Genomic DNA, 118,341 nt, shown 5'->3' with positions numbered 1-118,341 from the left:
CGATAAATTTGAGAGAAAATATATTTTTGTAGCTTTATTTTTGTTCTTTCATAATTATACCCTACACCACTATTTTGTCAGGGTATTATAGCTTTGTGCAGCCCCTGTTTTTGGTAAAGATCGGTTAATATTAAGGGGATGAAATGGGCCAACTACTTAATTTTTGTCGCTCCAGAGACTGCAATTATGGTCCGAACATTGAAATTTTACATGGAGAAGGGGATCGGGCCAAAAAATAAGCATACCTGTTTTGGTAAAGATCGGTCAATATTTAGCGGGTCAAATGGACCCTGAGTTTTGTGTGAAAAAAATGTGTATTCTAAAGCGTATATATTTACCACTGAAGGACATATACCCGAGAAGTTGATAGTACATCCAAGAGGAGTGGTTGGCATTTAAATTGATACCAATTATATTGTCGTATGTACTCGGATGTGGGAGTTACACTTAAATATATACAGGTGCTTGCGTATACATATAATATTAAGTAACGCATTAACATTAGAGGGCGGAAATACAGCGCTGAGAGCTTTGAAATTTTCCATGAGAATCCAGGAATGGTCAAGGATAACGCCTATAATTATCGTTGATGATCGCCCATGTGCTGCATTTCGAGTTTGCTCGAATGTGAAACATTTTCCCAAATTTGGTGTGCTCCATTCCGAATTCCCAAAAAATATTAGGAATATAATTCGAGCACATATAGTCTTGTGGATTGAAAACGAAATGAGATCGTACGTGTTTTTCTGAGCACATACAAGTTAAAATATATGTTTTTACAATATTTATTTAAAAAATAAAGTATTTACATTAGTTTTTATAATAAAATTATAGAAAATAAAAAAGGGCTCAATTTATCAAAAACAGCGCGTAACATTTTTGAGATAAATCTGGAAACTCAACCACCATATGATCAAAATAAAAATAGAATCTATAAAAAATCTACTTTTAAGATTTTCAATAATACTTTTAGTAAAGTTTCTTGCAGATGTGTGCCCTTTATTATATCGATGTTGACAAGATCCATGCTCCACTTGTTTATAGGGCGTCATCAAAAATGTTTCTAAAGCGTAACCACTGTCGCCTAGAAGCCAACTATTTTGCATACCATTACCTCTTTGTTAATGCTGCCTAGCAGCACTCATATGTCAAATAAAAGCATCATGGGTGGATCCTGGTCTGCAGCTGTCCACAACTTGCACACACTTTGTCTTCCAGGACTTTCATTACTCTCCACAATATTTTACACATTGTTGTGCGATCAACACTTATATCTTAATCATTTGCCACTACCCTCTGAAATCCAGAAATATTTGCTGCTAACTGCAGACATATTTTTTCTTTGTTGTTAAACAAATTGCAAATTCCAATGAAACAAATGTTTTTTATTGAAGACATTTCGTAACATATTGAACACAGCTATGCTTTCGAGCCGCACTTTCGCTCGAAATTGAGCACACCATTTTGCACAACATGGGAATTTAAAAAAGTATGGGAATTCAAAAACTCTCGGAACATGTCACATGGGCGAATAATTTTTGGATGAATTGAGCCGAACACTTATTTTTTGTGTTTTTCGAGTTCCGTGGTAGTTGTTAGCTGCAAATTCTGGTCCAGAATAACATTAAAGGGAAGAGCGAACAAATACACGGTGAATTGATGTCCCGAACAATGCTATTTTCTAATTTCAATGCCATTTTCTAACTTCAACAGGTTCTATAAGTTTTGCCATGGCATAATTACAGAAAGTAGTCTCATTTAAGAATTTTGTGATGGCAACCCTTTTTAATTTGGAACTCGTCTATCAATTTTAATTAAGATAAAAAAGTAAATTCCATAAAATTTTATGTATACCGATTAGCATATTTTCAAAAAATTAAACAAAATATATTTTTTAAAGCTGAACATTGCTCTCAAGATTTTACCATGGTAGTTACATCTTATATTTATACGTTTTAGAGGCAGGGAACTTCAAAATATTTATAAATAAAAATGATTTAGCAATTTTTGCCATTTTGAAAGCTGAATATTTTCAAAGGCAAATTTATGAAAAAATTGAAAACATGAGACTACCTTGTATAATTATGCCATGAAGTTTTGCTAACATCATGAAATTACATTTGAAATAATGTTTAAATTCCACACAGAAATAGTAAATCTAAACACTTAACATTCACCCCTTCATATCTATCAAATTGAAAAATATTACAACTAAATATCAAAGCTATTAATTCCATTATCAAAATATTGTAAAAAAAAAATATAGCACGAAAATCTGTTTCCAAATATTGCTTTGACAACAAACACAGAGACAAATATACAAACGAACGAACAAATAAAAAAATATGAAGATACCAAATGGTGAAATCAATCATTGTCAGATTTTATAAATCACGGTCAACAAAAAAAAACGCAAAAAAAACAGTCAACTCCCTTCCCTCCCTCGCTAGCCCACCCACAACCAATGCAGGTTGCTACTTTACATTTTTGTTTTACGTGCTGAAAATCCTCAGCAAAGCCATTGTTGCTTTTGTTGTTGTTATTAGCTTCCGGCAAACAAACCAGCAAAAAATATATCGGGGCCAATTTTTTGTTCGCGTTGTTGGCCGTTGTGCCATGAGTGAAATGTCGATTTTTCATTCGTCATTTATTGTTTCGTTGGCGTTTACATATTTAAATAGAAGATAATAGAAGATGGACGCCTTTCGACGGACGGACGGATAGACGCGTTACGTGCCAAGCGGGCGGCCAAGCAGGATGTGCCATGTACAGAAGTCGCTGTCCATTTATTTGCTTTTGTTCACTGAATAAAAAATGATGCTGTATTTTAAAATTCCGAATATATTCTATTCCAATGCTTTTTTGATGCATGCATGTGGCAGTGTGTGTGTGTTTATGATTATGAAAAACCGTCCATCCGCTGGTAGGGGATTTAAATCCTTTTTTTCCTAGTGATTAGAGTCACTCAATTAAATATGAATTAGAAAAAACGGGAGGAAAGGGAGTTAGATATTTGAATTTTAAGTTGAAGTTTTTTATGGGAAAATAGTTTTGCTTAATATTGGGTATTACGAAAACAGGGACATGTTTATACAAGATAATTTTTTTTAAATTTATGTTTTAATAACATTGTTTGAATGAATACCTTGGGTCGTTCTCCAGATTAGAATAGTGGTGATTTTTGTTAGGTTTAGAATTATTTTAAATAAAAAACAAACACATTTAAAGGAAAATAGTTTATTCAAATATTTATTGTAGGATTACTTTTAATAACAATTAGTATTGTATATACGAGTATATTTATTTATAGTATTATATTTTAAACAGCATATTTAAATAAATATTTCTCAGATAAATAAAATGAACGACAGGCCTAAAGAATATAATTTAAACCAAAAAGGAATATATATTTACAAATAATAGTTATGTATTAGGTTGGGGAAAAAAATCGTCGAAAATGTCGATAAAATCGGAGATTTGATCGAAGTTGACTGGCATGTTAGCAGTCGTAAATTCGCCCAGGAGCTAAAAATCGACCATAAAACTATTTTAAACCATTTACATAATGCTGGATTCAAAAAGAAGATCGATGTTTGGGTGCCACACCAATTAACAGAACAAGTAGGATGGATTGAATTTCCATCTGTGAAGCCTTGGCCAAACCGAATGAGATGGACCCTCAAACGGTGGCCAAAGCAGGACTAACGTTCAGGAAGGTTCTGCTATGCATTTGGTGGGACTGGAAGGGGATTATTTATTATGGGTTGCTTCCATATGGTCAAACTAAATTCTGATCTCTACTGTCAATAACTGGACCAGAATTGACGAACAGGAGAGGTGTCGTGTCCCACCAGGATAACGCTAGGCCACACACATTTACAGTGACTCGTCAGAAACTTCGGGAGCGATATATATATATGGCAAAGTTTGTTTAATGATAAAAAATGGTATCTAGGGAGGATTGTGAAAATCGACTACTAGAGATTTTTTTGCAAATAGGGAGCAAATAGGGAGACTTCTATGAGAGAGTCAAAACGGTGCAACGGACAAATCGGACATTTCGAAGCATGTTAAATAAAGTCCTATAGTTCATATAAATATAATAGATTTCTTTTTATATATTTCACTCAAAATATTGTAAACAACAAAGTGGTTAATTTCTGGATTGGGTATATATGTATGTAAATAAAAATAAATAGAATTAAAAAAATAACGTTTATATAAATAAAATTGGCCATGTAGTGACCCATATAAATTACAATTTTAGCCTTAAGTTAAAATAGAGTTTCTTTCATTTTTGTCGTCGTAGTCGTCATTCAAAGACTTTACAAATCTACTCACACATGCACCACGCATACTTTCAAATGTTCTTTCTTTATAAAGAATGACAAAATTGAAGAAAACGAAGAAGACGAAATAGCTGTGGAAAAAGAACAAGAACATGTTCATTCAGTCTACTCATTCATTTGCATAATATTCGCAAGCGCTGCTTTACACCCCCTTTTAAACTTGGAAAATGCTTTGCTGCACATTATGATGATTTCTCATCATATTCATCATTCTGGATCCGTGTTAGTTTTGTAAGGCTTTGATATTTTTTTTCAAAAATTGCAAGTGTGCGTGAGGGGAAGCCAGGATGCGTCCTTTCTATTGTATGCTTGTTTTTGTGTGAGTCAGTGTGTGTGTGTTTGGTTGTTCATAGACTTTGTAACATCTTGTTGTAGACTTTAATATGATGAAATTCCTTGAAGGCATCGCGAAAACGTAATTTTTGTTCAGTGCCCAATTTCGCATAGAAATCCTGGGCAGATGTCACGAACAATGCAATTTCGTGATGACCCAATTTCGTTGAACTCATTCGTTTTGTTGGTGTTGTCGGTGTCAGCGGTGTTGTTTGTGTTGTTGTTGTTGTCGCCGTGGCTGCCTTTACGCCATTCAACAGCAATGGAAACAGTTTCATTAAATGGAGATTTATGGAGGCCGAAAGGAACACCACGCTAAGACTCCAGACAGCTTTCTGCTCGGGCAACGATAAGAACGTGGGTAATGAACAGGTAAGCCAATCCTGTAATTGTTGCAAAAATGAAGAATCAATGGCCGAACGGAAAACCTGTTGAAAAACGAGAAAGAGAGAACAACAACATCAAAAACATGAGTAACAACAAAAACAACGACATCGCCAATCAGAGCAGATGTCATTAACGCCGTATGGTGGCGCTGGTAGCGTTCACGTAAAAGATTAAATTTGCTGATAAATTAATGCACACACTCAGACACACATACTACACACATTCATATAAACATGAAATGAAATTAAAACTGAAAAATACAAAGAAGAGAAATGTTTCTATACAGGACTCAAGGAAGAAGAGGACGTCGATGACGAGGTTAATGGGTTTTAATTTAATAGAACCGCCGCCTGTGTTCGTTCACTCGCCGATACATAGTACAAGGAATTAATTTAATTTGAGATTTTATTTCAAATGATACATTAAGAGATTTAATTCCATGCATCATCCGCCTCGTCTTAGGTCATTAGCGGTAACGACTAATTATTATTTTATGGCATGTTAAATATCAGCAAATGGAATCAAATTATCCATAGATAAATGTAAATAGAGTTTCGAATTAAAATCGAATAAAGTTATGGTATGGGATATTTTAATCGAATTATAGTGGTGAGTGATTTCGTTGAATTTTAGAGCATTCGAAAATATTGGAAATGGCACATTGTTAATGTATGGGAAAGGAATAATAAATTCACTAAGATATAATTCTCATTTTGCTCCTGGCAATAAAATTCAATAGTACATTATATGCCCACCTCGTGGTGGAGGATAAAAAAGTTATTCGGTAAGCCTTCGCCGAATTCTATGGACAATACAAATTCAAATGCGATGTCAAATTTACCATGGATCAACCTTTATTATCAAGCACTGCACAATATGTTTAGGGAGTTTCGCACGATGATGATTTCATACAAGAATTTAGTCATCTTTGACATTCTGGGCTCGAGTGAAGACTGACGCTAAGTAATGCAACCGAACTGCTCTCAAACAGCATAACTTAATTTATCGTTCATTAGATAGAATATCTCGACTAGTGCAAGTGGAAAACCCAATCCTTGCTAATCATTGCCCTCTATTTGCCAAGGTACGACTTATCGTGATTCTACTGTCGAAAGCTATTTCCACAATCACTTGTAATTTCGCTACAATAATACAATAAAATGTTCTACAATATACCACACAATTTCATAAAAACAATAACAATTTCGATTAGCCGAATAGACTCATCCTAAAGGCTGTAATTTATATCTCAACATTGAAATTTAATGATTCAAATGGCAAATAACGTCAATTTGCTTGAACTCAATAATTCTATTGGGCAAAAGTACATGACATCGGTCTATATTTATATGTATGCATCTCAGTGTGTGTGAGTGCTCGCCACTTATATATAAAGCAAACTTGGCCAACATATTGGCTAGTAAAAATAAAACACACACATTCACATGCACACGCAGAGAGATCAATGGTACATAATACCATTTATTTGGGGTGGCAAGTGTGGAGTTCAAGTACTTACCTGGAATACAATCATTGCAATAACATCGCTATGTGGTTGATTTATGGCCAAGAACTCCTTTATGACCTTCGTCAATATTTCTTTGGGCGGCACTAAATCACGTATCATTTGGCACAACACCTGGCCATAAATCCAAGCCGCTTCTTCGTTTGCGGTTTTAATGCATTGCAGCAAAATATCGACCTTATCCGTTTGCTGGGCGATTATCTCGGGGTCGTCTTGTACAATGCCATTGCTTAATTCGGTATTCTCCAATTGTTTTGAAGAGCCTATTAGAGTAGAGAATGAATAAAATTTGAAAAACGAAAAGAACCAGAGAACACGTTATTAGATATCATAAAGCAAATGAGTGAACTGAAATTAAATGATTGCATTTAAAGGGATTGCAATAATTAAACAAATTATTTGTGTTTGAAATCGAGATTGATGTGTGGTAATTAGAAAAATATTTTCAATTCGTGAAGGCTGTTGCTTTTTCTAAAATTGAACAAATCGTTAAATCTTTACAACATACTTTTCGTACCAATTTAATTATGGGTCTATATTTTATACATGTATATCAAAAAGCATTGTGCTTTGCCAACAATATTTTTTTTTCTTTTTAATCATTTTTGCGGCAACGTGATGACATAAAAACCATCTTCATAAATTTAACTCAATTTCACTTCTGCCAGACACAACCTTTTTTCACACCCACACACATAAAAAGAAAAACCTCACCATTCAAATCATCCAACCCAATTTTCAATTTAATGTAAACCTTTAAAAATTGCATTAGCCTGGTGACCTTGATGTGTAAATGGGTCTTCTGTCATTGTTTTATGACCTTCCCCTTTCGCTCTTTCTCTCCCACCCGCAGCCACTCGTTTGACATTCAAAACGAAAAATTGAATTGAAAAAAAATGTAACACAACCCATCACAATATAAAGGGAATAATAGCAGGGTCGGAAGCAATTTCATGAATAAACTGCGAAAGTGAAATAACATCACTTCCATGTAATGAAAATATTGTTGTGCCAACAACAAACAACAACAATGCTGGTGATGATGATGAAAATGAAATTAGAAAAAAGAACTGAAAAAATCACATAACCATCAACACCAGCATAGCCCTTTGCAGACGACAATTCCCACGAAATCAATATCAGAGATTGTTAATATAAAAAATAACAACAACAACGACGACGACGATGGCTAACATCACAAAAATTTGTATAAAATGGAGCCAATACAATTTTAACTAAAATACACAATCAAACACACACATACACACTCAAAATTGCCTGGGTGGGTATATATGTATATGGTTGTATGTATGCACACACATACATAAATGCAAATAAACTGTTAGCTGACTATGTTACATCCATTTACAAGTCCACTCAATTTGTCCTTCTTCTTTTCCATCACAGTTAGTTGTCAATTCATTGTTGAAATCAGTTGGAAATATTTTTGTAACACTTACCCACATAAATGCAGGACAAAAGTAATTTCAGTGCGGGAATTGAAAATTTCTCGTTTTCCAATTTGGCCAGTTCAAGAGCAAGTTTTTCAATTGCGGGCCTCAACATTTGGTTTTGGTTGTCTACACCACTGCTGCTGTTGCTGCTGTTGCTGCTGCCGCTGGTGACGTTGCTAACTTTATTGTCCTGGACAATCATACGCTCCAAACCCTATAAATGAACAATTCGACAAAAAAAGGAGAGAGAGAGGGAGAAAAAAACGTGAAAATAGAACAATACATGTAAAATCAAAAATTCACATTTGTAGTTATTTTATAAATGCAATAGAAAATTTAAATGGTTGGTATAATAATTGTGGTAAATAATATATGTAAAAAATATTTTTTTCTTAAAAATAGTGGTAAAATTCTGCCAGGCCGATCTTTTTTATACCTCCTTCACAATGAGGTGAGCAATCAAAATACCTAAAATCACCGGGAACTTTATATGGCAGCTACATCTTGGCAAATTGCTGCCAAGAAGATTTTCATCCTTTGAGAAAGCGAAATATCAAATTACAGATTCAGGCTTGGACCTTCATCATACAGAAACTAAGTTATACCTTTATATTGAGTTTTCACTCAAATGACAACCAAAAACTTCGGTTGAAAAATGCGCTTTGGACCATAATAAGTCTTACAAAGTAAACGGAAATGTATATAGGCGCTATGCCTACATAGAATATTTTGTTCAGATATATTTTTCACACATTCAAGAACCTGGAATGCCAAATTACGGCTAAATCGTTTGGAAAAATAAATACCGAAAATGGAGCGAAACCTTAATGTGGAGACTAGACCAAATTGTGGACAAATATTTCCCAAACATCCTAGGAGTAGTAGACAGTTATTGCTAAATCGACATAGAATTCTATTTATTATAATTGCATTCTTTTAGGAGCTACATATAAATAAATAGAATAGTGAAAAACGACTTCCAGGATTTTAGAAATTTAATTATTAGGGTAGTACCATGACAATATATTCTTATTAATTAACAGACTGTTCTCTACATAGTATCTACACATACATATATTAACATATTCCTATAACTATCGAAATTGGTTACAACGAAATATAACACAAAACGAACACACACACACATACAAATACATATGAGAATTTCCTATGTAAACGATTTTTGGCTGGCTGTTGTTTTCCATTACGATTTGTGTTGCTTATTTTGGCATTGTTGTAGTTGCTGACATTGTTGTGGTCCACAGCGTTGTTGCTGCTGTTGTTTTTGTTGTTTTGTCATTGAAAATTGGGAATGGATGGATTTTAGATGTTTTGAGGTTCCGTTTTTTGTTTCTGTTTTTCTATTTTCTGTGTAGAAGTTTTTTTTCTATTTGTCCTCACTTGGGCTTTTTAGAAAAGCCACATGTAAACAGCAGTTCTCTACAACTGCAACAACCACAACAATAAGAAACAGCCGAAACCATTGGCAAATGTTGGTAGAAGAACCAACCAAGCGAATGAAATAAAACTAAAACAAATTAAGATAATAACAATAAAAATAACAATTGCAATTGAATACCAGCGGAATAGTATCAGCGAACCACAAAACACATATGAAGTCAAAAACTGGGGTTCGAATTTTGGTATATTTCGACCAAAATATAAACAATCGAGTTACTTCTAGCAACATCGAAAGTTACGTTATCTCAAATAAACGTCGTACTCATATACACATACACTTGACACCCTTAAAAGAGAGACTAAAGGTAATAGTAAAAAATTCTAATCGGTATCGGTTCCGTATTTATTGTACAATCCAATATTAGAATAAATTTTATTATCAGTTCATCGACCATTACTTCGGGCAAATGTCTAATCTTGTGATGTTCCGACAAATGTCTAATTTTGTGATGTCCATCAATACGAATGCTACAATATATACTTCTGGTCCAATTCCACTCTTCTGAGTGGCATTGGATGACAAGTCCAGGTTGCACGGCGATAAACCCATCAATTTTACCATCCGGCCGATCAAAATGGCGCTGTTTTGAGCCGATGTCACATTGTTATGATGCAGAATGATTAATTTGTTTCGAATTTCTCCGAAGACTTCATTTAAATGAAACTTCAACTACGGGTTAGGTTATCACATTTAATTGATGCCGAATTTGCTGCACATCTGACAATTTTTAAAAATAAGAATAATAGGGTTAAAATATATTCATTTGCATCATCCATATTATATCCTTATACATATATCAAAGCCTTGCAAAAATTTATTTAAAAAAGCTCACGCCTATATCAAAGCCTTCAAAAAATATCCTTAAAAAAAACTCACATCTATATCAAAGTCTTCAAAAAAATTCGTTAAAATATCAAAGCCTTCAAAAATATTTTATTTAAAATTCAAAGCTTTTAAAAAATCCACGCTTATATCAAAGCTTTTAAAAAATCCACGCTTATATCAAAGCTTTTAAAAAATCCACGCTTATATCAAAGCTTTTAAAAAATCCACGCTTATATCAAAGCCTTTAAAAAATCCACGCTTATATCAAAACTTTTAAAAAATCCACGCTTATATCAAAGCCTTTAAAAAATCCACGCTTATATCAAAGCTTTTAAAAAATCCACGCTTATATCAAAGCTTTTAAAAAATCCACGCTTATATCAAAGCTTTTAAAAAATCCACGCTTATATCAAAGCTTTTAAAAAATCCACGCTTATATCAAAGCTTTTAAAAAATCCACGCTTATATCAAAGCTTTTAAAAAATCCACGCTTATATCAAAGGCTTCGAAAAAGCTTTTAAAAAATCCACACTCATATCAAAGCTTTTAAAAAATCCACGCTTATATCAAAGCTTTTAAAAAATCCACCCTTATATCAAAGCTTTTAAAAAATCCACGCTTATATCAAAGCTTTTAAAAAATCCACGCTTATATCAAAGCTTTTAAAAAATCCACGCTTATTTAAAATAAGGTTTATTTAAACATTGCCTTTTTGGTCTAACTTTAAAGAAAAAAATTAGTTTGAACGACAACACTGTTAACAGCTCCAGGAGCAACACCACCATCACCACGCGCATAGTAGTAATACAAAGCCACTCTGTCACTTGGAGAGTGGCTGCAGTTTTGCTTTTCACTGGGGTTTATTTTGTTCTCCATGTTGTAATAGCAGCTCATTGAAATTGTGTATCACAAAACGAAATCAATGTTGGATAATAAAAAACACACAGATTCAAATTCGTTTTTTTTTTTTTGTCTTCTTCTGCTCTTTTGTTGTCTGACTGCAACAATGGTGGTTTGTTATGTCGCTGATTTAAAAATAATTGAATGTGACGAAATGGATGGAGGTAGGGTGGATGTAGATCATTGAATACAATTCATAATGAAATTAATATAAAAGATAATTGACTGAAAATCCAATCATATTTGAATAATATTTGCAAAGAAACTAAAAACTTCGAAATATCTCTGAAAATTACAAATGAATATTTAATTTACCAATATGTGTTTACGTTGAAATATACATCCTCCAGATTAATAATAATTCATAATAGCATTCGTAATTTAAAAGAGCTTATTATTATGTACTTACATGCAAAACACACAAATAAATCTGTTCATTGCTTGTCTTTTTCAATAATTTGCCAACAGTTATTTTCGTATGATAGGCCACATTACAGTGTGGATCCAACTTTGAGGTCCATTCCATTAAACAGAAATTTAATGTCCAAATTAATTTCGTATGCAAGTCACTGCATTGCAAAGGACTGAAAAGCCACAAAATAAAAATGAAAAATATAAAAAATGAATGTTTGAAAAAAGAATTCTGATACACCACCACTTACCTCTCCTCAATTAGACCATGCTTATCGATATACGATAAAATAATATCCTTTAGACGCACCAATTCATCACTCAACCTGCCAATGGTCGTATTCGTTTTGCTATAACTCTCCAATAGGCTTAGCAGACCATTCAGTGCCGCACAGCGTACAAACAAATGTGATGACTTTAAGTAGTTCTTGATTAGACTTTCCAGACTTAACATTTCCAGATGTGAGGGTATCAGCATGCCCTTGGTCTTGCATAGCAAATAAATCAAATACTGATGTGAAATGGTATCGTCCATGGGTATGTGTGACTTTAGATAGCCTGCCTTTTCCCAAATTTGTTTGATTTGTTCACGATTTTCACAGATTTCGGTGAATTTAACTAAATTTGGCAGAATTAAAATGTGGTTTTGCTGGAATTCAGAAAAGAAAACAAAGAGAACAGAGAATAAGTAAAGAAAATACTGTAATAAAAATGTGATATATTGGCAAAGGTGAAACGTGTAGCACTTTACAATGGAGGGCAATCGAAAAACGTTAAAAGCTACTCTTAAAAAATAGCATATAAGTAGAAAGAAATATACATATAAAGATAACGCAACTGTCCTCATTTTTTTTTTTTTTTTTTTTTTTTGAAGTAGACTATTTTAATATTGGAGGACAGAACCAATGAGGCGGACAATTTCTAAAGTTCTACATTTTGTTTGTAATGCCTAAAAGTATGCCACGGGGGTTTAAGAATAAAAACCATTAATTAGGTCGAAAGAAATTTCAATATTATTATGAAATGAAATTCTTATTTTCCAGTATTCTTCTAGTTACAGATGATTCTTCCGGATATTCGTTTTAAAACTCATTATTCCAACCAGAAGATTGTAGGGGATATGTAAACGTCTTTTCTCCCTATTGAGAATTCTTACAAAGGACAACAAACACACAAATATAATGGTGTAGGTGAGTGTGTACGTTTAAATTTGTTTACAACTGAGTGAGTTTCACATTCATGTGCGAAATGTGCATCCGTTCAAAGGAATTTATCCGTTATATGGTGTATTCCACCACCATCACATATACCGTCTATTCCATATGTTTTGATATTTGTGTATTTTTTTTTCCTTCTTTCCAATGTTTATGGAAGTCGTCCCACATCCTTGCATTTAAGTATTTATACAACCATTATTTTAAGTTTGAAGTTATGAAACCTGCACATATATATTTTTGTAGTCAAACGATTTAAATCATTTTGTAAAAGTATAAGAACTTAACATCATCAGGTTACGATTCTGTAGCGGATTTCAAGAAGTGATTTTCATAGCATTATTTGAGATGAAAATCTAAATGATTTAAATATACGAATTTCCAAACTCTCTCAAAGGACCAAAGGGAATGTGCAGGTCGTTTGTAATAAAATTCTGACAATACCAAAATCTTTGCATTCGATTGCATATGTAACGTTTTCCACAGCTATGTGCGATTAAAATGGACAAACGAATCAAGCCGCCAATCGATTATACAATAAACCATTATTTAACTTTTGTTAGTATCCTCCTTACACATATTTTATCAATTAATCGCAAAAAGCACCGAACCATTTAGTAAGCTCATACCCTCGACTGCTTTATTACTATGCTGTTAATACCATTATACTAACACCGAATATTAATTACACTATCTGTAGCTCGAATTTGTATTTATTCTCTATGGGGCTGGTACAAAAAGGTTGGTCAATTGACTAGCTATCAATAGCCAATCAATTGCTCGGAAAAGAGCGATATATGAGATCAATTTCAAATGTTGATTGCAATCGCTCATATTTTGGTATATCTTAGCCTGTCGCAAATAGTTTATTAAAAAATATATAGCATCTGGTCCAAGATAACATTTCACACCTAAGTATTTAAATATTAAGTACAAAATTAAATCCAAATTTACTTACCTCAATCATTTGCATTAGAACATCGAAAATCAATTGAGAACTACTCTTGTAATCCACTCCCGATTGTCGGGTAAAATATTGATAATTGCGATATGCAGTGTTGGCAGCAACACCACTCAAATGTTTCGATACAACATCGGGTGATGGGGTCGTTGATGTTTTTGAGCCAATAACTTCTTCCGTCATACCGCTATCACTATCATCAAACGATGATTGACGCGATGTGGAAACCATTTCCATTTGTTGCCATATGAAATTCAAATCAAATTGATTTGCTCCAAAATAATGCGTACCAATTACCGTATCCGTCTTCAAGTTACGTTCCAAATTGCCATGATAGAAAACATTCAGCGGAGATATGATCAACTGAATTTCATGCAATTTCTTGAGGCTGAAAGGAAGAAGAAGAATAGAACAATTCAAAAAAATGATTTAATTAATTTTTTCCTGGGAAAATAAATTGTTTGTTTTAATATTAATTTCGACATGTTGCTGTTTTTGTTGTTATTACTGATGAATACATTAAAGTGTAATTAAAAAGCTTTTCATAAAATTATATCTCGACAAAAAAAAAAAATTTTAATGGGTAAAAAGTTTTTCACTTTTTTCAGCAGTTTTTTCGTCGGTTTATTGTTTTATTTCGAGGAAATGTAATAAAACTGTTTTGCAGCACAAACGTTAGAATGTTAAACCAGTGAGATATGGCGGGGGATGTTAAACAAAATTGTCCATTTTGTAATTTTAAAACAAAGGTTGGGCAAAAAATTCATATTTGTGGCGTTGATGACGAAATGTAACTATTTTTGGGTAAGTTGTTTGTAAAATGAATATAATATATTGTTTTATATAGGAATTAGAAATGTAGGAATTAGAACTTTATATAAAATAACCTAGTCTTTTATTTTCGCTACTCATTGTTAGGCACTGCTTCTTATCATAACATGTTTAAAAATTCATTTTGTTGTACAGCTTTATATTTCTTAACGCGAAACGCGTCGCATAATGGTGGGTACGTAGGTTCTTCTCCTGACTTTCCTTTTCATTGCAAAACTTAGATCATCAAGCTCGACTCGAAAGAGTATAAATAATCACTTAAAATTACTTTCAAATGATCACTGCCCTTACAAGGCAAAATTCAAATAACAAAAATTAATTTTGATTATCGATATCCCCATTATCTAATCCTATAACATATTTTTAATTCTTAATTTTAGTCATCATTCACTCATCAAAACCTTATATAGTAATTAATTTGTATACATTCCATATATAAACATACCAATTTGTTGCAAATACTCTGTGCAAACTAAAGGACGTAACTAACCTTAGATGATGTTAGCAACAAAATTTGATCAACAAAAAGTGTTAAAGCATCTGTTGTTTGTTTACGATCATATCCTTTTTTACATGTTGTTTTTTTACTTTTATTATTATTTTTAAACATATTTGTGTGTGTTTGAAAGAAGTACTGTTGGTATGTAATTTTTGATGTTTTCATCTACAGAATCAACAAAAATAAGCAACAACAACATTTCAACGTTGTGTGAACTTTGTTGGTAAAGTCAAAATAAAAACAAATATTTTTATATAACCACATACATATATGGGCAATATTGCCAATTTTTTAACATAGCTGAAGCGGAGGTTCACTCCTTTATAACTGGGGAACTGCTTAAGTATATGAAATAAAGTGAATAGTTTTGGGTTAATTGATCTGTCGTTGCAAACTGTTCATGATATTGGCCTCCAAACTTTATTTTGGTGGAAGCTGTGTCTACTTTAATGTAAAAAAATGTGTAAAAACAGGTTGAGGCGAACCAGTTTTTTATGTTCTCTATCGATTTGTGACTAAGCCACTCATTGCACGGTCTTCGTGTCAAAATAAAACTAGAAGCCAACAAAATGGGGACTACGTCCCTTATGTATCATTTTTCAAAATTTTAACTGCATCTACCTTTAAATGATGCTGACATATTGAAGCTCGATTTTGAGTGTTTTTTTAATTTTACTTCTAGCTTTAAAATCTTCTTCGTGAAAATCCATCTACTACAACGGCGGGAACTGGCCTTCCAAAAACACGAAATTTGGCAAAAAATGTTTTTGAAAATATCGCGGATTTATTTGCGTTTTCTGTGTATCATTTCCGCTTCAATAAATGACCTCATACGGATTTTGATATTTTTCGAAAAGAGAACTTTAAAAACTTCAGCCGAAAGAGAGATGTACGCATTTTATCTCAAAAATAGATTGTGCTGGTACATCCATGGTTCTTAATGGACCACATTGAAATGGTATAGATCGATGTATTTTTTTTAAGGTGCACACCGAAATCGGATGCGCGTTAATGGCATATGGAGATTTTGGAAATTATTCGCGTTTTACAATTTTTAGGGTACTTCAATGCAACGTGTGGCACATCTTAGCCGTCAAATGAAATTTCGCAAAATATATATGGATTGGAAGATAAACATCAACGTACTTGTGTGATTTTGATATCATTTGATTCACCATCGTGTTTAGATTATGTAGATATGTTTAAATTAATTGTTAGGTGTGTGTATGTCATTAATATAATGAAAATATTGAGGTAATCTCCTATATTTTTATTATTTTTCTCATATTTCGCGAGGATGTGCAACTTTTTCGCGATGATTATAATATATGCATATTCTTATTTTACGGATGAAGATATATATCAACTTTTTTGGTCAATATAATAAACGGCGTAATTTTAAGATTTTTTTCTTATGTCCAAAATTAAAACCTCGATAACTTTTGCGCGCATCAACCAAAAATTTGATCGCGAACGGTTTCGGAGTCAGAACATTTTTCTCTATATGTGTACCAAAAATCATTGATGTGCCACAAAAACAAAAAAGCTGATTTTTTGAAAATGGAATGTTAAAAAATTGGCAATATTGCCCATATACATATACTATGAATATGTTTCGTGTAATAGATGTTTGGTGTAATTCCTGTTACTGTTGTTTTTTTCCATAACATCATTTACGAGATTAACATCAACAACATCAACTTGATACCGATCAATCCGATTGACCACTTAAAAACAAAGTTTGTTAAAAGTATATTTCTCAATAAATGAATTGAAGTGGATTTTGAAAATGATAAGGACTTAGAATTATAACACATACAAATGTATATCAAAAGGATTATTTGAATTCGCAGTAAATGAATTTTGTTTGCTTTGTGATTAATTTTTTGAGTGGTGAATTTTTTTATTATTGTTATATAAAATATATTGTTAATATAGAATTATAAATAGATCGGATTTATTTTGAAAATGTGATTTGTATTTTGGGAAATCGAAATGACAAAATGAAAGTAACTTAGTTTAAAGAAAATGCGTCCCTCAAAATATTAAATTATAAAATTATTGGTAATGCTATATATTGGCCTTGAAGGCTTTTGTATTATTGATTTGAAGGAACAAATAAATAATGATATTTTAGAAAAAAGGAAAATATTGAACATTTTGTGTCAAAATTAAAGAACGCCTAGTTCATTAACCCTTTGTGGCCCAATGTTGCCCACAGGCAACAAAATGTTTTAGATCTTATATTTAAAATGCTGCTAGTAGATATATACTCTTTGGATTTCATATGTCAAGTCCTGATTATGGACCAAACATATCACAAGAAAAATCTAAAAAAATTCAATTTTTTCGTAAAGTTATTAGTATTTTAATATAGAGAAGAGGGCAAAAATGTGAACAGTACTAATTTGTGTATACAGTCCAAATTATTTAAATCGCTTCGTATTCGAAATGTACAAATTCTGCCATCATAATTATTATTAATTCTTGTAAAACAGAATATATGGTTTTCTTGATATTGGGCTTTTGTTCTATGATTACGGAAAAAAATTCGGGGCTCAAAGGGTTAAAAAAATTGAAAATTTGCTGGTTGGAAATGCGACGTAGCCCTACAAAATATTGAATAAGCCAGATCCGTTTAATGGAGGCAATTCCAAGAATTAAACCGTTATAAGCCGCTTCCATTACAAAACATCATCAATGCTATATCGTGATTTCAGCAGACATGGTTAAATCGCTATGGAATTATACTCTAGTCAAAAATAATACAAGTTCGCCGACAAACATTTCGACGTACTTTTATATTCTCCGACTCCTTCTATGTTGAAGGGAAACAGCTTGACATTGGCATTCTGAAAATGTCATCAATTTGTACACAATACGAATTAAAACGACTGCATCATCCCGAAATCAATGTCTAGCATAATTTGCATTGTTTTTCCATCATATATTATTTTCCCCTTCAGAAACATTTTAAAATAAAAATTTAATTTCCCTAAAATACTTTTGATCTCAATAAAGGAAGTGTCATAAATTAACCAAAGTTATAATGAACAAAAATTCACTCATTAGACACTGATCACAAAATAAAGTAAAGAAATGCAGCCACGAGGGAAAGGTGTGCACTTGAAAGCAGCAGCAACACACAAACCCTCAACCTTACTAAGGCACAGCAATGCAATTGTAAACGACCCTGAAACAATTTCGTAGCAAATATCTACCTAAAGCCCCTGCGAACCCACCCACGTTATAGGTTACACACGTTGTCGGTGGTTTGCCGCGGTGTTAGCGGTGGCATTGCCACGCAAAATACAAATAGTTTCATAAGTAAAACGTTTTGTATTCCATTTCCGTAAAAACGACACCTGTTTAAAAACGCAAAAAGGATTGCCGCTTCACTGTTCGCACACACACAGTGAAGAACAATGCCAATGGCGGCAACAATAACATAAGCGACAGCAACAACAAATAGCAGTTCAGAAGGATGTTCACTTCGTTTGCAGTTTTGTGAAAAGCCCTTAAGTGCCATAATGTTATCTAAATTGTACTCGTAACATTTAAGAGAGCATGAACAGACATTCTTTTGAAAACACACACACACACACACATACAAACTCAGCCATTCAACATCATAGATTTGGCAAGTGTGCAAATGTCTTTTAATTTCTTTTCTTGTGCACCAAAAAACAAAAAAAACTAATAGTTTTTCATTACAATTCGATGTTACTTTTAAACTAACAGACTAAAAAAATTTAACGGAGGGTGATGTGACAAATTTTTGTTAAAGATAGACTTTATCTACAGTAAATATTCTACAAAAATTATCAGTAGATGCTCATAATACGCGAACCCAAATACATATATAATTCAGAACACAGAATATATGGTAGACTATGTTTGCTAGGAAAGGGGTCTTTAGACGAACTATATATATATATATATATTTTAATTGAACAAGAATACGTTTAGTCAGTATATAGTCGAACGGACGAACGATCAGGTGATAGATTGCATAACTAAACTTGAAACTGTCGTGCAAATTCTAATTTTGTATGGTCAACATAAACTAGTAAAAACGTCGTTAAGTTCGACCGTTATTTGGAGGCTATACAAATGCACGACAATTTTAGCGAAAAAGAAACCAGAGTAAAATTACAGTGTCATTTGTCAGGAAGGCTAAAGGTATTTTGTCGGCAAAAATCTGTTGGGACCCTTATAGGCTATGCCAAAAAATTGTCCTACGTTATAAATGTTCTGTAAAGATTTAACTTTTTGTTGCTTTTTCCACTTTTCTGAAAATGTTCATACCACCTACTACATAATATCCTACCACATCCTCGAATCAAGGTCATTTATATAATTACTATACACACGTACATACACGGACGAACATTGTGTGTCCAATCTACTTCACTTTGGAAATGTTTTATGAATGCAGCAGCACTACTTCATTCGCACTTACCTTATGCTATCACAATTAATACGATTCCATCGTGTCGTGTGATGATAGAGTGAAAGTTTATTTCCCACAATTGGAAAACTTTTGTAGGTAATTAAAAGTTCCATAATGGCTTCCAAGCAAATACTGCGAATTTGAAATTGTTCTTGCTGGTCCACCATATTCTCGTCGTAAACTTTATTGATCAGCAGCAGGAATGTCATAAAATATTCTTCAAATTGTTGACGTGTTGTAAAACCAAAAATCGACAATCTATAAAAACAAGCAGAAGAAATAGAAAAGAATTTTGAGACAAAGGGAATATTAAAAAAAGAGGAAATATACATTTCAAGAAGTCAAAAATTGCAATGAGATGAGACCAGCAAAAAAATGCAGTTCAAAAGTATTTGCAAATTTAATAGCTAATATAAAAAATAGGAAAAAGAGAGGAAAGAAAATATAGAAATGAATCAGAGAAAAATATATCAATGTCAAAAGGATACGCGCTACACTAGTCTGGGTATATATTAGAATTAATTCAATACTGCAATTATAAACAAGCAATTATAAAATGCATATTGTATTCTGAATCCACCAATTCTTTTTTAATCTGAATCCATTAATATTTTTAAAACATTTTCAGGACGTAATTGCCAGATTTTTCTTTGGTATAGCTTTAATCGGATATAGAAAATATGTTGCCTTTCCCAATGAATGTATAACTGTATGAAAATTAAATTGTCGACCTGGACCGATTTTAAAACAAATAGACAAATCCTGCCTTACAAAGAGCCATAATTTACATTCTTTTAATTGAAAACTATTATGGTCAAAATGTCATAATTCGTATGTGCCCTGATTATGACATGTACTTATGGAGTAGTGCTATTTAGATACGAAAGAGTGCACAGTCCCAGTATATTTAATTTCTCAATATAACTCTGTGTAGTGTAATGTAACAGTCCTATAATAATGACACAAGTATGCACGCCTTATTATAGGTCACTAAAAGCGAATTCTTCTTCAATTTTTCACAGATACATTTTTTCAAAATTTTCTTTCATCTCTTTATCTCCATTAATGCGTAACACTTTAAACTTGTTCGTGGTCTCACCATTGCTTCACTCACTGACTTACTCACATTCACAGTGACCAGAGTTAACGTTCTTACCTTCGGACAAAGCTCTTCAAAATATCGACATCACTTAGACTTTCAATTGGAATAATTGGCAACATTGAATTGCTGGTTACCATAGCTGTGCCACCGGTGACCGATTGATTTCTATGATGGGATGGTGATGTTGATGGCGATGCTGCAGCACTTGGTGGACAGGATAGTAAGCGTTGTTGTTGTTGCATGATTTCCAAGGGTGTTACGGCTGTTGCATAAAACAGATTCATTCGCAATGTTGAAATACCAATCGATAGCAAAACATCCTGCAAAAAAAAGAGAAAAAACGAGGACGGTAAACAAAAACACATACACACAAGTAAGTGTGAGTAAGTATAAAAAACACATGTCAGAAAAGGTAATGACGATAGTGTAAGTGTTGTTGTAGGTGTAGTGTTAAATTAACATCAATATTTCATGAAAATACTTTAGTATTCTTTTGGGAATAGTTTGGGTTTTTTTTTCTTTCACATATTCATTTTAACAAATATTTGTGAATCACACTGAAATATGTAGTGATTTAATATTGCTGAATTTGTATTTATAAAATTAAAACTATATCATTTCCAAAATATTCTTAAAAACATAAAACAGGGGACTAAAATTAGTCCATAAAAATCCATGAATACTGCAATGAAGTACGCTTGATGAAATCGAAATTTATAAAACGAATATTTTTTAATCCACAATATCGCAATTATAGACATCAAAAAACGTACTTTATAAAATAGAAGATTTTTTTTTAATTCTATATATCCTGATTTTGGTTTGTCTTCGAGATATGCGGTACACTACAAGAACAAATATATTTTATGACAGGAGTTAATATAATATCGATTGTATACTGGTGGAAGAAATGCACAAGGAAGACCCGATCTCATGGCATGCCTCATTTATACATTTAGTCCAAGTCAACAAATTTTTGAAATATAAATATCAAATATTCTTGTTCTTATTTTTTTAAATCAACTATACACGAAGAATATTGTTTCTCTTTTATTTTTTTAACTTGAATTAAAATCCACAATTCTTGAAATATACTTTTTTTACTCTATGACCTTTAAATATTTGTTTTACACGATTCTTGATAAATATTTTTAATGAACGATTCTTGTAAAACCACCATTCTTTAATTTTAAATTACACTTATTTAATCCACATGTGATTTAAGATAATACTAATAAAATGATTATGAATTAAATCTATATATATAAAAGAGCTTAGTGTTAAGTGAGTGAGTGAATGACTGACAGATCATCGCCCATACGAAACGGCTAAAGCTAGAAGCTTGAAATTTTGGGTGTTGGTTGGTGTTGGTGTGTAGGCGTGAGATAAGGCTGGGTTTTTGGAAATTCGAACTAGAAGGGTACGAAAAGTACTAAAATGTACCAAATATGGTACCCTTTGTATTAGGCGAACGGGAAGAGCTAGAATTCTGAAATTTGGAATGTGGGTCACTGATGTAAAGTTAGGAAGATTACAAAAGCGTTTTTGAAATTCGTACTAGAACGGTACGAAAAGTACTAAAAAGTACTAAATGTGATACCATTTGTATTTGACGAACCGGTAGAGCTAGACCTCTGAAATTTGGATTGCTGGTCGCTGAGTGTAGGATATATGTATCAACGGGTTTTTGGAAATTCGAACTATAAATATCCGAAAAGTACTAAAATGTACTTAATTTTGTACAATTTCGTACCATGTGAATTGATAGAGCTAAAAACTTGGAATGCGAATTAGGGATGAGATGTAGAGTCCATTTAAGGAGATGGTTTTGGAAGCGTGTACTCATGTGTACGAAAAGTACTATATGATACTATATTTGGTACAAATTTAATTTGGAGATAAAAATCGAGCTGGAATCCTGAAATTTGAAATTAACATTACCGTCGGAGTGTAGGATTGGGAATGTACGTAGTTTTGGATTTTTTACCCAGTTTCAGTAATTTTTATTCATGGGTACTAAATGGTACTAAATTTGGTACAATTTGAATTTTATGCAAACCAATAGAGCTAGAATCATGAAATTTGTAGTCAGGATCACTGTTGGGGTGTAAGATCGAGATATGTAGGATGTTTTAACAATTTTTACTAATATGTACTAAATTTGGTATAATTTGAATTGTGGGTGAACCGATAGAGTTGAAATCCTAAATCTTGGATTTAGGATCACTCTGGGGGTGAAAGTTTGGGTTCAGTGGGACGTTTTGGAAATTCGTACTACTGTGTACTAAATTTGGTACAATTTGAATTGTGAGTGAACAGAAAGAGTTGTAATCCTGAAACTTGGATTTAGCATCTATGTTTGGGGTAAGTAAGAAGTTTTCGAAATTCGTACTACTGTGTACTTAATATCGTACAATTTGAACTGTAGGTGAACCGATAGAGTTGAAATCCTGAAACTTGGATTTAGGATCACTGTGGGGGTGTAGGATTGAGATATTTAGGAAGTTTTGGAAATTGGTACAACTATGTACTAAATTTGGTACAATTTGAATTGAGGGTGAATTGAGTTGGAATCCTGAAACTTGGATTTAGGATCACTGTGAGGGTGTAGGATTTGGGAAGTTTTGGACAATTTGACAATTTGAATTGTGAGTGAACCGATAGAGTTGTAATACTGAAACTTGGATTTAGGGTCACTGTGTGGTTGTAGGGTTAGGGTAAGTTGGAGGTTTTGGAAATTCATACTACTGTGTACTAAATTTGGTACAATATGGATTGTGAGTGAACCGATAGCGTTGGAATTCTGAAACATGGAATTAGGATCAATGTGGAGTGTAGGTTTGGGTTAAGTAGGAAGTTTTGGAAATTCGTACTACAGTGTACTAAATTTGGTACAAATTGAATTGTGGATGAACCGATAGAGTTGGAATTCTGAAACTTGGATTTAGGATAACTGTGGGGGTGTGGGTTTAGTAAGAAGTATTGGAAATTCGTACTACTGTGTACTAAATTTAGTACATTTACATTTGAATTTGGAATCATTATGGGGGTGTAGGATCGGGGTATGCAGGAAGTTTTATTGGAAGTAGAAGGGTACGAAAAGTACTAAAATGTACCAAATATGGTACCCTTTTTATTAGCGAACGGGAAGAGCTAGAATTCTGAAATTTGGAATGTTGGTCACTGATGGAAAGTTAGAAAGATGTGCAAAAGGGTTTTTGGAAATTCGACCTATAAGTGTACTAAAGGTACTAAACTTTACTGAATTTATTTCCTATTGTATATATATTGAACATATATAGCTGGAATCTTGACATTTTAAATAGAAAACATGTTGGGAAGTGGTGTTGATGTACGGAAATGGTTTAAGACATTCGTACTTATATGTATAAAAAGTTCAAAATGGTACTAAATTTCGTACTATTTGCATTCAGTTGAGTGTGTAGTAATGGAATCCTGATGATCGGAATTAGCTTTAAAAAATCGTAATTATTTGTATGAAAAGTACTTAATTGGTACTAAATTTGGTGGAAGTTGGATTTAGGTGAACAGATAGAGCTGAAGTCTTCAAATTGGGAATTAAAATAACTGTTGGAGTGTACGACTGAGGTAGATTATGAAATTCGTACTTTTTGGTACGAAAGGTATATATGGTACTAAATTTAGTACAATTTGGATGTTGCTTGAAAGGATAGAACTGAAACCCTGAAATTTGGAATTAAGATTTCTGTTGAAGATTGAGCTATAGAGACATCTTTGGAAACTCGTATTTATGTGTACGAAAAGTACTAAACGGCACTAGATGGATTTGGTTGAACGGAGAGAGCTGGAAACCAATAATTTGGACTAATGGTTGATGTTTGAATATAGAATTGAGATATGGATATGGTATGGATACTAAATAGTACTATATTTGGTACAACTTGATTACATGTGAACGGATAGAGCTGGACTCCCGAATTACTGTTGGAGTGTAGGATTGACATAGTTTAGGAAATGTTTAATTATAGAAACAAAAAGTACTAAACGGTACCGAAAACTTAGAAATGTGTGAACGAATAGGGCTGTATTCTGAAATTTTGAATTAATATTACAGTTTGAGTGCAGAATTGAGATATGTCGATAATTTTTTAAAATTCGTCATTATGGTAAATGGTAAAAAAATTTGGTACAATTTTGATTCGAGTTAACGGATAGAGATAGTAAACGTAAATTTGGAATTAAAATTACAAGATTAAGGAAGTATTGGAATTTCGTACTTATGGATACGAGAAGACCTAATTGGTACTAAATATGGTACAATTCGTTTTGTGCGAGCGGGAATCCTAATATTTGGACTTAAAAATAAGGTTGGAGTGTAGGATGAGGTAGTTTTAAAAATACGTAAATATCTGTACTAAATGGTGCTAAGTTAATACAATTTAGATTGGAGTGAAAGGATAGAGATGGATGGATTTGAAAATAAAATTACTCTTATAGCAAAGGATTGAGACAGTGTTGGAAATTCGAACTCATGAGTACGAAAAGTACTAAATATGGTACAATTTGGATCTATGTGAAAAGATATTGCTGTTATCCTGAAATTAATGAATAAAATTACTGTTTCAGTGGGAAATTGAGACAGTTTTAGAAACTCATACTTACGTCTACGAAAAGTAATAAATGATACAATTTGGATGTTGGTGAACGAATAGAGCTGGAATCTTTAAATGTAGACCTAAGGTTGTTATTGAAGTGCATGACTGAGGTATTTTTGGAAATTTGTACTTTAGGTACGACAACCAAAAAAATTGGTACAATTTGGACTTCGGTGAACGGGTAGAACTCGAATCCTGAATGTTGCAACTTAGGTTACTCTGGGAGTGTATGAAAAGTACAGAATGGTACCAAATATGGTACAGTTTAGTGAGCAGACAGAGCTGAAATTCTTAAATTTGGACTTACGATTGAAAGCAGGTTTGGAATATTGAGATTGGTTTGGTATATGGGTACGAAAAGTGCGGAATGGTTTCACACAGAGGTGAAATTCTTAAATTTGGACTATTTGAAAGAAGGATTGAGGTACATTTGGAAATTTGTACTTATGAGTACGAAAATCACTAAATTTGGAACAATTTGGACTATGGTGGAAGAAAATTCACTAAATTTGGAATATTTTGAATTTGGGTAACGGAGAGAGCTGGAAAACTAAAATTTAGAATGTTGGTCATTGACAGAGAGTTAGAAAGAAGGACCAAAGGGTTTTTGGTACTAAATTTAGTGGAGGTGACGGTATAGAGGTAGTCTTGAAAATGTATAATTATGTGTTCGAAAAGTTCTAAATGAAATTACATGTGGAACCTGTACGTTTTTGCTAAAGTGTGGATTTCGGAAAATAGTGCTTATGTGTATGAAGAGTACTTAATGGTAATAAACTTGATATTAAATGTACGAATAGAGGTGGAATTCAGAACTATAGTACAACGATTTCCATATGAAATATTTTATTATTCCTGTTCCGCATACGAAGTAGCGGGTACTTTGCTAGTTATATATATGTTAATATACGACAGAGATATGCCCTTTTACCTATACTTATTAATCGAATCAAATTTTCTATGATTTAATCTAAACAACATTGATGAACTATTTACCGTTCAAAGAAGAATTTTCAACATTTAATTAAAGGTACAAATATTAAAACAATATAATATTCCAGAGTACTTAAATTAAAAGCTTCAGAACAATTGAGACCAATTGATTATTAACCCTTAAAAAGCTAAACTTTACTAGATGTAGTGGTCATTACTAACTGATCCCGTGTTTCTGTACTTTTAATGAATATATAACGAATAATGTCAAGCAAACTTCTTTTCGTTTAAAAAATATAAACGAATATTTTTTTTTAATTCTAAGGGTTAATAAATTAGTAAGTGTAATAGTATTAGTTGTATCCTATAAAAAGAAATTGTAAAATTTTGCAAAACTTACCAATGAAATGAAATCAAACTGGTTATTTATGCCTTTGAGGTCTTGTGCCTCAGCATCACCAGTTCGGTTACTCGAAGTCGGACAAAATGTAGACGAATAGTTGTAGTTGTATTCACCAAAACTAATGCCTTTATCGTAGTTGCCAATTTTCGTTTCAATTAATTTTCCCAGAAAAATAGCTTTGGAATTGTATTTTGCTGTTAGCCAGGCAATATTTTCAAAGTTTTCTTCTCCTTCCTCAGTTGTCGCCATCGTTGCTTTGGTCTCCCTCTGCGGTTGATGTGGTGGCGTTGTCTGTACATTGTAATATTGTTGTTGATGTTTTTGTGGTTCACTTGCCAAGGAATGGGTCGTAGTGGTTGCTGTCGAAGACCTCAAAACATTTTTATATTTCTTGTAGAATGGTGTATTCTCCAATAGTAGAACGCCTGCCGAACTAACAACATCGAGCAGTGAGCAAATAATTGTATTTAGTTCACACTTTGTCAGTGGTGTCGAGGCTACTTCATCAGTATCCATTGCACTTCCTGAACCACCAACAACACCAGCACCACCACCAGCAGCTACACTGGAGGGTGCCTTTGCTAATGTCGTTGCCGCCTGCTGGTTCAGAGCACTCCAGATGAATTTTTGATGCAACAGTGTATCGATGCAGCGTAACCCTATGGTTAGGGAGTTCCTTTGTTCCTGATTGTTTAGCAGCAGAGGCCTATTGTTGCACAAGGCCACAACACGTTGACAACAGTAACCGATAAAGCGCACCAGGACGTTTACATGTTCCGGTCGCAACAAGTGTTCGCTTAAGAATTTATCAATGAATTTCGATTCGATGTAAATTAGGGCCGTCACCTCAATTTGTTTAATGTTTTCCATTAATGCGATTACAGCTTCACACAAATGTATGGGCAACGACAACGATAACGATGCCTTGCGACAATAACTACGACCATCAACATTGGTGGTGGAACCAGTGGCGGTGCTGGTGTTGGTAACTGTTGCTTTATTGTCAGTTCTGCCATTTTCTCCACCAATCGTTGCCTCAACGATACGTGTCATAAGCTGGGCGAGTGAAACTCGCGCTAATGGATTCGGTCGCATGTAGTGAATGTGCGGATTATATTGTATGCAATTATTGCGAAATGTTTGCAACATCGCCTGCAGTGCATGGGAAATTGTGTGCTTTAAAATACGCTCCGCATCAAAGTTGGCCGTGTTGAATATCTTTTGTAGCTTATTTTCCGATTGTATCTCCAAAAGGATTTTCACTATTTGCCCAGGATCATAGTTGTTTTGTGTCGAGAATTTAATTAACTGTAATGGTAGATAGAAGAACAAAACAAAAAACAGCAACAACAATATTATGAGAAATTGTATGTAAGCAAGCGTATCTGCAAATGACATTGCTAATGATAACAAGAACAACAATAACAATTCAAATAAATAGTAACACTAACAGAAAAAAACAAGTCGCATATAGCATCGAACTCCCATTTCCTTATATTCAGTGTCGTGCGACAAAGACCTTGGTACCATATATGGCCAACGAGTTTTTCTTTTGTTTATGGAAAATATCTCGAGGGGTATAGGACAATACACAGCGAGTGTCATGAAGAGAAGTGGATGGTGAAATTATATAAAGTTAGACTACGACGAATATTATATGCCCTGTCTTTCCTTTTCATTAAGCTCGACTCGAAAGAAAAAAACTGAGTTGAAATATTCTTTATTAGGAGTGTAGCTCTGACAATATTTGCAAAAATGTATAAAATATCGACTCGAAAGAAAAAAACTGAGTTGAAATATTCTTTATTAGGAGTGTAGCTCTGACAATCTTTGCAAAAATGTATAAAATATCCCCTATTTACGCTCTCTTAAACGATACTCTATAAAATCTGTCTTGGAAAAATATTGACATCAGAAAATCCCATATCCCGCCAGTAAAAATCGATAAATCCATTAATTTTGGCCAGTTACCTTATTATTTAAATATTCATAATTACTGTCCCATGAATTATTTAAAAATAAGTAAATTAAAATAATTGAATCGATTTTGAATTATAGACTTTCGTTGTAATACCTCTATACGTTTAAACTGTAGCGTAACCACTGTAAACCGATGGAAAGGCACAGACATTATACCATTGCCATGTGGGACACAGAAAATGCAATGGCAATGTGAAAAACATGTGCATGCATATCAAATGGATGATTATTCGATTGAGAACAAATTGCACATACTGAGGAGGAACGCCATTTCCTCCATTGTCTGCGAATGTTACGTATGAAGGATATTAATTCCAATATTAATTTCACAGCATGTATACGCACATGAGGTTGGTATATACATAGATATACTATGTAAGTATGTATATAAGATGATTCACATAATTTACAGTTCGGAACAAAAATTATGTGGAATATATAAATTTGAAAGTCCATTGTTAATTGGGCAAGGTCAAATCACATAATAATTAGTAATAATTTTCGCTTAGTCCTGATTGCTAAATTTAACACAATACCTCTTTTTCCCCATCCACTTCAAAGAGAGAGAGAGATAGGGAAAACAAGAATTATTGCCACAATGGGTATTACTATTTTACTCACCTGATTAAATATCCATTTCTCGTCAACAATATTGGAAGCACTTCCCAGCGGAGGAGTGCCATCATCATCGTTTAGCTCACAAGAATTTTCCAAATCATTTAAGCTGTAACACAAAAGAGAGACACGAACATTAAATGAAAAATCAAATAAATTGAACAAAAGAGAATAGGAAGAAAAGTAATCCCTCCACACCCCACAATACGTCTCATTCCGGCCATCATCATTTCAAGGAAATATACAATTCTAAAATTGAAATTATAATAAAAAAAAATGAGAGAAAGAAAGATTCACTTGAACAAACATAAAAAGGTTTCGAATCCATCCATCGAACTATCTATCGAACCTAACACAAAGTCAAATATAAGTATGCGTTCTTATAATAGCGCTCAATAAATAGTCGAATACAAACAGACACCGACAGACACACTGAGGCAGAAAAACGGACACTTAAATACAATATAAATATATGTAACTACAACTAAGTGCTAAGCTTTGAATACAGTGTGCAGCAGAGGTAAATGTATACGGTATTTTTATTCGACAATATTTGGATTGAGAGTTATGAATAGACAATTAAAATTGAAATTATAATAGATTCTATGCGGAGTCATAAAGGTATAATTAACCTATTTTCTTGAATAAGAGCATATGCATAAATACAAATATAAACATACATATTTAAATATCTGTATATATATTAAATATTAATAATAAAATATATACTCATATTAAATTTAAAAATGTAAAAATCATTATAAAAACACATTTTGTATTAAATAATAAATTACTTTACTCCACAATTGTTTCCCTGAATACTGTATTCACAAAAAAATATTTGTAGCTAACATAGAAATGGAATCAAAGTGTAATTGACTTACATCATAAATTGCAAATGTTCACTTGAGTTGAAGTGGTAGGATGACAACGATGCTGTTTCATCTACTGCCGCTCTTGTTGTTGCCCCTGATGATGATGCGGCAATTCCTTCCTTTGAGGTAGTCAACAATTGTTGCTGTTCTTCGTCTTCTTCGATTAAATGGACAAATGTATCGTAAATAGCATTTTTATCGTAAGTATCGGACGAATTAACGATCAAATGTCGAGCTAAACGCTCAATTTGCAATTGAAGTGGCCGTTTGTCAAACAAAGTTGAAGACGGCAACGTAGCAGACAAAGATGATGCGGACGATGATGATGATGTAGTTATTGTTGTAACAAAACTGTGTAGTTCATTCAAAATTTGCAAACATTTTGCAAAACGTAGTATGGAACATTCTTCAGGTTTCTTGCATAGATTTTCCACCACGCGCAGCAGAGAAATAATTGAATGCTAAGATGTGAAAAGAAAAAAAGTGAAAATAAATAAATAATTATTTTAAAATTATAAGTAAATTATGGGATAACACACAGGCTAATCGGACGGTATATGAAGTGATTTATATTTAATACTCTGTAAATTAGAGTAAATTCGTACGTAATTTAAGGTATATAAATTATAAAATTTTAATTGTTAAAATTATTTCACTATTAAATGTGTCCAAAAACACCACAATATATTCTATAATACGTCGTTAAGATCGTTCATTAGGAAATACTAATACCCACCAACATGAGGTGGTCACTTAAAATGTCTAAAATCGTTGGAGACCATTATATTGATACTATGTCAAAACATGGATCTATATTGTGAGGTGTTTTTTTATTCTTTGAGAAAACGAAATATCAAATTATATACACATAGGTTGGACAATTCAACTAGAACATTCCCAAAGTGAGTGAGACCATTATATAGGGGTAAATTACCTACATTACAATTTGTATACCAAGAATGTTTTTTACCCGAACTACTTAATTTGGAATACCATCGGCCGGAAATTACCTTAGGACTATTAAAGTGCGACAGTTTCCTTATCTAGAGGCAATATCAAAGCATTCACCTATATTTAAAACTGTAAAACTGTAGTATTCGGATATGGCCACGAAAATACTTTGAACAATACTGGACCTGTATATGGGGGATATGTTCAAAATATGAGTCTTTATTAAAAATAATCTGTAAAACGCTCGGTTATATCCGATTTTCAATATCAAGAATACTAGGAGCAATAGTAATATGTACGTCTACAATGTCAAAGTTCTACCTTAATTCTGCAAACTAATTACCCAATGTAATTTTTTCTTATAAATTGATATTTTATCACACAAAAATAAATCCACCCTTTTTTCAATTTAGCAATGACCAAATATCAATGTCAATAAAGAGAATAACATTATCATTACCATAGCATTACAGTAAGTAAAATACATAAATACAAATGCCATTGCAAATCAAAAACACAAACATGCACACACCTACAATTCTATACTTACCTTATTGAGTACTCCAATGTTCGTTAGAATCGTTGACTGGAACAGCGAACAAAACTCTTCGTCCACTTCACATAAATTGCAGACGAATGCAAATTGTTCAACAATTAAAATATTCAGAAAATTACCATTGAACAACTGCTGCACTTGTTGCAGGTTCCATTCCATCATTGCATGCGGCTAAATGTTATGGAAGCGAGAATAAAGAAAACGATGATGATGAAAAATAAAGAAGAACAAGACCAGGTACATTAAATGAGTTTTTAAGTTCATATTGAAACTAATTAATGAAGGGAAACAGAAGGGAAACAAAAACGTATATAACTCCAGATATAAACATAAATCTCATCCAGGTGAAGGTAGTTTTATTTAAAGTACATCCAAATCGTTAAACTACACTTGATTTTCATGATGCTGCCACTGCCATCGCTGCTGTCCTGTCTATAATGTTCTTGGGATGGGATTTACTAGATTGATTTCAAATCATTTAATGCACTTTTAAATAAAGCACAACTCATTAGTGTTCTAAAGGATGGTGAGTCCTGCTATACAATAAAAAAAAAACCAGCAATACCAGGTCTATGCTGCTGGGTATTTTTAGACACACTTCGTTGTGGAGTTTAAGGTATTGCAATGCATCGCACCGTATCATTAATTTATGTCTGTTTGATTTGTTGGTAATAAAGTTGTATAAGCAATTAAGGTCAATATCCATGTTCAAATGAAATTGAAGACGAAATTTAAACAACTTTAATAATTAAAAATACGAAAAAAATGGATATTGTGTATGGAAATGCACTTGTGTATGGAAATGCACTTATTAATATATTTCTTCCAGAAATATAGATTCAATATTTAATATATCAATTATAGATTCAATATATTTATCAATTATTATGAACTTGAAAATATTGTTTCAATCTCAATAAAAATTGTTGTTAAAAATACAGGCTTTCAAAAACAATCTAAATTAGGATTCACGTAATCAAACCCACTCCATCTCTATGTAACTTACATAAATGGAAATATTCTAATAATGTAGTACAATATACAATGAACAAAAAACAATAATATACTTACCACACTTTGTTGACAAATTTTATTTAGCAAAGCACGTCGAATATGATGTGAAATGTCATTGGATTGCAGACGTTGCAACAAGGCCAATGTATCCAAAACACCAACGGATTTTAACAACTCAAACAATTCCAATTGTAGCTGCAACATAACATTATCAATGTTGGCTGTGGCATCGTACGATGCTAATGATAAAGAGGAAGCCACACCACCACCTCCAACGCCACCGCCACTAGCCGAAATTCCTGTAGAACTTCCCATCGTTGCTGTCGACAAAGAAGAGCCCGAAAGTTGGGCACAACACGTCGCATTGGGCGGACAGCCTTGTGTCGAGTACATCATCAACAAATTATGGTATTCATTTAACAATCTCGATTCACAGCCATTTAGAATGGAACGCATGGAAACAAGTAGAAAATCATCGGAACGTGTGTTCGAACAAAGTTTGTTCAAAACTTTAACAAAATTACCAACTAGTCGACAGTATTGGCTGCTAAACTGATGGCTGTACGAATTTGAGTTGCGTCGTTGCTCGGCCAGTGTTTGAAGACATTCGAATAGGACGTCACATAGCACTGTTGGCAAGTAGTTGTACTCGTTTAGGCCACTTGAATTATACGCTGACGAGGATCCTGCTGATGATGATGGTGAATTGCTGGCGGAGAAGGCAGCGGCTGCCGCTCTGGCTGCTGATGATGTTGAGGGTTTATCATGGCCACCATCCGGCAGCCACTGCTGCTGAGAGCCGACACTGGCGGTGTTAGCGGTTTGCTGGCGTTGCTGTTGCTTTCGCTTCAACTTTTCCACTGCAGTTGGGTGATTTTTCAAATAGAGCTTTATGTGATTTACTAAATAAATTTCCTCGGTTTTGAGGATTACATTCGACAGGATAATCGTTGCATACGATAAATCACTAAAGTTTGTAACATCCTTTTTTGGTTCACATTTGTTATTGGTGTTGTAGTAGTTGTTGTGTTTTATTCATGTTAAGCAAATAACAGATACGGTGTTATCGCATGTTGTTGTTGTTTTTATTTTATTTAGAATAGAGCATCAATGTGTACATGTATGTGTTTGTGTGTATAACGTTCCTCGCCATAGCCCATGGCATCGGTAGTAGTACACCAATATTGTTTTGTTTAGCATTGCAGGACCATCAACAACACCACCAGGAGTAGAGGGTGTTTTGTATGCGACAGGAATTGTTAGCGTAGTTGTTGTTGCAGTTGTTTATTGTTGCATTTGCAGTTGATGTTGGCAAAATAAGGCATTACAACAACAACGACAGCAGCATTGTCGTTGTCAACCATTCACAGACACATAAACACCACAATGCATATTCAAGAGACCGGCCATCAAGGCAGCAACCAACCAAGCAGGCAGGAAGTAGACCGCAGGCAGGCAGTATTCCAAAAAAAAAAAGTTGTTCAAAGTTGAGGTGCCACCATTAAACATGATGGGAGGAGACACAACAAAACGACCGACCGACAGACCATCATGATGCAACATGAAATAAACAAAATGCAATGGAATACAAAATATTAATGGGAAAACATAAAAAGTTTGATCGTTAGAAAGAGTTAAAAAGTCCATAACTTTTTCTGTGTAAAATTTTTCGTAACGTTCGTTTGTTGTTTCTGTATCACAAGGTACGTAATAAATGTCCTCGTGTGTATGTACAAGGTGATGTGATGAGACCAATGTATATTTGCCTTGATTTTTTGTTTTGTGTACATTTTCACCATTGTTAGTCATCATGATAAAAGTGTGAAATATGTTTACATTTGTAATTATTTCAAAGTTAAATATAGTTGTCTGTATATATGTATATGCACACATGCATATCTACACATATGTATGAGTTTAGTCTAATATTTATGAGTCGAATTTGAATTGGAAATATAAACTAAATTCTAAACTATTTCGGCAAAACGTTTAAGTAATTTATAAAAAAACTAAAAACTTATTAAATAAATGAAGAGGCACAGTCAGAACATATTGTTCGTTTATTCAAAGAGTGTTATAACTTAAAAAAGTATATTTATTGGAGTTGAGAACTTATATAATAAAAACTCAATGTGTGACCATTTACATGAAGAGTGACAAAATTCATAAAAATCAAATATTGTGTTGGGGTTTAATATTTTCGATTATACATATATAGCTATTGTATATACATGTATCCCAATTATTTTCTTGCATTTTAATGCTATGTGTGTACGTCTTAATATTCACAATAGTTTCCAAAATTTTCTATAAATACTGTTTGTAACAATGCACTCCAATTATCTAAGTTTTTGTCATTGTAAGACCTTTCGAATGTCAATTTGTTTAGACTTATATATGATTTATATAAATAACTATGAACAGTACATAACAACAATTTTAAATATGTACATTCATAATATGAACTTACCGCCTCAATGATGTATTTCAATAATGCCATAAATTCTCTGCTATTACCCAGCAGATATTTGCTATTGTTTTTAAAGAATGTATCCAGCAGGCGGTATGTGTGCCAGTCTTGTATGCACAAACGATTTGTATATATTGATTGGCATATCATATTACACACTGTATCGAGATTTGGCAAACATTTTGTTGTCTTTTGTTCATGATGCTGCTGCCGGGCATTGCCTCCACCACCACCATCTACTTCAATATTGTCATACGATGACTGTTTTTGTTCTTTTGTTGTCATGATATTGGCATCTTCATTGGACATTGTAAGCTGTTGCAATTGCTCAATTAGCAATAGTAAGCAGAAAAGTTGTTGGCAATCTGAAGATTCGATGAATTTCTCCAACATTCCCAAAATTACTTCTTTCTGTGTGTCAAGTTCATCGTTGAGTGTTAGGAGATTTTCGGTAATGGTAGCCAATGAATTGGGGCCATCGACGACAGTACCCTGACGCAATAAACCACCATCACTATCAGAACGGCCGGCCAGCACATGTTCGGGTAAAGTCATTAAGAATATTTCATAGCTTAGGGTTTTCAAAGCCCTCACAGCCACATCACGTATGCTATAGTTGGCCAATAAATTGTTGGTAATGCTGATTATTTTTGGTATTGTTATAAGATTGCGTTCATTCTTTGCGGATAGTTTAATCAAGAAACGTATCATTGGTGTAATAATAAATAAACCATTGCTGAAAAACAATTGAAAAGAAAAAAATAAAGGGTGTATTCAATTGTATTTTGTTTATATTTGGATTGTTTGGAAACTTACCGTGCTATACCACCCTCAATGATATCTAAACTCTTGAGTATTTGTTCAAATATTACATTCTTGGAATCCAGACTACTATAGGTAACATTGAAATCCAATAATAAAATCAACATATCTAAAATGGAAGCTTGGACGCGTCCATTACACTTTAGGAATAGCTGTGGAGAGAAATGGTATATTATAAGAAAAGTGATTATATTTATTACTTTTAAACTAAAAACAATGTAAATCATACCTAAAAAAATATTTCAATTTTAAATGGGAAATATGATACACGTTGTATTTTTGTTAATTTTGTTGTTCCATATATATAGAACTATTTACATACTTCTAAATATAAAAAAGTTCCTTCCATTCTAGGTGTAATATTTTGCCCTAAATTTATTAAAATCCTATTAACTTAAATTATTCCCATATATATGAACTCCCATATTAAATTCACCAAGAAGAAGAAAACTATTCACTTACCGTTAAACAGTAGATAACCAATGGTTCAAATAGCTTAATATGCCTAGCCAGTTCTGTTTCATGTGGTGACTTCCAAGCATGATATTTCAGACCACTTGCAAATAACTCGGATAACAATAGATAATCGTCTTGTGGACTAACTGTAGAAGAATAGCCACTGCCAGCAGTACTGCTGTTGCCGAACACATTCACATTGCCGGAAAGTCCCTTTATGGATTGTAATTGTATTGTTGTTGATGGTTTTTGTGTAACATTTGCTGGGTAGGAGGATGTTGATGTTTGATTGTTTTGCATTGTTGGACAAACACCACCATCATCATCATGGTCTTGATTGCTGGTGTTGTTGCTGCCGAGACAACAATGTTGCTCTTTACATTTGGCCTTAAAATACGATTTTATAAATGCCGGATAATGGCCTTGTTTCATTTGATGTTTGTAAGGTTGTTGCTGTTGGTACTGCCTGTTGCCATAATTTCTGGCAAACAAATATTTCAACAGTTGTCGCAGACATCCAATGCTCTCTTCGGGTGCATAATTTATGACTTTGGTCAAGTACTGAAGAGTTTCTTCAATTAATTTCAATACTGGAACAGAGTCTAAGCTCTGAGTGCTGCCAGTCTGTCCCAAAACTGTCGTCGAAGACGACAACAACGGCGATGTAAAGGATGTTGTTGATGTAGTCGTCGTTGCATCCATTGCATTTTTGGCAATTCCTAAACCAGCTCCTCCTCCTCCGGCGCTGTTTATCGTTGTTGTTGATGATGCTGCTGACAAAGTTGCCTCATGCGGCAGCATTTCAATGCAAGAACTCAATGAGTTTAGACTTGTTTTCAAAAGGGAAATTAATTTGCTGCCAGCTTCCTCATTAATGGTAATCTTGATAAATTTGCAAAGACAGAGAAAGAGAGAGAATAAAACCAATTTTTAGAAATATAAAAAGAAAATAAATTGAATTCAAAATAAATTTGCCGAGACAAAAAACACATAAACAAAGAAAAACCCAACCAAAGGACAATGAACGCCATTATCATCATTACATCAACAATGACCTCCTTCTTCTGGGCTGGAAGTTCCGATTTTTGTTGGCTGTTGTTTAATTTCGACTTACCTTATAATTATCATAGGCACTTTTCAAAGTTTGATAGAGTTTCAGATAAATAGATTCGTTGCCAAAATAGCCCAAACTCTGAGCAATGGTCAATTCTTTGGCATTACCAAATATTTCGACTTTTTGGCTTTTGGCCATAATTAATGGTTTTTGATTGGTAAATATGTGATAGTAAATATTTATAATTTTCATTGTGTGTTTAAGCAGGCTTATTATGTGATCTCGTGGTATAGGCTGTTCGAAGACATTAGCATAATATATGGAAGAACCTAGAAAAATAAACAAGACAAAGTAAATGATTCGGAAACAAAAAATATTAAGAAGTAATAAATGGTCAATTAGTTTTGCGGTAGTGATTGATAAAAATGAAATAGGGGAAATAAATGCGATTATATTTATACTATTGAACTTAATCTTTATATTTCCATGTATATTTAAAATAAAGTTGCAAACAAATCTTTAATATATAGATTACCGAAGAGAAACCCTATAAATTAGAAATCGATGTTATTTATAACTAATTTTGGAAATATTTAATCAAAAATTTATTTCTTAGTATAAATAAGCAAAAAAAGTCCGAAATGAACAAACTACCTTATTTAATTAATGTTATTACTTTTAAAATGCATTTGTTTGTGTATGCTTCAAAAATATGTTCCAAATATAATATTTTTACTAAATCTTTTGCCAACTATGTTTAGTGATGTTGCATCGTTTAGTAACTTTACAAACATTCATATTCTGTTAAACTTTTGTAGCATTTTTTTTTCTCACTACACACACAACATAAACGAAGGCACTCTCACAATTGCACTACTCTACAGAGGAGAGAAAAAACACATTATAAAAAATCTAGATAACATATATGTACATGTATGTGCATACGTTGGTTGCTGTTCGTTAAACAGTTAAGAAAACCACTTGTTCATAATGACATAGTTAACTAACTAAAAACCATTTGCCATTAACAAAACTCTAAACCATCAACACTACAACGAAGTTTATCCTTGCGATTATTTAAATTTCTCCAAACACACACACACACCGACACACATACAGATAGAGGTTGGTTGTTACAATGTCTTGCATCAGCAAACCCACATACACATATACATATAGAAGTAGCTACACTACAGTCCTATACTGACAGTCATAATACCAAAGTTAAGTAAACGACAACGATTTCTGAGTAGATTGCACAAAACATAAATGAAGAAGCGACGAAGGTTTAATGTATATGCGATACAGTGCATCGGGCAGGAATGTTTGATAATTTAGTTGTGGTAAGTTCTGACGGGTAACATTTTTATACTATTAGACATGACCCTCATTTCAAAAGATGGGCATACCCTGGACATTTTCTACTCATATAATTTGTATCCCACTTACATATAATTAATATGGCTAAAACCTTTAACATACGGAAAATGGTTTGGGAACTTTATATGGGATTATGCTAAAAATAACATACACTGACAATTTTTATCAAATATGTTTTTAACCAAGAGCCCCGAATGTAAAACTACAGTTATTTCGGTTAAAAATTAAGCTAAGATCTTCAGAAAACAACAAATGTATCGTGGGACTATATTCGTGGGGCGAGACGCGAATTTGATTTCGGAGAGGGAGGTTCACCTCATCAAGGGTAAAATGAGATATGTGAGGAAATTCGAGAGAATTTATCCTCACTCTCTCCATCGCGAAATCGAGCTGGACAAGATCTCCCTCCCGAATCTCACTGCTCGCACAGAAGTAGTAGAATCGGCGAAGCCCACTGTCTCTGACAATGGTGCTAAGCCGACTTCTGACCTGAAGCCCAGTTCCAAGCCGAACCCGTGTAAGAATGCACAGGAAAAGGTAACTGAGAGTATCTCAAAACAGAATGTCACCCATAAGGGTGATCAACCTGCAGAGGGCTCTGTCTCAAAGCCCGATTCTGCGCCTAACGACAAGGGGGAGGCAAAAGCTCTGGGTGGTGGAAGTGGTGGAAGCAGGAAGAAGGGCAAGTCAGCAAAGGAACCATTGTCTCCTGGGAGAGCAGATGTCGCCCCAAAGAATAAATCTGTGAAGCGTATCCGCTCTTCAGAAGGTCCGCAACCCTCACCCAAGAAGACGATGACTTCTCGTCTGGTAGATCCTTCTACCTCTTATGCGGCTTGCGTTGGACAACAAACTGCGGAGAAACGACCAAGTACGGAGAAGGCTTCAACCTCCTCTGGAAAGGCGACCTCCAAGGCTCGTAGTCAACGACAGCGTAAGCCGTATGATAGCAATCATAGACAAAGCTGATCCTCAGGGTAATATCAGTGAGAGTCATTGGCTGGGCTGCGCATAATGCAGATCAATCTACATCATTGCAAGGCCGCCGCCGCCGAACTACTCCTGTCCCTCACGAACTCGGAAGTGGACATTGCCTTAGTACAGGAGCCATATATTTATAAAAATATGGTTTCTAGACTAAAGAATGCCCAACTTTGATGGGGGACAAGGTGAGAACATGTATAGTAGGTAAGAAGAGCTTAAATTTAATCTTTCTATCTAATTACAGCAATGGTGACATGTGCACTGTGAGGCTGGAGCACACGACGGGGAAGGCCACCCTGCTCTCCTCAATCTATATGCCCTTTGAGGAGATGGATCCACCAGGCACATGTGTACGGAAGATGCTCGATGAAATGACAAGCACCTGCAACGTTATCTTGGGATGCGACGCAAATGCTCACAATTTTCACAAACGCTGCTAGGTTTCGAAAACTACTATCCAAGGACCCGAAGTCCATCGGTAGTATTAAGAAGCAGGATGGAGCGTGGACGGACTCAGGTTCTGAGACTCTAAATCTCCTAGCCGAGACTCATTTTCCGGGTCGTGATGACACTCGGCCTTCTGCCACTCCGGATCTGGATCTCATTAACAGGGTGGTTAACAGAAATAAGATACGATGGGCGGTCAACACATTCAAGACGTATAAATCGCCAGGACCGGATGGAATTCTACCGGCGATGCTTCAATTTGCCTCGCCAAGTATTTATCCGATTCTTGAGATGATTTATACTGCGTGTCTGACTCTCTCGTGTGTTTCGGATCTATGGAACGAGGTAAAAGTCACTTACATTCCCAAAGCAGGGAAACCAAGCCACTCTGCACCAAAAGACTATAGACCCATTAGCCTATCATCCTTTCTCCTCAAGACTCTCGAACAACTGATCGAGCTGGAGATAAGGAGTCGTATAGACACCACCTCTCTCAGCAACTCACAACACGCATACATAAAAGGCAAGTCTGTGGAATCTGCACTGCACGAAGTGGTAGACTATATTGAGAGGAACATGGAAAATTCAAATTTTACGCTGGCCGCCTTCTTAGATATAGAGGGAGCCTTTAACAACGTTAAACTTGAATTCATAAACCACTCACTTAGGGAAGTTGGCATTCCTGATACCCTGACATATTGGACAGATAAAATGCTTAACAGCAGAATTATAAATTCAAGTGTGGGGGATACAAAAATCAGGAAAACGGTAACTATAGGCACACCTCAAGGAGGGGTGCTTTCGCCGTTACTATGGCTACTGGTAATTAATATTATATTGAGGGAATTGGACGGGAAAGGTATCAAAGTTGTAGCTTACGCGGACGACGTGGTGATATTGATCTCCGGAAAATTTCCGTCTACAATCTCTGAGCTTATGCAAAGAGCCTTACTGACGCTGTCACGCTGGGCCAGGGCAAATGGTCTTGGTGTAAATCCAACGAAGACGGAAATGGTAATGTTTACTAGGAAGCGTAAGTCGGCGTCTTTGTTCCACCAACATTGGATGGAGTGCAACTTCACCTATCTCCCGAAGCAAAGTACCTCGGCACAATCCTGGACTGTCAACTACGATGGAAAAGGAACGTTGAGGAGCGGGCGAAGAGAGGAATGATTGCACTCTATTCATGCAAGAACTCCATTGGGAAAACCATCGACTATACACTGGTTGTATAACACTGTGGTGAAGCCCATCTTGTCCTATGGCTCTCTTGTTTGGTGGAACTGTCTGAGCCTCAAGTCGACATCTAGTAAATTAGACAAGGTACAAAGAGCCGCTTAGTTACAGGAGCCAGAAGGAGTACGCCACAAGCAGCTCTGAACGCAATGCTGTACTTCAAGCCTCTGGGCCTTAGCATTAAGTGTCAGGCTGCGCGTAGCGCCCTAAGGCTGCATGAACAAAAATTCTGGCGGAACTGTACCTTTGGGCATAGTAGTGTTCTTAATGAACCAGGTATAGCATTGGACAAACGCGCTAAACTAATCGATTATATATCACCAATCCTTAGATTTGACGATGTAGATGTCGTTATTCCTAGTAGAGACGACTGGAAACGAAGTAACGCTCCTCTGGACGGTCTGGCCTTCTATACAGACGGATCCAAGATGGAAGAAGGTACTGGGGCAGGCGTCTACTGTGAAAGGTTGGGCCTTGAGTTGACCTACAAGCTGGATAGTAACTGTAGTGTTTTCCAAGCTGAAATCTTCGCGATCTGTAAGGCAGCGGAATTGATAAAAAATCTGGATGCTGAAGTCGTTGAACCGGTGACTATATTTGTGGATAGTCAAGCGGCTCTTAAAGCCATCAAATCGTGTCACATCAAATCCGAAGCCGTCCTCAAGTGTAGAGCAGCTCTGGAAGAACTTAACCATAGCTATCGGTTGTGTTGGGTACCAGGACATTGTGACATCTTGGGTAATGAAAGAGCAGACGAACTAGCTAGACGAGGATCTCAATCCACCGATCTAGAAACTGATGACTCAATCAAACCACCCATATGTCTTTTCTATAGGAACTTTGAGGCATTCTTTGACGAAACAGCCTGCGAACTTTGGCACAACGAACCTAGGTGCAACGTGTCAAGATCAATTTGGCCGACTCTGTCTACCAAAAGAACGCACTCACTATTGAACCTGAGCAAAGCTGAAATTAGAGTAATGACGGGAATCATCACTGGTCACTGAAACATCAGGGCTTTTACTAGTAAATGGGATCTTGATGCAACTGATTACTGTAGACTCTGTGTTGACGAGGAGGAGACGGAGACAATTGAGCATCTCCTGTGTCATTGCCCAGCCCTGGCTTACAAGCGAAACAGACTAATGGGTTCTCATTTTCTACCGAATCTCAGCTTCTTCTCAACAACAAAGACAGATCTGTCTTTGGTCTCTTCTCTTCGCTGTATCTCTTCTAGTGGATGATCACAACGGACCTAACCGGTCTCAGAGTGTTGTAGTCACACAAGTGACTGCACATCCCCAAACCTAACCTATTCAAACCATGACCTGTGGGTCGATTCACTATAAAATTTAAACAATTCTCAAATCGATAAAATATTATAACGACAAAATAAACAATATTTCAATTCTATAACAGTTTTTAACAACAATTGTTAAACATGTTAATAAACAACCCCAAAATATTCCAAGTTACTTTATCGACAAACATTTTTCAATATTGAACATGCCTTGTTTTGTTCTGAATGTATTTTATATATGTATTTTGTTTTCAAAATGTTCAAAATTAAAAGCTTTTTGAAAGTTTATCGACAATTTCTCTACATTTTTACAGAATAACATTTTCGTTACTGCAAACGATTTTATGTGTAGACAAAATTATCGATTATCGGATCGTTATAAGTTACTGAATCGACCCACTGGAATGCAAAATTACAGCAATTTCGCCTTTAAAATGGGAATCATCATAATACCTAGAATGGCGTTATGCCAAAACACAGATCAACTTTGAATATTTTCAGCCATGCTATTTTTACTCTCCCAGAAATGCTTCCTAAACTATCAATACCAACCATTATAAGAGCAATGTATAGGTAAACGGAATAACAAATCTAATAAACATACATATTATTTTCTGAAATGACTTCGACATAGGTCAGAATCTGGACGAAGATCTAGCCTCGTTTGCTGCATATTGGCCCAGAACAAATTTGGGTACAACTAGATTTATATTAGAAGTTTCCATACAAAAACTGACTGATATTTTACTAAAAAGTTCAAACCGACTAACTTAACGCTGGTAACGCTGGTAACGGACTTTTGAACTGGTAACGCCAGTTCAAAAGTCCCTGTTGAATTTAAATTTAATTTTCAATGTTAATCAATTTATTTACCTAGCCCAAAAGGGTCAACAACCAATATCTATCTAAATCACAAATGATTTTCAATGTTTAGCCACCATTCAATCACATCATACACACTGTGTTTCGGCAAATGAGTGTCGACTGTCTGTGGCAAAGTGATGGCAGAAAGCAGTTAACAGCCTTTTAGCATAAATGTTAACATATAATTTGCGAACACAGATTCAGATTTCTAATTCACATTTACTCAAGTGTGTGCGTTGGATTCATTCTAATGCCAGTAGCAGAGGCAAATGGCAAATGGATTTGGCAAGTGAGTGCGTGGGTAGTGTATTTACCCAACCACTATCCTCAACGGAATGAAGACTACTACTGGCCAGTTAAGAAATATTTCATTATAAATTCACTAAATCCGTTGCTCACATTCAGTCGTCTGTGCATCTTGGGTATTCATTTGCCAACTACAAATGCCTTACAAATGGACACAACTCAAGAGATTTCATCATTAAATGATTGTATATGGCCAGATATTACAAATTACATACAGAGAAACGCGTACACAAGATTATGAACGTCAGAATTTGAAAATAGCATTGTCATCATCATCACGTCGCCATATCATTCATTACTATGAACTATAAAGTAACTAACTAACGGTTATTCTTGTCAGTCGTGTATGACGAACAACTCGCTCGTAAGTGATAGACAAGGCTACTGCTTATGCTTCTTCGTATTCTTCTTCTACATCGGAGCATTGTTCAAGATGCACTTACCAACTATTAATTTACAGCTGACATCAATCAAATCACTCTGGCATGTCAAGTCCACAGCAGTATTGTAATTATATTGGGATAATTTAACGAAAATTTCCATGAAGCTAAACTCTGACCAAGCATCAGCATAATCGGCAAATGGAAATTGTCTCAGTAATTGTTTTATGGCGTAAATAATGCCAAACTGTAATGAAAAGACAAACAAATTAGATAGAATGAAAAAATGCAATTAGTTATTGAGACAATATTCAATTTCGTAGATTTAAACAATATGGTTTTATAAAGTTTGCTTTAGACATTTGATCTAATTGATACCCCATACTTATAGCTAAAGTGCGGAATGTATTGGAAACTAAATAAGGGGTTTTCATAGACAGTTCCGTAGAATGACATTATGCTTTGTTATTGATATAATTCAGATATATTATATACAAAGAAATCTATGTGGTTTGAGAACATACGAAATACGAAATAGCCAAACTTTAACATTAAACGTCTTAAACGCTATTAAGAGGAGATAACCAGTATTCTTGAAAACAAAGAGTGAGAATTCATTTGTTATATATCCTCTTTGAATCTACAACCTATGTTCCAAGAGCGAACTCTTCCAAAACAGAAGAATATAGTACCCCTCTCTGATAATCTTCAAAAGGTAAGTCTTTTAACAATTTTAACATCCTCATATCGCTATATTGGTTGAGGTTTAATATATATAATTATCAGTTCGATTAACTCCTTCCTTTTATATATATTTTTCCCATTAAAACTAACTTCTTAAAACTATCGACATTTATTTGACTTTAGTTATATAACTTACCTGAACATTTTTGTCTTTAAGTGACATCAACTTATTGCTGAGACGATATAAAACTTTGGACAACACCGTTTGTATGGCATCCTTGTTGGTTGCTATTGTACCACCAACATTACTATCCAACGGTGTTGATACATCATCATGATTACGCTGTTGGTACTCTGGATTGAATAAATAACGCACTGCGGGTGACATATCCTTAAAGATGCTGTACTCGAAGAAGCTTTGTAACATTCTCAGATTATCACAAAATGTGCGATGCAAAATATTTTCATCATCTTGACTAACAAAAGGAAAACGCTGTTGTTGTTGATCTTGGCCATGTGAATTAGAATGTTTGGCATTTTGGATAATAAAACGACACAAACATTTCGATGCACATTCTCTGACACGAACATCATCTTCAGCAATCAATTGTAAAAGTTCTTCAATAAATGAATTCTGTAAAGATGTCGGGATGAAGATATAGACAGACATATTAGAAGTTGTATTTGAGAGAAAATAATACGGAAATAAAAAGACATACGGGCAGGCATATGGAAAAACTATTCTAAAAATTCTATTCGGTCAGTCATTGATTTCGTTTCTTATTAAAAATACAATCGACTATTTACCCAGGGTTTTTTTCTTGCAATACTATTTCATTGCAGAGTTTCATGGAAAAAAGAGATAAAGAAAAAACTTAGTATTAAGTAAATCAAGTAAATATGTTTATCGGCATATCCTGATAGTTGGTTGCATAGCAAAAACCATTTACATTCATATGCAGAGAGAATGCATTATTGTACGCTGTTCATGAATAAAGTTTACATAGGAAATATTTACTTTTTCTTCAAAATAATACGAGTTTTTCACCCTGACCAAGTGATTTTTTTACAAATACCCTTTTATTTATGCTTCAAGGCACAAAACGCCAATAAAAGGATACAATTTTTCTGTATATTTACCAAAATAAATTTGCAATAAAAACATAAACTGAAGTAATAACGAGGTAAACTCTTAAAGTTTAGCAGCATTTCGTTACAACTATTTTGTCATGATAGATACCACGATTAAAAGTAAATTATATTAAAATAAAAAAATTGACAACTGTGAATACGAAAATAAAATTAAAGACCAAATGGTCAAAGCATTTATTTTATTTGTTTATCCTTCCCACGCCACTCCCACCCGCCCCTGCCAACCGAGGAGAACGTACACCCCAAAATCCGGATTATTTATTGTTATTATTCTTTACATAGAGAATTACGATTCATGGGTCCCAGGAAGCTTTAGGCTTGTCTGTGGAACCTATATTGAAGATCATTTTCTAAATCGGGAGAGATATGGTTCGAAATATTTATAACAACATCGTTTTTAACCAAATATCGATTAGATCAAATCACAGTTGTCAAATCTATTTAAATAGTTTGCCTATGATTTTATATTGATTTCGACTGTATTCTAAATATTTGAAACCGTAGTATAACTATTCTTTGCTAGGTGTGGTTGATTCCAGTTTAGAGATGTTAATGTTAAATAACTGCCAATTCATTTGGATATATTTTTTTTTAATTTTCAAATTTTTATTATTTTATCTTATCCCAGAAATACAACATTTCAAATCATTGGTGATATTGGCAAATGTTTCAAAATTTAAATTTCAGTATAATATCATATTCAAAAAAATCCTTAGAGCTCGAAAGCACCTAAAACAATGGGAAGTCGTTTGAACGGTATATGGAAGCTGTATATAAATGTTTACAGGCTAATTTTTTGAGGGTAATTCGTTTTTCGCTATAGATGATTCTAGCCCATTATTCTAAACATTATTTTTTATCACCGAATTTATTTCTCTTTGGGACCTCTTTTTAATTTAAATTTATAAAACTAATCTCCACAAATAATATAACTAATTTAAAAAGTAGAATGTAGTAGAATGTAGTAGAATGTACTACTTAAAAGTAGTAAATCCCTTTTTCATCCATCTGGATATTTGAAAATTCAAACAGTTTAATAGTTATTTGTGGAATTTTCTCTCTTCTTCTTTTATCAATTCAAATATTCCGAAAGGGAGAAATAAATAAAGGCAAACTAAACAAATACAACAGACACACACACTCAGAATATGTATATAAAAAATATAATAATAACAACACTAACCTCTAAGCTGCAGACAAAATCAGTGCCATCAACATCATCATCCTCCACCACCATCATGTTGGTTAACCCTATACTGCAACAGCAGCAGCCGCAACCCAATTGACAGCCGTCTGAAGATGTTGAACAACAGCCATTGCCTTTGATAAAGCAACATCTGCTGTTGTGGTTGTAGTTCTTGGTATAGTTATTTCCGTAATAAGAATGTAGTGAAGCATAATTTAAATTTGAAATAACTTCGGCATATTTATTTTGGACCAACCAATATTTGTTGTAGTAACACAGACGAAGTTTATTCAATAGCAATTTTGGTGATATGAAAAGTAAGTTGCTGCCACAACAATGACTTGCCGATGGAGATGTGGAGCAACAACAACATGTTGCCAATAATGATGCGGCGGAGCAACAATCGTAGGAAACGGATGCAGCAGCAGCAACACCACCATCGTTACTCATAATGTGATTATTGGGGGTTACGCCATCATTGCCTTGTGTAGCCTGACTATCATTGTTGTTGTTCTTGTTGATATACGCTTGCAATTGAAAATCATTCAAAAGCGCAGCTATAATCCCATCATTATCGTTAAAGTGCCCTGAAATACACTTTAGCTTGGTGCTCGATGCATGAATAGCAGCTTCGGCGGAGGCAGCAGCAGTACAATTTTCTGGCTTGGGGCAATGTTGTTGTTCCTTGTTGTGCATCGTCGTTGGTTCTTTGTGTTGTCTTCCATGTTGATGACGATGATGATGACATGCGACTTGTTTGTGTCCTTGTACATCCACTCCTACACCCATAGCTGTTGTAGTGGTCATATATTTAAATAACACATATGGAAATATTTTATCGAATGTATTCAAAGCCTGTATGACCACTGTGTGAATGTCATCTTGTAAGCCCTGGAAGAAAAGGAAAGAAGCAAAAACACACACCCAACAACAAGGAGAAGTGGATAAGTGAACAAAATTGAACATGCCAAGAATGTACAATATCCTTAAGAAATGCAAATGAATGTATGTGTGCGTGTGGACAACAACACACAGACATGAAAATGAATTATGTCAGATTGAATTTCCGCAAAGGCCAGAGCACATGTTGTGACCTTTTCTTCTTCTCGGTTTTCTTCTTTTTTTCAACTCGTAGTCATTAAACGATATAAAACGTTTGCTTTGCACTCAAAATGATCGTTCTTGAAAATGATTTTTAAAGGCACTATGAAATATTGAATTTATGCAAACAGGAAATCCAAGAAAGGTTTGTTTAAAAAATCCGTCTATACATGTTTTTTTGTAAACTAAAAATTGAGACTGGATTCTTTTCAAATTTGGATAATTTACTTTAAATGTTGCTAAAATTGCAAATATGTAGATGTATTCTTATTAAGGTAGATATGGTAATAGGTATATATTTGGGCAGTATTTATAAATGCAAATTTGTATGTCAAGAATATACGTTGTGTTACCAGCTCTGATTGATGTAAATATTGACTATCCACAATCTATGTTACTCTGATAACGATATGATGCAATGTTATGCGAGAATGTTATCAAAGAATTTGATTTCAATTCTTATCAGGATTTCTCAAAGGTCATAATGTACTATTCCATTTGCGAACTATTCAATTTGATTTCCACAATTCATTTTCATATTACACTTTATATATTTTACTTACCATACACAATATAGCCAATAAATATTGTAAATTTATATTCGATTTTCCAACAAGTCCAGCTTGATTGGATCTACAATAATGACCAATAATATTTTGAACTCCAGCACGTAAAATTGGATCTTCGTGATTATATAAATATAAAATATCCTGCATATATTGTATGCCACCATTTGTAGTTGAGGCACCATCAACAACATCATTTTTCTTCAAATTGTTGTAACGATTGGATTTTCTAAACGTTTTTGTTCTCTTCGGAGGTCTTGGTGGTGTCATTTCTGGTGGCGTATCTTCGTCGGCTTTTGTTATTTCAACAAACCCTTTTACTTTTGTGTCGACTCCGATAATTTCAGATGTAGACAATTTATCTTTCTTGGTTCGCATAATGGGTGAACTGTTTGATGTTTCTTCGGTTTTACTAAACAATACTGGATCTGCACTTCTTGTCATTGTTGTGGATGTAGTGGTTGCAGTAAAATTGAAATCATTTGAACTTTTACCAAAATGATCATCGATAATTTCCAAAAGTGGCCCTTCATTGTTGTCGTCAACACGAAACACATCCAAATGAGTAAAAGAAGATTTTCTAGGAACGTCTGAAGCCAGAGACGACTCTACAGTTGTAATCACCTCTAAATGTTCATAGTCTTGACCAATATTGGAACTTGAATCACTTGGGATTTGCAAAGGACTTTGGCGATCGATGGAAGGATCAATTGTCGATTCAATCATAACTTTTTCTATTAATTTCTCGGATTGCATAAATTTCAAGGATATTTCCAATATTTCTGGACGCAAACGTACACATTGTGAAATGACGTTCAGGCAAATATTTTTTATTGAAACTCTAACCGTAGAATCATCGTAGAGACCCTTTGGATTACCCGCCAACAAAAATCTGGCAGCTATCAAACGAGCTGTATATGTAACTAAGGGTTGTTCATGGGCTGTGCCAATATCAACTGGAATTAATGGCATTTCCGAGTTATCTCTTGTAGACGATGGTGAATTTAGGAATGGATTTCCTGAAAAAGAAATTATTAGTCTTTCGATCAGCAGTATAAAAATATCTCTAAATATGTACTGTTTTTCTTTAAGGGCGTCACATTGGGTGTATCATTTTCATTTGGTCTGACATCTGTGGTACTTTGAATATCAACTGAATCCAGAGAACGTATTTCTCCCATAATGGCCGTTGAAGGTGTGGGAAATGTTTTACTGGATTCTGGAGACGAATCCTCAATAACATCCACTTCGGTGCCGGTGCGTTTAAGGGAGCTTACATTTGAGGCCAACGATAGAGAATCAGCCGTAGTCGATGGAGAAATTACATTTTTCGAAGCACTAGATGAAGAACCACTGGGTCGAAATAATTTCGTAACAGATTCCGATGCTGCAACAACAACAAAAAAGCAATTTAAACAAAAAACTCTTTCCTCATGTATTCGCAATTCCTTAAACTTTAAAAGTGTTAACGACAAGCATTCATACATTCATCTACGAACATATGTAAGTAGAACATAAACTATTAACACACAACAGACTAGCACAGACATGCAAAATCATATACGACATACGTTAAGTAAATATTTTTGTAAATGTTCCATTTCGTTACGAACAATGACCAAAGACAACCCAAAAAAACACACAACAAAATGTATTTCCTATACGTTTAGCATCATCGAAAGATGCCGGAAGAGATGTTCGGTCAGCGACGATGATCATCTTTAAAATAAACAACAATTACATTTTAACATGCAACATCCTTTTTGTGGTTAAAGTTTTGAAAGCAAAACAGCAACAACAAGAACAACAACATATGGAAAAATGAAATGGATAACCCACAAATGTTCGGTTATACTATGTAACGGATGCATGCAATGTGTATGAGGCATATGTGGGAATGAATGGAAAAAAATTATGTTTAAATATAAATACGTTATGAAAATAGAACAAAAATATATTTAAAAACAAAAGTATATTAAAAAAACAATGATACTAACGGACTGGTTTTTCAAGTTCTCGGAGAAAATGTAGATCCACTGTTTCATATTTTGAATAATTTTGAATATTGAGTTCTGACATAGATCTTAATACGACTTTCGTTTACAAAATAATATTTGTGTACCATTTACCACACTGTGGTACCAGGTATTATGTCTACGTGCATATGTAGCAGGCAATAGGAAACGATATAGACCCATGGTTCCTTTTGAGAATATGCTTAGAATCACTTTCTGAGTCGATGTATACATGTCCGTCCGTCTGGCTGTCTATATTAAATTGTAAACAAAGTGCAGGTCACATTTTTATCCGAATGAGATGAAATTTGGCACAGATAATTTATTTACCTCATTATTTGAAAATTATATATATATAGCTCCCACATATATTTTCGTCCGATTTATAGTAAATGGTGCACCAAAGGGATAAGATTAGGCCGATTAACACGAAAATGCTTACAACGTGGTGAAGATAAGATAGCATAATGAGTGCCACCGTTTCTCCGATTGCGACGAAAGTTTACACAAGGTATTAAATTAAGCCTCAAATATTGCGTATTTTAATAATTGGTGTAAAGTTAATTATGCACCAAATAATAATCTGGTATCCAATTGGGATCAAAATTTGCCCAGTTTGATTTATATGATGTTGTTCCATTCTACAAAAACGACGCGAAATCTGGCCTAATGGAATTAAATTTTGTATAGGTTGCCGAAAACATGTGTTTGGATTGGTTCACATCCACGTCTGTTAGGATGCATACCCAAAGTGGTAAAGGTTATCATATTGTCGTCCGAATTTACTACTTTCCTTACTGGTTTGTTATTGCAAAATAGTCCAGCGTAATACCAGTTTGTTGTTTTATTTTGAATTCACTTTTTATTTCTCATTGATTGGTTTCTGAAACCGCTGCCACTTTGAAGATTGTTTCGCCGTTTTCAAATTGATCCAAGGAAAACTTTCCTTCTAATTTATTAGCTTTTTTTCCAGTTACCTACATACATTTGCATTGGAAATCTGTCTGGTGTTAAATCTTCATTCCTCACTTTTTTTCGAAATATGATGATTTCCATAAAATACGAATGACATTTTTCTGATAGTCAAGTATTAATATTTGAAAATTACTAGACTATCCTCGTACAATTGTTTTATATCGAAGTGGAAAACTTTAAATACACAATATGGTATCGTGTAAATTGCAATTGCCTGCATTTCACAGTTTCGTTTTAAGAAACTGTTACACAAACCAATAAACACGACATGGTCATAAAATCAAATATGATATTGTCTATAGGAAAATAGTTATATATTAATCCATTATTTTTGGGAATAACTTTAATTGAACTAAAATCAATTGAAAAAAATACAATTGCACAATGTGTTGTAACCCGAAACGGTACCTAATGGTGTGTTTGAAAAATGCGAGCCTTAAAAATGTGATTAGATACTATTGTTATATTAAAAAGGCCATGCCTAAAAACGAAAAATTGTGAAACGTTGTGATATATATTGTTTTTTTTTTTTTTTTAATTCATCTGATAATATGAATTCAACTATAAAATGTAGAATACAATAATAGTGCTAATCTGTATTATTCAGGAAAATTGTTATAAATATAATAACATACCAAGGACTTTGAAAATTACATTAAGAATTAAAAATAAAAAAATAAATATAAAACATTTATAATTTTTCAAAAATAAAATATACCTAAACTTACTAATTTAGTGATAATTATATTTATAATAATTAGTTATCATGTGACATTGTGTAAATTAAGCTATTTATAAATGTCATTCTAAAAAATAAAATTACGATATCTTCCTTCCATATAATTTAAATAGTGCGGAATACAAATAATTTCAATATCTAATCAAAAATGTTTATTAGCATGCAAATAATGTGCAATTCCATTTTATAGATGCAACAAAACAAAAAAACAATCTTTGCCTAATTGTATATCAATTGTGTTGTCTAAACATTACTAATTTCATGTCAATATTACATCATTAAGAATAGATTCATGCTAACAAGAATGGGAATCATCGAATACATCGTGTTCCATCATCTATACATTTAGAAGATAAACAATTGTTTGCGTATTTACCTGCATTGAAGTTATTAAAGAATGTGGTAAATGCATCACTACTGCTGTTGCTTGATTTTGTTGTCACTGCCTCATCCTCCTCCATCACTTTTGTGCTACCTTGTTGATCATCATTGTAGTCACTGTTCGAATGTACACCTTGAACTACCAAACCTCTGGAGATGTCAGCCTTAAATTCAATACTATTCAGAGATTCATTGTCTGTGCTGCACAATTGAGTTGACTTTTCATCATCTGACGAAAAGTTGACAAGAAATTTTTGTATATCACCCGTACCACCGCCACTACCAATATCATCCTGCCGCTGTATCTTTGAAGCCGCCGAACCATCAACAAGGCCGGAAATAGTTTCGTTGATTACACTTGAAGAGGTTTTTGTGGTGAAATCAATGTTCCCTAACAATGAGGGCTGTGTGTGTTGCGAATCATCATTCATTTCAGACAATGTTGTAAAATCTCCATCATCGTCATCCTCATCGCCATCATCATCAACGTCGTCGTTGGCATTCTTGTTGCTCCTATTAGCAATGGCTGTCATCGCCATCATCGAGGATGCTGTTGGTGGCGGTGCCCCATCTTCATCTACATAATCAATATCGACACATTCACTAATGCTGCGAGCCGTATGTCTTTTCGAGCGATGTTCTACACCGATGCCAGATGTTTTCGCTCCTGTATTCGAATGCTGTTGTCGTTGATGTTGAGGTTGCAATAGGATAATATCGCTGGATGTTTGCGATGCTGTGATATCTTTTTCGGAATATAACCGCAAGTAATCAAACAGACACAAACGCACGCACGCACACACACATCCCAAGATATAGGCAGTCGAACGAACGTTAGAACACACACAAAACACGGAGGCAGACAAAAAGAATGGAATAGGAAAAATAGTTGCGAAAGAGATTTTAATACAGCGAATAATACCACTCATGTTGTGTGAGATTGTGTTGATTCGAGTATGGGAATAGGTGTTTACCAGATACAACAATATCAACAACAAAAGAAAAACCAAAAATTCCAAACATGGATATTTTAGTCAATGCAAATTACGAATTGTTATTGGGAATATGTATTAAAGGAAGTGGGATTACATTGTATTCATGTTAGTTGGAAATGTTCATATATATAAAAAACTGAATGTGAAAAAATCCAATAATCTAATAGTTAATATTTAGGAAGCGCGAAACTGTATGTATTTTAATTAACTTGTTTTTGATAAAAACAGCAACAATCAAAATAATAGATCGGCGATTAGTATACGAATGACACGCTTGGATTGAGTATAGAAAACTGTATCGAAGGTGGAGCTGGGGAAACCACAAACGTATTTATTAATCTTCGAATATTTGTAGTAACGTATTAGACGGCCCACCCTCGGAATGTCTACTTAAATTTTAAACAATTGAAACCGGCATTATGTTCAGTCCGGTCGAATTTTTAAAAACGTTCAGGCCTATTTCAAAACTTGAACTTTTCAAATTGTCTACAAAGAGGATTTTTACCCCACTTTCATATACTCAGCTTTGAAATATTGGGGCTATATAAAATGGCCTTAATTCCAAACATGTCAGGAAGAAGTTGTTTACCTAACAAGATCCCATGAAGTTGTAAAATGTTTTTTTAGACTTGTATTTCGAAACATGGAAAAAAATGTTCAGGCTTCAAAACCGGAATGCGATACATTTATATACGAGACATTTATATGGAAGCTATGTCAAAACATGAACCTGTATAGTAAATTGTTAACAACTTTTTCTCCTTCCGAGAGTTACCATGTACTAATTGGGAGTGGAATTCAAAAAAATAGTTCGACTCGATGTTTAAAAAATGTTCCCAATATATACAAATAATATAGTTTCAAATTAAAAAAGTATTTTTAAACTTAAGATTCTTCTTCCAATCTACTTCGGTTGGAAAATGCTACTTGGACTTTCTAACAGTAAGTATACATACCAATGTATACTTACTGTTATAAAGACCAAGACCAATGTAAATTAGATTCATTTTTTATTGGTACATAGTAGGATGTCAAGTCTGCCAACAAAGTTTTATGTTATTTCCCAATTAAAAAAAAATATTTACTATTGGTCTGCTTTTGGTTATGCATAAAATTGTTTTTAAAAATTAATTTTGTATAATACTTTGACTACGTTCCCCTTAAAACCACATAAAACAAATACATTTATTAATGAAATAATACACAAAATGGTTTAATATGTTTTTTTAATGTCTAAGCAGATGTGTTTAATGTTACTTATATGAGTAGTTAGCATAAGCTGAACATATACTGCTGGACATGTGTGAGTTAGTAGTAATGTTTCTTTCTATGACTTGGCTGGAGTATTCAAAAATATTGCAATACATACCTTCGGTTAAACAAATTCTATTCACAGATCTGTCCACTTCATCAAATAATTCCGCACTAAATATCTGATGTTTTAGTGTGTTTTTGTTTCGTAGTAAAACGGCATGTTTTAAATTTTTATCATTAATCCATTGTAGCAGCTGTGGTCCAATGTGAAGTGTATTTTTCGAATCTTTGGCGGAAATACCATCCAGCGATTGTAGTATCGTATTTATCACTTCCAGTGCGGCATTTATATGGGAATGTTGGGATGATGGTGTTGAACTAACTACATACAAACAATAATCGTATATTTCCAATAATTGGCGAGATTCCTCAGAGTTGTTGGTTTTTGAAGATGTCATTGTGGCAAATGTATCGTCATTATCATTGTTGTCCAAAGTCAAGCCTTTGATGACAATAACAACTAACTGTCGCAAGAAACCCAATACACCAATAACAGTATTTGGTTGTTGGTCTGTCAAGAGGATTTCTGAAAAGGAAACAAATATAATTGATGAGTTTTGCATAAATAAATTAAATTTTCTTCAACTTGACATACCCAAAACTTTATTCAGTGCATATTTGGCCATTAACGGTTTGTTGCTAGCATACTCAATAAGACTAATACAATTTTGAGCTGTGCATCGACGTTTTACAGCACAATCAGATCCAATATTTTCTATGAATGCCTAAAACAAATTAATATAATTTTGTCAATTGTTTTTAAATAATTATAATGTGAAATTTTATACCTCAAAAAGTTTACAGGTTTCGCTGTCGGTTAATCCATGTTGTATATTTTTACCAAATTTCACAACAAATTCACTTAGTGTTTCTTGCAGTAGAGTTTCCTTACGCCGGCTTATGACTTTTAGACATGGCCAAAGATTTTGTGCATACCAACGTACACTGTGCTCACGTATACGTGGAGCATAGTAACCAAATATTCGTAGACATATACGCAGAGATCTAAAAATAGAGTATAAATTAGGAAACAAGTGTAGTTTAGGGCCCCCTCCCGGATCCTTTTGAAATTTTTACCACATGTAGTCCTTGGGGCCCTGATTACAGCAGTATACTTTTTTCTTGTGGAAATCGGTATTTCTGAGATATAGGCCTCCAAAGTTCCGTTCGGACCCTTGAGTTTTCTCGTAATTTTTTAAAATTCACTAAGGCAATATGGGTATCATTTTAAAGCATTTGAAGCCCTGATTATAAAAATATAATATCCATATCAAACAAGTCCATACTTCCTGAGATATAGGTCCTATGGACAGATGGCTACACCGGCTACGCGACAGAATCCTGTTTTAATTAGAATAGTGTTTTTGGGTAGCCGACCTTCGGCCGGGGATTTAAGACTTTCTCCTATGGACAGATGTCAACACCGGCTACGCGACAGAATCTCTTTTCAATTAGAATAGTTTTTGAGGGTAGCCGGCCTCCGGCCGGGAATTTAGGATTTCCTCCTATGGACAGATGGCAACACAGGCTACGCGACAGAATGTATTTAAGCTTTAAAATGATACCCATATAGCCTTGACCAATATTACACAATAACAACATGGAAGGTACTTATCGAACTTTTGAGACCTATATCTCTGTATGGACTTATTTAATATGAATATTAAATTTTTGTAATCAGGGCTCCAATTCTTTAAAATGATACCCATATTGCCTTAGTGAATTTTAAAAAATTACTTGAAAATACAAGGGTCCCAACGGAACTTTGGAGGCCTATATCTCCGGAAATACCGATTTCCGCAAGAATTACTTTATAATTATAATATAATGATGCAGCTTCAGCACTTTTTGTTTAGAGCTGTATATCTCAGTACTTATTCAACAGAAAACAAATTTTTGGCGCGATAACATCCATTGTCGAAGGTATCCCAATTCCAAAGCTGCCCCCAGTCTCCCCTTAATGAAACATTGGAGGTTACCATATATTCGGTATCATCCTTTAATTTTTTCTCTATATATTTTGAAAATTGTATATCCCTATGTATGTTTTTTTATAACATTCTGCAAGAAAACTTAACGATCTTCGTTTCCTAATTCAAATCGTCTTACCACCCTAATATACACATTACATTGTTTGTACACTCATTGCAAAAAAAGAAAAACATTAAGAACCACACAAAATATTTCACAGTGCGTCATCATAATTACCTACCTATGATTACCATTCCGCTTTATCTCACCATATAAATCCATTAAAATGCGATGTGCCCTTGTCTTCTCCAACACCCGAAATATTTTATTCAAATTCTCCTCGGCATGGACACGACATGTTGGATCCAAATCTTCGCAAAACAGCAATAGAATATTGGTGGCCTTACTACAAAATGTGGCATAATTGAGATGGCCATGCATCAACGGCGAGGTAATACATTCCGAAATTTTTTGGAAGCAAGCAATTTTCTCCTTTTCGCTATTCGGCCACCGGAAAAGGAAAACAAAAATTTGGCAATTAATTATTGCAAAATTCAGCCATACCCAGATTTACCTGCATTCCGTATTCCGCAATTGATCCACAGCCTCCGTAAACGTATTCACAATATTGGTTTTATCCATTGTGTGGGGGGATTATTGGAGTACTGTTGTGGTCCGCTTTTTTCCCTTATAATTGGAACATATTAGGCCTTGTTTCCTGGTGAAATTTTGTAAAATTCTGTTTTTTTCTTTTCTTTGTTTTTGTTTAAAGTTTAATGCTTCTTCTTACGTCGGTCACATAAAAACTGACACTCTCAGTGAATTGGTATGCGAATGAGCCGAATGAAACAGACGGGGAACCAAAACAATCCTTCTTCTTATTTAAGCTGGCTGAACAAAACTGTGGTATTCAAATAGATTGATAACACAAAACATAAAATAAATGAAATATATCAGCTGATTTCAGAAAATAGAATATAAAAATAAATACACTACACAAAAAGGTGTACACATATACATAAACCAAATATGGCTGGCTTTGTCTAGTTGGCACATAATTAGATTATAGATGGCGTTAAGTATTTTTTTTATCGAATTGGGGAATTAAAATCAACGGTAGAACATTTATATGAATGTTACCGAAATACGTCGAGCGTACGAAATTTCAAGTTGAACAATTTCAACTTTGACGGAATGAATTTTTATTTTTTCATTTGTTGAAAATAGAAACAAAACACAATGGAAATATGAAATTTTCAATAAGAATATTAATTATTTGGCCAAATTTTATAATTTTTCAAGTTTGTTCCTCGATTTTGTTCAGTTCGCTAAAAGACATGGGCTTGACGTATTTGGCCAATACGGACGTACAAAACATTTTGCCATAGTGGGGAAGTTGAATATATTTATACGCCACGTTGGAATTTAGGTAACGTTGTAATAATGTAATAAGGTAATTTTGATAATAATGCAGTAAAAAGTTTAAGAAGAGAAAGCCATTTTTGTTTGCATTCTCTTAAATATTGTTTCAAGTTTTACTACTTTTTACGTGCAGGGACGCTTTCAAGTAGAAATTTGTAAAACTTGGAAATTCTTGATGGTAAAGGAACAAAGCTATTGTATAATAAGCCAAATAATAGGGTGGTTGTCATTTTGACTAATTTATTTTGTAAAATCCAATAAAACTACCAAATCTTGTACAATCAAGAATAGTTGGCATATTCTGGAGTAGTTTTAAAAATTTGGATTTGTGTTGAAGAACGATTTTCTATCAGTTTCACATTTATTTACTGCAGTCGCAATCGCCGATGAAACGATTAAAGGACCGGCGAATGCGATGGTCGTTATAAAATATTTGAGAACATTTTTTTTTATTTTGAAAAATTTCGACTGTAAACTATTAAGTGTGAAGTGATTTACTGACTTTACGATTCATCAAAGCCGAGGGGAAACGGCTAAAGCTGGAATCTTAAAATTTGGGGTAACTAAAGCACGAACAGTGCTAAATATGGTAACATTTGTATTTAGCGAACCGGTGGAACAAGAACTTTCGTGTTTAGAGCCATAAACTTTAAATTTGGCATGTAGAGAAGGCCGAGAAGGCCGAGAAGTAGATTCGATATAAGGAGGTGGTTTTGAATGTCTGTACTCATGTAGATTGCCGAAAGCAGCCATTTTGACCGTTTTTCTTGGACTTAGTACGAAAGGTAACGAATGGCACTAACATTGTTGCGATCAGAATTGGAACTAAATGGTACTAAAATGTTAATATTGTGTATGTGTTAATTAGCTCTTCTGTCATATGCAGTTTTCGCTAACGAAGTAGCGGACATATGCTAGTATAAAACTAAAATCGTAATGAACGGTTGCCAACTAATAGTAATATAAATATTCAAATGAAAAATTATACATCGTAACATAATAATGCCCGATTTCATTCGCTTTGAGTCGATATTGGTGCATACTGTTTGAAAATATTCCATTTTTGGCCTTCGAACACCCTGGACTATTCCATTTTATTAAAACAATTTTAAAATAAAACAAGTATTTTTTATAATATTTTCATAGAATTGTTTTTATTGTAAAAAGCTCAATTTATAATATAATATAATATTATTGCAATCTACATTTCGTTATACAAATGATAAATTTACAAGTAATCACTAAAAAAGAAAACTAATACAAAATAAAGAAAAGATACACATGACCAAAATTTTAAAGACAAAAATAGCGGATACCTCTGTAATTGTGACATACAAATGCAGATATGTATGTATGTCTTTCGAATTCGTAAAAAGATAATTTAAGGATGTATTTTTGTATATTGTTTTTTTCTGTGTTAAATATACTACTTACAAATTATATATTTTTGATAAAAAAAATGTTTCCCCATAATAAATGAAAAATAAAATAATATTCTAGAATATTATTAACTTTTCGTTGAAAACGGTATTTTTTAAATAATTGTGGAATAAAAATGTAATAATAATATTTATAATAAGATAAAAACGTTTGTATGTATTACGAAAGAGACAAAAGCTAAGGAAGAGAAACAAACACTAATCACAGTCCTTTTTGGAGTGTTAATATAGAAAACAAGTGGGCGGGAGAAAGAAAGAAGAAACATAATGATTGCAAAATAAATATCTGGTCGAAGAAGGAGTCAATATAAATTTCGATTTTCAAAAAGTGTAGAAAGGTGTGTTGAAACCTAATAGTTCGGAATTGAGAAATTTGTTATAATTGTAGGATAGACAAAGTGAAGGAAGTATAACAATTGACAGGGAAAACTTTTGACAATTTTTATTAGGAAATATTTTTTTGTTTTGCTGTTGTATGTACACTTTGCCTTACACATATACTTGTTTATATTTATAATATATATAGAGAGACATTTAAAACCTTAACCATAATTTGTCATACAAAATATTCTTTTTTAATATATTTATTAATGAACTGGTTCTAATTAATTAAAATGTGAAAATAAACAAATTCTCTGATAACAAAATAAAGGCACTTTTGTGACAATATTTGTTGACTTTTTTCTTATTGTTTTTTTTATTCGTGATGCTTAAATATCGGATGAGTGATGAGGGCTGATTTTTTTGACGAAATAAAAAAAATACACAATGCACCTTAACCTAGTAAATCTAGCTTAAAACTGATTACTTCAACTTCTTAAATGTTATTTTCTTCGTCATCTTCGTCTCTTCGGCTGTGTGTGCGACAGCAGTAATACAAATTACGACAATAATAATAAAAATAATTATTATAATAATAAACTTTAGGACTTGTTAACTTATTTCATTAAACAAAAAAAATTATACTAGTTTGTTTTTGTTTTCTCTTTAGTTTAACGATAATTTTTACAAAATTCAGGCTTTTGTAAAGAGAAAAGGGACAAGAGACATAATTTTAGGATTTTTTTATAGGACAATACTTCTAAATGTGGGAGGAGCAGAAAACAGGGATCAAATAAATTAAAGAACAGTTAAGTGAAAAAAGGTAGAGAGACAAACAATGTGAAAAGGAATCTTTAAGTTTACAAAAGCCTTTTGTCAGGTTATTTAGAGACCCTCTCTTGCAGGATAAAGGCCCCTCTTAAACGAAACGAACATTTTAATTTCGTTTTGTACGCAGCACCACTAATGTTAAAATTAAGAATCCTAATATCCAGGCTAAAGTACTCAGGAAACCGGTGTACACCTCTGTTTCGGCAATTTCCCATCCTCGTGTTAATATTGAACGCAATGATGAGGTGGCCAGGGTCAAAGGCAGACACAAGGAAATATATCTGGAAAAAATTATTGAAATTAGTCAAATGTAATGGGGAAAATATAGAAAAAACTTACTTCAGCACAATTGGCATACCCTCAATGGGCCAAATAACACCGGACAGCAGCAGTGTTGGATAGAATGAACCCAAAGCCAATTGAATGGCATTACGTTCAAGTTCACACACTGCCGAGATAAGGAAACCGAAGCACATACCGCAAAGACCTTGTAGCAGTGTCAGTACAACGACCCAAATCAAATCACCATTATTGGTAACACCAAAGACCACCAACATAAAGATGAGCACCAATGTGGTTTGGCCACACATTACCACGAATTGTGTCAGCACATGGGAGAGTAGAATTTCACTTGGTGCAACACCAGCTACCCAGGAACGATCCAAGAGACCCTAAAGTAAAAATAAAACAAAATAATGGAATTAATATAGGCTGAGAAAAAGTAAAATAAATTTAAAAGGTTAGAGTCTCTTAATACGAGATTTTTCAAAAAGTAAGCAGGTCATTTTTAGTTTCAAAAAATTCGTTTGAGAATCAGAGGTCATAAATGTTCTTAAAAATTTAAACCTCGTACTTTGGTGAATTTTTTATGATTAATAAAATGAACTTACTTCAGTACGTTCAATAATCAATGCGGATGAAGTCAAAGCAACGGCCAAGAAGAAAACAATGCTAAAAGAACAAAAATCGTTATATAGTCTAGATTCCAAAAACCCCTCCCCCTCTGTCAAATACTTACGTCAATATAACACCAGGTGCTACGAAATCAGTAAACGATGGATTCATTGTACCATAGATGGGTTCCTTAAATTGAATTGGAACATCACCCAATTTTGGATTATTACCACACTGACCCAATAGACCCATGGCAAAGTCACGATACGCCAACATAATATCACGATTAAGCATTACACCAATCTGTTGATTCGACATATCCAGCCAGACTTTAATTTCCGATTGATCAATGGTCTCATCGTCCGAATCACGACCTACAAAACGAATAACCAAGCTATAACATTTGAATCTTAGTTCCCTGGCGATAACATACCCAAGGCAGCTCTGGCAGTAAAGGCATCTGTGAAATTTTCCGTTATATAAATGGCACCCCATGCATTGCCCAGTCGTACCGCTTCTTTTGCATCCTCTATGTCCGTGTAATATGTCTTGTCCACACTGTGATTTAGATGATTTAAATAGCGACAGCCCAAGTTGGTGAAGTGGCAACCATCATCCCAGTAACATGTTTCCTATAAACAAATAAAATAAATTAATAATTTGTTATCAATTTTAAAAATAAAAAAATAATCCTACCGTATTATTCATTTCACCATTAACAATAGCCAAATTCAAACCAGTTGGATCCCGACCAATGGCCAAACAGAACAGAATAACCTGCATAACCGGTAAGGCAAAAATGAATAGCATCACACCAACATTACGCCACATACGTAAAAAGTTTTTGTTTAGTAAAGCCTTGATTTTGCCCTTGGTTGTAACCTGAACGTGTAAATGGAAAGAAAAAAAAAAAACAAAGTTAAAATTTTTATTGCTATTGTCTTGCCATTAATTATTACTAACCTTGCACAAATTGGCATAACAATCCTGACAGCTTTCTTCATCATTGGGATTCTTCTTGTTTGGTGGAGGTTCATAGGGTTCTTGATTTAGCTGTGCAGCGACAAATTAATTAAAATTATTATTTGAGTTTTTTGTTAATGAGTAAAAAATAATATTTTTATTATTATTAATCCTGATATTTGATTTTCCCAATAAGGTCCTAATTATATTAAATATGTGATAATATTTATATAATATAAATTAAATATAATATAATAATAATTATATTATATTATAATTAAATAAAAAAATTATAATAATATTTATGTAATAAATTTGTTTTCATGTATCGTAACATATAAATTTGTGATAATTTAACTTAGATTTTCTTTTTTAGTAAATACCTTAATGTCTTTCTGAGTTCTCTGCCAGAGAGAATAAAGGGCAAATAAATATTTCGAAAATAGAGCAACATAAAATATAAAAAATACAGGACACCGTAAAAATGTTATAATCATCCTACAAAAGGAGTTATTTAAAATTGGGATATTTGAAGGTTATAAAAAAATATATGGGAGGTCTATTCCCTAACCGCACTATTTATATAAAATGTATTAGGTTTTTAATAAAATTAAAAAAAAAAAAACTACAATATAAATATATAACAGAAGCATTCTTCAGTATTTTTATATGTATTGCTTATTGAACTAGTAAGGGAACAAACTCTCAAAATCTGAAGTTAAAAAATAAAAATATATAATTTTATGGATTATATTATAGAATCCTTTATATATATTATTTTGCGTTAAGAGTAGTTTAAGACTAGTAGAGTTGTAATGGTAAATTTAAAATAAATATTTATAAGTAGGGCTATTTAATTTATAATGGTTGACATTTATAATTATGTATTTGTAGCAACATACTTCATTTATTTAAGAAAATATAATTCAAAGATCATAGGTTCTGTTAAGTTTTTTTTTTTTTTTTTTTTTTTTTTTGCCTGGCGTCATCAGACATTTTAATTGGGAAATTGGACTTTTGTTAATATAAAGGTACTTAGTACTGTTTGACATATGAACATTTGTTGTACTGTTTAAAATAGCTTGAAAATAAATTTAATAAAAAAATAATTTTTCACGCGACCAGATTTCACCACTTTATCACCTTAAATCTTTGTATATAACACTCTGAAAAATTGTGGTAATGAATTCAACCGTGTTGATTTTCGGCCAAATACGAAGGTCAACAAAACGGACGTTGTGCCACAGAACATTGATACCGTGCGTTAACTTATAATTAGACCTCGGATTTTGCATATTTGCATATTTTTTAATAATGAAGATATCGAAATTCTGATTGGACACAAATTCGTTTCAAAGGATTTAGAATTATTTGAAGGGTTCATATTTTTAATTTTTTGCATATTTGCATATTTTGCATATGCACGAGATATGCAAAAAATATGCAAATATGCAAAAAATATGCAAAATATGCAAAAAATATGCAAAATATGCAAAATATATGCAACATATGCAAAAAATATGCAAAATATGCAAAATATATGCAAAATATGCAAAAAATATGCAAAATATGCTAGGTCGATATGCAATAAATATGCAAAATATATGCATAAAATATGCAAAATATATGCTAAAATATGCAAAAATATGCAAAATATGCAAAAAATATGCAAAAAATATGCAAAATATGCAAAATATGCAAAATATATGCAAACATATGCAAAATATGCAAAAATATGCAAAATATGCAAAAATATGCAAAATATGCAAAATATATGCAAAATATGCAAACATATGCAAAATATGCAAACATATGCAATATATGCAAAAATATGCAAACATATGCAAAATATGCAAAATATGCAAAAATATGCAAAATATGCAAAAAATATGCAAACATATGCAAAATATGCAAAAATATGCAAAATATGCAAAATATGCAAAAATATGCAAAATATGCAAAAATATGCAAAATATATGCAAAATATGCAAAATATATGCAAAATATGCAAACATATGCAAAATATGCAAAAATATGCAAAATATGCAAACATATGCAAACATATGCAAAATATGCAAAAATATTCAAACATATGCAAAATATGCAAAAATATGCAAAATATATGCAAAATATGCAAACATATGCAAAATATGCAAAAATATGCAAAATATGCAAAATATGCAAAAATATGCAAAATATATGCAAAATATGCAAAATATATGCAAAATATGCAAACATATGCAAAATATGCAAACATATGCAAAATATGCAAAAATATGCAAAATATGCAAACATATGCAAACATATGCAGAAATATGCAAAATATATGCAAAATATGCAAACATATGCAAAATATGCCAAAATATGCAAAATATGCAAAAATATGCAAAATATAGGCAAAAATATGCAAAATATGTGCAAATATGAGCAACATATTTCACATATGCAATCATTTTAATCAAAAAAAAAAAAAATTCAGGGTAGTTTTCGAATTTGTGTGCTTTCTTTCTTTTTAACCTATAGAAATCTAATTGTGTATGTATGCGTTTCATGGTTCAACTGTTAGATTTTTGGGGCATTATGAAAAATTTGCTAAATATATGTATAAAACATGCAAACATATATAACCGTTATATGGCGATATACTAAAACGTGGACCGATATATCCCATTTCCAATACCAAACATCCTAGGAGTAATAATAATATATGTGCAAAATTTCAAAGTTCTATCTTTAATATTGCGACCTAGCATACCGTGCATATATTTTGCATATTTTTGCATATTTTGCATATCGACAATGCATATTTTGTATTTTTTTTGCATATATTTATCGCATATTTTAGCATATTTTGCATATTTTTTGCATATTTTTGCATATTTTGCATATGTTTGCATATTTTGCATATATTTTGCATATGTTTGCATATTTTGCATATATTTTGCATATTTTTGTATATTTTGCATATTTTTGCATATTTTGCATATTTTTGCATATTTTGCATATTTTGCATATTTTTGCATATTTTGCATATTTTTGCATATTTTGCATATCGACAATGCATATTTTGTATATTTTTTGCATATATTTATCGCATATCGACCTAGCATACCGTGCATATTTTGCATATTTTTGCATATTTTGCATATTTTTTGCATATTTTGCATATTTTTTGCATATTTTGCATATATTTTGCATATTTTGCATATATTTTGCATATTTTTGCATATTTTGCATATTTTTGCATATTTTGCATATTTTGCATATGTTTGCATATTTTTGCATATTTTGCATATTTTGCATATTTTGCATATTTTGCATATTTTGCATATTTTGCATATTTTTGCATATTTTGCATATTTTTGCATATTTTGCATATATTTTGCATATTTTTGTATATTTTGCATATTTTTGCATATTTTGCATATTTTTGCATATTTTGCATATTTTGCATATTTTTGCATATTTTGCATATATTTATCGCATATCGACCTAGCATACCGTGCATATTTTGCATATTTTTGCATATTTTGCATATTTTTTGCATATTTTGCATATATTTTGCATATATTTTGCATATTTTTGCATATTTTGCATATTTTTGCATATTTTGCATATGTTTGCATATTTTTGCATATTTTGCATATTTTGCATATGTTTGCATATTTTTGCATATTTTGCATATTTTGCATATTTTGCATATTTTGCATATTTTTGCATATTTTGCATATTTTTTGCATATTTTGCATATTTTTTGCATATTTTGCATATATTTTGCATATTTTGCATATATTTTGCATATTTTTGCATATTTTGCATATTTTTGCATATTTTGCATATTTTGCATATGTTTGCATATTTTTGCATATTTTGCATATTTTGCATATTTTGCATATTTTGCATATTTTGCATATTTTGCATATTTTGCATATTTTTGCATATTTTGCATATTTTTGCATATTTTGCATATATTTTGCATATTTTTGTATATTTTGCATATTTTTGCATATTTTGCATATTTTTGCATATTTTGCATATTTTTGCATATTTTTGCATATTTTGCATATTTTTGCATATTTTGCATATCGACAATGCATATTTTGTATATTTTTTGCATATATTTATCGCATATCGACCTAGCATACCGTGCATATTTTGCATATTTTTGCATATTTTGCATATTTTTTGCATATTTTGCATATATTTTGCATATTTTTGCATATTTTGCATATTTTTGCATATTTTGCATATGTTTGCATATTTTTGCATATTTTGCATATTTTGCATATGTTTGCATATTTTTGCATATTTTGCATATTTTGCATATTTTGCATATTTTGCATATTTTGCATATTTTTGCATATTTTGCATATTTTTGCATATTTTGCATATATTTTGCATATTTTTGTATATTTTGCATATTTTTGCATATTTTGCATATTTTTGCATATTTTGCATATTTTTGCATATTTTTGCATATTTTGCATATTTTTGCATATTTTGCATATCGACAATGCATATTTTGTATATTTTTTGCATATATTTATCGCATATCGACCTAGCATACCGTGCATATTTTGCATATTTTTGCATATTTTGCATATTTTTTGCATATTTTGCATATTTTTTGCATATTTTGCATATTTTTTGCATATTTTGCATATTTTTTGCATATTTTGCATATTTTTTGCATATATTTTGCATATTTTTTGCATATATTTTGCATATTTTTTGCATATTTTTTGCATATTTTTGACATGACCCCAAATATCGATCAATTAAAGCATGAAACGCCTAAATACAAAATTTGAGTCCAATCGGATAAAGCATAAAAAATATGCAAAAATCCGAGGTCTACTTATAATGCAAAATCATGTTGCGTCCCGTATGACATTTTTTCACCGTCTGATATAGAATAGCCGCTAAATAAGTATCTGCAAACTGGTTCCCGCACCATTTTAAAATCGCTCAAAAGCAGGCTTGTTTCGAGTGGTACAAAGGAATTGTGAAAAATTACGATTGCTGTACTTCAAAAGGCGTGTATAAGATCGTCACAGGTGACGAAACCTGCATCTATCATATTACAACCTCGTCTTGGCACCTAATGGCCCCGTTTTGGCACCTATATACATTTTGCAAAAAAGTGCATCATCGAAATATTGGTTTAGACTCCATGTTTCTTTGGATCAAATCAATTTCAGACAATTTGGAGTCGATTTACACATGTTCGTCCGTCTTTATGTCAGTATTTCTACCAAACTTAAGTTCGAATATGGGGAATACAACAATTGTACTAAAAATTAATTGTATAATGTCATGAGAACGGACTATCCCATTTGAACCAAGCTTTACATAAATTATATATTCTTTATAAAGCCTAGATCAAGATGGGGTCCATTGCTCCACTCCTTCTGGTACCTCCACCACAAATAACCAAAACGTCAATACTTTTAAATTCAACAAATTCCTATTATCTTTACCAAGCCTAGATCAAGTCCTAAGATAGGACCAATTGGTCCACTCCTTCTGGTACCTCACCAACAAAGGGTCAATATTTTATAAACCCATTCTCCGTTTTAAAATTTCAAGATTTTCAATGGGCTGGCAAATGAATATCAAGGTTTGAAACTTTGTACTTATATATTTGAAGATTATATGCAAAAAATTGTTTTGTTGTTGTTCCAAGGGTGTTATAAAGAGTATATTTCTGGCTCTCTTATTAACTAGGATTATTGGCTTCGCTCAAAAATTAATAAAATGGCGGACGTTTGAAAAAAGTTTTTTGGATAATCGCCTATTTTTGTTAAAAATTTAATAAATAAGGAAGATATTCACCGATTCACTCACATAAAAACGTGTCAAAATTTGGAACTGATTGGATTATTCGTTTTTGTGTTATCGTGCCCGTCATTCGTAAAAAGCCGTTATACCGTCGCTTGATGCTAACACAATAAATCGGCTATATCTTCAAAATTTGTTGAGATTTTTACTTGAAGTTCTTGATTTAGTGTAGGTTCGAATCAAATCAAAAAACAAATTTAAATTTTTTGAAACTGAGAATGGGTGGGGTCCCTTAAATTCGGAAACCTCTTTGATAAAAAAATATACCTTATATAAAGCGATTTATAAAACCTGTGTGTAATTCCGAAGACCTCTACAAACCATAGGCTGAGGGTGTATATCTGTCGGCAACATCGACTGACACGACATGACACGGGTCAAATTGAGAAAATACAATAAAAACGTGAAATATCAATTTCACACATGTTAGGACTCCACCTTCATTACGAGGATGAAAAACTACATGTTGTGATAATTGGAGTCCTATTTAGTAAATTAAGGACGAAAAGGATATAGAAATGTTCTACAAAAAAATCCTCATTTGATTTTACTACAAATCAAGATATGAAGCAATCTCTTCACGTATGAAAGGGTCGCCAGCAAAAAGAATGATCTGCGAATTTTGATCTATTTCGGATTTTCCCTTCTTAGGTTACTTTTTTATAATTTGTTTATATAACAAAATCTGGTTTCTGATATAAAATGTTCTCTCAAATAAATCGTTCTTGTTCTCAGCCGGTATTACTCTCAAATTAATCGAGTGTGTGTCAAAAGTCTCCCAAATTAATGAAGTGTCTTAAGTCCTTTATTTACAATGTTGGAAATCTCCAATATTATTTGTACTACTGGTTCTCAAAGCCTACCTGCTTCATGCTATTTTCCCGGGGTTTACACATGCAACTTTTATAATCAACTCTGCCGAGTTCTTAGAAAGGAGAGAGGCATGAAAAGTGACAAGAGGAAGAAATTCGAAAGAGAATAGTAAAGAGCAGCAGCAAAGTTGCTTAAAAAAGTTGCATGTATAAACCCAGAGTTTATGAATATATTAAACGCCTTTGTAAAAAAGCACGTTTTTCACTTAATTGGAATTACAAATAAAAAAAAAAAACAATCACAAGTTTAATGAAAATTATGATGGAAAGCTACAAAAACTCTTTTGGAATTTATGCGAAACGAAAAATGATTCATAAAAATAAAATAAAATGTGAGAGGTTGCATAAATTTAAATAAATTTAATTTGAAAATGTAGCTAGAAATTCTAATGGCAATAATTAAAGGTTAACGAAACTAAATGCCTATTAATTTAATTTGGGGATTTCAAAATAATTGCACGAGCTCCCAAATATGATGCATGTATTTGCAATTTTTGTTTTTTTTTTCTTTGGTGTAATGTCACAACAAATGCTGGTTTCACATCCAAGAAACAATGTCAAGGTTAACTGTGAATAAACTATTCCATTTAACTAATTTACATAATTTTAGTAATAAATTAAATAAAAGATGCCCTTTTTGAACACATGGTCCCAACTTTTTTGTGATTATGATTTTTAAATCGTTTTTGTCACCAAAATATTCATACATATGAATTTTATTTTATTTTTTCAAACAAAAGATAATATAAAACAAAAACATTTATAGTCTAAAGCAATCTATGGTATATTGTATTTTAGATGTTCAATATTAATATAAAGACATTTATATTTCCGCATAAAATCTAAAATATGCACACGATAATCTAAAATATGTAAATCAAAACTTTTTGGATTTTCGTAAATCTTGAGAAAAAATGCTGCAAGTCATTCTCATAAATATTTTGCAATGATGAATATTGGTAAATATGTATATATGCAACTCCCACTTCAAAGTAATATATACATCTATACATATTTTAAAAAAAAACTACCATAATAAACAGTAAAACTAGTATTTTTTGATTTCTTCTACCTATATACCTTCTTTTTTCTCCCCAAAAATATAATTTAACAATACAAATAATTATCTCTAAAAATTAAAATGTAAATTAGTATATTAATTTTCACATACCGTATATATGGATCCATTGGTATCATTGATGAGGATTTCTTTGCTTTGATGGAAATTGAGACCGACAACGCCACCCTCTTGACTGCCACTGGGTTTGTCCATTTTACTGCCGAAGCCCATGGCATGTAATGAAATATTATTACTGTTAGTTGGATATTCAAGTTTTTGGAGATGGGTCGATTCCGAAAGAGAATCAAACCGGATGGGATCGCAATTAGATTAGACACATATACATACACACACACATTAATATAGCATTCACGAATACATAACAAATTAAAAAAAACACACACACAAAAATGGAAATTGAGAAAATAAAATCAATAATTATGGCAGATTGACGAATTTGTTGATAATGGCAATGTTTGATTTGATTTGTTGTAGTAGTTGTTGGGGTGTTGTTGTGGTTCCATATAAAATTTGAGATAATTATAATTTTTTTATGTTGAGATATTTTTGTTGACCGACCGACCGATTGATTCACATTGTTTGTTTTTTGTTGTTGTTAAGTGTTTTGGTTTTTTGAAGTGCAATGAAATGAAAATAAATCAATAAGAAAAAAATAAAATTCATTAAAATACCAAACCATGCAAAAAAATAAAAGGTATGTAATTAAATAAAATAATTAAAAAAATTAAAAATGAGTTTTCACACAAAATTTATTACATGCTATTAATTTTTGTTGTGGTGTTCCTCTTACCTGAAATTGACCTGAGATACATCGCCCTTTTGTGACTGAAGACGGGAAAGTTTTAAGAAAACATCCTCTAAACTGATGCATTTGTACATGGAAAGTAAAACACTAGGTGATTCTTCGGCCAATAGATTACCGGAACGCATTAGACCAATCTACAAGGACAATACAAATTCTTTAGATATCTCTCCCAATTTCCTTTCGAACTTTTGTAACACCTACCGTATGCGCCTGTCTGGCCTCTTCAATATAATGTGTGGTAATAATAACTGTCTTTTGTCCTGATTTTGTTATGTGAACCAAATGATTCCATATACTTTGACGCAGCAGGGGATCCACACCCACTGTGGGTTCATCCAAAATCAACAATTCCGGATCATGCATCAAGGCCACAGCAAATGATACTCTTCTCTGTTGGCCACCACTGAGATTTTTCACTAATCTCTTTTCCGAGGGTAAATCCAAAAAATTCAACAAAAACTGTAAACGTTCATTGATCTCTTTTGTTTCCATGCCAAAAATCCAACCGAAATACATCATTGTTTCGCGTATAGAGAACTCAGCGTATAGGGCAATTTCCTGTGGCATATAGCCGACACGTTTGCCGGGCACTCCGGATACCCGGGAACCGGGTTTGCCGCCCAGCACAAATATTTCACCGGAATCGATGCGGCGTCGGCCAACAATACAGGACAGTAATGTGGTTTTGCCACAACCTGAAGCACCTAAAAGGCCATAACTGTAAAGGGAAGAAGAGAGAGGAAAATACGACATTAATGAGAATGATATAAATTGTATAAATAAAGAAAAAGCTTTATCACGCAATTATATTTTTTTAATTTATAAAAAGGTCAAGTGTACAAGAAATGACGTCCATAATAATAACAGACGCTCATGTTTGTTAAAAAAATAATTGTTTAATTTTGCCTTTAAAGTCATTAAAAATTATGATCATCGTCAAGGTTAAAGGTTTTTCTGTTGATGAAAATTATACTTTAGTAAGATTATTATTTTTTTCTGTTTTTTCTTTTATTATAGCAGAAATAAAATTACAAAGAAAATACTGAATATTCCTCCTTATCAGGAATATTTAGGATTTTCTTTGTAACCCTGATAAAATGTACATCTGTCTAGTTTCGAGATAAAAAAATGGAAAGAGAGTTTAAAAAATACGAATTGACATCTGGATTATCTTTGTAAAATATATCCTCCTTTATATCTTTTTTGTCTTTTTTTTTTTTTTTTTGCATTGAAAAATAAATACCACAAGACGAGATTTGTTGATCCCCAAGTATTCTATGTCACTCATAACAATATAGACAGGGTCCCCAAAGACATGAAATCGAGCGTCGGCAAAGATTGATTGTTTAATCATTTAGGAAGAAGAAGGTTTGCGCCTCATCGTTATACAACGATTTAAGCTCATCGATTCACACTTGTAAGGATTATCCACCTCGTAAGTTATAAAAAATGATTTTTCAACACAGCACATGGTGGTACGTTTATGATAAAAAGTGTCAAACATTCTAATTCAACTTAGTTTTGTCTAGGCCAGAAATATATGCATTAGTCCTCCTTAGAAGGGCCTTGACAGCAAAATTTTTTTAAATACCATCCAATTGTTTATAATTCAATGTTTTCTCATGCTAATAAAACAACAACATTTTATTCCATTATTTTTTTATTTATATAATAAAAAACCAACAAAAAAAGAGATTAAATGATTTATATTTAAATTTTTAAAACAATTAAAAATTGAAAATTATTCTGTTCGCCAAGTTTATTTGAGTTTTATGTTTGGCTTTGATGTTGATTTTCTCAGCGGAGAAGAACAAACAAACAAAACAACAACAATAAAAACAAAACAACAAACTTACTAAACCAGTTTTCAAGTAAATCCTATTAATTATTTTCAAGAATTGTACAAGGCAACCCAGAGTAATTACCATCATCCTCGGCTAATCAAAAGAAACTTAAACTTAACTAAGGCTTATGTATTGTTTTACAAAAATATATATTTGAACAATTATCAAATAGAATTCTGTATTTAAAAACTGTACTGAAACAATTGTTGCTCGTTATTATTATGAAGTAAGTAAATACACTATTATCCCCTTACTCCCCCCATTCCAATAACTAGTTGTACTAGTCACAAATGTCGATTCACATTTTTGTATCTAGATAATCACTCTAATTACAATCGCATGTCTAAGCACCTTTGAACGATTTCAAAACCAAGCATCGAAATAAAACAGCAAAACTGCAACTTGTATCAAAGTTGAACATTGCGAATAGTTACTTTTTTGTTGTTTTCTATAAAGATTTTCTATTAAACCGTTAATAGTTGTAAAGGCTAGAACGCCATATTTGTTTTTTGTTTATATAAGTAGTTAGATTATTGTAAAACGCATTATGTGAATTCAATGATAGTTTCCTGAAAGAAGTATGATTTTCTAAGAATTTTTAAGGAAAAAATTAGAGGACGGAAAGTGAGGCTGATAAATTCGCAAGTGAATTTCGATTCGATTTTAATAAAATTCGATAAATGTAATAGAAGAAGATTTTACATATAATTATATATGTCATCGAAAAACTGGAAAGATTATATGAATGATTCATTTATTTTTATTATAAATGTTTATATATTTATATATGTTATAAAAATATTATTTTCCTTATTTTTAGCAATTGATTAATTTGTAATTAGTTTATAGCAAGTTCAATGTTCCCACCGCATTATAAACAATGTCGTCCGATTGATGTTGTTTTATAATAAAAATGTGAACATCATAACTTTCATTCCGCTTTGCGGGTAATTTTCAAAACAAACCGGAATATTGTTATTATGAGGGATCAACAAAATTTTGGAATGATAATGTCAATTGATTTTATAACAGTTTAAATAAATAGAAACCAGTTAAGGAATGATCAAAGTCGAAAAAATCTCCATCAGAAATTTGAAGATGAGAAAGAAAGGCATTCCTAATATTTAATAAATTCAAACAAATAATTGCGTATATAAAATTTAAAAATTCCGATAATTAAAGCAAGATGCAGTCGATTCGATTCCTCTCATATATTTCTGAGCGGAGCTTTTCAGACAAATGAGAAATGTCTAATCTATATGATTTCAATATGGCAGACATTTAGTTTGAAAAATAAACTAAAAAAAATTCGAGAGCGAGCAACATGGCAAAATGTGGATTTACAGGTATATATTTTTATTTCATGGAGTCTTTTTATTAAACATACCACAATTTTTATATCGACGTATCGAAATTCGGGTATAATGTAGGTATTTCCATGACTCTTGCCTCATTTTCAAGGCGATCTGATCATATTTATTATTCGTGATTTCAGTGGACAAAATACCTCCGAGTAGACACTTTTCAGGATATGTTAATGTTTTGGAACTATCCGAAAATGTTCAGGTATTCAATAATGACATTTTATGCTTTCAAAGGATAAAATTCCGCTGTTTTTTATATTTAAGACCCTATCTAGTTATTTTGCATCTTTATGTCGTATTTTCCAACATGATTTGTTATTCTGGGCTCAGCTCATGATGGTTTACAAAAATTCTTCACAGAAAATTGTTTTCATGTTTTGACATAGACTAAGAATAAGCATCCCTATAGATTTTAGGTTGGACCATTTCAGTTCTTATTCAAAAAAATTTAATGATTTTTTATCTCCAAATTGTGGAAAAATATTGACAATCGGGCGCCATCTTTATATGGTGTCAAAAAGGTGAGCATATTTCAAAAATTTTCTTTGAGTGTAGATACTCATCAAATACTCATCTTCTGTCGTTATCTTTATATAAAAATGAACATTTTAAATTGTACAACATTTCAGAGTAATATGATCCCCAATCTAATGAAGTAGGGTATAACATACAAACATTTCTTTTAACATTAAAATATCTAAATGCGGAATAAGTGTTATGGGAAGATATTAGTATGAAAATTAATAAAAGAAGGGGAAAATAGTTGAGTTCGGCCTGGCCTAAATACCTAAAATCAATTGGAGCTTCCAGAGGAAAACGAAATAGATTGTGCCAGGACGTTGAACATACCGAAAATGACGCTTAACGGTTGAAAACATATCTACAATATTTTTTATTTGAGTTTGGCCTGTAAGGGCGATGATGATTTGAATGAGTTTTAAGTCAGTTTTTCTCTTTCGAGTCGAGCTTAATGACCGAAGTTTTACAATGAAAATGAAGGCCAGGGGAAGAACCTACGCATCCACCGACGCCGTTGTTTAAGCGGCTGAAGTGCCTTAATGGTTCAGAATGCTAAGTGGCCTAACAACATTTTATGTTGTTCTGGGAACCTAAGTTCGAATCCTAGCTTTCTTCAGATTTTCATTGCTAAACTTCGATCATTAAGCACGACTCGAAAGAGAAAAACTGACAAGATGTCTGAAATCTTAAAAATTCTGAATAGTTATAGGAGGGCTATAGCAAAACGGGGAATATTTGGTAGTGATATTTGGAATCCAATGATCCAATCCAAAATATAAAATTATATCCAATTTGGTTGAAAAATGTGTCCAAAATACCGAAATGATAAACAAATTTGTAACATATCCTTAAAATCCAAAAATAACAAATAATGGGTGCTACCCAGAAACATAGGGCAATATTGATAAATGTTGGTAGGGAGATTTGGAATACAGACACTAAACACCAATATTATATTCGGTTAAAAAACGTGGCCAACTGCGCAAAAATAACGAATATTGGTGGCATCGTTATAAGGGGGCTACAAAAACGTTGACCGATATATCGCATCTGCAATTCCAAACATCCTAGAAGTATAAGCTTTGTCTCTGGCAAAGAAATATTAAAAGTAGTCGATCGTTAATTGTATTATAGACAAATTATTTGTCATGGATGTTTTTGGAACGAATATCATTTTAATTAACACACTTTTAAATCTTTTAAATTCATTAGAAATATGGTCTCGAAATGTTCTTCTATAGAAATATATATGTTATTTTAAAATTCAATAATTTGCAAATCATCGAAAAAATTGCAAACAATAACAATTTCCTAAGAATGCAATAAATACAATTATTAAAAAAAAAAACAGCACAATTTCCAATGATACAATAAATAACAATATCAAAAACAATTTTTTTTTTGCAAATTTTTTTCAAATACGATAAAAAGATATTATTCGCCATACTTTGTGGCCATATTATTGTTGTAATTTATTACTCAAACTACAACAGTTATTGTAGTGCAATTGATTACATTACCAAGATATAACTTGAGGTTTTCTAAAATGTTGGTTGGTTTGTTTTTTGATTTTTCGGTTTTGCTGGCTTATCTTGACTGTTCGTTTCTTAAGTCTTTCGTTGGTAATCCACCAATCACTTTTTGTAATGTTACAAACACACACACATGCATATACATATTCATGTACATTTGATGTAATTTAAGAATTGCTTTCTTGTTCAAATACGCATTTAGTATTATATATTATTTTTAAGTTTGTTTGTTTGTTCGCTTTGACCCGAATACCAAATGTAATATTGAAATCACTAAGAATGAATTAAATTTGGCGTTCGGCGTTAAGACATTAACTGATTGCAATATTGCAAGTGGCTTGGTATTTTATGTAATAAACTTGAACATCCGGTCGGGGTTGAACTTTTTGGTAGAATTGTGAGTAGTAATTTGAAATTTGAAAATTATTTGGAGGCGCATTTGATAATTGTAGTCAAATAAATAAATCAATGAAATAATAAATAAATAAAATAAGTCTAATGCAATGTAATGTAATGCAAGATATTATGGAATTAGAATTCTCAATATTCAACCGATTAGAATGGCTTCTTTCACTAATTATTATCATCAATGTAAAGGATTTTCTAGTAAGACATTTGTTTCGGTAATCTAACAAAAAACTGTCATTATTGAGATAAAAGATTGTGAAAACCTTAACAACCAAATTCTCAGCACGAGCACGTCCGACCATATCCTTTCCATGTAAATTTGCATATTTTAATCACCAAGTGGCTGTCCTATGCTTTCAATAGCCTCGCGAATAAGCTGTGCTGTTGGCGTTAAAATTTCGTGGAAGAAGCCACAAGGTGTTTAATCACAAAATCTAGGTGATGTTATGTCTCTTTGTTTGCAATCTTTCTTGTCGAAAAAGGCCATACCATACGTTTTCCTTCATAATTGTATTTTTTTAATCGTCATGGAGAACATTTTTATTTTTAATAACTATAATTAACATTATTCAAATTTATTTTATTTATTATTCTTTTATTTTTATCTCTAAACTCCCACATGGAAATAGTAGGGTTACTACCAAACATATTATATAATATCCAACTTCCCATTTTTTTTCTTACAACAAAATTACACAATGAGACCCTTTTCTATTGTTTTCCACTAACATACAAATTTTTTTCTGCCGGTTTTTTGCAAAAAAAAAAAAAACAAATTAAAAGAAACAATACCTTTTTTCCATTTGACATTAATATCATCTTTTTCTTTGCCGATGGGAATTGCCGAAACATACTAACAAACAAACAATTGCAAAGCTCTCTCGGCTAAACATTAAAGAAATGTTTTTGTGTTTGTTACAAACGTTGAAATCTAAGAAGACTATGAATATTACCCTGGTTGTTGTTGTTGCCTATTGTAAAATAAATAAATTCGTGTCATAGTTGTTTCTTTTCAGTTGTTAGTTGTAGTTGTTGTTGTTATTGCAGTATTGTCAAAGTGTAAAAAAAGAAACGCTTGAGAAAGTCTGCAATAAATTTGTTAGCAATTCGCTAACCAAATTGTAATTTCAGACCATTGTGCAATTCTATCGGAGGCAAATGTTATGCGGGATGAGATGACATGAAATGACACAGTGTGATTGTTTGCTGGTCATTTGAATATGAATATTTGTTGGATGGGTGGGGGAGTGGCTAGTCATGGGGAAATCTTGATAAAATTAAATAATTTTTGCTAAAAAGGAAATTATTGTGTTTGCGGCTCAACACAATAACCCAAAACCAAAATGTTTCAAATTTGAATGCATTGTTCATTACATATATAGCTTTGATTTTAAGTAGGATAAATAAAAGTCGCGAAATATTTATAGTTATTGGTAGGGATATTTGTTATACAATACACACAATTAGCTCCAATTCTGTAAAAAAAAAACATGTCCCACATCGCCTAAATAACTAATATGGCGGTATCGTCATATGGGGGATATGCGTAAGAGCTTTCATGCAAACGGTGCATAATTTCAAGGAAGTAGTGAGAAAAACCTTCACATTTGACCGAACTTTTCGGTCATATTTTCGACCTTTCTTGTCCCTACCATCAATAACCGGATACATTTGTACATTTTCTCGAATACTGTGAAACTGTCAATAATGGAGATATTTGGAAACAATTTTGAGAAATCATTCTTGAGGTATTTGTACCCACAATTAAAGAAACAAATTATAAGTATTTTCATATATATATATATATATATATATATATATTTTGAAAGTTAATAACCGTGAAACCCATCCAAAGTTAGCGCTGTAATTCATTAAAAAATTGGACTATCATGTATACCAAATAAAAACCAAGGTAGTTGCTGACTTTCCCTAGTCACCCTGACTTCCACTAGTCCCATACTGCTAAAGTTTACAAAACTTTGCAGAGGGATTGGGGAACACTTAAATAAGATCTCTATAAAAAATAATTTAAAAAACTTAACCCATTCGAAAGCTATAACAAAATTTCGAATGGGTCCACATATAGCCGATTTATTGTGGTAGCATCAAGTGACGGCAAGAGGGCTTCCCAAACAGCGTTTTTGTGAAACTAATAATCTTTTTAACCTAACTCCTAGTTCATACGAGAGCCATACATGTACCCTTTCTAACACCGTTGGAATTTTCGGATTCCGATGTTCCAGTGAGGAGTTATCATGCCCGCTATCAAAAATAAGAACTTTTCTTTAATCCAATAAAACAATAACAAAAAACCAGTGAGCGGAGCAGTATAGTCGGACGGGCCCGACCATACGATACCCTACACAACTTCTATGAAAATCTAACATTCTGTGGTTCTACATTCTGAGATTGGGCAATATTTCGCGATATTTTTGACTGACTAGAACTCAGCAAATGTTACTAATAATCAGTACAGCCCCTCTCATTACTTGTCCAATTTCAAAACAGGCATGCAAAAATTCGCGGTGTTTGGGCCATAATTTCGGCCCTTTGTAGCGACCAGAAAAACCGACAAAAATAAAGTTTTTGTTCAATTTCATCCCCTAAATATTAACCGATCTTTTCCTACATGAATTTCGTGAAGATTGGTCCATAACTGTGGTCTGTATCGTGTTTACAAATTATAATGGACAGACGGACGGACGGACACGCATGTCTAGATCGACTCAGCTAGTCGAGATATAACTTAAAGGTGGGTCTAGGACCAATATTTCGCGGCGTTGCAAACTTTTGGGGCTGCACAAAGCTATAATACCCTGACAACATAGTTGTGTAGGGTATAAATATTGTAAATTATTTTTCTTTTCCTTTAAATCTTCAAACATATGTCTGCAAAGTTACAAACCTTAAAAAGCTTTGGTATTAATTTACCAGCCCATTGAAAATCTTGAAATGGGGGGTTCCCATAAATGAATTAAAGCGCAATATTTGGATGCATACTACAGTTATTGATCTACGTATTGTTATTTGGTTATTGACCTTAACCCTTCGGTCAATAACCAATATCACAATTTGATATTTCAATTCCTTCCATTTAATATTTTACACCAAATATAATACAGTGTCTTTGATCCATTTTTGTGTATAATAAAAATATAAGATTATGGATTTAAAGTATTTCAAATTATTATCCACTTCATCACGGTGCATCCATCCACTCAACTCAAAATTTTGCGCAGAGAGTCCAGATGGACCCAGGTATGGCGTATGTCATGTTTCCGATTTTGACTCCAAGAATTTTTCAATTGAAAAAAATTTAGCAAAAAACGAAGACTTTACTGATCAAACAAAATTGATTATCTTAGATTTTGAAAGTACATACATATGTATTTGTGAAAGTTATGCAATAATATAAAAACTATTTTTGTGATATGTCAAAAAATGTCTACCAAATACTAGTTTATATTATTTTTAATTTGAAATTGCAATCTTCTTTCTTTTTATATATTTAATGTATATGCATTCTATCTTAATCAAAATATAAATATTTCATCCGACAGTCTACCTACACTAAATATAATGGCGGTATTTCAACTCCTAATTATATGTTTAAAATCGAACCCTTAACTGAAGAACACTTCACAAAAAACCTACCACTAAATAAGTAATTTAATACGTCAATACAATTTTATTCAAGGTTATTGAACTGGTTTAAACTTTGATCGAACGAACGGACGATGGATGAATGAATGCATCATTAACTGCAAATTCATTTAACACAGATGAGAACAGCAGCAAAAAACAACAACAAAAAACCTCAATAACAAGGAACACGTCACCATAGGTCAGTGGTGAGAGAATGTTAAATAAAAAATTCCAAGGAACTTTTTTTTCTGTTCATGTATTTAAGTTGCAAGAAAATTTTCCACTGTTGTAAACATAAAAAACCAGCACACACTCAGATGCATTCTGCTTGAATGCAAAAGCTTGGCCATAAATACAATTTCCTGTTCAAAATAGTTGGACAAAAATAAAACCGGTTATGTGGTTGGGGTTTTCAATGTAAAATAACTATGAACAAGGGCCTTCTGAGTATCCTGCAATCAAATCGATAAAGACGCCAATAGTCTCTTGTTTAAAAACGGGGATATGCATTTGCTACTTAGTATGTGGGGAGAAGTAAAAGTTGTTTTCGAAAACATACCGAAATGCATACATTTCTTATTATTTTTTGTAAAGTTTGTGGAAAATTTTTAGAACACAAGGTGAGTAATTTTTGTAATTAATTAACCGTGTTAATTGGAAATGTAAAAACCACACAATCATGCAAAAATCAAATAACAACTAGAAATGCATACATTTTTTGTTCTAGATATCAATAAACAAAAATATTTTATTTTTCAAGTCTGTGGAAAATTTTCATAACACAAGGTGAGCAAAAGTGTTTTTAATAATATTTACAGGAAATACAATATCACAGAAAACTGAAGTAGGAACTACAAACACTCATACGAATTTAGATCAAAAACCGCTCACCGTTTCGTGAATTGAATATTTTCACATATGTTTTCTGTTATGTTGTTGTCCATGCCTGTTACATATATTGCTAATATGAGCTCTTTAGGATTGTCACTTTTAAATACTATAACGAAATTACTACAATTGTTTTAGATAGACTATCACTTAAACATAGAATTTCATATATATTATTTTATTGTATATATGATTCTAGATAAGATCCGTAAGTATTAATTTAAAATAAAACACCGCATAATAGTCCCATTTTTCAATGAATTAAATAATTAGTACTATATTTGGATGGGTACAAATGTACCACGGTTATTGATCTACGTAGGTTATAATTTTAAAAATTAAAAAAAATATTCATTTGGAAAATATTTATAATTTTTTCAATTATGGGTAAAAATATCCCTAGATTGTTTCCTCAAAATTTAATTTAATAATTTAAGCATTATTGAAAATTTTACAGAATTTTTATTCAAAAAAGGGTACAAATGTATCCGGTTATTGATCGTAGCGCTATGAAAGACCGAAAAAAGCCAATGAAAATATTGGAGCAATTAAGAAAATTATTTTGTTTTTATTTATTTTTCTATCGAGATCAGCTACATGATCGAAGTTGCAATGAAAATGCAAACCAGAGAGATACTACATTCACACCATTATGCGACATGTTTCGTATTAGTTAAGCGGCTCATCCGGCATTTTGGTCAATGTGGCTTACAAATGTTGTTACTTGATAAGTTGTATTTATGTCGAATATTGTTACGAATTTGCATCTGCGAATCAAATTCAACCGTTCGGACATTTTACATCACACCAGGACATCTCTTTTCGTAGCAGATTTTTCTGTAGTGACGGACTTTTCCCATACAACCTACAATATTTTTCTTCCATGGTATACAACTGCATATTATGCAACATTAGGAAGATAAGGATGTGACTTTGAACGCTAAGGCGCCGGACAACAATCAAGAGAAGCCATAGGAACCTGCCGGAAAGCCATTTTTTTAGTTTTATGCCTTTTAGGGCGAAAGATCATTTATGTACATTTTTTATTTATTTCTCTTTCGAGATCACTATCAGGGAGGTTGCTGGTGATATTGACATATCGTTCGGCTCATACCTAACAATTTTTACGGGTGATAAATTTTGAGAAAAAAAGTCACATGGACCGAAAAGGTTATTACATTGAAACCAAAGCCCAGTCCTCCCAATAAAAATGCCCTGAAGATCCAATACAGATAAAAGTTAAGTAAAATGTGAAGGCTTTTATCAATTTTTTCATCGATACTCAGCAATTCCTCAGAAACGCACTGAATTGTAAAAAAAATTCACTAATGGATTTTAAGTTTTTGGCCAAAAACAAAACCATTATCATACCTCAACCACGATATTCACCGGTCACCACGTGACATTTTCCCTAAACTAATGACACCGATGATAGGAAAGCGTTTTCATACGATTGAGGAGATAGAAGAAAAATCGAAATTGGAGCTTCAGGTTGGTATAGCCTGCGTGTTTCAAAACTTATTCGAGAATTAGAAAAACGCTTCATTAGATACGTTATAGGCTAATGGGGGTATATACATTTTGAAAGGCAAAAATGTGCCTCATCAAAATATTAGTTTTAGACTCCATGTTCTTTTGGATCAAATCCGTTTCAGACAACTTGGAATCGAATTACAAATGTCCGTCCGTCTATCTGTCTGGACGGCTCGAAGGGACAACCGATTTCTTCCAAACTTTGCACATCTTAATATTTCATGCAGACTTAGTTCAAGTTCGAAGTTCTGGTATCTCACTCACAAAATGGTAAACATTTGACGAATTGAACCATATTTTGCCCAACATATTATGTTTGCCAAGCCTGGATCAAGTCCGAAAATGGGACCCATTGCATAGTCGATTTGATCAATTTTAATCAAACTGAAATCTCTGCAACACTGACTGACACTTTGTTTGTTATTTGTTTTTGATCAGAAATTAAAGCTTCATTTTTGGTGAGACCTCGTATACACAATTAATGTTTCATATATTAAAAAAATGTAATTTATGTGCAATCCAACTAAATAGAAAATATAATATTTCCTCTCAATCATTTCACATAGTCGACATTATAACGCTAACCGAGTATCCTGCTGTGTTTTAAAATATGTTCCCACTGTAATTCTAGACATCTTCTTATTAAGACTAAAGATAAAAAGTGGCACAACTTCTGCTTCATAAAGAATATTGTCTTTTATTCTATAGATCATTCCTGGGAAAATTGTCTGCATTTATATATGAATATCCCTTAATTTATGTATTAAAACCGCAAATGACCAACCAGAAGTTCTTTGTGGTTTTCTTAGAATTCCCATTCTTAAGTCTTAAATTCCTTTTAAACCCCCTGAAGATTATGGAAATTTACATACATATTTCTTTTTGTTTACTTACATTGTTCCCTTTGGTACTGTCATATTCAAATTATTCAATACTGGCAAGGCATTCTTCTTTTTGCCATATGTCTTGAAGGCATGTCGTACTGAAACTGCAGCTTGGCAACTACGTTGCCATTGTCCTGTTCCGCCATCATTGTTTGTGGTCATGACTGAATCGGTTGTTCTGTAATTAGAATTAAAAAAGAAAAATACATTAATCAATCTGATGTTAAAACAGATACATAAAAATAAATATTTATATACATATGTATTTTGATTTTGTAATAAACAATTAGGAATGTGTGACTTGACATTATTCCTTACTTTTTTGAAGCAGTGCTTCGCGAATATTGATTTTCTTTGATTTCGTATCGAAAAAGCAATATGAAAACATACAAATAACCTTATTAGTTTCGGTTTTAAGCAAATCAGGACGAAAATGAAGCACAAGGGCCTGAGGTAGAAGGGCGATATGTTTTACAAAAAAAATGAGTTTGTTCAATTTAAATGAAGTCATGTCACTCAAAAATATCCTGCGATAAATGACAAAACGATAAATATTTTACAAGCACCACCAGATTCCTAATATACTCATCAAAATCTTTCAAAATAATTTGTTCATCCCCCCTAAACCATGATCTTAATTTTGCCCCGTAGTGTAAATGGAGTATAACCCTGACACATTTGTTGTGTATCACCAATTGACCCATTTCATGTGGAAAATTTAAAAAAAATATATAATAATAATTGTGCTAATTACGAACGAATAAAATCCAGATCCCACAATACTACAATTTTAATTAATTTGTCGAACTTGATAGATGACTTTATACCCTACCTTCATTCATAAAAATAATACGAGCAAGCATCTTTAAACTATATAACAAAAATTATCAAGTTTTTTATTTATTGATAGCATAACAACAAAACCAACGAAAGACCTAAGAAACGAACTTGATCTTTAGGTCAAACAAAATACATAACAGACAGATGCCGTAAACAAAACGTGCTGACATTATGGTGGTATTGATGCTGTTGTTGTTATTGTTTCTGTTATCATCATTATCATGTTCTTCAAATGGAGAAGAGAAGAGGAAGAAAATTGGCCAATTAAAATAGAAACAATACAAAAGACTTAAGACACAAACTTAATAAAAATGATGGGTAAACAAGTGATGTGCGTTCGTTCGAACGACCAACTCCGAAGAGGAAAATCCAAAAGCCAAACAACAACATAAACTTGCCCTAGACGTTAAGGTCTATCCATGACAATGTGTGTATGCTGCCCAGACGTTACGTTATATACATGAAAATGTGTATGTGTGTCTGCACATGCGTTCATATTATTAATTCCCATATCAATTATCATTTTGTTGGAGTTTTGTTACAAATACCACACAAAAACCCAAATTACTGAACCTTATTTTCTCGCGTTATCACTCAAGGTGCATTCGCCAGCATTGACAGACAGTCAGAGCCAAAGTTATAAATGATTGTTTCTTTGGTTGTCTGTATTTCTTTTTTAGTTTTTGACAGTAAAAAGAAACTAGTTCAAGGTCACGGCTATATCGTAAATTACCACCAACCAATGAACCGAACAAATATATGCAAATCGTTTTATTGTCATTTTGTTGTTGTTGTTTGGGTTATACATTTGCCGGTCGCCGAGGCAATGACAATAACAAGGTGGTGTGTTGATGGTGATGACTTTGGGTTTTGGTGGATGTCTTAAAAAATCATGAAATGAAATTTCAATAGCAAATACACAAAAATGCAAAAACAAAACTAAACCATGTCAAATTAAAAAAAATACATTTGAAATGAATGAAATAAAAATTCCAATGACCTTTTCTTTAAATAAATTCACAATATTCACCAATAAATTCACAATATGTGTTGTAGTTTATGCAAAAAATTAAAATAAATTAACCAATCACTCTACTTGAGACTAATAGCTAGCTAATTGTCCATAGGCATTTAATTTTGTTATTGTAGAAGATTGTAGGTTTGTATGTACATAAGTTTGCGTTTTTGGTAGATGTTAGGAATTTATTAAATATTCCATTGATTTGTTTACATTATTTTTTAAAAGCTGCTATTCAAAATACTTATTGATTTATTTATATTATCACGTTGTTGATGAACATCATCATCATCTGTTGTCATAGCGTCTTAAATAAATATAAATTTTCTTAAAATCAATATTTACTTTTGTTGTTGTCAATATATGCAAAAATAACGTATTATTTTTTTAATTTGATAAAATAATATTTTTGTGGAATAAAAAAAATAATTTTATACAAAGGAATTAATAATATAATTTTTAAAATTAGAGAAAAAAACGAGTTAGAACGTTGTTTATTTCGTCCACCACGAGATGGACATTGAAAATTCTTAAAATCGATCGAAACGTGTATTAGGGGTATATGCCAGGGTAATTTTTTGGTTAAAAGACTTGACACCCAAAATATCAAATTATAGCTATTTAGTTTAAGAAACGTGGCAGACTCCGCAAAATAACGATTAATAGGAGGTAACGTAGTATGGGGGCCACCTCAATACATTAGGAATATTTTTGGGGGATTTTCTATACACTGAGCATCTGAAATACTTAATTACAGTCAATTCGATTGAAAAACGTTTCTAAATTCTCAAAAGTACCTTTCTATCTTTAAATATGGACCCGTATTGATAATATTTTATTTAACATTTGGTAGAATGGATATAAGATAATGGAAAAAACCCAAATTCTGATCTTAAAAAAACTAGAATGTCATGGACTTCCTGTATTTATTTTACAAACTCACACTCAATATTGCATGAGCACCTGGCACCTGGTTGGGCGCCACACAATTTGATAATCTCTCAAAAGGCTCGTATTTATTGGTACAAAAAAAATTGGAAATAATACGATCGCTGTGATTCAGAGGATATTTATAAGTTCGTTATAGGTAACGAATCATGATTCTATGCGTATGAGTCCGAAACAACACATCAATAGATGGTGTGGGTCTTCGATGATGAATCAAAGGTAACGAAAGATGTTCAGGGAAAAGCACTTCCTAGGAAAAATTGGTAATGGGGAGACTGTTCTGGTTGAGACCGGAGCGGTCAATTATGAGTGGTATACCACGATTCGTTTGTCTGAAGTGTTCCAAGATATTCGAATAACACATAGGCTCAAACAGCGCATTTTAAACAGGCCATAACGTGGGATCCAATGGCTGTCATGATATCCAATAACTTTTTTATTCCGGCATATCAAGAAAAAATATGTGGTAAAATATTTTCGTCATGTGAAAAAATTGCCCCCACAATTGGTCTGAGCGAATGAAAATGTGTATAAATAATGCTGCAGAATTGTTACCATTTTTGATAAAAAAAAAAAACAATTTCATTTTTAGGCCATAAATATTTGTAGTAGGCCATAGTTCCAAAAACAAAAAAAAAATGGCTATAATATTATATTTTAGTTTTTAACGATAAAAAACTTTTTTACAGACGAATTTCGGTGGAGGGCATACAAATTCGGCACCATAACTTCATATTGTTTTTATATCCTTCACACATCGCTACGAAACATCGTCGTTTCGGCAGTTTTAAAAAATTGCTATATAGCATTTAAAGTTCTTAAATATTCTTTTTTTGCACAGTCCCGCTACAAAGTTCCTGATTTTAAACATCATACCTGCATTGTTGGCTCTCAGAGGGTAAAGAATGTCGTCAATAAAAATTGTTCGTTTTATATTGCTCAAAAACGATCCCACCCAGTTTAAAAGATCCCATATTCATTTTCAAATCGCAGTGGCCTTAATTTGTTATTTAGAGTTCTGAAAGGGTATATATAATTCAGAAGGTGCATTTCCATCTAGGTCCATTCTATCCATTTGAAAATCCTTTTAGCATTTTTCAACTAATGTATTTATAATTTACAATAGGTCTATCAGAGAAAATAGGTTCCTATTCTATGAAATTAACTTTGTAGGAGGTTTTCTTTTCAATTTTTACTCATCTTCCACATTTCTGTATTTGATTCATCATTTTGTATCAGTTTTTCTGCAATTTATTTTATAAGCACATTCGCTTGCATAATTTTTTAGAACTGCACAGTATAATTTGAAATATACATTATTTAACTAAACTATATTTTTCTAAAGGAAATTCTCCGTTAGAAGTAATTTTCTTAACAATTTCAAATGTTTATTACTTAATTTCAAATGTTTATCTAACAAAATTTATGTTATATGAAATGTCAGACAATTATTATTTTTTTAATATCACTTGACCACATTAACATTTGAGCCAAACTCATGCACTTCATCATACTAGACAAATTTTTGCTGAAATTTATAATTATTTTTTATTTCAATATGTCAACACCACATAATTAGTTTTTAAAATTTATTAGTTTTATTATTTGTTGAAGTTTTTTTTTTATTTTTTTAATTATTCACACTCAAATAATAGTCATATTTTATTTATTTTTTTTTTAAAGAACCGCATTTTAGAAATAAATACGGAATTTTAAAGTAAAATATATCCACAAAAAAATTCTCACGAGAAATATGATATTTACCGGGAATTTTTTGTTAAATAAATAGAAAAATTGTTTAACAAGCAAATAGTCAAAGCAAGTATAGTATCTTATTTTTTTGAATAAGACAATCACTTCAACACATCAAAAAGAAGACAAAGAAGACTCAGAGAAAAAATAACGAAAAAATATTGACACTTTTAGTTGTTAACACTTCACACGTTGAACTAACAACAGCCGCACCGATGAAGGCGAGAGTAACCGAAAAAAACAGTGTTCAAGTTCGTTTCTTAAGTTTTTTGTTTCTATTAAACAAAACTTCTTTAACTCTTAGCCACTATGTACACAGAGCTCTATGAATATCATTTGAGATTTGCTTAGGAGACTTTTTGGACTGGAGATTTTTTATTGTCTCAAAAAATGTTGTTGTTATTGTTTTCAATGTGCGTTCAGAGATTTTATTTAACTAACGCAAATACAATGATGAAATTGCGTAAAAACGATTTTTGTTTGTTTATTTGCACTCACACTTAATACAGAGATATATACAGAGAGCATGCCTTATATTGGAATAGAGTACACCATGTGCAAATGATGGAGAATAAATAGATTTATGTATATTTGGGTTTTTTGTGTTTTGGTGTAAGTGTTGCCAATATTTTTTGTAAGTAAGCCCAAAAGACAGAAATTTAATAAAGAGAGGGGGAGTGTTCGATAATTGAATAATATAAGAGAATTATGATGAAAATATTTCTCTTTTGTTTAAATGAAAACACATATATTAGTTTATTTATTTTTTTAAACATTTCATTATTAAAAAGATGTAGCTATAATTGGACTTTTACGATATTCTGAAGATAATAAAAATTGGTAGAGGAGATTTATAACCTACTACCATTCCAATATTATATTTCACTTCTGAAAAACAATATTTTTTGTTATTAAAACGCTCTTTTGCATATAAGGCAGGTTATATGTATCTACGCTTAACGCGTGTTTCTGTATACTGTTTGGGTGTATGTGTTATATTTTTTGTAGCTTTTGGCATATGATCAAATCACAAGGTCACTGCATAAAACAAGGCACACACACACACTCAGCCTCACATAAACACAAGTTGCAGGGTTAAAGAAACACAAACTCAATTTTTACACGAAAAAGCACACAAAACACACACACACTCAAACATTCAACAAAAAGTAAAGACAAAGTAGGTTAAAATAAAAATCATCATGTCGATCAGTGTCGTTGGTCAAAATTGTTGTCTGCGGCCACTTTATAACAGCAGCGGCGCACAGTCAGTATTCGTAATTAAATGAACTTTTTCGACAGCCAGCCAGCCAGGCAACCAAACCAAATCTTTCTGTTGTATTTTAGCTGCTTAGTTGTTGTTTTTTATGTTAACTTCACTTTTTAGTTCAAAAATTTTGCAACTGTCTTTGTTCGAAACACAAAACATTAGGAGAGGTAACATTTGAAAGGAGAGGTCATTTACATGACCAGAAACAAATACCTACCACTGGGTTTGCTCTATGTTGTCTAGTTTTAATTTTTTTCTTTTCTTATAATTTTTAGGGCAATTTTCCACACTTGATTGGTACAATTTCGTGATAATTATCTTTGATAGTCATAAAAAATCTTGTTAATAACAAAATATGATATTGATATGCATGCCAATTATCTATATTTGAATCATAATTGCGATATGTAATTTTTGCAATACACGTGGATAAATTTGGTTCGTCTTAATATTAGGATGAGAGGATAGAAGTTTTTTTACTATTTTGTAATGAGATAACAAAGAAATGTGTTGGCTTAAAAAATCGAACTTCCCTTGACGAATAAAACTTCACTTGACTAGAAAATTGGTTCAAACCTATGGCGAAATATTCCCTATTAGCTTTGTAGGTTCTGTAGTAATAGAAACAGTTCCCCATATATCCCATCTTCAAATTTAAGGTAGGTTTGGTAAAAATTTGCTCCATATGCAATTTACATGTTTACAAAATTATGGCCCAGAAATAGTTAATTAATTAACCCAATTTTCGAACATGACATAGGATTGGAAACCAATATTAAACAGTTCAGGTTTTAACCATTTTATGGGGTAGGCGTACCAGACGAGTTTGGGAAGTTAATCAATTAAAGTCCAAAATTAAAAAATATATGTAACGAAAATATCATTACACATTAAGACCTTCAGAATGCATGAATTTCTTGAGCTCATAAAAATCAAAAAATAGGGAAAATAATTACATTGTTCTGCTCAAATTTTTCTAGACTTCTCTATGTTTAGGAACAATTAGTTAAAAACTTTGTTAAGTTCGGTTTTATATTTTATGGAGACTATGTCTTTGTAAATTGTCAGCTATGAACTGACGGACACTTAGCTTGGAAAACTGGGCTTTGTATGGAGAGACACACAAAAACTTGAACCTATATTTATAAATTTTCTGGAAATAATTTTCTTATTTATCAATAATCTGGAATGCCAAATTACAGCTACTTCGGAGATAAAACCTTTAAAATATTTTAAAAATCTCGGCAAAAATATGTTTCACCATTTAAGAGTATAAAATGCCAAATGCGGATAAATATCAAAATAAGAAGGATTCTTTATACGACAAATTTATTCATAGTAAGTTTTTTCCTGAATACAAATACAAATTCTTATAATCATCAGAAATCCATCATTCTTTTAAAAAAAATGTAAACATTTCATTTGTATCAAACCTATTTTCCTACTTCTCTCTACTTTACCATTTTCGTCTCTCTCTATTTGACATAAACAACTGTATTCTCCCAAGAAAAACAAGACCACCATTCATTTTTCGTCTGTGTTTTGTTTTGGTATCGTTTTTGTATTTCGACACTCTTACTGACCTCTGCATAGGTGTTACAGAATTCGCATATGTACTTTCCAAATTATTTCGATATAAATGCTAAATACAATATATAAAACATGTGTTGATACGAAAAACAAGTCCAATTGAATATTTAACATTGTATATGGCTATTCGAATGACGCAGGACATGAACATGATTTCTATGGTACAGAAATAATTTCTGTCCGGAGTGACGTGTTTTAAGTTTTGTTGAAATCGGTTCAGATTTAGGCATAGCTCCCACACACATTTTCGTCCGATTTTGAGTAAATGGTGCATTAAATCCCCTATATTTATTTCGATTTGCACGAAATTTTGCATAGCGTACTGAATTGAGTCTAGAGTGATGTGTGTGAAGTTTCGTGAAAATCGGTTCATATTTCGATATAGCTCCCATATACAGTTTTGACCGATTTTATGTAAATGTTGCACTCAACACATTAAATATTTCTCCGATAGCGATAGAACTTTGCATAGGGTACTTTTCCACGCAGTGGGAAACAAAAATACCTAATTATAGCTGGTTAGTTAAAAAATAAAGAAGGTACGTCCGTTTGCATTTTTAATGACGATATGTATATATTTCAATAATTATGTGTCACTATTTGACAACAATTTTGTCTTCAATATGACAAATTTTAAATCATCTGTCATTTTTAAATTGTTATTATTATAACTAGTATTTTTTATGGCTTGTCATTGTAGCTGCTTCTGTGTGTGTATGAGAGTTTTGTAGTCAAAATAATAATAAATAAAAATTAATGACAACAAATTACAATAATAATAATAAAAATGTTTTTCTTATCTGTTCATATGTAAACGAACTTTTAAAGGGGCGTATACCAAACCAATTAGTAACGAAGGTTGTTTAGTTTAAATTGAGGGAACATTGACACGTGCAGCGTTATGCCACCCAAGAATGTAGGTAGATTTTTTAATTAAAAGAACAATGAAATATATATGTAACTGTTAAGGACAATTGATAAATACAGTGGAAGAAGTGGAAGAAGAAAAAATAATCCAGAAATTTCAGTATTGCGTGATTAAAAGTATACGTAATTATACACCTTGACAAATATATGCTTCATCGACGCATTGATATTCTTACAGTCTCAGTTCCCAAAAATTTAAGAATTGTTGGGTGAAGAACTTTGCTGAGACAAATTAGCGATCTACAGAATAAACACCAAGAATAAACCCCAAGCCAATCCTTTGAAAGTGGCTTTGTAAAAAGAGGCTTATATCCCCTTGAGATAAAAAAAATCCTCTGACATTTTAATAACCAATCTTGTCATCAACACACGAGAATAATACAAAATAAGAAAGGACACCAACCACTACACAGAATTGAAGAAGGCGTTGTTGCTAGGCAACGATAAATGGCAGCATCAGAGTTTTACAAGTGGACCTGATCGAGGAGTTTTTGATTCTTTAGCAAAAGCAAAACCATCTTCAATTTACAATTTATAAATATTAATCTTATTACCAATATTTTCAAGGACTGGCGTATTATACTATATAGTTGTTGTTATTTTATATATAGCAATTTATATTATGTGTACAAAATATTCCAGTCGCACAAATTCTAATTTGTATGTTCTAGAAGTTTTTCCTTTTTAGAGAAAAAAAAACGCTTTCGCTTTTAATAATACCATAAAAATATATTTTTTGGCTAAATTTATTTCTAGAAGTTTCGGTAACGACTATGCTTTTTATATTGCTATGTAACCCAATATCCAAATAAAGTAAATGAACCGAACAAACAAAAAAAAAAAAAAAAAAAAGACTTGAGTAACAAACTTCCGGTATAATTATTTATATTTTCATAAAAGGTTATATGATATATTCAAGTAGACTTCTTCTTTTTGCTTACAAAACTATGATTCATTGAAGCGTGTAATGATTTCGGTGATTATATTTAATTCTGAATGCCAAGAAAAAAGAAGAAGTAAATACAAAAGCAACAACTGGTGATGGATGATTAATATATAATATTTAAAATGGTCTTACAGAATTTGTTGACGTAAGAATACTAACAACAAAAAACGAAACAACAATGATAAATCATTTATTTGGTTGGTTTTTATCATTACAAAAGATGAAGTTCTTTTGTAAATAAACGACTATATATAATGATAACATGCTGTGACGTTTCATACAATGAACATAGCTCTTGAATACATAATGAGTACTTTTTCGTAGAGCGAGTATGTATGGGTGTGTGTGTGTTTGTGCAGATATCTCAATCTAAATATAAGTATTGGTCTTAATTTTTGGTAATTCCCATTTTAAGGAAATTATTAACATGCACACCCCCTCTCCATCCCCCAAATACCACACATATGCACGTATGTTTCTGGAAAAAATGGGTATGCCGGTAGGTATTTGTTCTAAATCGTCTCCCTCTTTTTTCGATTATTATTCTCAGACATGTCTTGCAAATAAAATATCTAAAATATTTTAATTCAATTCAATAATTTTGTGAATTTGTTTCTTTGCCGACACATCGATTTGGTCGTGACGGGCGTCGCAATCTAATAACCCCTCCCCCACCACTCCACCGTCTGTCCGACAATATACATACACTTAAATGCCATTACGTGGCACAATAATGATGATCGGCATATTTGGAATAAATGTGTGCTTAAATATTCCATACATGTAACTATTCTACACATGCGATCGATTATTCCCGGGACAATCATCACATACACACAATAATAACAACACAAAAAAATCATAATGGAAAACAAAATAAACAATCAGGGCGACCAAAGAGAAAAACAGAGACAGAGAGCGCATCCGTGTAATCGCAAATGGAGAGTAAGAATATTAGCTGTTCATTTTACAGGCAAATAATAATTGGAAAAAAACAAAAAATCTGACTGACTAGTGGTCAGTTTTATCTGCGTCATTTACATTAAAGACAATAGCAATTGCAGTAATAATAATGATTACTGTTATATGTACTCGTATATATGGTATTGTAATTTTCAAATTCTATAAATATGTACATCTGCTGAGTGGTTTTTAGTGCCTCAGTAACCAATAGAAAAAACAATAAAAATTTAATATTTAGTTAATAGACAATTTTTTATTAATGGTAAGACCGAAACAAATTAAAACAAAACCTAAGCTGAAATGGCTGGGAGTGTATGTAAAAATTGTAAAACATTTTGGCGAAGGGTGTATTTTGAGTTTTCTAATATTACAAATAAAAATCATTATTTAAGTAAGGAACAAATGTCGAACCGAATCGATATTACACCACTTTGGTCATATAAGTTTATAAACCATACTAAACTAACATAAAAAATGGTTCATACCCCATTTGTTCAGTTATAAAACTGCATTGAATAAATAATAATAAAAAAGAAATTACCACAAATGGACCATTTGCTGTAACTGTTTTCCAAAAATAAGGTCCAATAACCGGACCATAAATCATACAATAACACTTGGTGTTTCCAAATAACGACAAAGTATGGACCAAGATTTTGGACTGCAGACGTCATATTCTCAGTTATTCTAGAGTAGTCCTGCCTACTCTTGGAAAATAGTTACAAATAGAAGGCGGAAACAAGTATCTGTTATCTGTCTCCTCTTTCCTTAAGGGAAAGTCCTTATTATTTATTACGGCGGGTATGATTTCCAACGTCAGAATCCAAAAATTCCAAGGATGTTCGAAAGAGTACATGCCTGGTTTTGGTAGGAACAAGTATTATTAAAATCTCACAAAAATTAACAGCACTTGCGGACTTATAATTCGAATTACATAATAAGAAACAAAATTCGGATATTATTTTTCGCGTCGCAAACTTGTCCCAAGTGCTCGAATTTTTCGACTAAATTGGCTTAAATTCGAAACATATATAGAATTAACTGGTATTAAAATTAGCATTTTTTGAATTGCGTAAAATAAAAGTGCTAAAATGTTGATATTTGGAATGGAAAATCGTGTACCATAAGTGCGTTGAAAACTGTAGATGGTACATTAATTTAGTGCAGTTTTTATTAGTGAATAAATATAGTCAGGATCTTGAAATGTTCTATAGGAATAGCTGGTACTTTTAATGTTCAAATTATGAAACGGTTGTGGAAATTCGTACTAAAAAATACTCTTAGAATTGGGTTAACCGATATAGAAACCGTATACGAAACCTTACAAATAAACAGGGGCAAATCACTTGCAAAGGTTATAATGACAGTACCTTTTGGAAATGTACATTTTTAACGGGTACTATTTAACATACTATTAGTCTTGGTTTATGTATTTAACTTTTATAAGCAACTTTGCTGCAGCTCTCTTCGACTCCCTTTTGAATTTCTTCTCCCTTGTCACTTTTTATACCTCTCACTTCCAAGAACTCAGCAGAGTTGCTCACAAAAGTTGCATGTATAAACCCAGACTTATGAAACCTGTATGGAAGATTGAAGATGTGAAAACATTTTTTAACCCCCAAACAATCATGGGAGATTTTTTTGAGTTTATGAAAATTCTTAAGCAACATAGTTTTTTTTTAATTCCAGTAGAAATTGCGGAAATCAATGAGTACAGAAAAGATTAAGTAGTAATTGTTTTTTATGGTATAGACATATTTTTCGAAACTCCATTAATATATTAAACATGTCCATTCATTCTAGAAGTTTGAAACATCTCTTTTATGTTTGTTTTGTTATTTTATTGGTAAATTTACCAGAAATAAGATTTTATGCAAATCATCATAAATATTCTATAGGCAATAAACTGAAAAAAGTATCAGGAACTGTGTAGTAAATAAATATTTAATGGAAAATTTCATTTAAAATTCACCGAGTGTTCGCTTAGCTATTAATGTCCGCAACAATAGCTGTAGTGAAATAGATTGCAAATATCTACATATATGCATACATAGTTGATTTATGTTGGGGGTAGTAAACAATAAATAAGTTGTTATTATTGTTATGGTTGATGTTTTGAGTATGTGTCTTAAGTCTTTTGTTTTTCGTTTGATGTTAAAGAATTCTTCTTTTAAAGAATTTCTTTTAAGTACTATAAAACATATATATATATATATATATATATATTTAAAATTTTTAAAAATGTATTAAGTTTGCCCGTTTATTTAATAATTTGAAGCTATCATATTTCAAAATATTAAATTCTTGCATGACTGCAACTTAAACTAAATTCTACGTTTTACTTTTTTGTTTTGGCAATTAATCTTTTCAATTTTTGAAATTTGTTATTATTGTTAACAACAATTAAAAATAACAACATTGTTGAATTAATTAGATATTCGTGTGACATTTCTCCGAGTTTTTACTTTTTGCATTCGTGCAAGATTCTTAATTGATGATAATAAAAAGTGTTTATTATAGACATTAGCATTTAAGATTATCAAGATGAAGCTAATTTGACGACGTCTAGTCCAATTAAAAAGGGGTTCGACAAATATATTGTAGTTTGGAAGAAATCGAGGTTAAAAAGTGCAAAGTGGATAATGATCTTAAATTTGGTTCTTTATCGAAAAGTCCATAAAATAGTAAATTCCAGGGACTGAAGGATTTTAAATCGATTCACAGTTACTATCACATATTGTTGGTCCCATCAGATATATTTTATGAGACTTCTTAGGCGTGGTATTTTTAAAGAATGTATTTTGAGACCTAGGAAAGACCAAGAAAGATGTGGATTTTCCATAACATTTTTTTGAGTCACATTTAGGCGTGGTACTTTTGAAAGAATGTATTTAGGGGCCCAGGAAAAGATCAGCAGACGTGGATTTGTATACAATTTTTTGAGTCCTTTAGTGTGGTACTTTTAAAATAATATTTTTGAGACTCTCTTAGGCGTGGTATTTTTTAAAATAACATTTTTGGGGCTTCGCTGGACGAGCCACCGTTACTTTTTAAAGTATATTTTTTGAGGAACCCCTAGACCAGCAGGCGTTTTTTAAGGCGTGGGGGTGTCTCTCTTGTGGTGCAATTTTCAGAAAACATTAGACCAGACTTAGACCAAATATAGCCCTAGATGTAGGGGTAAATGTAGGCGTACGAAAGTGGTTCTGGGGCTGAATAAATATAGCCAATATCTTGAAATTGGAAAAGCGGATGGTTTTTTATTTTTTCACGATGCCTACACCAGCATGCGTGGGGTTTTCTAAGAATATTTTTAAGACTTCTCTAAAACTTCAGGCGTAGGATTTTTAAAGCATATTTTTGAGGCTATCCTAGGCCAGCAGGCGCGATATTTTTAGACAATATTTCTTAATGATCACTTAGACAAGCAGCCCCCCTAGACCTGCGTGGATTTTTTTTAAATATATTTTTTAGTCTCAACTAGAACCTTCACCACACTTTCAATTTGGCACAGCGTAATGAATAGGGTCACGAATGATGTGTGCAAAGTTTCGCGAAAATCGGTTCAGATTTAGAAATAGCTCCCATATATCTTCGTCCGATTTAAGGTTAATTGTGTACCAAACGAAATTTGGCACTGAGTTATGAATAAGATCCAGAATGATGTCTGCCAAGTTTCGTGAAAATAGGTTCAGATTGAGATATAGCTCCCATATGTATTTTCACCCGATTTAAGGTAATTAGTGCACCAAAGACCCTATATATCCTTCGATTTGTACGAATTTTGGTATAGGATACTGAATTAAGGGGACCCCCATTCTCGGGGTCAATTTTTTTTAATTCGATTCTACACTAATTCAAAAATGTCTCTACAAAATTTCAAGTGAAAATCTCAAGAACTATTGAAGATATAGCCGATTTATTGTGTCAGCATCAAGTGACGGCTGAAGGGCTTCTCCAACTTTAAACGCGTTTTTCTCTTTTGCGAATGGCGGGCACGATAACTCAAAAACTAATAACCCCATCGATTTCAAATTTTTACTCGTTTCTCAGTGAGTGTATAGCTATCGTATGAACTAGGATAAAGCCAATCGGTGAAGATCTTCCTTATTTCTTAACTTGGTTTTTGGTCAAAAATCGGCGATTTTCTAAAAATATTTTTTCAAAGGTCCGCCATTTTGAGAGCCAGACATGTACTCTTTCTAACACCGTTGGAATTTTCGGATTCCGATGTTCCTGTGAACATCGCCATCAAAAATAAGGACTTTTCTTTAATTACAAAAAACAACAACAAAGCAATAACAAAAATTGTTTGTAAATTATTTTTCTTCTCTTTTAAATCTTCAATTATATATGTGCAAAGTTACAAACCTTAACAAGCATTGGTATTGATTTACCAGTCCATTGAAAATCTTGAAAAATTAAAATCGGGAATGGGTGGGGTTCCCTTAAGTCTAGAATGATGTTGCTAAGCTTCGTGAAAAGATCCATAGATCCAAGTTTCCCTGAAATTGGTTCAGATATAGATTTATAACATAACGCGTCGTCTGTTAGGATACATATGTAAAATATACCCAAAGTGGTAAGGGTATCATATAGTCGGCCCAGTCCGACCTTACTGGTTTAAAGTATGTTTTTTTAAGGCTCCTCCAGGTCATTAGGGGTGGATTTAAGGGACTTCGAGGCTGAAATTTGGGAAAAACATTTTTGGGACTCCGATAAGCTGGAACAGAACATTTTTGAGGCTGCCTTAGGCTTGGAGTTTTTGAAGAGAACACTACTTTTTGGCTTCTTTGAGCCTGCCTCCCTTAGACTTTAGAGAATATTTTTGAGGATCACCTAGACAACCTGCAGGCGTGTATTTTGTAAAGAATATTTTTCAGTCTGAACTAGACCAGTAGGAGTAATTTCTTAAAGAAAATTTTTGAAGCTCCCCAGACCATAAGAGGTTAATTTTTAAAGTATATTAGTTAAGGCTCCCCATGCCATCAGGTGTTGATTTAAGGGTGTTTTAGGATTAAATTTGGGAAAAACATTTTTGGGACTCCGATAAGCTGGAACAGAACATTTTTCCCTTAGGCTTGGATTTGTTGAAGAGAAAACAACTTGAGTCTGCCTCCCTTAAACTTTAAGTTGTTGAAAAAAAAATTTTTGGGGTTCGATTAAGCTTTATTTTTTATAGAAAATATATTTTAAGGTTTTTTAAACTATGAAAATTTTTAAAAATATTTTTTGTGGTATGTTTAAATTTGAAATTTGGTCCATTCATACATGGAATCAGTTCGTAGGATTTTTTTGTTCGATGTTTGGTAAATGTTCATCTGTTTTAAGCATGTATATTCTTGAAGTGTTGCAAACTAAAGTCAAATGTGGCCAAGAAAATCATGACGTGATTAAAATATTTGGTCTTCCTTTAATCTCATTATTATTGGGTTTCAATGGACTTTGATTTCCAACAACAATTTTAAAATTATTTATTTTTTTTTAATTTTAACCATTTTTTTCAATCCTCTATTAATTGCCATTACATATATGTAATTAATGGCTGCATTCAAGGGGAAAAACTTAATCGACAAATTTCATATTTGGCTAATAATAATAAATATTATTTGTGTTGTTCACGTGGAGCAGCAAAATGTAATAATAAATATTTATTGTTATCTTTATGACGGTACATCTCCCGATATGTATGATGGAAATTGTTGTTTGTATATTTATTTGTTTATAAACAAATACAGTGAAATTAATAAATATTAAATTTAAAAAATATATATTTTTTTATAAAAAAAATAATTATTATTTTACTTACGTTGTTATTAGCATGATGTGAAAATTTTGTGTGTGTGTGTTTTTTCAAAAATTTGATTTTCTAAGTCGTTGACTTGTCGTTGTCTGTTTCCCCTTTAATTTCGATGGCGACGATATTGATGGCTGTTACTGTATTTTTTCGTTGTGCAATAATGGTAACATAAAAAAATTTAACTGAAAACAAAAAAATCCCTAAAACAATTTCCTAAAATAAAAGTTAAGAAAAAAAAAACAAAATATAAATTTCTATTTGCAAAAAAATCCACTTCAATATTTAATTATTATTTTTGGAGATATAAATGTTTGTTTATTTGCCACAGAGCCACCCAGAAATCATTTTTTTAGCTAAAAAGAAAAGAAGAAAAACAATAACAATTTTGGTTAATTTCATACAAATGACAAATCACTTTTTTTGCTTTTTGTTTTACATTGCCAAACCACAACTGATTACATATTCTAGGGCGCCAACGTCCACAGCAAAGATTGTTTTTTGAAAGCTTCTTAAAATTCTGTTAATATAGTTGGGATTTTTTTGTATTTCCCCACAAAAGTGAACGGTATTCTTAGTGATTTTAATCTTTTTATTTTTTTGTATTATTTTGGGTACAATGAACCATATCAACATTATGTTCTTTGTACCTCTATCATATTTTTTAAATTTATATCGTGTAATGTTTAAAATAAATATTCATATAATTTATTTTTATAAATTGCGAATTCATAAGGTATTGTAGCGATTAAAAGAAATATAAAAGATTTAAAAAAGTAATAACAATATATTGGAGGAAAAACTGAAATTTAAAGAGGAGAATGTCAAAACCGCTTTCAGTGCGATCCATATAAAACGTATATAACCTAATAATCATATCAGAAATAAATAAACCTATTTTTTGATATCCGCCAAATGAAACACTGTATAACCAAGCCATCACGATGGTTCTCCAGCCTATAGAGCGTGGTTTCTTTAAATAATATTTTTTAGGCTCCCCAGGCCATCAGTCGTCGATTTTTTATAGAATATTTTGTGAGGCTCCTCCAGTCCATCAGGCGTGGATTTTTTAAAGAATATTTTTTGAGACACCCAAACCATCTGATGCGGATTTTTTAAATAATTCTTTGTGAGGCTTCCGCGGGATTTTTTAAAGAATATTTTTTGAGACTCCCCAAACCATCTGATACAGTTTTTTAAAGAATATTTTTGAGGCTCCCAGGCTGTTTTTTTTAAAGAATATTTTTTAAGACTCCCCAAATCACCTGATGCAAATTTTTTAAAGAATATTTTGTGAGGCTCCCCAAGGCCATCAGGCATGGATTTTTTAAGGAATATTTCTTGAGGATCACTGAGACCAGCAGGCGTTAATTTTTTTAAAGAATATTTTTTGAGGTTCCCCTATATCAGCAGGCATAACATTTTTAGAGAATATTTTTGATGATAGCCACAGATTTGCATACTAACTACGACTACGATGTTCAACATTGAATATATTGAATCTTAATAAATTCATAGTGTTGTTGGTGCGTGTATGGTTCCATATTTAGTGATGTTGATAATTTCAAAAATCGATTCTTTATTTTGATTTTATTTCACATAAGTTTTCTGCCCTGAAAATTTCAAAAACTGTTCGGGTCAGGTGATATAATTTTCATTATCGATGGACCAATCATACATTGTTGATATCCTATTATTGTAAATAGTTTTTTTTTATTTACTGCGCTACAAGCACATCGACATCTACGGACGAATCTGACACATTATCCCAACATCTCAGATTCATAAATCATTTGGGAATACGTCAATGATTTATGTTTTCTTCTATCCCAAATTCCTTTCAAAATATTTAAAATCAGAAACCACTTCAAAACAAAATTTTTGAAATATATTGACCTCGGGGCAAGCGCTCAGTCTCAAAAATGCGATTAAGTGGAAATATTGGAATACTTATTTATTTTTATATTATCATTTTAGATTACATTTTTTGGTCAAGATACAATTTACTACCACTACAAACGCGTCGACATCTACAAAAGATTCTGACACATTATCTTTACATCACAGATTCATAATTCATTTCTGCATACGTCGATGATTTGTGGTTTCTTCTATGCCACATTCCTTTTAAATATTTAAAATCCGATGGCATTTTATGCAAAAATCCAGAAATTTTAAGTTATATTGACCTCTAAAAATCTCGGATCTATGATCAGCAAGTCCTCGGTCTCAAAAATGCAATAACTATAAAATATTTTAATAATGTTTTTTTTTATATTTTCATTTTAGGTTACATTATCGGCTTCTTTATTACTTCTTTAATTTTGATATAGTATTCTCAAGTAAATCTTGCTTTATTTATTTTAAAACTTTACACATCAAAGTTGTATTGCGTACAAATAAAGTTATTTCAAAAACTATTTTTTCGAAAATATTTTTTATTGTTAGCAGATCAGGTAGCAACATTTTATTACAAATAAAATTTGTGTATGCTAAATCTTATCACAGTTCAAAAAATCAACAATTTGTCACTTTTTATTATTGTTCGTTTAGTTTTTATTGTTTTTCTTTTTAATTGATTATCTAAAGAACTCCACTATTTTTATTTATTTATTTTTTTGCCGAAAATGTGTATACATTTTATTAACTTCCTCTTCATGACTCACATTTAAGTCAAGTGCGATTTGAGTCTCGTTCGTATTCGCTTTGCTGAAGGCGTACTCTTCAGCTTACATTGGCATCTAAATCACACATGCTGCCTCGGTTTTATATTTTGTTTAGAGGTGGTCATTGATTTTTAACCTTTCCATCATCGTCCAATCTTTTTATTGTTAAGGTTCTTCTTTTGTTGAAGTAGATAAAAAATACCCAACAACACAGAAGAAGTCTTTTGAAGAGTCAAAATGAAATAAAAAAATATTTCCATTCTTAAGCTTTTGTAATGATAATGTTTTGTATACTAGGGTAGAATGAACTTTTTTTTAAATTGTGATTAATACTGTGGTAATTCAAAAAAAAAAAAATTTTAAACTCCAACAAAGATTTTCATTAAAAAGTTATTTATATAGTTTTTCAAAAAAATAAAAAAATATAATTTATATTATTTAAGATTTTTAGATATATTTACATTTTGTAAAAATTCAGTTTAATTTTAATCAATTTAACCTTATTAAAAAAAATACATATGTATTGAGAAATGATTCACTATATACTCGTATGTATTCATTTAAAAAAAATTGTTTCAATTAAAAAAAAATTGTCAAAAGAAGCACATTTATCAGTTTCAGAACAATGCGATCTCTTTCAACATTCTACCCTTATATTTTCCCAAAACAGACATTAAACAACTTGTGTGTATGTGTTTCTGTTTAGCCAAAAACCAATAACAAAAAAATTGAACCTTGTTTTCGACACTGTAGTACGGTCAATGTTGAAGCTCGTCTCATTTCTAGCTTAAACAACAACAACAAAAAACAATACCAAACAAAATAACAACAACATTGTTTTTGTTGAAGCTGTTAAAAATATATTTAATCTACTTAAGTCAGCAAAATTTAAAATAAAAACACAAAAAAACAGACGAAAACATTTATCGGTATGGTGGAGTAAAAGTAAACAAAAACAACAACGACAACAACAACATCGACAACAGCTATAACAAAGAAAATTTACCAAAGTAGAAAAAAAGATACAAAAATTGTTTACCGACTCAACTCAACTCAGCATTTAGTTGTTGACATTGACGATTTCATTAGCAGCAACAGCAATAGCAACAAAAAACGCAGGTAGCAACATTAAGCTCAGTAACAGTCAATCATCATCGTCATTTTTATGATTGTTGTTGTTGTAGCCCTAATGTTCATGATGATGAATTTGATGCGGTACCATATCGATGGCCACATTGTGAGAAATGTTATGATGGGAGGCTGATCCGTTAAAATTCAATGTACTTTTTTTAATATTTAAAATAATATTGAAATTTAATAAATAATCATTGAAAAAATAAATTAATTAATTTTTTAAACGTGAAATACACTGTGCGACAAAATTGAAGTCATAATCTAGGGAGTGGAAAATTCCTATTGGTGAGTATATGAAAACCGTAGAAGGGAAAATTCGCCATATGTCAAAGTTCGAATATATGGCGTAATCATTTTTTCTGCTGGCGACCTTTTATACTTGAAGATATAGCTTCATCTCTTTATTTGTAGCTATTGTACGTATTTTTTGCAATTTCTTCAGTAAAATCGAATGAGGATTTTTTTAGTAGAACATTTCGTTCTTCAAACTCGATTCCTTGTTTGTCCTTTTCCTCCTAATTTATTGAGCCGGACTTCAATTATCACAAGATACGGTTTTCACTCTCGCAATATTTTACAAAAAGTTTGCTCATAATATTTTAGGTGGGGTCCTTAAAGACGAAATATCGATATTTTAATCGATATTGGTCTTATCTCAATTTTACCTGTTTATTCTCACTAAAACCCTATATCTATTATGTCCGAGTGGTTCACAAATTTAGAAAACCGGATCTTTTTTCTTCGAAATTATTTTTTGACATATTTGGCATAACTTTAAATTTTTTAAGAAAACAATGCGGACGAGACCGACAGTTCTACATAATAAGGGGTGTATACTGAATTTATATGATTTTAGTGACAGGAATCGGGTAAACTTGAGATAAGACCAATAAAACGTTAAAATATCGATTTCTCATCTTTGAGGACCCCACCTAAAACCTTATGAGTAATTTTTTTCTGTAGAATATTGCGAGTATGAAAAATAGGATTTTGTGATAATTGGAGAAGACCGGACCGCAAATTGGTGGACAATTTTGAGCTGCTGGGATAATTCACCAATGTAAAGAATAGACCCAGCGCAAGTAAAGCCCTGAGAATTATTGTTGGTAACCCTGTCCATTTTTAACTTTAGAATGATTGGTGCCGTTTATAGTCCGGCGGAAAACTATGATCATGGGACCATAAATGTTCGAAAATGAGGTTGAATAGACATTTTTTTTCTTGTCTGAATTGGATTATACTGATCTGGACAACTGCTAACATTCGTTGCATTCTAACAAGCAACGAAACCACTGGGAAATTTTCCGGACCCTGTTATCTGTAAAAAAGGTGATTGTAATTGTCCACCAAAATGTTGTTGATGTTGTCAATTCAAGACATCAAGCATTCCATATTGTCCCATTTACGGCTCGGAGCTACTGTTGAGGAGAAGTCTCTCCATTATCAAGGTGTAACTATTTGGTGCGGTTTATAGTCCAGCGAGGTTATTGGGTTTTATTTTTTTTCGAAAATGCATACAGTAAATGCTGATCCAACCTCAGCTTGGACAAAATATGGCGTAAAGATTTTACACCTTCCAACATTTTTTTGGGCCATATGAATGATAAGCCCAGCGCCGATTCAAAACTTAAAAAATTGAATTCGTGAGGCTATCGATGGCATAGGGCGAAATTGAGATGGAAATGACCCTGTACTTTTATTGCTAGACACAACAGAAATGTATTTTTATATCTTCTACACATCTTTAATTTGAATTCAATATTCAAATCTGTTATCTACTGGTAAGCATTCAGAGAAAAAATTTCTTATTATATTACATCAGCATCTTTGAACTACTTTAAAAATCCAATTAATATTTGCAGAGAAAATTATGACACTACTTAAAACCCCCCACAAAATTGATTAAGTCATTAAAAACATATATATTTGTTGTTGTTGTTGTAAATTCCACAATACTTTTGTTTTTACTCTTCTTCATTTATAACTGACTGAGGTGTCTGTGTGTGGTTCAATTTTTCGCACCTTCACAACTCTAAACACTCTTCACATAATCAGCAGCAGTAGCATCATCATCATCGCCATTATTATTATTCAATATTTGGTGTAATTGAAGAGTAGCGAATCCAAAGAAAAATAAAAAAAAAAATGCGTAATAGCATAAGCCAAAAAAATCGTAATATGGGTTATAATAAATTTACAGGTCATTTTATGGTATAATATTATGAGGAATACAGCACAAAACAATAATGACTTCAGAGCAAGGTCATTAAATGTATTTTCATTACATATAAACACATACGAGTATGTTTTATTTTTTTACATACATAAATCTTGCATACCACAATTAACGCATGATTTAATTATTTTTTTAAATGTTTACTTAAATGCTGTTGTAATCTGATATTGCTGGACTAACTCAAATGCGTTTTTATTTTACACATTTTATGCATTTTATATTTGAATTTAACATTTAAATATGTTAGTATTGTTTTCTTCCCATTGTTATCTATTTGCAAGTGTATATGAGTAATCTAAAGATTTATTACATTTAAATTGTATTTCCACAAACCTTCATTGAGTAATGTAATTCAATATTTTATAATGACTCAGTAAAAACATTTCAACACACACACACACTCAGTCAATTGATCTAGTTTATAGGAAATCCCAAAATTTTAAAATTCTATAAACGTAGCATCCGCTGACTTATATTACACAAATTATTCGTATATTTTATTATTTTCAATATCGCAATTTGAAGGTTGTGGAATCAGGATATAAGTGAATTTGTTTATCAATCTTAATATATAAAAAGAGCTTAGTGATAAGTGAGTGAGTGACTGACTGATAGATCATCGCCTAGGCGAAAGGACTGAAGCTAGAAATTTAGTGTGTGGGTTGTTGTTGTTGTTGACCTATAAGTGTACGAAAAGTACTAAACATTACTAAATGTAGTTCTAATTGTTTATATATTGCACATATAATGCAATTTGGATTTGTGTGAACGGATAGCGGCGTGATCCTGAAATTTGGAATTGAAGGGAGGATTGGATTGAAATATGAAGGGAGGTTTTAAAATTTTTGAAAATTTGTACTAAATGGTACTAAATTTGATACAATTTAGATTTAAGTGAACGGATAAAGATGGAAAAATTAAATTTGGAATTAAAATTATTTTTAGAGTACAATTTTGTAAATTCTAACTTATAAGTACGAAAAGTACTAAATGGCACTAAATATGGTACAAAATGTATCTATGTGAACGGATAGGATGGGGATTCTGAATTTTGTGATTAAAATGACTCTTGGAGTGTAGAATTGATGATGTTTTTGAAAATCGTACCTACGTCTACGAAAAGTAATGGTACTATATTTGGTACAATTTGGATGTTGGCGAACGAATAGAGATGGAATCTTAAAATGAGAACTTGAAATCATTATTCTATGAGTAGGAAAAGTACTAAATTTCGTACAATTTGGACATTGGTAAACGGGGAAAACTGAAATCGTGACAGTTTCAACTAAGATTACTGTCGGATTTTACGATTGAGATAATTTTGAACTACGAAAAGTACTAAATGGTACTAAATATGGTACAAACTGTATCTATCTGAACGGATAGGACAGGGATTCTGAATTTTATAATTTATAATTTATTAATTTTATAATTTATAAATTTACATTGGCAAGTACTAGCCGGAAGATGCCTTTGACGCGTTCAAAAACCAGAACGTTAGGTTATAAATCGGAATGAAACATGTAAATCAAGAATTGGTTCGAGCTGGAGAATTCCTTGAATGCATTAAACTTCGGGGAATTTTGGGCACGGGTTTCAATCGAATTGATAGCAAATCTCCCTACCAAAAATTATAATTTTTCGCTATCTTTGGGGTTCTTATTGGTCAAATCTTCCAACCAAAAATTATAAATATGTGTCCTCGTTTTGTTATATTGTATACACATGTTAGAAATGAGTTTTTAGTGAGGGGAATATTTGTCCCATCCCATAATTTAGTATAATCATTATTTTTTTATTCCTTCTAAATTGCAATCACAATACCCATAGCAATGATGACATATGGGAAGATTGACTCATAACGATGCCAACATTTTCATACCAGACTCTCCTGTATACAAAATGCCTTTTTAAAATTAATTTCTCAAAAAAAAACTTAGAGCAATTCCACGAAAATAACCAAGCCATTTTGGGGGTTTTATTCGATTTTTGTTTTGGGTGTGTTGTAGTTGCCAACATTTTGGCAATTAAGTTTCAATTGCAAACAATAAAATGTACAATATTTGTTGAAGGCTTTTATTTGTTTTCGAATTATTTGCAACATATTTTTTCTAATTCAGCAATTTATTTATTTTTTCTTTTTTTGTGTTTTGAGCTACAAAAAACAAAAATTGGAATTAGTAATTCTGTGAAATGTAAACCACACTCACATTTTTTCTTGGTATGGGAAACTTTGCAATTTAATTTTCTGAAACTATTTTTTGTTGCAAGCAATTATTGTATTTCGATTTTTCGATTGGTATTTGGCGTTTTTTGTATATCAGTTGGAGAGGAAGTTGTCAATATTAACGTCCGTTCAAAGTGCAATCGAACAATGATGGAATGCGGTCAGATAACTTGTTAGAAGGATTTTCATGTTTTTAACAAATCAAACTGCTACAACATGTTTTAATAAAACAAAAAATATTCAAAATTAATTCAATGTAAAATGGCATATCAGATTCATCATCATTTGAATATTTTAAATCTTTATGTGATTAAAAAAATAAACTTATTTTTTTCAACTATTTAAAATTATCAACTTTATAATTGAACACACCGACAAGTATCGAATTGTTACAATTATTTTTTTCTATTTATAATTGTCATATCTGATACTCATAGATAAGAATGAATGTAAGAGCTCTTAAGGCAACCTTTTAAGTTAATATTTCCTATGGAAGCATTTCTAAAAATAAACCAAATAAAAATGCGGAACAAATATTTTTAAAATGATAAGGGGGCCCATATCATATATATATACACTCAAAATCGAATACTAGACAAATCATACATAATTGGGCTCGAATTTGTCAACAAATCTAAGACCCAAGCATTTATATTTTTCCCCATGCAAAGAATGTGATCGGAAGAACTTCTTCTGACTCATAATCAATATCGGCAAATTAATGCTTTATCATTATTTCCGAGTTCTTAAAAATCAAATTCACTCCCAGTACCTTAAGGCCAACAAGTAGAATTGTTTTTACTTATCTACAAAGAACATCTACCTCTTAAAGTCAACGACAAAATACAATAACAACATTACTTGACAATATTCGTTGAAGCTATAATTTTCTCGTTGAATGGAGTCAGTTAAAATTCATACGACACGCTTAAATTGAAAAATTCGAATATTGTAATCAACCAATTGCAAAAACAAAAAAAAAACATACACAAAATTAACATGCAAAATATTTAAAAAAAAATCAACTGCTGGACAATAATCAAATATTTAATGGAAACCCCCCTGAACGAAATAATAATAGTTCTTACAAACATTGTTTTAAATGCGCCACAACACATCCACGATGATGATTACAACATCCTCTTTAAAACTTATGAAAATGCGGTTGAATGCAAACCAAAAAAAAAAAAACAACATCTGCAACAGGTTGTTGCTGCCACTTACAAGCAGCCAACATTGCGACTAGCCAAGCAGCTGATTACATTTTGCTTTCGATTTTTGCAACTCTAAATTCTCTTCTTTCCCATGCAGACAACAACAAAAACAAAGGAGAAGAAGAAGCAACAGCAATAAGCCGCAGCTATACACATTCGCTTGTGGAATAAAAAAATACCACAAACCAAGCCAACAAAAGTGGTAACACCAGTCAAGTTGTGTGGTTGGGAACAAGAAGTTGCAAATGCTTGAACACACACAACAACACTCTCGCTCGCTCGCTCACTCACAAACAAACTACAAACACCGCAGAAAGTGAGATGTTTAAAAAAGTGGCAACAGCAACAACAAAAATGAAAATATTACAGCATGCCACAAACACAAACGTAACATGCAACAGGTTTTTGCATTTATTATTATCTCGCTCATAATCCAAAAGCACACACAATGGGTTAAAGTTGACCAAAAATAAAATAAATAACCAATGTGAGGTATTATAGACATGGAGAATCTTATGGAAAATGTTATCGGCAGGGACCAGTATTTGATGTAGTTTTTTATTTAGATTCTATTTTGAAAACATTCTCTACTCAAATAGGGGATTTTTATTCCAGATACTGTTGTAGCCAAACATCCAATCTCAAACATTCCACCACTGCGTATGATTTTTGACACCACTTATACGGTGTAAATTTGCTACATTTTGTCGTCGGTGATCATAGTTAGTGTTCTGTCATTTCCGTTGAAAACTTTGACATTTTAAAACATTCTCTACTTATATAATCTTTAAATTTGTAGCCAAACGGGATTTTTATTACAGATACTGTTGGAGCTGAAAATTCAAACACAAACAGGCCACCACGTATACGGCAATAAACATTTTAAATTTGCTACATTTTGTCTTCAGTGATCATAATTAGTGTTCCGACATTTCCTTTGAAAACTTTGAAATCTTTTATCATAAACGTACCAAACGTGTCGTATCATCATGTGTTGTATTATTAAAAATTGAAAATTTACTAGTTAAAATTGTCTTTCAGGACAAAAGTACATCGATGAACTAGTGATTTTATGGAGATTCAATCGTGGCAAATGCTCACTCAATGAAGAATTTTGTCCAAAAATAACCGTTTTACCACAGACAATTTATACCGTGTATGAAAGGAGAATGCAAGTTCATACCGTGAGAATAGAGGCATCCCGCGATATTTCTTTCACTAAAATTAATTTAATAGCCTGAATATATCCATAAACCAGTATGACCGACGAACATTTTGATGAATGAAGCTCTTCGCACCTATTTATCCGACAAAAGTGGCCATGCGACGATTGTCCTGCTTGAGCAACTTAGAAGGTCAATTGTTAGTAACACACCACAATTAGTTTGGCTTAAAAATTTGGAAAATTTTAATAACGGAGAAAGGTAGACCGCCCGTAATGTGAATGTATAGGTCACCCGCCGTTCAGCCCTGGCTCGGCACCATATTAGGAAAAAATAAGTTGGCATCGATTTTCGCCGCCAGAGGATCGTGTTAAAGTTGAGTGGAAAAAAGTGTTTCTACAATTGGTCTGTGTAAATGAAAACTTGCTTAAATTTGCTTTGGAAAGCTATAAAGAAGTTTTTGATAATAAATATTCTCGTATGTATCAAACCTCGTCGGTTTTTCTAGTCTTCGCGGATAACAATTTTTTACAAATTGTTTTTTAGAACAATGTCTCAATTTTTTAATGGAAACTTTAAATCGAAAGAACACCATTGCGTATGATTATTGTCACAACGTATACGTGATAGAAATAGCTGGACATATTTTCTACAATCCTTCGATGTCAAACAATTTTAAAGTTGTGGAGAAAATTTTGTGTTCCAAATGTTGATATTGAAGAGGATTTGTTATTTTACCCTATGTTGTAATGGAAGTTTGTATTAGCCCTAGTGTTTGTAACACAGCGAAATATTTGTTCTCTTTTCCACATTTAGTATACCGATCACTATGCTTTCCCGTCTACATAGTATACTTTGTAATCTTTAAAGGCATCTTCATGAAGCAACCGCTATGGTCATGACTGAAAGCGAATCTGATCAACCAATATACGACATTGCTTAACATTTTTTCAAATGTCAAAAATCATGGCTCCACCTAGAATTATTTCCTACTTTATAAGTAGATAGTTTTTCAACTATGAGTCTGAATATAAACATGAATTCCATATGTTTTCTATTTCCATAATATTTTACCTACAATCAACAATTTTATCTGTACTTTCATCTATAGATAACCTATATTAAACTATGTCTTGTATATTGGAACTCGATCAATACAAAATATCTAATATAAAAAATGTAATTTGACCTAGGGCATTTAAAATTATTTTTGTTTGTAATTTCATTTTTTTTTGTATTTGGTGTTAACTTCCTTCAATGGGTAATTGGGTCAGACAAATATTGTTAAGTCATTAATAAGTCATTTGTTTTGTTTCGGTGAAATAAATACATATGTGTGTGTCGGTATGTAAGTATTTATTCATTCATGGATTTGGTCAGTAAGTCAATCAGCGACACAGTCACACAATCCATATGCGTCAATGTTTACAATTTTTACTTATGTTTGATTTTTTTTCCCAGACTTGTTAAATACACACACACACACAGATACACAAATAAGCTTGAAATTAAAAGTAAAAAACCGAATTACAACAACAATAATGCTATTTGCAACAACATATGCAATTTGGGGAATTATGTCATCGGAAAATCCACAAGAAAACCATTCATTGGTCGTTCGAAGAAACACGCCTAAACATATCTACACGGCTCAATGCTCAGCTCAATAGTCGATGACCACTTACCACTCAATATGAACATACTCTCTTTTCTGCAAAAAAAAACCCTGGGAGTGCACCACCAAAGAGTTACAACCGGTCTCAGAGTTACATACATATCCACATTGAGGTAGGCAATGGGCACAAACACGCGAGTTAGCAAACAGAAAAATTCAACAAAAAAGCCAACAGCCACAACACAAAATTTAAAATAAAAACGAAAAACGAAAAAGAATGGCAATGCAAGAATTTGCAACAAAACAGAAAACGTAAAGAAACTGTTTACATATTCGCTGATACATGGTTACATTTACACATGTTACACACGTACTTATGTACGTAAAATTATTACATGAATTCATGTAACATAAATGTGTGTGTCGTTGTTTTTGTAAGGTTTTAAGGCCATGGGAACAACGTAAACAGAATATTATCATATGGGAAATTTGTTTCCATAATTTAATTAAGCGAATATTATAATTGAAATTTAATATTTCAAGGACTTTTTGCGAGAAGGTCATAAAGGACATTACAGAAAATGTGTTTAGTTTTTTTTTTAATATTACTAATAAAATATTAATGCATATTTTTTAAACAAAAACAAATATTTGAAGGTCTTGTCAATGCAGAGGTCAATGACTCACCTAGTGGCCTGACTCACGTTTAACAATATTTTAAATATATACATTTTTAACGATATTTCTGCATATGTAAATGTAAATATTTCGAATTCGAACCATATATTATTTAAAGCCAAAAAACTGGTTTTCTGTATTTAAATATGAATTGATATGTACAATGGATGTGTTGTAAAATTTATCTCCATTAAATATGTATGCATATTTCACAAATAACTCACAAAACCATTTGGGATTATAAACAAATCAAGGGTTTTTGATTTTTACATAAATAATAAATTACTGTATATAGGTCTTACAAACAGATAAGGCTTTGTTTTTTACAAAAAAAAATATTTTCATGAGGGGTATATTGGCCAGCGACTGGTCAATGTACCCCTATAAAAATTGAAAATGTTGACCATTTGTGGGGGAAGTACCAGAATGAGTGGCAATCGTTTCCAAATTGTCTGAAACGGATTTGGTCCAAAGGAACATGGGGTCTAAAATCAATATAAGAAACAGCTTGGAGTCTTTCGGAAGAATCATCATAGGTACCCAACGTTATTCATCTGAAAGACTACCAGTCAACATGTTTAGGATTAACAAGATCATAGAAACAGACACCCAAACTTTTCTGTAAAGTCAGTTTATACAGGATTCTAGGGGACTACGTCTATTCACAAAAAAAAAACTTATAAAACGTACATTCGGGACGAACTTTTTATACTTTCCACCATGAAGTCGTATTGAAAAGTTCTAATATCGGAAAAGCTACCTTCATGTGAGCTTTTAGGATTCTGACTATTAGAAAGCCTGTACCTACATTGTAAATTGCCTGCCATGAGGGCATAATCTTCGAAATACAGAAAATGAAGCGGAATCAATATATGGGTACTTCACGGGAACATTTCATTTTCCAGGCTCTGTATTAAATCAAAACATCAATGATCAACGACAACTTCCATTCCCACTCTACCTTATGGGTATAAAAACAATGTGCAACAAAATCGTCGCCATCGTCTGTGTGGTTGAAAATTCCCATTGGGGTTGAAAGTCCTTGGTAAGTAAATAAAACTCCCAAAAGGAAAAACTTGCCATAGGTCAAAGTTCGTAGTTATGGCCAAAACAACAAAGAAAATAAATTTCGAGGAAAAAGAACCGGTTTTCTGAAAATGTTTAACCAGATATTCGGATAATAAAACCGATAATAGTCCGGTTCAACAAATTTAGTGCGTTTGTCTTCTAGCTTTCTAATGATATGCATATAAGGTATTGAAACCGGTTTTATTAGCTGAGTATGCGTTTCAAAAATGTAGAAACACGGTTATTTATTAATCGAATTTTATTTATTTAATTTTTTAACGCATTTGGCTTTTTGAAAATAATTCGGAAGAATTCGACTTTTCTGTTTTCTATTTCATTTATTGAAATACAGAAAAATAAGATTTCAGTGACAAGAAACGGGTAAAATTTAGAATAGACAAAAAAAAGTTAAAATATCGATTTCTTGTATTTGAGGACCCACACCTAAATCTTATGAACAAAATTTTTGTAGAATATTGGAAATCGGCGAGGAAAATCGAATCATGTAATAATAGGAATCCGGTTCAATAAATAAAGAACGAAAAGGACACACAATGAATCGAGCTAGAAGGATAATAAAACCAATAATAGCCCAGTTCAATAAATTTAGTGCGTTTGTTTACTAGCTTTCTTGATGATATGCATATAATGTATTGAAACCGGTTTTATTATCTGAATATCCGGTTCAAAAATTTAGAAAAACGATACTTTTTTACTCGATTTTTTATTTATTTTCTTTCTTACGTATTTGGCTTTTAAAAGAGAATTCGACATTTCTATTTCATTTATTTAAATACAGACATATAGGGTTTTAGTGACAAGAACCGGGTAAAATTGAAAATATACCAAAAATACCTTAAAGACGTCTTTGAGCAATTTTTTTTTTGTAGAATATCGTGAGAATGAAAAAGCTCGTCTTGTGATAATTGGAATTTAGACATGAAAATGACACCCAATTTAAGAACGAAAAGAACACCCAAGAAATCGAGGTAGAAAACCGAAATATTCTACAAAAAAATGCTCATACAATTGTATTGCAAAAATTTAATCTCAAAAATATCTCTCAATAGCTATAAATGAAGATATGAAGCTACCAATACATGCATATTAGGTTCGCCGTCAAAAAAATATATGTTTATACCTCCGAACTTTGACCTATGACGAATTTTTTTCTTCTGAAATTTTCATAATGAAATTGTCCATTCCCCCCAAAACCTTGTCGCATAGTGTAAATAGAGTGTTTGGCACGAAGATTTATTGTCTGTTTCTTCGTCATTACGAAGGGTCCAATGTTAGCGGTTATGGTCAGAGACTCGCAAATTGAGGGTCTCAATTTTTCATACCCAAGAATACCAAAGAATCAAAAAAAAATATTTGTTTTTCTATTTAAATCATGAACTTTGTATCACGGAGTCTGAACAAATATTTTTATCTTTCCAGACAAGAAACGAATTTACAAAAATTACATAACTTTTTATTGTTTATGGAAGTCAACTAGGCATAGACAGCCCATAATTTCACTTTCTTAATTTATAGGAAATTAAACTTTAATTCCCTTTTTAAATTATAATTAAAGGCAAATATTTCAAATATTTGTTTTCCGAAATAAAATTTCAAATTTAATGCATTTCAAAAATGTGTGTGTGTTTTTTTTTCGGAATAATTAACTTAATTGAAAAATAGTGTTAAATGCCCATCATTAGGTTTTGTTGCAACTGGCTGGCATGGTGGTATGTTTCTCAGCATTTAATTGTACGATTTAAATTGGTTTGACCCAACTTCCGATTAAATAATTTTTCAACATACTTTTCAACATACGTATCATAAAATTCAAACTTCGTTCAAACGAAAAGGAAAATATAAAACAAAAAAGAAAACAAACAGACAGACAACAAAACGTAATGCAATGAAAACGAAATTGAAAATATAGATCAACCAACAGTTTTGTGGCACTGCATTAGAAAACAAAAGAGCACAGACCGACAAACAATAATAAAATAAAAAATCCGATAAAAATGCTTAACACTGCAGAAAATGAGAAATTGGAGCATGCACGGCGGACTCCACACATGCAACCCAGTCAACCAGCCAGCCATTGTTCATGCATGTTGGTACATACAGCTGACTATTTTGCTAGCCAAGTAATAGCTGTTATCTTTTGACAATCTGATATTCAGCATCAACTACTAACATAGATACCCATAAGATGGGGAAGCAAAGCACACGAAGAAGAAGAAAAACATTGAAGTAGCCCGGTCACAGTCACATCTCAGACAAAAATCTCATAGCCAAGCAAACAGCAAAAGCATGGCTAAATAATGCGTTTTGCAATCATTTAATACCAGTTTACGAAATTTGTTGTTGAATAGACATTTTTATGGCTAACAAAAAATCAAGAGAGAAGACAAACGGACGGACGGAGGAGCATACAGACTAGGCGGATCAAATGGACATTCAAAATACACGAAATGTGTACTATAACTATATAGCAAATAAACTTTAGTATATATGTATGTAATGTAATGTTTAGTTAGTCGTTGTTATGGACTATCTTGTTTGCACACCGACACACAAACACACACACAAGTGCATTTGCACTGGGCCTAACTGAGGTGAGATGGTGGTATGTGGTATGTGTGTGTCTGCTGGTCATATACACTATAGTGTGTGGAATAAAGTTGAGTACCATGAATAGTTTAAGTGGTCAGTTAAGTAAACAAAAACAAATAAGTAAACAGAAAAATATAAAAAAATTATATACATACGATAAAAGTTATATTATTCACTTTTTTGTGTATGATTTTACAGTGTCACTGTGAGACACAGTGTTTAGCCATCGACTGCAATCTGTTTGAAAATCTCAGCGGCAAAGATGTCCAAAGTTCATGCGTTTTCCCATTTTAAATTTGTATAACCTTGAATTTTGTTTTTGTTGTTGTTAGTTTTTTTTCGAATATGAGAACACCCAACAAGTTGCAATATCCGTTTTAAAGGTTCGTTTTAACGTAATTTTATGATGATCATGTTTTTGTTTCAAACGTAACATAAACCGCCACATGAATGATGATATTTACAAACACATAGCCAGCGATTAGAAGGTAAACATGTGTAGATTTAGACACAGATTAACGTTATATTTACCAATGTTAGAATTTGTTGTTTTTGTTATGATTGTTGCATTTTTATTTTAGCCAGGAAATGCATTAGAGTGAAACTAGGTAAACATGGTTGTTTGTTATGATATGGTCAGTTGATGACTTGCCGTTTATCATTGCATAAATTGTTAAGGAAATTTCCACAATAACATGGAAATTAATTACAGTGTGAGACAAGATTTTGGAGTTGTGGAAAAAATTATGGGAAAAACTTGGCTTTCTTATGATCTTATTTTTTTGCTGGCAAGCAGAGTTCGTAAATTAAGGGTCTCAATACCAAAGAATCAGAAAAAACTACTTTTTTCTATGTAAACCATGAATTTTTACAAAAATTACATAACCCTATATTGTTGTATGTATTCTTTGAGATTACATTTCTTCAATAAAATCGAATGAGGAAGTTCTTTGTACAACATTTCGTCCTTCTAACATTATTCCTTGTGTGTCCTTTTAGTCCTTAAGGGGACCCCCCCATTCTCGGGGTCAAAATTTTTGTTGATATAATTGGAATCTACACTGATTAAAAAATGTCTCTACAAAGTTTCAAGTGAAAATCTCAAGAACTTTTGAAGATATAGCCGATTTATTGTGTCAGCATAA

At 32.2% G+C, this 118,341-nt stretch overlaps 2 protein-coding genes across 3 annotated transcripts; both read right to left on the bottom strand.

Moving 5' to 3' along the window:
- Positions 1-4,657: 4,657 nt before the first annotated feature.
- On the bottom strand, positions 4,658-58,094 carry LOC133333280 (uncharacterized). The gene is made up of 30 exons (XM_061541594.1): positions 58,023-58,094; positions 57,690-57,947; positions 56,266-56,482; positions 56,073-56,202; positions 55,533-56,003; positions 53,164-53,913; positions 50,137-50,445; positions 49,056-50,077; positions 47,389-48,282; positions 45,250-45,687; positions 44,433-44,616; positions 37,533-37,801; positions 36,760-37,300; positions 36,425-36,681; positions 35,957-36,114; positions 35,141-35,876; positions 32,728-33,654; positions 31,651-31,827; positions 30,159-30,610; positions 29,281-29,383; positions 27,234-27,987; positions 26,677-27,203; positions 20,761-21,026; positions 19,614-19,862; positions 13,819-14,209; positions 11,898-12,295; positions 11,645-11,819; positions 8,055-8,262; positions 6,589-6,857; positions 4,658-5,110 (listed from the first exon to the last, which is right to left on the bottom strand). Exons 1-30 carry the CDS (start codon positions 58,088-58,090, stop codon positions 4,697-4,699), a joined length of 12,012 nt encoding a protein of 4,003 aa, XP_061397578.1. The 5' UTR covers positions 58,091-58,094; the 3' UTR covers positions 4,658-4,696.
- A 3,463-nt stretch (positions 58,095-61,557) lies between these two features.
- Positions 61,558-100,717, bottom strand: LOC133333284 (ABC transporter G family member 23). 2 transcript variants are annotated; one of them, XM_061541598.1, is made up of 12 exons: positions 100,598-100,717; positions 84,545-84,712; positions 72,119-72,635; positions 71,903-72,051; positions 71,203-71,344; positions 63,319-63,408; positions 63,052-63,237; positions 62,789-62,987; positions 62,480-62,729; positions 62,352-62,412; positions 61,801-62,132; positions 61,558-61,742 (listed from the first exon to the last, which is right to left on the bottom strand). In XM_061541598.1, the coding sequence occupies exons 1-12, from the start codon at positions 100,609-100,611 to the stop codon at positions 61,568-61,570; spliced, it is 2,283 nt and encodes a 760-aa protein (XP_061397582.1). In that variant the 5' UTR covers positions 100,612-100,717; the 3' UTR covers positions 61,558-61,567. The 2 variants fall into 2 exon arrangements, with proteins under 2 accessions (XP_061397582.1, XP_061397583.1); XM_061541599.1 differs by having other exon boundaries at positions 71,203-71,308.
- Between the last annotated feature and the right edge of the window lie 17,624 nt (positions 100,718-118,341).

This window comes from Musca vetustissima, unplaced genomic scaffold (genome assembly GCF_032173495.1).
Source record: "Musca vetustissima isolate MV318-11 ecotype Yass unplaced genomic scaffold, APGP_CSIRO_Mvet_v1 utg3344, whole genome shotgun sequence".
Taxonomy (NCBI): domain Eukaryota; kingdom Metazoa; phylum Arthropoda; class Insecta; order Diptera; family Muscidae; genus Musca; species Musca vetustissima.
The sequence above is the reverse complement of the archived record's forward strand: the minus strand, read 5'-3'. Positions and strand labels throughout refer to the sequence as shown.

Coding starts and splice junctions, on each gene's coding strand:
- LOC133333284 (XM_061541598.1), bottom strand. Junction 72,052..72,118: donor AGGCCAGACAGGCGCATACG/GTAGGTGTTACA, acceptor TTGTCCTTGTAG/ATTGGTCTAATGCGTTCCGG. Junction 61,743..61,800: donor GGTATGCCAATTGTGCTGAA/GTAAGTTTTTTC, acceptor AATTTTTTCCAG/ATATATTTCCTTGTGTCTGC.
- LOC133333280 (XM_061541594.1), bottom strand. CDS start 58,090: ATGGATAAAACCAATATTGTGAATACGTTTACGGAGGCTGTGGATCAA. Junction 56,004..56,072: donor TGCACTGAATAAAGTTTTGG/GTATGTCAAGTT, acceptor TTTCCTTTTCAG/AAATCCTCTTGACAGACCAA. Junction 37,301..37,532: donor GTGCCTATGATAATTATAAG/GTAAGTCGAAAT, acceptor AAATTTATCAAG/ATTACCATTAATGAGGAAGC.